We start from the raw sequence: 144,179 nt of genomic DNA on the forward strand, positions 1-144,179 counted from the left end.
TTAACGATTTCTTTTCTTCCCAGTTATGATTTACGTTTTGGTTATAACCATCACGCAAAACACAATGAATATTTTTTTTTCAAGATTCAAAGCTTATAATTTGTTTAACGAACGCAACTTAAATGGAATTAAAAGATAACTTTTCATTGAGTAAGTATCGTCTTCATAACTTTAATCTGCGTGGCGAATATTATTCACATAAAAATTAGCAGCTCCTATGTTCATGTTAAGCCGTATCATATATACTTGTCTGTGTGTTTTACCATGACACACTATACCATCAAGAATATTTTTTAGGGGGTGGGGCGGGGATGGGGTGAGGGGTGCACATTTCCAAATTACCTACAATATAGATTTGCACATTCTTTTAAGAAAAAAGTTTCATATCAATATTTGAAGACCAAAAGTAATGACGCTACAGTTTGTTTGATTACTTTGTGTTAGTTCCAACACATCTTAAATACCAGCCTGCCGCTTTTAGCCATTCAATTCAATTCAGGACTCTTTATAGATGTCGATTTAACACCCAAGTGCTTAAATTGAATATGTATTGAATTATGACGTCATTAAAATTGTGTTACGTCAAACGTTGCATGTTTATGGGTTTTGCTTTTAAATCATCCATTGTATGTCTCATGCCCTGATAGCAATACTTGAACATAAATTCACAGACCCCATTGTTCAGAAAGCATTTCGCGATTTAATCGCAAACACGATTTGTTATTCATACTTACTGTTGAGTAAACATGAGTAAAACATATGAGAGTAAACAATATTTTGCCGTTACAGCACGGATTCCCGTTGCAGAAATCATGCCATTGCACAAGCTAATTGCTGGTTTTCTATGACATCGTAGCTTTTAGCCTAAAAGATGTTTCAAGTATCAGAGAGCTTATTAAGTAACATGTTCAAGCTTTCATCGTGAATATGGCCCTGAAACATAAATGATAACATTTGCACAGCAAAAACTGTGGTGTTAACCGGTGTACATAGAGGACCACACCAGTTATTTTACACCGGTGTTAAATTGGTGGTGTTAGTTTTACACCTATAGGTGTTATTACAACACCTATGGTTGTTACATTTACACTCTTTGGTGTTATGTTCAATCTCTAGGGTGTTATTTTAACACCTCGGGGTGTGGTCCTCTATTAACACCGATTGGTGTCAGTTTTAACACCACAGTTTTTACAGTGTGCTTTTGCAAAATTGGGTCAGTTAAAGCAAGTCGGAGCATATATGTTTTGGTATTAATGTGTAGTACAGATTGTAAGGACACGATATTATAAACTCTTCGACATTATATTATACAAATTATTTTATTGATATGACTTTTATCTGTGACAACACTATTAATCAAAGTTGATGAACTTGTAGTAATTGTACGGTCAGGGTCTTTTTCTATAGATCAAATATATTTTTTTTATTACAGTTCAATGGGAAATAAATTGTGCTTTTTATAGGAGAACCCCATGAACAATTATATTCAAGTACATGATTTATAGAAAAGGAAAAAGAAGGGTTGCTCCATCTATATATTTTCAGAACAGACCTACTAAATTGTAAATTTGAAACTTGCACAGATTTAGTGATCACATTTGTTTGTCAGTCATTTATCCATGGCACTTTATTTATTTGTCTGATTTCTTTCGAACGTTCACCTTTCCCTTTTCTTACTCTTCTGTTTGACAAAAATTGCTTCTTCTTTATTTTTATTATGCCCTATAAACAACAATATTGTTTGGTTTGTTCTTGGAGATTTCAAACGGGATGGCAAAGATTTTGTTCATCCGGCTGCTGAGAATGCATGAATGCTCGTAAAAAATGAAACCACAGAGATGATGATCTTAATGTCCTATCCGAAGGACCTGATGCGATCTTATACTTTGTAGGAAAGGTTATATAGCTTAGGAACTTACGGTAATTTTGGAAAAGGGTTTGAAGCATTATGTATATATTCGCAATCCACTTTTTCAGCAACTGAGCCAGTTCCAGTAGGTGACATACATTTTAATAAGTTCACGAGAATGGTTGGTCAAAAGCCCCCAAAATTTACATTGTAAATTCTGGAAATAAGTCTTGCTGAATTATGCAAATACCTTGAAATGACCGGTCCTTACACTTCCGCTGCTGCCACCGTGTCTATTAGTGAATGAATGAAAATATGCAGAGTTGATAATCGTCTAGGGGGTTGATTTCACAGGGGGAATTTCAGGACGATTCATCAATCTTAGGGTGAGGCGGTTTCACAAGGGACCCCATATAGGACAGCATGATAGATGGATCCCCGTTAGAATTGCTAACTATAGGATACGATGTAAAGGTTCACATGGTAATAACACCCCTATAAAAGGTCTATATCCGTATAATTCATTGCCCAATTTAAGGCTATAAAATACAATCAATAATTGTCATTCCAAAATGGCGTCTAGGCATGACCTTTTCGAATGTGATAAACGACATTTAGCTTTAATCTATTACCTACAAATTACCATGAAGCCTGCTTATAATTCAGTATAATATGCCTACCATTATGAATTATTGCGCATTTATTAATTCACACCCCTCTCTTATCTGTCGCCGTCCCTCCTTTTTCTATAATTATGTTTTATTTCTAGGCCTACATTGCATCCGAGATGCAGTTAGTTTAAACACGGATAAAAAACTTGTTAACACTTATAAATGTATAATGTCACTTTAGATACATGTATGACCTTACTCAATTTGAATTAAAAAATGAAATTGTTTCCGAAAGCCTTATTGTTTTTCTTTTTAGTATAAAACCATTTATAACTTTGATGACGGAGCTTACGTGCTGATACTCTCTTGAAATGATACTTGTTTTTAATTCATAAGAATAGAATTGATGGTACAAGTGATTCTGAATGTCGTTTGAAAACAATTAAGTATTTTTTTTATAGAATGGTTGGGTATTCCCAATTTCAGATAAATGTTTGCCTACATTGGATCTTAAATTCATGAACCAATGATACCCCAAAAGAGATCAGTTGGAAGATATCTCTGCACATGTACCGCACTTTCTTCTTATAATGGCAAAAGCGGAAAGACATCTCGGCATGTGTTTCAGCAATAGCTTGGTATGATAGACTTTGCAGTGCACTTTTAATTATAGCATTGTCAACGTAATGAGCTGAAGTAAAGTTGAAGTTTGACTCGTCTGGTCTGTTCATTAAAGCTTTTGTCTTTCTACCCCATGTCATTTTCCTGCGTGGCCTTTTCTTGGTCTAAGATATGTGTATAGCTTAATAGCTATGGTGAAACATGTAACATTTTGATTATCGTTATACATTCTGTTACATCATTATTTTGAAATCTTTACCTTAAACCCTTGTACTTCATTTGTCATAGTTCTATGCAAATGTTTTCTCTCTCCTACGCTGCAAAAACTCAACAATATTGCAACATTGCAGATAAGATAAGGTAAGACTGTTTTAAATCATAAACAACTCTTTCTGTGGCAAAAACTTACTTAGTTTAAAAAGAATACCAGCATCTTTTGTTTGCAATTTCATTAGCTATAATAGAGCGATGGTTGTCACAGGATGAATCATCTAAAGTAAAACTTAAAGCAAATCCAAGAAATTTTGTGGTTTCCGAAGTACTCAAAGGTACTCCATTCATGAATATATTAACATCAGAAAAACAATGCTTTATAAAATCTTTACTGAAGTACATAAACGTTGTCTTATCATGGTTTATTACTTATTCTTATTCATTGGCTTGGAACCAAGTCGGAATCTAACTAAATTCTTTATTTGTATTTTTCACAAGAGTATAACAACTTTAAGTAATTAAGTTTGTGTCATCTGCAAAGAGGACAAAATGAAATAATAGTAACATTGCATAAATCATTAATCTACATATTCACAATCCACACCAGAGAAGTGTTAAACAACACCAGTTTGGTATCAACCCGATGCTGTTTTAATACTATTTGGTGTTGTATAAACACCTTTCTGGTGTTAGACCAAACCAAACTGATCTTGTATTACACTTCTCTTTTAAATCAACACAGGAGATTTTGCAGTGTACATGTCTTAATCACTTCGAAATGACTTTCTACCATTTCATTAATTTCCTTATTTTTAAGCATTATGATATTACTAAAACTACCTTAATAAATCGAACAGATCAGTTAAGGTATTTGAATGCAGCCGCAAACAGACATTCAAGCAAACAACATTACTAAAACAAAGATGCGTTCTTGTTCTCGATACAATAACATTTGCGACCTGGGCCCGTAAAGTGGCCCATTTATCTTTTTTAAAAATCTAAAAGACATTAGTAAGAAGTAATTATACACCAAAGCCATTTTTTGAAAAGTGACATTACCATTTGGCATTTAGTACGTTTGCTGCTAAATTTGCTTCCATCAAACAATATAATGGGAATGATAATTTAATACAGGCAGTTAAAATCGGTTTTCCTCTTTTGGCGGGAAAATGACGTCATAGTGGTGAGTTGTCTGGCAACTGTGCACCCAGCCGAGGATTGAAAAGTAAATGATTGTTCACTGCATGCTAAATATAAATTTACTTGTCCTTACTCCTTTTTAGTTTCATGTCATACATTGATCTTACAAAAACCATGCAATCTTTATATGGATGCAGATCAGTGATCCATTTACTGTGATCTTTACAACATATATTTTTGTAGTCGTGTTTTTTTTTCAAAGATAGCCAACTGCCCACCTATGCCATGGGTTTCTTTCTCCTGCTTAAACCCCTCCTCCTACTACTAGTGCTATTACTAATACTACTACTACTTCTACTACTACTACTACTACTACTACTACTACTACTACTACTACTACTACTACTACTACTACTACTACTACTACTACTTCTACTACTAATACTACTACTACTTCTACTACTACTACTACTACTACTACAACTACTACTACTACTACTATTACTACTAATACTACTACTAAGTTCTAATATTCTTCTGCTGCCACTTGGCCTCCTCCTCCTCCTTCTACTTTTACTACTACTACTACCACCATACTACTACTACTACTACTACTACCACCATACTACTACTACAACTACTACTACTACTATTACTACTACTCTTCTGCTGCCACTTGGCCTCCTCCTCCTCCTACTACTACTACCACCATACTACTACTACTACTACTACTACTACTACTACTACTACTACTACTACTACTACTACTACTACTACTACTACTACCATACTACTACTACAACTACTACTACTACTATTAGTTCTAATACACTTCTTCTGCTGCCACTCGGCCTTCTCCTCCTCCTCCTACTACTACTACCACCATACTACTACTACTACTACTACTACTGCTACTACTACTGCTACTACTACTACTATACTACTACTACTACTACTACTACTACTACTACTACTACTACTACTACTACTACTACTACTACTACTACTACTACTACCACCATACTACTACTACTACTATAGATGGAATGGAACCGGCCTTTAAACAAACACAATGACGTTTAATTACTCGAAACAAAGTGAAAATCTCTCCAGTCTGTTCTGAATAACAGTAATCACATCGTCAAATACAGCAGCTCTCTGATTATGTAAACGGAGGTGGGGAAAATCCCGTCAGCTTCAACGGTCGTAGCTTTTGTAAAGATAACTTTTAACTTCGGATAACTTTTTGGATATCTTTTTTAAAGTCCGCTGCGGGCATTTTGAAGCAATTTTTAACACGGAGATATTTTTCGAAAGCGTATAATATCAAACTTCAAACAGGAAATAAAAACGGATAACTGGATAGCACCTTCCCAGAAGGTCCAATCAGCGAGGAAGGAAATCGAAACAAAAGTGGGTGAGAATCTTCACATTCAAAGAAAATCAAGAATCAACGCTGAGGGGGATAATGAAATTGATGGACTCACATTGCGATTGAATATTTCATATGGCTATATTCATCAAGGGATAGTCCCTTTTTGTTAGGTCATGCCATGGAGCGCTGACGGCGACCTTGACGAATCCACCACGTAACTTCAGTTATTGATTATCAAGAAATAAAAGACAATTAAGAAATCAGCAGAGATGGAAAGGAAGTAGAGTGTTTAGTAATTTCATTTCTTATTTTAGATTATATTTTCGTTGTGAAACCATGATGCGTACATAACGGGGTTTTCAGACAGGCTAATATTTCTTTTGCGTGTATACGGTATAATATTGATTTTTTGGTTGAATCCGTGTAATCCTATGACATAAAAAACTTGCTAGTTCTACAATATATTCTTTCCCATCGGTGTTACAGGACTACTCTACCTCACAACCACACCTAAAATAAAACAATAACAGGACAAATCGAATTAAGATTTCAAATATTTCAAATATGAATAACTAAAAAGCGCTAATTACTAATGAAATTGAACACTAAAAAAAAGAAATCTTAAAATCAAGAATTAAAAGGTTGGAGGAGTGACAGCCGTTTCTTAATGTTATATCCAACCTTGTATAAAGCTGAATCAACCATTCTAATGGGGTGTTGCAAGAAACAATTGCAAGTCAATTTTGGTCCCTAAATCAATCATATGTCTTGCAGTTAATTGCAAATTAGTGATTGATTGCTAATTTGCCCCTTGAAACAAAAAGTTACCACTAATGTTGATCTATCAGTTGTAAAATTGCAAGAGAATATTTGCAATATTTGATCGCAAATTTCTCCAACTTTTCAAGATGTTGATTTGAAATTTCATTTTTGTCTCACCTGCGAAGCAAAGTGAGACTATAGGCGCCGCTTTTCCGACGGCGGCGGCGACGGCGACGGCGGCGGCGGCGTCAACATCAAATCTTAACCTGAGGTTAAGTTTTTGAAATGACGTCATAACTTAGAAAGTATATGGACCTAGTTAATAAAACTTGGCCATAAGGTTAATCAAGTATTACTGAACATCCTATTAGAGTTTCATGTCACATGACCATGGTCAAAGGTCATTTAGGGTCAATGAACTTAGACCATGTTGGAGGAATCAACATCGAAATCTTAACCTGAGGTTAAGTTTTTGAAATGTCATCATAACTTAGAAAATATATGGACCTAGACTGAACATCCTGCATGAGTTTCACGTAACATGACCAAGGTCAAAGGTCATTTAGGGTCAATGAACTTTGGCCGAATTGGGGATATCTGTTGAATTCCCATCATAACTTTGAAAGTTTATGGATCTGATTCATGAAACTTGGACATAATAGTAATCAAGCATCACTGAACATTTTGTGCAAGTTTCAGGTCTCATGATTAAGGTCAAAGGTCATTTAGGGTCAATGAACTTTGGCCGAATCGGGGGTATCTGTTGAATTACCATCATAACTTTGAAAGTTTATTGGTCTAGTTCATTAAACTTGGACATTAGAGTAATCAAGTATCACTGAACATCCTGTGCGCGTTTCAGGTCACATACCAAGGTCAAAGGTCAATGAACTGTGGCCGAATTGGGTGTATCTGTTGAATTACCATCCTAACTTTGAAAGTTTATGGATCTGATTCATGAAACTTGTACATAAGAGTAATCAAGTATCACTGAACATCCTGTTCGATTTTCAGGTCACATGATCAAGGTCAAAGGTCATGTAAGGTCAATGAACTTTGGCCATGTTGGGGTTTTTTGTTGAATAACCATCATATCTCTGTAAGTTTATTGGTCTAGTTCATAAAAAGTGGACATAAGAGTAACCATGTATCACTGAACATCTTGTGCGAGTTAGAGTAGTATTCAAAGTCAGCACTGCTGCTATATTGAACCGCGTGATGCAGGTGAGACGGCCAGAGGCATTCCACTTTTTAGAGTGAATGAAACATAATTATAATCAGGCCCTATAAAGCTTTGATATGTTTTGGGGCCAAACCCCTTTTCTGCATAGGACACATTTCTATTCAACAGCAAAATATGTGAAAAATGAAAAACAACACAGAAATATCCAAAGGTAATGAGAGGGGTACTGATGCGAATTAATATGACATCCAATGCCGTGGATTGCTTTTGGCGCTTTGAGAGTTTGAATTATCGTTTTATCAACTATAAAATGAAAAAACGCCGGTGTTAATTTAATACCAGCCTGGTATTTATGTCGGTCCACACTAGAGGTGTTGAAAAAAAACAGGTTTGGCGTTAGGCTAACACCAATTTGACAGCAACACCAATTAGTGTTAAACCAATATCTGTCTGATTCTTAACTGGTGTTGTTTCAACACCTTTCTGGTGTGTACCGATCTAGATACCGGGCTGGTGTTAAATCAACACCGGTGTTTTTGCAGTGAATATATCAAGCTGTCGCCAATGTTGCCCGACGTTACAACATGTTAACATTAATTGTAAACGCAACTTAGCATGCCAATGACAATGATGGACAGTCCCCCTCTGTTATTGTAATGCACAACATGACATCGAGGGTACCATTGAAACAAAGGAGGATATTTTAATTGATTGGTCGTCTGTTTAAACGCTACAGTCACACCAAAAGAAACCGTCTCCAAACGGACCGAATGATGGTCTTATTTGATAGGCCTGGGTTCCGTTGCATAAAACTTTTTACCTGAGAAAACTCAGGTTGTTTTTACCGGAGTTTTTTCCCTGTGTTAAAGTCAATGCCAGAAATTAGACTAACCTTAGTTTTCAGTTTTTACCAGAGTTTTCTCAGGTAAAAAGTTTTATGCAACAGACCCCTGGAGTCTGTTTTCATCGGTGTAACCGTCGCATTAGGGTAGACTAAAAATGAAGGTCAGATTCCATCGGGGTTCATGGATGGTCAAACCATGGTCATACACGGTCTAATGTGAGAATCACATCAACGAAAACGAAGCCTCCAAACCGACCGATGTATACCATTGGCTTGGGTCGATATGGAGTCGACCTTGTCGGTGGGACTGTGTTGTTACAGTGTGCCATGACGCCAAGTACGTTTAGATGTTTTCCCCTTTCATTAAATCAACGTGCAAGAAACAAACTTGATGCATACAATAGGCCTATACAAATACGTTAAAATGTATTGTTACGACATATGGTGGATGCTTCATGTGGTATATTGGAAGGAGGAAATAAATCCACAAAAATGAATTTCTTATTGAATGAATGAATATAGATGAATATACCACTATAAACCGATAAATAATGTAAGAAAGGCGGTTGAGAAACAGTACACATACGAATGACTTGATTTTTCATACAATTATAAAAAATATATGAAGATTTCCATTGTGGAAATATCATTTCATCGCTAAAATCCTTCTGAATTTGAATTGTCAGCCGGAGACACGTCAACAAGGTGAAATGAATCATATTGAATTATGATTACAAGATTTTAATAATTCAAATTAAGCAAATACATAAAAAATACCTAGGTGTAAAAGTTTACAAACAATTAAAAAATACTTTTCAGATAATATTGTTTGAAAAACGGAGTTTGAATTTTTAATCAATTTTTGACGAGAGGCATGGAGACATGGCTCAATATCAATCCTATAACAATCTATTCCTTCCTAAGGTGAGGCATTCAGGATTTAAAAATAACAGTTTAAATCAACTTTTGTATGGGCCTCTATATAGCCTTTTGGAAAATGGTAGACAGCATTACAGTAGGATACACGTGGGCATGTTTTGTTTATGAAAAAAATATTTCATCACATGAAAGATCAAAACAAAGCGGAAATTAACAATTACCTATTTGCAAAGACCTCTCTCGTGCGCTGATGGACATAACCTAGTGTTATAAACAATCCGTTTACCGCTCTTAATTTATAGTACGCCTACATTGATTTGGTTTATTGATTATTTGGGCAGGCTTTCGAATACAGTAGATGTTTTTGAACAAACATGAATTGCATTGTGAATACAGATTTGAATGTTCCTATGCGAAATGTACTACTTTTGTTATTCCCCAGTCGATATGGATTCTGATAGATTACCATGAAGAAACGAGTCAACTTACTTTAAATTAAGATGTCATTTTGGGTGATTTTTGGATACTTTTATTATTTTTTTTTCTTTTTCAAAATCATCGCAGTAAAACAATGGTTGATTCGTAACATGAAAAAATGAATTATCACTGAAACAGGCAAATAATGTAATTTTTTTAAATTCAAAGGTATGTAAGGGGGTTAAACTGTTGCAAAGTCACATTTGGAGCGACGTGCCATTCGTCGTCGAAAGGGTTAGTATCACGTGATTTATGCATCTCCTACTCTATTCTCATTGGGTATAATATTCTATCATTTTCTTCATTACGACAGGAATGGAAGTTTAAACGGGGGAGGGGGGATTTACCATGAGGGAAAGTTTGCTGTAAAATACTATGAAATATTTTTCAATGTTTGAAAATGATTATAAAGTTATTAGAAATTATTTTTTTTTATTTGTGATGTCATACACAAGCACTTGTTCCATTTTGTTATGTAATATAAAGTGTATACATTTCAACATTTGATAGTTCACGAAAAAAATCTTTCAGGAGTGGGTGTGAAAAAAATTGTTTGCTGATATAGTGAAAATACAATTCAAATATTTTTTTTAGAAAATTACATTTAATTGATTTATTTTTCAGTACATGATATATGGGGAAGATGCTGGCATCACAAATTAAAAAACGAATAACTTTTGTAATCTTTGATGGATTTTCCTCAAACCTTCACCAATACTTACAGTTTTTTAAATACTATTTTCTGCTATTTTTATTATAGACATTTTGTCATACCTTTTTCCAAACAGGGGAGCGTTTAATCAATATTTTCATCCGACAAGTTGTCAGATCTGACATCTTTCCATGATTTTGATTGGCTGAGAGGCACTGTTCCTATGGTAACTGTCGGATAAAATGGGACTTGTCGGATAAGTCCTTTCATGAAACACCCCCAGGTGTATAAGTTATTTATTGAAACACCCACACCCGTAAACACCCATTGCTAAGGAAATCTAAACTGTTTGAGAAATCAACTATAAAACTGAATGTTTCCATATTAACTACACAGATAGAAATCTCTACAAATTCTAAAGAAGAAGTAGATTCATGGTAATCCAATCGAAAATTCCCAGATCTATACCGCGTTTTAAAGACGTTTGATTTGATGGCAGATTTCGAAGGATAAGGATTTCTTAACCATGGTTACGGAGAGCCTTATTTCAGATTTCTCATTAACGAGCGTCGTTTAGAAGCAGACCCCGTCTCGAAGGGTTTAGTGAACCTTTCAAAAAGCAATCTAGACATTGGGAAGCAATCTCGCCTTGTAAAGTGGTTAGTACGTACACACGGTTAGTGATATGGCAAGGGATTTTATTAGAGGGGTTTGGATGGGGTGACGTTTTGTGAACTGATGGGGGCATTTACGAAAAGGAGAGAATTAGGAAATCGGGAATTCACCTCTACGGTTATCCATCTCATTTTCCTTCATCAACGCATCTTTTAAATTTTATATGATGAGGGGATCGTAAGAATGGAGGGGATGGGGGCTGCCCCTGAGAGGGCTCCTGACTGTGAAATTATCTCCTAGTAATGGAGCTCGTGGGGTAATCATTTCACCCAGAGTCCTTCAGGCTAGCTGATATCCTCAACGCCCATTTGGTCCCAGATGTGAAAATCAACACCAGTGGCAAAAGAAACTCCTTGATGTTTCGCACAAATTGAAGGATCTAAATTTGTAGGTGATAAATACACCGAAACAAGATAACAACAACAACAACAACAACAACAAAAACAACAACAATATTGATGATATTAATAATAAGAATGATAATAGTGATAATGAAAATAATAATAAAAAATTACTATGATAAAGTTTTTATATAGCCCATAACTCATAAATGATTGCACTTCAGATAAGATATAATTTAAAAGAGGGGGGGGGGGGCAATTTTGACATGTATTCTTATGAATTACTGTAGACTGAAACAATATTCAAGTAAATCTATATTGATTCTAGGCCCCAAAAACTAGAATAATTGATCATGATGATGATGTTGATTTCCAATACCTATATATCATTTTTAGATAATTAAGATAGAAAAGAATATAACTTTCATTCCTATCAGCATTAGATATGAACATATTGACAAGGTGAATATACTTAACATAAATAAAAATGGGAAATGTTTACCAAATAATACGCAATAAATAGTTCAGTTTGTTTTGTATGATGTAATTATAACTGATTATTATCCTCGGCCCCCATTGAAAATATTGTAATTTTGATAAAATCATTGCATTGTAGTATAAAATGTGATTGTTATCATGAAAAATACTTGAGTATTGGACTTATTAGATACTTGGTACAGGGCAAAAGAATTACTGAAATTGAACATGTTTATATATCATGTATATAGTCATTTTATGTACTCGCTCGCTTCGCTCGCTCTTATTTCTTTTTTTCCTTACAGTGAACTGTATCGGACACTGTACGTCATTATCTACTTTTCATGACGGACCAAGTTAACAGACTTCATAAGAATACCTTGAAATAATCCTTGTTTTGGTTGAACAAACCAATCTCTTTTTGTTCTCTGTATCGCTCACGTGACGTGTATGAACTGTGTTTTCGCACCTCGGTCTCTCAGTGTCTTCCCAGTATCCTTTCGGTTAACACACAAAAAACGACCTGAGAGTCGCTTGGTATTAACCAGTCGATTCGCGCTCTATCACCTACGGTTCGTTATTACCGACTTTACAATTCTCAGATGGACTTCTTATGTACGTCACACTTTAGTGGGAATGGTATAATTACAAGCCGATTTCGAGAAAGGTGTTGTAATTTCAAGCCGGCTCATCTTGCAGGTAAACAAAGGTATCGGGTTGGTTTGTATCGTTTGTGGTGTGAACGCAGGACGCCAATTCTATGTCGGTTAAAAAAGACCTAGATACATATTTAATGTAATTGTCCTTTTCTTGTTTGGTGTTTGTTAAAGATTTTGAATTTGAACTATACGCGTTTCGTTAGAAATATAAATTAACGATCAACTTATGGAGATAGTTAACAAAGAAAATAGAGAGCTTGCTTCTGTGTATATTGGGTATATAACTACCGGGGAAAAGGGGAAAGAGAGAGAGAGAGAGAAAGGAAGAGAAACGAAGTGGGAAATAAGAAATCATTATACATTATATGTTATATTGTAATTCATTATTATACATCTATATGTATTATGTTACATCTAATAAATAACTTGTTTCATAACTTCATGAAACATAATTTGCTCAGGGTCTATGTGTTCATCGTTCCTGGCGCTCGCATTGTCTGTTTAAAGAAATATATAATCCTTGTTTACGAAAACATCCCGTTTTCAAGTCAATATACACCAATTATATGTCCTCGCACTTCGAGTTGTTATTGTTTTATGTAGTGACATATGCTTCTTTTTCATGACTACTTTTATGGTCTGAATCTGAATTTTGAATATAAAACATTTCCATTCCGTGCTTAAGTTCGCATTAGTGGATTAATGAGATATGTCTGCTCTTCATGAATTCTTAAAATCAGTCCTTAAAATGTCCCCTTTTCTAATCTGAATATCACAATTTTTTAGATCGCACTCGCATCATTTGATTAGTGAAACCCTGATGTGCAGTTCATATGTATTACATTACCTTACAGTTTCAAATGTTAAAGAAAGATTTTATATCCCAAACCCCGATATGCAGTCTCATGTACATTTTATATACCATTTTCCTCAAGTACACTTACATCCTAACATTGTTTTTACAATACCCATATCTTTGTCGTAATTCGTTAATATTCATTACATATCCTGTTTTATATTACATTTACTTTATTTCTTTGTATAACATATTGTTAATTTTCTTGTATTGCATTGTATCACTTTAAGCACAAATTTTCAGATATCACTTTGATTTTAATCTTATTTTAAATAGATTATTATTTACATGTATTTTTGTTTTCAATGTCAGGACCATGATGTAAAACAGTTTTTTTAACTAATCTTGTCATCCTGATTAAATATATTTGAAAAAAAATACGTATGGTCTTATAGAGAATTCCTTCAAACAAGCATCTCCGGGTCTGAATTCCCTACATTTTCAGCTCACAATCGCAATATTTGATGTGTGAGATGCGTATATAATAATCATAATTACAATGACTACAGAAAGTGCTTAGATGCAATTCTAACAAAATCAGCAAGCGCTTGACACTCACATTAGATGACTATGGTGAGATATGTATACTCTTAATGGATTCCTAAAAAGTAGTCCTTAAAATGTCCCTGTTTGGGGTCAATATATACAAAATTTCAGCTAGCGCTCCGCGCTTGCATTACTTATTTAGCGAGAGAAGTACATATCATTATGTAAAAAAAATGCTTTTAATGTCCATTTTTAGGTCTGAATATCAAAGGTTTATAGCTCGCGCTTCGCGCTCGCATTTTTTGATCAGTGAGATACATTACGGTTTAATGGCACAGTCCGAAAAATGTCTCTATTAGGTCAGTATACCTGGCAATTGAGCGCACTTCGCGCGCCCACTTAGTGACTCAATTTTTTTAGCTGGAGCCTCCCACTGCACGCTACTAGTCATTTGAACATTGTTTCAGTTGTATTATTATACCATATACACCATGTACTTGTTAATGATTTAAGTATAAGTATTAGTAGTACTAGTAGCAGTATCATTAGTAGAAGTAGTAGCAACAGTAGTAGTAGTAGTCGTAGTATAAGTAGTAGTAGTATTCGTAGTAGTAGTAGTATATAGTAGTAGAAGAAGAAGAAGAAGTAGTAGCAGCAGTGACAGTAGTAGTAATATAAGTAGTAGAATATTTGCAGAACTAAGAGTAGTTGTCGCTGCGTAGCAGATGTACCGGTTTGCACTCTTTGTGGTGGAATATTCCGACCAAATTCGTCTTTTGTCATTTTTCGAATATTTCAAGATATACTTGTACACCAAGAGTCAATAATAATTATTTGTTGGCCAATTTTCATTGTAAAAATATACATATTCTGTCGTTGGTGTGGCAATACGGGATTTCACTAGGATTTTTGTTGTTATTCCACCAATACACCCGGCAAGGAGTGAGTGAAAGGCGATTAATGATTCCAAATCATAAAACACATGGCCATTATTGACTGTTTTTCTAATATAAGCGGGTAAGATGACGTCCAAAATAAGGTACTGTATAAAGTACATAATCATAACCCCCTTTTCGCTCTCATGGCTATATAGTATAGTGTATATTATTATCCGAGATATAAAAATTATCTTAATAATTTAGCCAAATAATATCTATTCCTACCTGCTTCAAAAATCAATATCGCTAATTGCACCTATATATACGATTCGAACATTGCACGGTTCTCGCATTGATTGTATTGCTTATGCTAATTATGTCGTATCTTACAAGGAGGCAGAATTTTGTTGGAGTGCCTGACGTTGTTCTTTCAGATTGAAACAGAATAGCTTGGCGGGATTGTCCCATGGCGTTGCTATCCAATACCACTAATTGAGCCCCAGAAATGTGACATTGTATTTTCCTTACCGATAATCTGAAAATTGGGGGCAGGCTCGCATCGTGGTTTCAAGGCATTTCTTTCCGATTTTTTTTGTTCTCTTGCAGTTCGGCACAGGGTAGGATTGTTCCACTGGCATGGTCTAATTTTAGCAAAGGTGTTATCATAATTTTCTTCTTGGGGAACCGCTGGTGGATTTTCAACTGTGTCACACTCATATTGCACGTTAATAATAGCTGTTGCGGAACTTAGTTAAGAAAATACGTATCGGGTACATATCAATTTTGCCTTGAGGGATTTAGCGTTGTAAGTCTGAAGTTTCCAGTGTAGTATAATTGTAAGGAAGCATTAAGTCTTTAATCAGGTAACATTGTTCTATATAAAAGCGGTAAGTGCTGCTTTATCAATATTGTAAAGTATGCTTAAAATTTCGCACTTGTTTCAGTGAGCCATTTCCGTACGGAATATATTGATATCTTATGTACAATATATGAAATGTCAACACGTTTTTTCCCACTTTAATGCTAGGCTTTCAAAACGCAACACGATAGAAAGAAAACAGGCATGGCAAACAGTCATATCTGCACCTCTCGAAACCCCATACTCCACAAAAAATATGCAGATATGTCAAGTTAATTTGTAAGAACAGACCCCACACAGATAATTAATTCATATTCCTAAACAATTCGTTGTCATGTTTTTTACCTTGCTGTTAAAAAGCAAAATTTACGTTAAGAAAATGAATACTTTGAGACGTTTCACTCCCGGCGAAAGACACGAATCAAGTCACACTGGTGTGACAGCATAGGTGGCTGAAGCAGGGGGGGGGGGACGTCCCCCCTTAATTTTAGGTGTTGGGCGATCCTCCCTAAAATTTTAGTTGATAACGTTTTTTTATATTGCTTGACAATCGTTTTTTCCTGCGTCCCCCCTAAAATTTTTGGTTAATAATCTTTTTATTTTGCTTGCTTGTCAAAAAATGTTGGTGGTCACCCCTAAAATTGGTGGCTTCCGCCGCCAATGTTTGACAGCATGGTTTAAATAGTGAAACAAAAAGGGTCTGATTATCAGTGGCGTATATTGGGTCCGAACAGTCCGAAAAATATCAATATATTGACCTTTTTTTTGGGGGGGGCATCAAAACACTTATAGGCCTATTACGACTTTATTTCGATGAATATATTGTAATCGTTTTGTTGTATAAATTACTGAATTGCAGTTAATATCACTATGCAAGCGATTAAATTTTCAGAAGCTGGAAGACAGAATGGTGTTTAAAATCATCCTTCGAGTAGTGTGAAATAATCACATCAACGGCGATGTACATGTATACGGGAGTATATAGCTGTGTAAATGAGACATTAAAGGGCTATTACACTTTTTTTCGATGTCTATTTCATTGTTTTGTAATGATATAAGCTGCTGAATTTCGGTTAATATCCTAATGCGAGCGAGCGAGTGTATTTTCAGTAGTTAGAAGACAGAATGTCTAAAGCTGTCTTTCAAGGGATGTGTAATTATGGGCGAAATGCGGCGAGCGAGCTTTGAAAAAGTTGCTTCAGTCGTTTAAAATATACATGGTATTATACATACCATGCATACGGGAGCATGAACAGGTTAACATATCAAAAATGAAAGCTCTAGAAGAAAAGGGAAAAAAAGAAATATAAAGTTGATAAACCAAAAATCGCAAAATAAGGATTAAGTCTAGATTTGGTCAATGAAAAAAACATTTGCTTCGTGCTTAGAGTTGAGATGATAATGGAAAAAAGAAAACCCGAAATGATTATCGGAACAAGGGAGCCGAAAGTGGGTGGATATATCCCCCATACCCGGGATTAACGCCCGTCCTGTTGATTCACAAATATTGTCGTCGCAGTCAAAATGGTATTGTAGATTTTTAAAAATTTTATTATGCACATTTTAAATTCCTTGCACGTCAAGAGTACTTCACTTCCTTTTGGCGGTTTGTCGATAACTTTAATCTTTTGCAAGATTCGTGTGCTCAAATGTAAGAAAACGAACGCCTGCACTAAAAACGGTATGCCGATCACGCACATGTTAATACTTGCACGTAGAAACTATCTATTATGTAGAGGCCTGATCTTGTATTTTGTCTGAATGCAGTTTGTACTTTTCCGTGGAACGAAAAGAACCGTGCTATTTAAACAGAGTTGCCAACGAAACATCCATTTTCTCTACTTTCTGCTATTAATAAATCAGGAATGAATGTTGGCCGGCTAGGGCAGAGAACAAATATAGGGCGTCTACGTTGTTGAGAAAAAAAAACCCTTTTAAATATCATAGTTTTATTGGATCCCCTGTCCTCCCCCTCCTTTTCCCACTTTTTTTTCACCACCACCTTTTCTTTTTTTTCCTTCTTCTTCGGTCTTTCCTTTTTCTCGTTCTTCCAATCCTTCGTGTTCTTGCCCTTCTTCATGTTCTTACTGCTTTTTCTCTCTTCTGTTTGATTATGCAGAACGGATGTAAAGTTTCAGGAATAACTCAACTCCAGTCCTATCTTTTCCCAAATATCTAGTATACTGTATTCATTTATATATTATTCGATAATTTTTGCTATCACTGTTTGGTTTGACTGGCTAACCCATCTGGGGCCTGGTGGCCTCAAGTACTGTACTAGGGCATCTGTGAATGATGTGCTGACCGGGCTTGTCCCTTAAATTGTTGGTGAACGGAGCAGCAAGCAAGAGGTCACTAGGCCTCACCTGGCGCAACTGAAAATACTTATAGAGGATTCAGTTTAATGTACACAATTTAATTTACTTCAAATTGATATTTATATTCTGTCTGAAAATAATTTTAAGCGTTGTGATACTTTTGTGTATACGCATATGTAAATATCCATTATTATTATCATCATAATAAAAATCGGAAGATTTCTCATATACATTGCTCTTCTGCTATACTTTCAGAAGTACAAATGATTATTACCTCTCGGAGGGCGGATTAGGTCCTATCACGGTTGTCAGTCCTGCCTGTCCGCAATTGTCAAAGGCTAAATGCGGTTAAATATAATCGGCTTAGCAATAAAGTGATATAACGGAGACCGAGTTTGATCTTGCGATAAACGGGAATGGTGTAAAGACTAAAAAGAATGGGCCCTACAACGGACTCTTGGAGTACACCATATTTGGTAACCCACGCGGGTTTAGATAGATCCAGAGCAAGGCCTTCCCTTGACGACCAAACAGTTCGGGAGGACTTTAAGTTGAGTTAAACGTAATATAATGAAATCCAGTGATAAGACATGGTCACTTATTTAAAGCTGCACTGAGGTCTAACGAGACTAAGAAAGCAAACATAATTATGTTGATTAAAAATGGGAGAATGCCATTCTGCAATTTCAAAAGGGCAAACTAAAAATACGACATTTTTTATGCATGTGATATCAACAACGATTAATAATGACGATATTCTAACGATGGTGATGTAGTGTCAGTTATCACTTAACATCATACTTACTGGCCGTTATGCCATTTAATATCATAATTCCTTCATTAATAACCTAATAATAATTATTTACAGTTGATTAGAAATGTTGGAATATACATGGTTTTTCATTGTCTCTCATTTAAGTGTCATACGATGAGTTGTATCTTCTATGCGATATACTAATTTTGATGTTCATGACTTGTATAGGTTCGTTATGATCTACCGTATTAATTGAATGGATAACATTGCACACGCGTCTAATAAAAAAAACCAAACGGATGTAACGAGATTGTGAAAAGTGAATATCCATTAAGGCTGCATTCTATGGGATTAAGTTTCAGGGAGTTTCATTAACATACAAGTTTTGAGCAAAGCGTCCTTTCTCACTGGACGGCCAAGTAGTGCGAAATGGTATCGAATGACGAAGGAGATTGACTAGAAGAGAGAATTCTTGGAAGCGCCAACTAATCTTCTGACATTGTCAAATGGGTGCGACGTCTGACGAGGAAGGGGCGGGTACCGGATATCCATTAACTCCCGTATGTATTTCAATACAAATGACATTTGATGGTCATTGGCTTTTCTATCTTCTTGACATGATATAATGAATTACTCGTCACAGTTTAGGGAAGGAAAGCTGTAGAAAGAATGATTTAAGTCTTAATAGATGACTCATTTTAGTGCAATTGACTTGGTGACCATGTTGATGCCTACCGTCGGCCCGGTAATGGCAGATTATGCTGTGAAATCGAAAACAATTTTCTTTCTCTTTTGCGCCATTTGTATCCTACATCCTCGTTTGCAGCCCTCACATCTATGCATATTTTGTTGAACATTGAATTTCATGTAGCTATGGTTGACGATCCATTTAGAATTTCTGGTTTTGATCACATCTACACCTAAATTACCCATTAGTCGAAAAGGCTTTTGAGATGTATTTCAAGTTTGTGATTCATGTTGGTTGATCGATGGCATTCATGGGAATTGGAAAATCAGTGGGAAAAAGTAGTGGATTTCTTAAAAAAGTAGGCTATCCAAACACCTCGTGAAATGTTCGTATGACACTTCTTAGATTTCTTAGATAGTGATAAAAAGGATGGTAAACGTCGAAATGCATTTAGAGGCAGGTTCTACATGTGTGTGTTGTGCAAGAACGAGCGTGTGCATTATTTTAAATTGCAACATTTTGGCAAACCAAGTTATAACAGAACCCCCAATCGTCCAAAGATTGTCATTAATCTTTTATGTACATGTATACTGATACTTTTACTACATATTAATCTAAAATACTTGATATTTGTTCAGACAACTAAGTTCTTACAACTTAAAACCCATGCAATATGTAGGACAGTGCCAAATTTCCGGTTCGAAGAGTATCAGAGTTTAAGTTGTACCAGCGTTTAGTATTTATGGATACCTTGATAGCAACGAAACATTGTCAAACTCCACCAAAATGTCGATTTAATATAATGAAGTTGTGAATCGCTGAAACAAAAAAAAATCACAAATCTTTGTTAAGCCTTGTAAAGTTTTACCAAATGAAAAGCGATAAGAGTCTATCTCTCAGACCGATACCTATCGATGTTGCTCCACATCAGTGAACCCGACTCCAGACCGACAAAGTTCGGACTTATTTCCAATGGAATCATCTGTCGGTTTGGAATCGGTTTCATTGGTATATAGGAAGGGACCTGTTGAAGAGATGTGTTTAAACGGAACTTAAAGATAACATGTGGATAGTCGATTCTGATTTGTATTGAATTGAAATTCGGTGTTCATTTTGTTTGGTAGTATATAGCTTGAACTCGTATGTAACGGACACTGATGAACAAATACATTATTTTGCTCGGACTGAGTGGCGGGAGCCCATAAAAAGCCCAGGTATTGTTGGTTTCGTACTTCAGCGTGACGGGGCATCGATGATCGGTGTGAAGACAATTGGCCAAGGTGGCGAAGCGAATGAGACGTCCTAGACATTATGAAATCAGGCGTGTAATAGATGACCACGCAGGATCCTTGAAATTTCTAATGAGCCTTAAAAAGCATCACCGATGATTTTTTTAGGGTATTGCAATGGGAAATAATGAATATTGACGCTCGGGATCAAGAGGAGTGTGAAACTGGTGGAGTGAAGTTGCAGATGTAAACGAAATGCTAACGGAAATCCGAAATGTAAATGAGTTTTGCCAAGCAAGCGGTGAACATAATTTTGTTCTTTGTCATTGATGTTTGACTCTCTGGAAGATAAAGATGCAGCTCCTCTGAAATTGGAAATACTTATCCGCATTTGTTTGGATGCGTAAAGGTTCGATCTTTAATGTGGTTTGATTACATATATTTTTTTCTAATGAAAATAAATTTTAGAATGATTGCGATTTGCGAATAATGTCATAGGTCCAATCAACTTTTCAAACTTCAATATAACGCAACGATTTGCAAATACTAAAAACGTGCACGATTTTACCACATGATTGTTTTCTCAGAGAAATAGGACAGATATTTATGGAAGCATATACTCATGGTATATTCCTACTAGCCATATTTGAGGGTTCAGTGAATATATGGGAATATCACATTTGTATGCTTACACATGTCAACCAAAATGAAAATATCGGAAAGGAAGTTTGCATTCAATGTGATAATGATCAGATGACTTAATACACATTCTGATCTGCTACCAGTTTCGTTCCGGAAAGAGAGATAATTATTTTCCATCCATGGGCGCCAATCGCTTTCATAGAAATAAACCTGATCTTGTCTTTTCCACGGCTATATGGCACTTCAAATGTTGATTCCTAGAGTATTATCCTAATATTTAGAAGTATTATTGCCTGGTACACTTTACCCACAAGATTCGGAGATGCTGTCATTTTGCAGGGAGAGAAGAAACGCAGAAACATATTCTCGTAAGTGAAACGATTTCGACTGACGCCACTTTGTGATATCTTCATTTAAAAATGTTCAATGCAATTTGTTTTTACACTACGAGGGATGACGCATTCTGTCAGTGCAAGATGATTTTCCCCGATAAGCTATATTATTTCCTTTATACCAATTGACATCACCAAGTCAAATATCGCTATTGGGTGTATTCATTTTGGTATTGGACTTTCTTTTCTGGTATTTTCATGACTGGCCTATCGTTCCTAATGCCGGGGTGAAGTTTGTCTTTTTGTGGTCTTGGATTAGTATGTATCGTCTATGGTTCATATAACCCGTTATATATAAATACAAATTCCTGTGCGATAATCGTACCAACATTGATTTTTTAAAGGACCAGTCCATCCAACAAAATGTTGATTCGAATAAAAAGAGAAAAATCCAACAAGCATAACACTGAAAATTTCATCGAAATCGGATGTAAGTTTCGCTTGCTTTCACAAAGCAGTTATATTCGAATCCTTGTCGGTATGCAAATTAGGAGACAAATGACATCACTCACTGTTTCTTTTGTATTTTATTATATGAAACATGAAATATTTTAATTTTCTCTCTGTTGTCCTGTGGAACAATGATTAATTCCTCCCCTGAACGTAAGGAATTGATATGTTTAATGCTATATGGTTCAATCAAGTTGGTAGTTATTTTCAAATCTGTACAAAATGAAATATTGTATAATTGAAACCCCAAAAAAAAGAAATATTGAGTGAGGCACATCATGGACCGTCTCATTTGCATGTCACTGAGTTGTGCATATCACTGTTTTGTGCATATGACTATTTTGTGAAAAAATAAGCGAAACCTTAACATGTCATAACTTTCTTATTGTACATCCGATTTTGATGAAGCATAATGCTTGTTTGATTTTTCTCTATTTATTCAAATCAACATTTTCCTGGGATAAACTTGACCTTTAAAAGCTACCTTTGTCTATTCAGGGGTATTCACCCTTACCCCCAAAAAGAAGCATTTCAAATGAGTTTCAAATTTTAAGAAAACAGCCAATGAAAATGATTTTCCATCGTGGCCATTTTTACAAAGCTTAAAACGTGAGATGTGGCATATTGGTAGAAACTTAACAACTTTTGACGGCCATTTTGAAATTCAAAATGGAGGATGAATACATGGTCGGAAAACATCAAACCGTTTTTTAAATTTAATCATCACTCCCAAATGAACAAGTTGGCTAAAAAAATGATTTGGCACGCCTATCTTCTCAAGAGAATTCACAATAAAATGCTTCGAATCGTATAAATATTGCTAATGCCATCAAATTTGCCATTGTCACCAAAATGATCTTATCGTTATCGAATCTATAAAAATCACCCCCATTTACAAATTTACCTTACACAAAACACATACGGCCAACACTGCTGTTCCCAATACCAATCAACTTATGTCCCTTGTTCATTGAAGATCGATCTGAAATTATGAAATTATAACAAAAAGCCGTCCTTAAGGAGTGTTATGAATTTGGCTGCAATCATTTCCTGTGAAAACTGTTAAATTGGAAGAAACAAATGGGCTGTTGTTTGAGTAGTAGGTGTATGATAGTTCGTAATATTACGAATTGACAGTTTCCTAAATCATCAGGTTGACAGATGAATTCCTCGATTTCTTTAGAGAGAAACAACTGATGAAATAACGGATGCTAGAGTCTCATTGCTTTAAATCTTTCCTATCACTGTACTTTAAATCAATTTATAAACCTTATGTATATAGAATGCTTCTGATTTCCCCTCGGTAGACATTCAATTACATATTCTAATCACCATATATAATTTTATTTTACAGTTCTGATGGAAAATACACGTACACCATTTCCTTTTAGCATATATACAGCAGTAATCTGTTGACACCCACATTTCTTCTCATGCTTCACCCAACATTGTGATGCAGCGTCAGATCGGTGTATAGAAACAGGCTCCCAGAGAACGAAAATAGAAAGCCAAGTTTCGAGGTGTTGGGATTGGCACTTGCATTGAATAATAAGACGCTATTAGAGCCCAGTTGGGAACGCAATGCCACTGGGAACGAGTCTGTATTCTATTTGATCCACCGTGACGTGTAGGATTTAAAGGTAACTTCTTCAGCAGTACATCGGAAACAAGAATGATTTTATAGTTACTTAGGTAAAAGAAAGAAAGAGGAAGAGGAAGTGAGGGAGGGAGAGGGAGAGGCTATTTCGATGTTTCAAAGTTATGTTACGAAATACCTGCCGTAAGTTTATCCAAGTTTTGAATCTATAATGTTTGATTATTCTTTTTTCCAATGATATGATCAGTGTATCTTGAGAGCTATCAAATCAGCGAAGGAGTTTGTTTCCGCCTTTCGCTTTCTTTACGCGTGAAAGTAGGTCGCCTCTTTAGCTTACATTGTAACTTGAAATCTGTGCCATTCTGCCGATATCAAGATATCGATTTTGAGACTGATCCTCTCCCGGTTCATCTGCTGATGCTAAGTCACACTGAATGAACGAACTCCAAACTGACCAATGATATGTCAGTCGAGATAACATGATAGCTTTGATCGGTCTGGAGTCGGTTTCGTTGGTGTGACAGTAGCAGTAAGCTTAGGACTTTGAATTACAACTCATAGGAAATTGTGTACGAATATAACATATAGTTTCCAGAAAGGCGTTCTTAGTCTAGCAACACAACTCATTGCTCTTGATATATGGGCTGATTGTATCCATTGGTTGGATAAATACTTGGATCGATTTTTATGCACAATCAAAACCTCTTTTATAGTTTGAATTTCACCCCAAAATATCGATAGAACATTCACCTCGGTATACACTGTACCATGTTTTCTTTAATGATTTAATTTTCATATTGTATATTAGAATTTGAATTGGTCCTTCTCACTTTTATTTTTCATTTTTCTGTCAATAAAATATGTAAAATTTGTGATTTTATTCGATTTGAAACAATAAATCACATAATTAAGAAATAAAACACCTCTGTTATATAAGCACACCCACCCTCACACACATCCGCGTGCGCGCACACACAAAAACACCCTCACACATACCCACACGCATATACAATTTTTCATTCATGGATCTTCCCCTCAAGGTCATCCTGCAGATATTTCATTCAAGTGTATTGTAAAATCTGTTCGTACGACGTGTTCATCCCCTGTAAAAGTTTCACATCAAATCAGAGCTAATCGTCCTTCGTTATGCAAAAAGGAGTAACTCTATTTTTAGCTCAATTCCCGTGTTAAGTTAACACTTCAGAACAGCGGAACTCAACAAGAACGATGTCAATAATCATTACGTGATTATAAATATAGTTCATGAAGGATTTTGTCACAAAATGTGTCGAGTCGATATTCCAAAACGAAAAATTGTTTTGACAAGACAACAAAGTACTGACGTAAATGCAATCTCAGTTGATTAAACGAAGAATACTAACAATGTTTTATAAATTGTTTTCTTCTCATACCTAATAATTGCAAATTGAAAACAAGTAGGGCATATACGTATAAATCACCATCCATCATTTTGTATAAATGCTAGTTCTATCCAATGCTTCCATGAATACATGAAATAATGAAGGCACTTTGGAGCGAAAAACATTTTCAGAACCCTGATAATAAGACGAATGCTCTTTTAAACTTGCTGCAGTTGTGAGTCAGATCTCTTCTGCAATTATATTTTCCTATTAAGAATAGAAATCGCGAATTTAAAACGTCAAAACTGACTTGTGGATATTGAAATCAATAGATAATTATCTCCTGGGCCACTTCTTCACAGCTTTCACATGACCTCAAAATATTTTCCTAGAAGACATTTCTATTATTTAGAATATGATTTTATAATTCCTCGTAGGGATGAGCTGGAAATCCGCAGGGGACCAAGAGACCTCTATAATATTTGCATTGACTCAGTTGGATGCCTACGCTAATGAGTGATCGAACTGCATCAGTGCTGGGCATATCTCGAGCCGTATCATTCAGAAACAAATCTACACTAAGATTAGTGCCTGCATTTTTACACCATGGAGAATAAAGAAACTTCTTTCTCAATCCCATCATGCAACATTGTAAACAGTAAAAAATAATTCTTGAGATCAAATTTTATTTCTTAAAAATAACACTAATGGATCTTGACATGTGATTAGCTACCAAAGATTTCTACGTTCTTGCAATATTAAATTCCCTATTTAAGGATTGTCATAATGATGATAATGTGTTAAGATGCCCTAAGACAATATTGTGTTAAGAAGGAGTTTTAATGGATTATGTCATTTATGTGTCATCGAAAAGAGTGAAACCCATATAGACGGTCAGGCAATTTTCAAGTATAGTATCGAAGTTTCAGTTGACAAGATACTATCGAAGTCCAGATTTATGATATCAAAAATAAGAGCCCCCTTTAGAGTAATGTTTAAAGAAAAATGCCGGCTATTCTTTGTTTTGGTGGATGATAATCAGTATTCAGTGTAAATAAACCTTCTGACCATTATTTCAGAGAAATATAAAACTCTTCAAAAGCACCCGATTCTTCTCTATTCTATAGAGGCGTAAATCCGAGGGTACAGGGGACTCACGCACCCTTTTGTTAGTCTGCAGGTTCAGACCCTGATTGAAACTTTGATCAACAAGAGAGTCTCCACGTAAAGACTAGCACATAGCCTTCAGCACACAAGGCATGAGTAGGCTGCAATTCAGACCCTTTACTCGAGTGAAGGGTTTGCACAGCAGACTCCCCTTTGTCCCCAAATGTATTTTTTTCCTTTCCTTTTATGAGAAGCGGTGCCTCCATTTTTAAATTGATGACTTCGTACCCCCTCATTTGCAAACTTCTGGAATCGCCCCTAATTCTTAGTGATGCAACGTTCTTAGCCTACTCTTGGTTTTAGGATGTCTACTATCCTGGTGCTGTTCAAAGCCGATATTGGTCAGTGACGTCATTCATAAGAACCCGCACAGTGTCAGATATACAAGGAACGCTCATAAGCTGCAGCCCTGTACATCTAAAGGTTAACTCTCTAAGTGAAAATAAAGGTGCTTTAGTTGAAATGTTTCAGAAAATACAATGTGGAGACAACTATAGAGATCGTCAGAATCACATCATGAATGAATGATTAGAGCTTACACAAGATTTTATTTTGGTCAATCTTAATTTTTTTTTTTGCAACAGACACTTTTTTTTCTTTTAATCTTAAGTAAAATAAACAGAGGATAAGGAACATACAATAAAGTTTACTTTGGCATAATCGAATTTAATGGACTTTTATTTTTCTGCAGGAAAGCCGGGCTATCTTCGAGGTTTTTTTGAAGCCTAATATTACTACTTATTCTATCTTTGTTTTACTCATGTTTTGTTTATTTACAGGTAGGCAGAAGAAGAGAGAAGCCCTGTGAATGGTGAATATTGAACGAGATTCTGTTTATCTGAAGTGACGTGATACCCGCTGTCTCTACCCGCGCCAAACGTGAGGGATTGAACAGACTTGAACCATCCATCCATCCATACAGGTGTGCGACCAGTTGAACCCACGCAGCAGCTGTGGAAGTAACTCTCCAACTCACAAAATAGCTTCGCCATGTGGCGGGTTCGAAAAGGATGACATTGCTGTTTCGGTGCTTTAATCTGCATAACCATCTACTATAGCTTCGCGAGCCACCGGCGGCATTGGAGCATGCGAGAGAGGAGCCCAGTGGCGCTGGATAATGATGTCCCATACGAGTCGCCTATCCCAAACAACGACTTGTCCACGTGACAGACGTATTAACCACTTTTGAAAGGTGATGACGAAGACAGGAGCATTCTATGGGGGTCATTGAAGGTCAAATTGACAACTTCGGTCTTATTCATTTCTGGATATTGATATAATGGGATGAATACAAGCGATGAGTTGATCACTTTGCTTGCTGGCTCCTCCAAAGAATGTCGCCAATAGCACATCGTCATCATGTTGTGGTTCAATTGAACTCTATTCTTTGGATCTGTTTTTAACCTTGTCATACAGCTATGTATAACCTAAATGCGCATATCACATGTAATATTAATGATAGGTCCATTAGAAAAGGAAAACATGGGATGATTATGCATATTACTTTGTGCAGCGGCATTTGTCTTGAAACCATGCCATGAGGAAGCAGCGAAAAAGCATGTTAAGGCTCACGAGGATGCCATGGCTTATTCCTTACTCCTAATCAATTTGCGTCAAAAGAGTTTCATCAATGGCTCACTCAACAATACCTTCTACACAGCATTCATCTCATTTCTAGCAATTCTGTTATTTTTCTCCCGTACTGTTCCGGGAATAACCGCCCCATTTCGCTGTCCTGACGGATGTGACTGTGATCACATAAACGACAAAGTAGATTGCACCGGAAGGGGAATTGCTTATTTAAATCAAAATCTATCCGTTTCTACTCGTGTGCTGTTGTGTGGCGACAATGCATTTAAAGCGATATCAAAAGAAAATATAAATCTCACCCACTTGCGGAAACTTCGAAAACTATCTTTCGCAAATAATGAGATAACTATTGTGCGGACTGGAGCTTTTCGAGGTTTGGAGAAGATATCATTTCTTGACCTTAGCAGAAACAACCTACGAAGTATTCCTAGTGATATACGACTTTTAAGATCACTGAATACCCTTAAACTAGATGAGAATGCTATACAAAGGATTTACAGAGATGAATTCCATCCTGAATCTAAACTGGAAGCTCTCTCCATGGCACACAACAACCTAGAAATCCTTGAATCTGACACCTTTACGAATCTTCAATCTTTACTCTACATAAACCTACAAAACAACTCGATCAGCAATGTCAGTAGAAGTGTGTTCACTGTTAATGAGTTTCTTATAGAGATGGACATGTCTTGGAATCAATTGGGTTTCTATGATCCTGAACTGCACATCAGTGATTGGTTTCAGCTACCCGCACTGAACTTGAACAGATTAAGCATCAGTCACAACATGATACAGGGATTCAATAAGGGTGCCTTTGATTTGCTTACCGAGTTGAAGAAGCTCGAGATCCAATCCAACGAGATCTCGCAACTAAATCACGATGTCTTTCAAAACCTACATTCTCTCGAGATCTTACTCTCTAGTGACAATCAAATCAGCAGTCTACCAGTGCAGCTCCTAAAGGGATCACTTGATGTACACACCGTAGACTTTAGCAACAACTTTATATCCGACGTCCCAGCAGGAATATTCTCGACAAACGAAGCTCTGGAGACCATCAACTTTTCAGGTAATGACCTAAGTGATATTGATTGGGTTGTGCATACTTCCAGTACTTTACGCGAGTTGTACCTTTCCGACAATGTAATCAGCTCACTTCCAGACATAACATTCAAATTTTGTGTTAATATGGAGATCCTTGAAATGCAAAACAACGCTCTGACAGAATTTCCTAAGTTAATGAATATGACGAATCTAGAAACTCTAGATTTGACCAACAACCAGATATCAGTCGTGCCAAGAGACACGCGATTTGTGCAATATCAACATCTTACTTTTATTTCGCTCGCATGGAATCGACTAGTAACGTTGGAAGAAGATATCTTTAATTCCCTACCGCCTGTGGAGACTTTCGATGTAGCTGAAAACCCCTTCAAATGTGATTGCCATTTGCTTTGGATGGATGATATATACGCTGCATTATGGAACGGAGAAGAGGTCCCTCCAAACTTGGAAACCTGGCTTCCGACCACGTTTGAAAGCATGGTGTGCGATCAACCTAAAGGTTTCCGAGGCGAGTCAGTTGCCAGGTTGGCGGAAAACAGGAACAACTTCATGTGCTCTTCGTTTGCCAGCCGTCGAGGAGTGATCGGCCTGATCCTCGGGTGGCTGATTCTCCTATTAACTATTGTTGGTGTGTACTGGAGATGGAAAATTAAGAAAGCAAGGAGGCACATGCGAGCTTGGAAGACGAAACGGAGGAAGAAAAGATTCAAAGACAGACTGACAAAGAGGGTCCAATCGGATGAGGATCGTGTGGACAGCAATAGATCAAATGGAAGAGTCAAGATGTATTCTCCTAGTCAGCACGAATACATTAGTCAGTTTGATCGTGACTCGTATCATTCTGTGGCAAATCCTGGGGAAAAGACTTTCAGTCCAGCGTGTGTTTGTTTGTTACAACATGATGACTCCATGCAGAGCTGTGATCTCCTATCCGAGACCACGGTGTGACATTGTTCTCGGGAAAAGTGCAGCCTATATAGCGGAAGTGACAAAATATATTTTGATGAAATTCAAGTGCAATTATATAAATCAGTATATCATTGTGAAAACATTATGCACATTTTATACAGCTTGCATTTACAGGGTTTCGTTGTATGTTACTTGTTTCTTATATCAACAACAGTAAGGTATCTTTGAATTTATACAAAGTGATGTGTACAAAAAATTGCCGTTTCACCATATACTCTATATAAAAAAATATTCCCCTCTTTAACAGACACCATTAGTTGTCAATGAAACATGTTTTATGGTACTAAGATTGATAGGAATGGTCAAATTCACATTACCTTTATTAGCCAATCTTGCATGGGTGAACATACATAGCGGGAGACATGGCCCTTTTCAAAAGGCACAGGAGTCAACATGGCCATTTATAATGCTAAATTAGCAGAAATTTATTGTAGCATTTTTGCACTTATTGTGAAATGTGCGAATGTAACCATGACATATTTTGACCTCATATTTTGTACAACACGTGAAGAAACATTTTGCTTTAAAAATATTCAATTTCATTAAAAATGAATTCAATTCATGCCAGGTTTTGATCGGAGCTCACTAGACCATAAATATGTGAAAAGTATCAGGAGACGAATACAGAAAATAAACATACAGTGCGTCCCACAAAAAAACGAAACCGAGATTTATCGTTGATTTATTATAACTTAATCACAAAAACAATAGACAAATGACCAACCATTTTAAAGCTTAGAAACCCCTCTTTCATCTGAAATTACTTAGATTATTTCTCATTCACGCATGAGTGAGCAATTTGAACAGGGGATACCAACAAGTTACTTGGCGGGCCGTATCTGGGTTTTAAAAATAAAACCCAATTTTTAAACAGTTCAATATCTGCTCTTTAATTTGATGCCTCAATTACAGAAAATGGTCAAGAAATAACAAAGTTATGGTTATTTGAAATAAGGCTTGAAATTAAATAATTTCATAAAATGAAGAGGTTTTACAGGCTAGCGTCCAAACTCACTCGACACTCCGTTTTGTTGACGATCAGCCATGCATTAAGTCTTTTGTTACCGTGCGATAGCTTTTGTGGGAAACCGATGAAAGCACGTTTATTTGATGAAATTATGGAAATACAAGCATTGTTTCGAGGGATCATAACTTCTTTCCTTCTTGACTATTTCTGTGATTAAGGTATCTTTTTGAAATTTAGATACCCCCCCCAAATGAGTTTTTGGCATCGTTTATTCGAATTGTTTTTGCTCACTCATGCGTGAATGAGAAATAATCTAAGTAATATCAGATGAAAGAAGAGATTCTCAGCTTTACAATGGTATGTCATTTGTCTATTGTATTTATGATTAAGTTATGATAAATCATCGCTGAATCTCGGTTTCGTTTTTTTCTGGGACGCACTGTATGATTTACATTAACAGTGCTTATTTATTTACCACAGTCGGAATCCAAATGTATACGAATCTCCTGGTAACCTATTGGCTTTTGAAAAGTGGGCGGCATTTTTACCCTTGATACTGTGCTCATCATGCATTCTGCAAAGTTTATGTGGTTAAACATATATTTCTATTATGTTTTGAATGGGATTTTTTTTAATTTTAAGATATATGCAACATCATTTAGTATATAGGCTGTGACGGCTCGCTCATCACTTGCATAAGCTATCCCTTCTATAACCAGATTAACGATATTACGTAAATTTGTAAAAAGTATATGGCCTATTTTATGTAAGGTGATAAACATGAAGTTTATCATTTTCGAATAGTCGACTTCGTTTTTTTAATGAACTTTTTATCATTATATCCAGTTTATCACCACTGCACGAATCTTTGGTTTTTCAATGATTTTTAGATCCTTCAGAAGATTTTACACGGATCCAAATTGATTCCAACTAGCCATTTGTTTGTTTCAACTGGGTATAAAATTTGAGATTTAATGTCAAAATTCAAATTATTTCATTTCATTCGGAATTCTAAATAGCACGCAAAGATGGGTGCAAGTTCAAATGAAATCAAATATAAACGTTGCACTATGATGTTGAACATTTACCATGGTTTTACCTTCTTAGAGTTCTAAACAGAATTATGGTCAATTTTACTTTGATTAGTTTTGTGTATTTCATTACGAGAATGTAAAGAATTCTTCATCGAATGAAAGATAATTACATATTGAACCATCACTAAATAAAAATAATATTTGTTATTTTGTTGTTATATTTTGTATTAAAGCGTATACCTACGGTAAATGAGATAAAACGACTTGATCATCAGTGTATAGCTCAATTTTGTACACAGAGTCGTAGAATGTTACAAAGATTCAAAATGGACTCGTACTATGTCGATGACATCAGTATCTTTGATTTCAATAAAAAAAAATAGTTGAAGTCCCCTGGTGATTTTGTAAAATATGAGCAACACGACCCTGTATGAATAATAGCCTATATAATATAAAGATAAAATCATGAAAAATTCATGTCGAATGAATCACCATGTCCATTTCATATTCAGTAATATATATCCCGATAATAACAGCATTAATTTCAAAATCTTCATATTCTTGCATGTGTGAATTACAAGCCAAAACATTAAAAACACTATTCTAAGCTTCCATACTTGGCCGTTAAAAGAAAAATCAAATGCTTACTAAAATTCTCAAATAACCGTTTTCTTCAAAAAAAAAGAAAGAAAGAAAGTCATTTTAGCAATCTCCATTTAAGCCATGCAGATTCATTATCTATTTTGAAAAAAATCAACAGTGAGGGAAAATACCCTATTGCGAATTGAAAGAATAAATACTATTCACATTAGAGCTCAAAAAGTTTATAGTCATGAAATGAAAATACAAGTGCTTTTCTCAATGTATACATGTATTAATAAACAAGAAAGTAATCTAATGCTAAAGGGGAACTGTCGCCTTCTGTTATTGAATGGAAAATTGGGAATCCATTCTTCATGATTATCCTATACATTCTACATGTTGCATAAAAGATGCATCATGGAATCGCTTCTTTCTATGTCCTCAAGCGTAGAAGATACGTCAATTTGAATTTTGATGTAATATATGGGCCTTGGGAGACTGGTGAGAATACCTAATCGTTCCCTGTCGAAGTCTTTCCAATTCCGATGGTTTTAATCCGAAGTTTGACAGGATGAATGTAAATCGATCACCGGCACACATGGGAGAGGTTTTGATAACATTTGTTGGTTTTGTTTATCGATAATATTTGTATTACCGCGCTGTTATAGAATTTTTCGCCATCCCTCCTTCGCTATATCCTTCAAAGAAGCGAGCGCATTGATCATAGTAAGATGTATAGAAAAAGAGTTGTTTTTAAAGGACCACTTCAAACAAGTTTAGTTTCATGGACGGAGTAACAACAAAAACTTTTCTTGGAAATGGGATAAAAATAACAGCATTGCCATCTTCGTTTTATCAAACAAAAGCAAAACTTATGAAGTAACGACCTTATAACATGGCTCATTTCAATGAATTTCGCGTTACTGTTTTTTTCTTGTTGAACGCTAACCCTGTCAAACCAAATAAATTTGATGCTAGAGGTGACGTGGCCTTTAAGAACTATTTGACCACTTTAATCATCTTTTCATTCGCTCATCGAAGCACAAAGCAAAATGTAACATTCTTTAAATTTTGAATGACACCTGGGTAAGAGACTCGAATGAGCATTCAAGTATATTCTTAAAAATAGGCAAAAAATTCCCAACTTTTAACCAACCCTGGGCAACATACTTTCCACACTACTATTGGTTAAAATATGCATAATTGGGTTATAAATACTAATAATTGGGTAATAGATTTGCTTAATTTGATAACTGTCAAGAATATATATATATATATATATATATATATACCAATAAACATTACCCAATACAGTGGGCAGTATGTTTTCCAACATTTTAAGTGTGTATATTGGAATCCAAGGGGCAAACCACTAAAACTTTCACTGAATGACTGAAATCAGATTTAAGGGTATAAAACAAGGCTACCCCTCATAATGTATAAATCAACACTGATGTAACTCAATTTGTTGTCAAAGAAGATATTTCACACTCCAAATAAAACCACTCTTCAGCATTTTTCAAAAGAGCATAATTCAGAACTTGCTATTGCAAATTATCGCCATGTTTGTACTAAAATTGATCTTATGCTTGCAAATATTGATCAAGTCTCTGGACTTAAAACATTCCGCACTTCTTTAAAAGAGTACTTCGTATACAAAATCAAATAGTAGTTTAATTGTCTATCTAGCATTGGCAATTTCCTACTGATTCCTGAAACAAATTTATATATTGAAAATTATGTATGAGACGTAATGTGAGCACCCTTAGAATAAGTAAACATTGCACGAGCGTATCACAACATTATATCATTACGCTCTTACTGTTAAGAAAAATAACCACTATGTTGATTGATGTGTGGCTGATTGAAAATTACATGATTTATAAAAATAAACTAAAATTCTACTAGAACCTAACCAATTTGATGATTTTGACACTTTATTTCTCGGTCGGATACATATTCACCAACACATTGGGCTTTTCCATTAGTATTCTTTAAGAGTGTTATCTTGTGTTATTATTTGCAAAACTGTATAACCAATTTATCCTCTTGTGTTGATCATATAACTTTTGGTTTGTTTTTCATTTGCATAACTTGTACAAACACTGAAATCGTAATAAAGTGAAATTATCATGTTTATTTCTACAACAAACTTAGATTCGTGAGATGTTTCAGTCATTACTGTGTTCATACGAAAACCCATATTAAAGGATGATATGGTGATATGCACTTGATCTATTTCTTCCAAACGGGCATGAGAAGGGCGGCGAAAGTGTATTTTGGTACACATAGGGAGGACAGGAAGATCAGGTGGGTGTTTCATAAAGCTGTTCGTAAAGTTACGAACGACTTTACGCACGACTGGAACATGTTCTTAGGTCATAACTCAATTACATAGGGATATCACATAGCACAAGAAAGGATCACCAGTCGTTCGTAAAGTCATTCGTATCTTACGAACAACTTTATGAAACACCCACCTGTACGAGGGTGGTGTAATCGTTATCAAGTAAATGATTGAATAATGGCGCCGTCCCTGACTCCACATGAAGTAAACTGGTCAGTTATCTGCTCAGTTAAATGTTGGAAATTCAATGATTGATAACAAGATTGATATTTCACAATATTATTACCACGAACAAAAATGTTATGCACTGCAAAAAGAAATGAAGGGCTAATTTAGAACTTGTAGGGAGCTTGTATAGTGCCTGCACGTCAGAGTGCTGATTTATTAGTTCAATTTTGAACTAGAAAACTAGCACTCTGAAGGGCAGTCAGTATACAAGCTACTTTTAATTAGCTTAAAAATGTTAAATTAGCACGTCATTTTGTAGAGTGTGTATTAATTTTGAAAGACAACTCTGTGAATTGAAAAACTACTCTGAAATAATCGTAGATATTGTTTACTTTAAAAAAGCATATTCTTCTGAACTTTGAAAGGAAAAAAAATAGAAATTCAAATATTCTTTTGATCACGTTCGGATTTTTTCGACACAATTTTATATATGACTTTTAAAAAAATTCCTGGGAAATTCATGCTAAAATCGATGGCTAAGCTGAGAAGGTAAGAGAATGATCATAATCATCGTATAAAAGATTTGGTAAATGGATTGACGGGGTCTGCACGTTCGTGTGCAAATGTGGGTTTGTAAGTGTGAGTGTGCGTGTCTAGGTGAGGGTGGATATGTCTGTGCGTGTGTTTCAAAGGATGCTTAAGGATGTTGAAATAGATGAGTGAAAAGATCAGGTACGTATTGGTAAATGGATTTACGGGGTTTTCATGTTCGTGTGCAAATGTGGGTTCGTAAGTGTGTGTTCGTATCTAGGTGAGGGGTGTCTGTGCGTGTGTGTGAAAGGATGCATCACTATGCACCCCTCTCTAATATTCGTGGATGAGCGAAAAGGGCAGGTAAGTATTATCCACAATTACAGTTAAAGTTATTTTAAATCTCTACAGAAAGTCTTAAGTTCTCAATAGAAAAAATATAAGGAGGACAGATTGAGCGGTAGAGAGAGAGAGAGAGAGTTAGAGAGAAAGAAAGATAACATAAAGGAAAGCGAGAAAGGAGAGAGGGGGTAGTTATAGGTCGTGAGGGGGATCGATAGAAGAAGATCGAGAAAAAGAGAAGGAAAATATTCACGTAGAGAGGAATGGGGGAGGGGTGGGGGAGAGGCTCGCATACGACTATTGATACAATTACCTAAGAAACAAAAACGCTTTCAGATTTCACTCTAAAAAATGAAGTGCTAATTTAGCACTTCATGTGGTTGTATAGTGACTGCACTTTGAATGCTGATTCTCTAGTTCAAATTTGAATGACTAAATTAGCACTCAAAGTGCAGTCACTATACAAGCCCATTAAATGCTGAATTAGCACTTTATTTTTTAGAGTGTTCACGTCATAAAGCTGCTTTACAAATAAACCCCAATATGAAAACATCCTGCAGACTCCCTTGATCATTCAGAATACATTGCTATGTTGCACTTGGTTATTACATCTAAAACCATTACCATATATCCTTAAACAGGACCATAATGCCAAACTGATCTTGTAATCCTGAATAGAATCTTTGACTAATATAAAATAAAAATTAAAAATAAATTAAGTATTAATCTAACATTCAACAATGTTTAAAAAATTCAATTATAGATTAAAGTTCGTTAGGTTACCGCCTATTTTGGTGCAAATTAATCGGCTTATTGTTTGGCTTACCGGGAAAATGATTGTAATTGTATAGCCAATTGTCGTTGACCGTATCGTGAGTGTTTTGCGAAGACAGACACCTGTTTTGATATTCTTATCTTTACCTCATATTTATTTTTCAAGGCATGGAGAAAAGCTAGGCTTGTTTATGTATAACTTCACATTTTCATTTGAAATACATCAACCATTAAGAAAATGAACGAGTGAAATACAATCACATATATTTCTGCTTCTTATCTGTGCATATCACGGTTTGCTAATCAAGTAAATGAGAAAACGCAGTTTTGCAAATATTATGTTGGATCCTCTAACGCAATAAAACAGTTACAGTCGAATGGAATAGCGTCACATTTTTACTTTCTTAAAAATGACAGGAGTGAAATACAGGAATTATACCTACTTTATATCACATGATTCACGGATGGCAACAGTACGTTGTAAAAATTGAAAAAATACTACAGGAAAGTTAGCTTTCCATCTATTAATTCATTTATCAAAAAAAGTGAGCATCCGGTTATGTAGCAAAATCATATTTGTCAATGACCCTTTGGAGACTTTTTCAATCAAGCTTATCTTTATTATCTAAAAAAATGCTTCGATAGCAATTCACTTGAATACAATGCAGGCATGGAATATCGTCCTTCGATTTTGCTTATTTTTAGGTATCCTTTAATCATTTCAAGCGTTCGACAATTCTCTCCAAGAACGACTCTATCGATGTTGCATGCATGATAAAACTGTTAATGATTACACTTCTTTAGAATCATATCATACGGCTGTTTCATTATTTTAATCTGCTCACGAACAAACCCCATTGCATGATTTAAGAGCGTCTTAGAAGAGCGGAGTTATAGGGCCGTCTGTATACCATTTCTAATTGCATCACTTGCCTTGCTCTAATTAACCCCCATTGCTAATTTTTCAAACGATCGACCCCCATTGCAATGTTCCTCAGTGTATTGTAGGAGAATATTCGATTTGGAAGTAGAGGAAGGTTTATTCCGGGATGGATTTCATCTTCTTGCATTTGTTGTTCGTCCTTGCTGGGATTGTCAGCGGTACAGGTTGGTAATAGAACAGTTATTATCCTGTTAATTAGCATCTTTTACTTCTATAAATCACATATTTAGATGACTACATCTACGATGGGTAATAATTCTGTTGTGGAAAAGTCTGACTTTACATTGCTACTGAAAAGAAAATTGATAGAAAAACAAAAGGCATTGACCAATAAGGCAAAAAAGGGGGCATGTAATTTATTGAAAAATAGATCACACTTACATAGTTATCGTAAATCAATTAAGTGTATAATTGATAATTAAGTGTACAATTTGTTCTCACTTCCGGTTAAGTGCTTCTAAACTCTCAACTGAATTTTTCCACTCAACCTCGAAAATATATCCAGGTTTTTAATTTTCGTTATTCTCTATTCATTCGTTTATCAATCAACCCGTCAATAGATTAATGTGTTCTACATTTTTTTACTGTTTTATTGAATTATTTTGGTTTTAATATTAAGTATTTGTAGATCTTCACCCAAGGGGGGGGGGGGGAGAAAAATGAAGACTCCTTTATTCAAGAATTTATAAGAGATATATAGTACGCTGTGTAATTCCGCTGAACGTTTAGAATGGCGCACACTCAAGCCATCAAGTACTTGTATTACCAACACTTACACAAGAATGTCTTATCTTACATGTTCCCTCCAAAGTGTCGCCCATACACTCCCTCGGTTTTGCTTTCAGACACACACGCACACACACCAACCTACGCATACGAATCCTCACACACATCCAAATACGCTCACCTAAAAGAAATACACAACCCACACACCCATCCACACACACACCCATAAACGCACATTCATCAAGCAATAAAAATATCTCCATTCGCAAATAACACCAAAATAAGTGTAGCCTATGCCGCTTCATAACTGTTACTTTTTCTTTCGTCAACATGTATGAAAAACATATATTATTTTTGAAAAAAAGCATCATGTCATTTATCATAATCATTTTAAGGAAGCTTCTTAAAGGGATGCTCCAGGTTGAAGGTATTTATATCCAAATAAATTAAAAAGTTATAATAAAGTAAAATTCACAGAGCAAAATGCTGAAAATTTCATCAAAATCGGATAACAAATAACAAAGTTTTGCAATTTTTTGTGAAAACATATATATGCACGTCGTCATGAATATTCATCAGGTTGGCTGATGATGTCACATCCCCACGTTCCTTTTTGTTATGCTATTACATGAAATAATGATTGTTTCATTTTTTCATACATGTATAAATGTTGTGTCTCCATTAATGATGAAACAAGTTTCAGCAATAAATAACTAATGCACTTAATCAGTTGTCAATCCAAATGTTTTAATTCTTGGCATTTTTTAAGGAACCTCATTTCATGTAATAAAATACAAAAGAACAAGTGGGGACATGACATCATCAGCCCACCTAATGAATATTCATGAATACATCCTATACCTATTTCACCGAAATAATGCAAATTTTTGAAATTCAATAACTTCGTTATTTTTTATCCGAATTTGATAAAATCTTAAGCATTTTGCATTGTGAATTTCACTCTATTTTTCAAAATATAAATATCATACAGCCTAGAACATCTCTTTAATTATCTTCCACTATTAGACCTATTATGATAATTATATTTTAAAAGCATGTTTTTCAACTATTGGTGTTGGTATTTGTAATGTAAATTATCATGATGATTATTAGCATTATGAATACTAATTATTATCGTTCTCATTGCTGTTAGTTGTAGAAGTAGCTGTAGTAGTAAAAGTTATAGTAGTAGTAGTAGTAGTGTTGAATTAGTAAAAGTACGAGGACTCCGACTTCTATACAACTGCTCTCACCACTATTACTACTACTACTACTATACAACTACTACTACTACTACTACTACTACTACTTCTACCACCACCACCACCACAACCACCACTCCCAACACTACTACTATCATTATCACTTTATTTCAACAATATCATTGAAAATATATTTGGGTCCAATTTCACTCATCATAATAATTTTTGTTTTCAGTAGGTGCAGAATAAAATGAAGAATATTCAAATAGTTCTTTCAATTTTAAAGTTTTGATCGATGCAAAAACAAAATGTGTCATTCGACACCGCCAATGCCAATATGAAATATTATTTATTACATTTTCTTTCAGTAACATTCTACTGTATCTGCGATACAATGCTGCAATGTTTAGAGGCCAGTACATGTCTCTCACATGTATGTATAGATGTGACGTTCTGACATAACTTATTAATCAACGACACTTCATTTAAAAGGCCGCCTATTATATGTATAATACAGCTTTGTGTTATGAGAAGTGCAAACAGCAATGATAACAACATGTTGTACTGTATACCCACGGCCAAACAAACAACCCGATACACATTTTATGTAATGCAAATAATGGCACTGTTTTAATAAGGCATGAAAAAACCCATATGCTAAGCGTGCCTGTAAAGAATACCGATACATTTTCCCGTTCTGTCTGTTTTTCTCAGCTATCATCTGTCAATTATAGCACTTTCCAAGGTTCAACTTGTACCAATGTGACGTCATTTTAACGCTTTGGTGATTACGTATAGTTGAAACGAGACGTGACGAAACCAATCTATATTCGTCATTATGGTTATTTTAATGGCACGATCTCCAAAAATTCAGATATCATATTGCATGAAATTTGTTCATATAAATGACCCGAAATAATGGCAGTTGGTATCTAAAATCGTAGTCTCGTTTTGTACTTTCAGTGGTAGGTCTAAACTCGAAATGTAATTAGACATGAAAAACGGAGATATAACTATGATGTAATTTTTTTAACCCGCTGTTAAAATTACCTTATAGGATTAGATGGTACAAAAGATGTAGTTCGGCGCTGCTGAATATACTGATCCCCAAGTAAAACAATAACAACATCAACAACAACAAACACAAAACAAAACTAAAAAAAAAGAAAAAAGAAAAAGAAAAAAAAAACAAAAACAACTATACCAGCCTTTTCATAAACGAATGATTAAAACTCTCATAATATACAAACATTTCTTCTTGGAGCTTACTAAGGATCATGGAATTTGGGAAATTATGATGTCCAAAGTTTATTGATTAGGGGTTTAATTCATGTTTTTCAAGATTATGAACTTTCGATCCACGATTACCAAATCAATATTTTTGGAAAATAACATTTACTTGTTACGGACATGATTATACAGATAAATTATAAAATATTTTTGAATAAGTCGACTTATTTTGTAAATCTAGAAGAGAAAAGACTTGGATATTAAATTGGTAATTACCTTAAATAAATGTCAAAATAAAACTTAGGCATTCATTCAATTTTTATGTTCATTCTTTATATTTATCTTCATGTACCGGCCATATGTTTTTTATATTCTCACCTAAATCTATATCTTTGAGACACTATTATGTGGGTGATATGCGCTAGAAAAGTTCATTTGGCCATATTAAAACCCCACATGATCGTACAGGTCAACATACATAGTACAAATCAACACGCAAATTGAACATATTGTTTGTGTTTGTTAATTTATCGAAAGAAACATGCCAAATGGAGGAGATTCTAGGGTCAAATTCAATAGTAGTTCACTGTTGATTACACTTTGATCAAATAATGAGAATTGAGACTGCAAACCAGATTACGAAATGTGTCATTTCATATATAGATAAAAAGGTATATTTCCTCGGAGCGTGTATTCTGGTTCAGGAAGCTAAACTTTCTCAAATCTAGCGCTTCAATTTTGTTGATAACTTGGGTAACTATTTGGTTGGAAGAAAGAGGGGGGGGGGGGGGGTGGATCGTAGTGCAAGATAATGAAGGGCACCAATAGATGTATCTATACTGTTACCAGCAACGACGGAAAAGTGATTTTTTATGAGTAATAATCAGAAAGATATCACCATTGTCTTTACATTGTAGGTCTAGTTTAAGCTATGGCATTATCTCCAGATTAATCCATAAATTATTTGTTGAAACTTGACCCAGGAGAATTCCTCGAATAAGAATTGTAGTTTAACATAATTGCCTGTGAGTCAGCATTATATTGATCTCCCATGATACAGATAATGATTGCAAATTTCGTCAGTTTTCCGACACAAGCTCTTACGTCTGTGAGTGCTCCGCCTCTCATTGTGACGTCATCGAAGAATACACCATCGACGATGAAAACTTTGTAGTGTATACTTCTGGAAAGCGAGGCTTTAGGTTGGATAAAGAAGAGATGCCAATCAGAAATCGACCAACCCCTAATAGTAAGTGAGCTCATAAGACTATACTCTGGTATTGAATCTTTCTAGACACCACCATCAGACCATATACCATGTATACCACATGTTCGTATTCGTAATTTGATCAAAACGGATATTTTGTATATTTTTTTATAATAATTGTGAATTTCTATTCCATTTAACGATGAATGCATAACTACCAGCTAAAATATTGCTACCACAATAATTTCCATAAATTTGTATATACAAGGTCCCTTATCTGAGATATACCCACTCTTTTATGATCATCCGATTTTCTTTGCTCGAATTACAAGCAATTTGTGTCCTCTTTGGGATCAATTACCCCTTTTTTTTGCTTGTCAGAAAATCTTTTCTGTTCCTCACAAATATAGCTCCCACTGGCTCAGAATGGTCATTTCCATTTTTGGCAAGTTTTTGGAAGTAAGTTTAAATTGTTCTAATTGAAGGTATCCCCAATTGTTGAGTGAAAGAAAGAGAATGATAACTGAAAAGAAGCTACTTTCGGTCTTTGGTGTCCTTTTATTACTTAGTCTCCCTTTTTTCATTTATTTTATTTCAAGTACCAGATACGAGCATTACGATCACAATTGACAGATCGGACAGGTACCAAACCATCCTTGGTTTTGGCGGTTCTTTCACCGATGCAGCAGCGCTAAATCTCTACAACTTATCGTCTGCCATGCAAGATACCCTGCTGAGGGCGTACTTTTCAACTGATGGTAATACAAAGTTAAGTCTATCCTTGAGGAAGGAAAGTGGGAGGTGGAGTGAGATAGATATACATATATATACATAAGGGGGAGAGTAAATTTTAATGATCTATTTATATTATCTATTTATCCCTTTTTTTTGGGGGGGAGGGGACAGAGTCTAGATCACTTGTTTTGACGTGAATATTTATCAATTTTTTCACATGTAACGATTAAAAAACTCACTTTGTACGTATGATGTCAGGATCACTCGATTTGTATATATCCAATGAGCTGATCTTAAAACCTTGTAATAGCCAACCTGGTGTACATTTTGATTTTCATAGAATGACATGTTTCAAATTTCATGGTAGAAGATTTGATATTAGAAGAACTTGGAATTTCGACATGCTTTTGTCACACATAAATCACTCGAGTCAATCAAGATACATTTAAATGTGTATAGGCCCTGTTTGGAACAAATAATGAGTATCAGTGTCTTTGCTTTGACCTATGTCAGGAATTGAATATTCATTTGGCCGTGTACCTATTGCAAGCTGTGATTTTTCGACCAGAGAATATTCGTACGCCGAAATACCGGAAGATTTCAATCTCGAATATTTCCAACTTGCCCCAGAGGACACCGATTTTAAGGTTAATTGAGCTTTATTTTTCTGATATAATTGATTATTAATAATATTAATTTTTTTAGGTTCTAAACATCGTGCGAAAGTGTACTGTCGTAGAAATTACAAGGAGTAATTATTAATTTGAAAGAATACTCATAAGTCAAATCTATATGACAATTTCGCAGTGATGTTGAACACCACACTCATTGTCATTTCTTTTTAAAGAATTCCTAGCTTTTCTATCCTCTCAAGAAATAAGATTGATTTTCTTGTGGGCAGTTCCAAGCAAAAGTGCATTTTCCAAAAATTTGTATTGGCTCTATTTCAAATCTGGATCAAATTTTTCTGTCAAAACTCATATTGAATTTCCTAAATACAAAAGGGGAGCATAATTAGCCACAAATTTTTTTCTTACGCATCTCCTTATAGGAGAATCAGAACCATACAATAAATTCTATACATGGGACTACATATATATATATATTTTTTTTACTTAATTTCAATTTAACAGAAAACTATCGCTTGTTTTGTGAAACTTTCTGTTTGATAATTTGAAGGTCATCATTTTACATCAGATCAAACAATTTTTTTTAAATATAAGTTCATTTTATGTTGTTTTATGAGTGGATATTTCTCAAGTTACTCCGTAACCGTCACTCCGTAACCGGGAATGGGTTTACGTTTTAAATCGCAATTAATGAAATAATTCACCAATCTTTTAATGTAATGCAGCATATTAAAGCCAGAACAACATAGAATCCAATCAATAAATCAAAATTATGATAGCAATTCAAAATTCACAGAGTTTGAGTAATATGTTTTCTCCTCAAATATGCATGTCCATTTTGCGTCACTCCGTAACCATGATTATGAATATTCATATCTCATTAATTCAGTGGATCAAAATAATGAATTTTATTATTTTGAAAAGTGTGTTTCACCAACTACTGTCAGGTACCATTTCTTTGCAAATGACTATTCAAATATGAGTGACATCTTTGTTTGAATGCAAAAAAATGTTGCTTCTGAATGTCACTCCGTAACCATGGAACTGCCCTTGTCACTAGAATTAGAGGATTACAAAAATAAACATATTCATGAAATGTATCAATGTTATTTAAATCATTGATGATTTATATTTCACATCTTACCCGTTAATTTTGTTTGTAGTATGAAGATCAACTACGTGTACATCGTACTAAGATCCCTTTACAATAAGTATATACAAAGAAGAGGATGTTTAGGTGTCGAGGTGGACCATTTTCACAAAGTGCATTTTCAGTGACTTTCAGCATTTACAGCCAATCAGATGCGAGTATTTTATAATCCTATACTAGTTGCTAAGAAAGAAAATAACTGATAAACCATATCGAGGAATGATTTCACGATAAATATCAAACTCCACAAGATAGTAATTTCACTTGTATAAATATTGTATCACAATGAAAAACTCTCACCTCGCCTTTCTTGTCCTTTTTCAGATCCCGATGATCAAGCGAGCGTCAGCCATGAGTTATAGACCCATCAAGTTGATAGGTAGTGCCTGGTCAGCTCCAGGATGGATGAAAACAAATGGTGCAATGAAAGGAGGTGGACGACTCAAAGGATTGCCTGGCGGAGAATACTACAAATCATGGGCACTCTATCTTGCCAAGTGAGTTTTACAATTCGTGTCATAGAGACGTTTATATTTGGAGATCTCGAAAGTGGATTTATGGTTCACGTCGCAGTCAATTCTGGTCGAAAGTCATAATAAAGTGCCAATAAGCATGATAATCACACTATTTGTTGTCCGGTAGAGCGTGTCCCATGAGCCCAATCTGAACAATGTGTTCACTGACTTTCATTCAGAAGCAGATTAGATCCAGGGGTATTGGAAGGAAAGGTTCATTAAAAAGAAACAAAGACCACTGTTGCATCGGATTTCCCAAGTAGACTCGGGACGCCCCGAGACCAGACTCGGGCTGGTTTCTAATCCGGTGTAAACGCACAAACCTACCTGAGACCCCTTCTGAGCAAACCTATTTCGGATCACCTCGTGATTTGTTCCGAGACCGGTCTCGGGGCGCCTGGGACTGCTTTTGATTCGGTGTAAAGGCCGGTGTAAACGCAAACCTGCCCGAGACTGGTCCGAGACCGGTTCGCTTGATGCATACGCTGCACGTGGAACGATTATCCAAACAGCAAACACAGCGTGCGCTCGGACAGCTGTAATACGTCGGTACGTGTAAACGCACAGAAAGCTGTCTCGGGCCGCGCCGAGATTCCGGTGTAATGGGGGGGGGGGGGGGGGTCAAAAATTTAGGTCAACTTTTTGGAAATCAGTCTCGGGACACCCCGAGACTGGCGATTCACACCACTTTGTGGAATAAATATGTATTAAGTCCAATGTCATGTTTTTCAAATGTAGCACGCAATGAAACTACCAAAATTGCACTTGCGTCCTTAAAACTAGTAGCCTATGTCATACTGTATTCACGAGGGGCCATGAGCACGGTCGTTGCCCGAGGTTAAAATCATAATACGATACCTTATGAGACATCATCTTCCAGATCCACTGAGATCCATTCGAAATCCATTATATACTTTATATTAGCACGTTTTTTTCTCTACCCTTTCAATTTTCTATGTTCCAGATTTTTAGAAGCTTACAGCAATTACGGCATTCCCTTCTGGGGTCTGACCGGAGGCAACGAACCTACTGCGGGTCTGTTTCCAAACTGGGGCTGGCAAGCCATGTTCTTTAGTCCTAGCCTGCAAAGGGACTTCATCAAATTTGACCTTGGTCCAACCTTACGTGAACGAGGTCATATTGAGATTCAGCTCACTATCCTGGATGATCAGAGGTTTCTCCTTCCCCGCTGGGCAGAAGTGGTAACTATACTTAACATCTTTACCCCTAAGCACAATCTGACCAATATTAGCGCGGAATGTATGTAACAAATGCCATTCTCTGAAAGAAGACGTTCTCTGTTCAAGCAGTGAATATTGATAATGAAGTTAAGGTGAGGTTTCCACAAGCGCGGTTTGAGATCAATAATACGTGTTACTTCATTGGACTAAGTTCAAAAGTTGAACTGAATCTCAAGATGGCACTTGAAAAGTTGATTAGACCGGAGGAGACATTTTTCTTTAACTCCTAGTCATAAGAAAGTGAGATAACAATTCATAAGAAACAACAAGCAAAGCAAACAAAGAATCATCAACAGATAGAATGAAATTTTCTTCACAAACTCGATGGTTTCATTCATCATTCTCCACTTTTTCTTCTGCCATCAACTGAATATTCTAACCTCATAACGTCTCCTGCAGGTGTTGGAAGACCCCCTCGCCTCGGAGTACGTATCCGGTATTGGAATCCATTGGTATTGGGATGACTGGGTAGATCCTAGTCGTCTTAACGCTACACATCATGCCTATCCAGACTACTTCATGATAGGAACAGAGGCTTGCGAGGGCCACTTGGACAGGGAGAAGGAAGTTATTCTTGGAAGCTGGGAGAGAGGGGAAGCGTATAGCTTTAACATCATCGAGGTACTTGTCGTTTCATTCAATGGTTTCCTATGATTTTTTACATACACCCCCGAAAGTACATCTTCTTGCTTCGACATTATACCTTAACCCTATTCTATTTCATAATCAAGGAAATCCGATTCATCGACAACTTCATTACCAGCCAGCTTCATACATATACTCTTTCCAAGATCAGATGAACTACAAAGAACTGCAATATATTAAAATCAATCTCCACTGAGATTTATGTTAAATTTCGCAGTGCGTGGGTGGGAATTAATATAATCTCAATATGACTCCGGTTTATATTTTTTCGGGACGCAGTAAGATCGACCCCAGGTTTGTATTCAATTATTTAATTAATTCAATTACTCTTTTTTATCATCTTCTTCGTGTAGACAATCTACTAAATTTTTGTTCCAGGGGGGGGGGGACATTTAACCCACAAGCTTTGCTTTTTAGTTCCCCCTTTTTCCTCATCTACTATATTATTGTACATGAATTATGAAATGCATTTTTGTCTGCTCTCTTTATGTATGTAAATATTTAATGACTAGAAATGCATTTATAATGTTATGTGTTGTAAATATGAATTTGATTTTTACTGATATGGAAATAAAAGACATTGAACTTGAACTTGAAAATCATTATTAAAAAAAATAATAACTATGTCGAACTTCAGATCGATTGTATGAGATTCTTGTATATTTGTCATCAAAATACTTTGGACTCACTCAGCAGAACAGGTCTAAAAATACTAAGTGCATTGTACAATAATATTTCATGAGTTTTTCCCTGTAGCATTTGTGACATTATTCACTTATTCAGCCGGTTATTAGTCTCACTCAATTGATACTTGTTTTTGACTTAATTAATAGCCCTCTTTATCCATGAAGATGACCCCTGTGGTTTAAGGGGATGTCCCCCAATAACATTACACAGCGAAACAGCAAGTCCTTTTACATTCTATGGGCAGAATATATAAATTTGCTGTCCCCAGACGTGCGCATTGTCATCTTCGGCCATGATGTATAAGGGTTGAGAACTGGCTAATACTGATTACAAAGTTTCGATGATTTTTCTTTGGACAACTTGCTTATGAATAAATAAAAATGGACCTCTGTGAGCCGTGTCAGATACAGTATAGTAAGAAGCAAGGCCAACCATCGTCCGATCAACGTACACGTATTAGACGCGCGGAAGCGGGCATACGGAAAAGAATTTCCCAAGGGCGAAAACCAGTTGTGACAGTTCAACCATGGACCAATAAAAAAATAACTTCAGTACATTTAGGTCGAATCGTTACCTGTCCTTACTGTCAATACCTTAGGATTTGGGCAACTGGGTGGCTGGTTGGATCGACTGGAATCTGGCTCTAGACATGATTGGAGGACCAAACTGGGTGGGTAACTTTGTCGATAGTCCTATCATCGTCAACGCCGAAGAAGATGTGTTCTACAAGCAACCAATGTACTATCATCTTGGTCACTTCAGGTAGGTGATAGGTGGCCGAATAAGTTCCTGGTGGGTGTTTCATAAAGCTGTTCGTAAGTTAAAAGCGACTTTAAGACGGACTGATGATCCTTTCCTGTGGTAAACGGTATATTAAATTAGCCATGGTTTAGCGCGTGAGGGTTCATCAGTCGCTCTTAACTTACGAACAGCTTTATGAAACTGACCCCTGGTATCTTGTGTTATTGAAATAACGGTTTAATAAACCAATGTAGTAAAGGAATGTCAATATGTTAACTTCTGTAGATTTTCATGGTTTTAATGAAAATAGAAAAGATCATGCCCACCAATCTATAGAACATGATCCCACGTTCACTTTCTAAATTTGGTTTCAAAATATACATGTATAAGTTTTATCAAATTCAATGACATAAACATGATAAAACAGAAGATATATTTTAAGTATAGTTTGATATTTCTTTCTTTCCTGGATGAAAAATAACAAAACTGTGCTATACAGACACACATACATGCACACACACACACACACACACACACACACACCCACACACACACACACACACACACACAAATATATATATATATATATATATATATATATATATATATATATATATATATATGTGTGTGTGGGGGGGTGGGTAGGTGGATGGGTATGAGGGTGTGCACGGTTTACCACATTATTTTTACTTTCTTACACGATGGTTCTACAACAATAATAATAATTATTATAATAATAACTATATTTACCCAGGGTATAGCCACTTCAGTTCCGAAAACTGTTCTCCCGGCGGGATCTGCTATAAGTATTACCCCGGCTGAGCTAGGCTCCCGATTCAGGTGCACACAGCCTTTTGAGAAATTAATTCTTGCCGGTACCCATTTACCTAACCTGGGTAGAGTGCAGGACACTGTAGATGAATTCTTGCTGAAGGAAACTACGCCATGGCTGGGATTTGAATACTTTTTTCTTTATGCATGTTTTTTTCCTTTTATTTTTGTGTATTTAACTTCTACTTTTATATAATAGTAAGTTCATCACCCCTGGATCGGTGAGGGTGGGGTCATCGGCTGATCGCGATAGGTTGGTTGAACACCTAGCATTTAAGCTCCCGGATGGAAACATGGCACTTGTCGTCTTGAACAGGTAACCAAAAAAACTGTTTTCTTTTCTTAATCCTTTAAAATTTTAATTCATATTTGCATTGGTGTCTGTTTTCTCCCGTATATTCATATTATTTTCTCTTTTTTTGCAGTACTTACTTTTTGATAATCATATTTTTGTTTCTTATTGCAGGAAGGAGTTCACATTTCCTCTTCATATCTATGATCCGGAAGTGGGCTATCTCAACGCTGAGATTCCATCTCGTTCAATTCAAACGTATATATGGAAATAATAATCTAATCATTGAAGAAGACCCAAAAAAAAATGTGTCGTTAATATTTACCATCTTGGATATAAATACTTTACTTTACATCCATTTCAAGAATTTAATTCATTAATAAAAATTATTTAGGTCTACTAAAGGTTTACAATTGAGAATAACTAGGACTAATCGCTTCATTATATTGAATCTGGGCCTTTTTATGCATTTAATGATTTCGTTTTCAGCCATACCCTGAATCACTATACGTTGATATGTTCTGAGATATTATAACCAATTTTCATTTTGTGAAATTAAATGATCTAAAATCTGATTTATTCTCCGCAAAGAAATCATGATGTGCTTTAGAACTGTGAATTTAAGTATACATTACTGTCAACATCCTGCATTATCAAATATCGTCATTATTTTTCTTTAAAATCATTATTCACATACAGTAACTGTCTCTTTTTTAAAGAACACAAATTTCTAACCAGAAATAGGAGCGGGTTGATTTTAATCTATGAAAACTAGTGACAGACTCAGCAGAATCTTTTTTTTCCCTTTTTTTTTTAAAAAGGAGCCGTTTTGCAATAGACAAAAAATATACACTTATTTCCAAAAAGTCCTTCACTTATAATATTTCAGATTATTTTTCAGTATTTTTTCCAATAAAAACTTCAATATATAGAAACGTGTCAGTGAAATTAAAGATTATAGCTTAGATTATTTCAAATAAAATTGTAACAAATTTGCTCATGAGACTAGCTATTCTACAGTCTAGTAATATTAAACTCGATTATTCTGTGGTTGTCAAACAGGAAAATGAATCTTTGAAAGATAAACTTTGATTTTTACATTGATGAAATGAAAATGAAAAGATGATGAAAATCTACATTTTATTATTCGAAATAGACCCGAAATGAAATATTTCAAAAAATTGCTTTCCCCAAATGGGTCCGGCAGCCGCTGTGCAGCGCCAAATCGACGAGGCTCTATCCCCTATTTCCCTTTAATCGTTGAACGCCAAACAGGGTAGCAGCAACTCCCATCTTTTAACGTCTTTTGGTTTGTTGCGGACGGGATTTGAACTCCCGACCTACCGGTTGTGAGAGCGACGCTCTACCAACTGAGCCAAAACATCGGTGCACATTCAGCAAAATAAAGAGAGAGTGTGATAACACCAATTCTCAGAAATCAAAGTGTAATGTTTTAATTCCTTCTGAAGATACACACATCAAACTTTTCAGAGATTCAGAAATATTACTAAAATACTGGATTAAATAAGCAGGAAACTGCTTCTTTGCTTATACATTATCAAAGAGGGCTTACACAAGCATCTGTACTATTTTTAAGCCCCCGATGGGATCATAGCACGACAAAACGTATGAAGGCTTGGATGAGAAACGAACCACCTGCTAGTTGTTATCTCCTATTTAAAATAGAAGGACACACCATCTTAAAAAGATGTTGATTTAAGGTCTTAAAATGTCTACATATAATGCGAAATCCAAAGTAAAACCTTTTAATGTAAATACAGTCTATATTAATCCTTTGCATTGGACTACAACGGATAGGTGTACATGTCATGTATACATATTTCATTTAACATATGCATTAAATACAAATGCTATAATGCTGTGACGAAGTTGCCTTCTACCAATCAAATTGCACCATCTTGGTAACCCATAACAGTGGCACGTAACTTACTTGATTCAGTAATTAATGAAACGTGACCCAGGCAGTGATTACGAAAAGAGGAGACCGGGAAAAGGTTGGCGCCATTTGACCTACACCCAAATTTCAGAGCCGACTTTTGGAAGTGTGTAGCAGCATCGCCACAAGGAGCTAGCTATATGTTTGTCGCGTAAGTGGGAGAAATCTGTCACGAAATGACTTTGGGAGAAGTTTTAACGATTCTCGCCCTGGTGGCCGTGGTTGCTGCAAGAGGTCAGTATAATTATTGTTACAGAATGTTAGACCTATTGGTGTCTTCGGACCAGTGGCTAAGGGTACAGATCTATAAATTATTGGGGTGTCATGTCGAAAGACGGGGGGTTTCAAAATTGTTTTATTTAATATTGAAAATATCAATTCGTTTTTGGTGTGGCAATATTTAAAATTAATTGTCAAGTGTATAAATATATCCTTTTCAACGGACGAACAAAACAGATAAATGCAATGACATGAAAATAGTTGAATTAAATGGAACTGAAATGAAACAGATGATGAACCTAAGATTGAACTGAAGTGACGTGAATGGAGTGATTTAAATTCGTATGAATCTGATTGAAAATTGAATGGAATTGACGTGATATTGAATTGTATGATGGCATTGAATCGTTTTCAACCGAAGTAAATTGGATTAAAGATTGAATGGATCTGAATTAAGTTTGATGAAATATGAAACACATTCAATTTTATTTCTTTTCAACTGAATTCATTGCACTTGTTATTGAATAGAAGTAAATTGTATAGATTGGGTGGGATATTATCTTTGAAAATAGATTGTGAGTTCAGGAAAATGGAAAGGCCTAACTCGATATCAAAAGACTTGTCATATCATCGGCATGATCGGGCTGAGACGGTTTTGCATTTCACGTTGACAATTGTAGTCGTTTACCTATTTAAAAACGGTACACTTGGTCAGATAAAAGAAATTGTCGACTTTGTGTGGTATAGTATTGGGAAAGTAGCGGTTTTTATATAAAATAATCAATGTTTTTGTTGTGATCCAGCCATCTTTTGGCAGTGTATAAGTTGGAGAATGGTGGCAGATTACAGTATGGATTAGTGGTGTTTTGGTTGTAGTTGGGTGACTACAATAGTCACATATATCCTTACATAAGATCCACCAGGATCTCACCCAGAAGAAGTTTTATTGTTACGCAGTTCATGCCATTAATCTGTATATTGTTCCGACTGCTGCCCTTCGTCTCCTTCTTCAAACCCTATCCAAAATAAAACAATTCATTCCCTTACTATCCACGCAAAGACGACTTTGCCTTTATCAAACAAATTGAATTAAACCTCTTCGTTGGTAGTATATCTTTAACAGAACCTATATGTAAAATGGAAATTGAAGAAAAACTGAATTAGATAAAACGAGATGTCTGGTTGTTGCGCATACATTTAAAAAAAATTATTATCAAAGCAGATAATGACTGCAAGTTCCGTCAGTTCTCCGACACAAGCTCCTTTGTCTGTGAGTGTTCCGCTTCTCATTGTGACGTCATCGAAGAATACACCCTCGACGAGGAAAACTTTGTAGTGTATACTTCTGGAAAGAGAGGCTTCAGGCTGGATAAAGACGAGATGCCAATCAGAAATCGACCAACCCCTAATAGTAAGTTGCATTCACGTTGATTTAATTGATTATTTATTCATGGTGGGAATTGTGTTAGATCTTAAACTGTCTTAGAGTTCACCGTTTATAGTACTTTCATCGCCTAGTAACCTCCTCCTCCCCTCCTATTGTTACCACGGCTGCTACCACATCTACTTTTGAGCCTGATAAGTTAATTTGTCTGTGCTTGACACTCATGGTATCTTTTACAGTAATTGATCAATTCATTCAGATATCAACTGGAAACCCAACATCATGATTTTTCCTGCTCCAGTCGAAGTTGATATCGAAGTGTCAAATGCGTAAATTTAATGCAGTGAAACAGGGTTTACTTCCCTAACCAGGGGTACGCAAATATGTATTGCTTTCTTAAAGGTCAAGTCCACCCCAGAAAAAGGTTGATTTGAATCAATGGAGAAAAAAACAAGCATAATGCTGAAAATTTCATTGAAATCGGTTGAACAATAAGAAAGTTATGACATTTTAAAGTTTCGTACATTTTTAACAAAACAGTTATTATGCACAACTCAGTGACATGCAAATGAGAGAGTCGATGATTTCCACCACTCACTATTTCTTTTGTTTTTTATTGTTTGTATTATACATTACTTAATTTTTACCAATTTCACATTAAGGACCAACTTAACAGAACCATAAGATGTTGTAACAATGGTAATACCACATGTTCAGGGAGGAATAAAACTTCATTTCGCAGGACAATGCGAAGAAATTAAGAATAATTCATATTTCATATTTAAAATAAAAAAGAAATAGTGAGTGAGTGATGTCATCAGTCCCCTCATTTGCATACCGACCAATATGTGCATTATAACTGTTTTGTTAAATTAAGCGAAATTTAAAAATGTCATAACTTTCTTATTTTACATCTGATTTTAATGAATTTTTCGGTGTTATGTTTGTTGGATTTTCTCTTATTATTCAAATCAACTTTTTGTCCTTGTCCTTTAAAACCGTAAAGATGAGTCGAATAAAGTCATTTGCCATTTAACTCTACATCATGCATTATATACTTTAAAGCTTCTTCTAAAGTTATACTCTTTAATGAGTTCCTATTCATCGTTTACTCTTCTAACAAGTTCCAGATACAAGTATCACAATTGCAGTGGACCGATCGGACGAGTATCAAACCATCCTTGGTTTTGGCGGTTCTTTCTCCGACGCAGCAGCGCTAAATCTCTACAACCTATCTTCTGACGTTCAGGAAAACCTTCTGAGGGCGTACTTCTCATCTGATGGTATGATAACATGAAGTTCACCATGTTCACAGACAGGTTTCTTGGTTTACAAACGAGGCAATGTATTAGTCATTGTTTTGTTCAAGCAACCCCCCTAATAAAATTATGATGAAGCATCTTATTGTAATTTTTCGTATTGTACATTCGTTTATCAATTACTCTGAACTCAGAAGACGAGCCCATTTCAGGCTTAAAAGACAACTCATCCACGTATACATTACGCCTATTCCCCAACCAAACAATGGCATTTACCATTTTCCCTTTTCCAAAGTCAGGAAATAAAAAGATTGATAAATAAATACAATCATTTTAAATACTTCTAGTGTTTCTCCCCACGTATGCACGGTCTTAATTTCCAAATAAAAAAAAATTGAAGGTTAAACAATGCAAATACAAGTAAATTATATTCAAATCCATTGTTCAGAAGACGTTATAATTCATTATCTATCACCAAACAGGAATCGAATATTCATTTGGTCGTGTACCAATCGCTAGCTGTGATTTTTCAACCAGGGAATATTCGTACGCCGAAACACCAAATGACTTCGATCTTGAAGATTTCCAACTGGCCTTCGAAGACATCAATTATAAGGTACATTAAGCTTCACAAAAAATAATTCAGTACGACAACTTCCATTATTGAATAAAATCTTATCTGTATTAGACATGCATTATTTATTTGTTTTTCGATCTATTTAATAAACGACATTCGCACCGGTCACGTAATAATAACTCGTGTTAAAAAAACGAGATTACTATGATAAGCCAATTATTTTATATTCCATTGATTTCAATAAATGTCAATTTTGATTTACAAGAATCTCACATAGTATTCAGGAATAAAACGGGAAATATAGATTAATGTTATAGGAGACTTAAATGCACTCAGCAGGCCTATCTTAACAAGTCACTGTTTCCTCAGATCCCGATGATCAAGCGAGCCTCGGCCATGAGTTCTAGACCAATCAAGTTATTAGGTAGCGCCTGGTCAGCTCCAGGATGGATGAAAACAAATGGTGCAATGAAAGGAGGTGGTCGACTCAAAGGATTGCCTGGCGGGGAATACTACAAAACATGGGCACTCTATCTTGCCAAGTGAGTTCTAATGCTCGTTGTTCTTCATTTCTATAATGTTAAGTTTTCCTTATCGACGCAGCAAGGAGATCAGCGATATCTGTCATGCCATTAGAGTTACGTAATAAAAAAATGTACTTCATTAACCTACCTCAAGCAACCAAATTTGCACACTATACACAACAAAATAAAGATAATAAACAAATTTGTATAGCGCAGCTTTTGTATAAATGTATTCAGCTGCGCTTATTCATAGATGTGTACACAGCCAAATTCTTAATTAAAGAGATATGTTTTCAATTTCGATTTGAAGACCGCAAGTAAAGGAGAGCTCCTTGTGTCAATTAACAGGCTTTCTGTAGTTTGGGGCGGCATGTGCTACATATATTATACCAATATCAACCAATTCTTGTCAAACTTTTAATGATTCTTATTAATGCAATTAAGAAATCAATGGTTAAGTCACCAGAGTCACCACAATGATGTGTGGATATTTGATTCGCTTCCAGATTTATTGAGGCTTATACCGACTTTGATGTGCACATCTGGGGCCTAACAACAGGTAACGAACCCACCGCAGGCCTCTTTCCGGATTGGGATTGGCAATGCATGTACTTCAACCCTGAACTCCAGAGAGACTTCATCAAGCTGGACATGGGTCCCACGTTACACAGCAGGGGACACCAAGATGTAAATATCGTCATCATGGACGATCAACGGATACATCTTCCTGAATGGGCTGATGTGGTAGGTGAACTGATAAAGGTGTAATCAATTCAAAATTTCAAGGTATCATCATTACTTTGGTTTGAGAACAATGACCAGTGGATTGTCGAAATCCAGGACATTAACCAATATGAACTCTGACGGGTTGTCTTAGAAGAAGAAGAAAAGGAGACACGATTGATTAATGTATTATGTTTGTCCATGTTCTTCTGATCAGGAGCAGATGTAAACATGATTCCTCGTTTGGAACTTCCCTGGGTACTAGGAAATGTGTAAGCAGTCTGTTAATTAACAAGGTTAAATCAGGTTAGAATCCAATGATTGCAATAATAACTTTGTATTTCTAAGACAGTTAAGGAAAGACATTTGTTTACAGGCATGACAGGTAGGCCTTTTTATCACACAATTTGTGATGGCGTAATCAACTGATATTCCTGCCTCAGACGGTGATGATCTATACGACCCCTTTACTTTTGTCTAGGTCATCGAAGACCCCTTGGCATCTCAATTCGTCTCTGGTATAGGTCTCCACTGGTACATGGACTTCCTCGTGGATGGAAGCCGTCTTAACGATACCCACCACGCTCATCCAGAATATTTCATGATTAACACGGAAGCGTGCCAAGGGTACCTGCCGTGGCAAGAGAAGGTGGTTCTTGGTAGTTGGGAGAGAGGTGAATCCTATAGCCACAATATCATTGAGGTTTGTCTGATAATAAATTGGTAAATTCTAAGAAACAAATGCCAAATTCTTGACCCAATTTTATCATAACAACGCCTACTGAACCCTACCTTGTAAGATTGCAAATTTTATTAAACTTTTTTATTCGTCTTTTGAATTGTACACGCTGAACGCAGAAAATCGTGGTAACCAATATCTCATACAAATGGTTAATTCATACTAGTTCCATTTAATGGCCTTTAACACATTCCTCAATCCTTTTCCTATGCGCCGTTGCATAAAAGTTACTACTATAGTAACTTTATCATCCAATGGTAACTTTTATGGAGTCTTTGATTTGCATTAGCTGATGAGCATTGCTACCATGGCAGTTACCAGAGTTACCTAATTAGTAACCTTATGCAACGAGGCCCTGAATTATTTTACCACATGCATACGTAATTCTTGAAAGTACCGTAGCAGGTCTGCAGGCACGGTCAGTCCAGTCTAAAACGAAAGTTGGCAACGTTGTCTTCCAACAAATTATCATAGAAAATGCAACACAAATCAGAGAGGTATTACAATGGTTGAAGAATACCTAGTTACACATGTTGAATGGTTTTGGAAGTGGATACTTTTCAGGAAATTCTTGAAGAGTTCATTTCTATTCATATCTTGACAGGACTTGAGTAACTGGGTTAGTGGATGGATTGATTGGAACATGGCCCTTGACACGATCGGAGGACCTAACTGGGTAGGGAACTTTGTGGATAGTCCTATCATTGTCAACCCTGATCAAGACGTGTTCTACAAACAACCAATGTACTATCATCTTGGTCACTTCAGGTAAACCAGCACGTTGGTGAGGGGAGTCAGAGTTGTAAAATCAGGATTAGGCTTTTTCTAAATCTCTTTTTTTTCTTTCGATCTTTGATGCTCGTTTAGATCCAGTTTTTGTTTTATTTACAATTAATGAATGTTCTCAAATCATTTGAATAAATCTTTATTTTTCCCCTTCATTTCTAGTTCATCCACTTGTTTTATGGCACAAAGCATTTTGCCTGGACGATTCATTCATAATTTAAAATGTTATAGTATGAACTGTCTGGTGTAACCAACATTAATATGAATGAATGATATCGATGGTATAATTCAAGGAAAAAGTTGGGATTGATCTATGTATCATGAATGCATTTTATACTTCTTAAACCAGTAAGTTCATCTCCCCTGGATCAGTGAGGGTGGGGTCATCGGTTGATCGCGATAGGCTGGTTGAACATCTAGCATTCAAGCTCCCGGATGGAAACATGGCACTTGTTGTTTTAAACAGGTAAGCATTATGCATTTTTGTTCTAATTATTTTACTTTTATCCGAAAGCATGAACCAACTCAAAATCTTCCGAAATTCTATTTTATTCAACTCGAGCAAATTCTAAAGGGAATTTATAAAGAGTTTTCCAGAAAGAGGTTCTCGTCTTCACTAGTGGCTTACAAAAAATATACATACCATCATAATAAGAATACTTTGCTTTCTTATTTCGAAATGCAGGAAGGAATTCTCCTTTCCTCTTCACATCTACGACTCTGATGTTGGTTATCTTAACGCTGAGATTCCATCGCGATCTATTCAAACTTATCTATGGAAATCACCATGATCAACATCTCGGAAGTAATTGACTCTCCTGTCCCACAATTAATCAGATCAAATTGAATAATCGTTTGGCTCTAGACCCGAATACCAATTGCAATTGGGGTATAAATATTACACGAATAATGACTTTGAACAGGGCCCCGGGAACGCTTTTTTGTCTGGGGGTGCCTATGTCAACTTGACAAGCAAATAAGAATAAAAATGGCAATTTTCGTTCCGATTTATTTGTCAATTACAAAAAAAGTTTTCTGTAAACAATAAAGGTAATTTGGGTTACATTTCTCCAACTTGTCACACCGCACAGAATTCCTGGGGGTGCTGCCTAATGAAAATAATACATTCAGCACCCCCGCCTCCCATGACGCTGACTTTGAAGAAATACCTTGGAGGTGTGCAAATGTCATCCATAAAAGTACGAAAGAGGAGGGTCTTATATGATTTACTGCTAAAAGGAAAATGTAATAAATTGGCGGACAAATGCTGCAGCATCGGTTATCAAATCATTAATGTATTACAGGTTTGTGAATACAGGTCTTAGTCTTTGCAGTCAAGGTTGTGATGAATCAGCAAAAATAAAGCAAATTAGTAAAGGTTGTATTTGTAATTTCAAAGCAACCGGAGAAAATCATATGAAGGAAAATTGACCTTGGCTACCGATAAACAATTCAAGAAATAGATACACCGTGATATTTTGTGACATTTCTAAGACGTCAGTATAGTGACTATGTTTAGATCATTTTGAAAGCATGTGGGTGAGGGGTCGTAAATTGCGACAGATGTTTAAGAGGATTGGACTAAAACAAACGTAACATTATTATCATCGATTGAATTTTGAACATACACCGAGCCTTCAATTTCAGAATTGATTTCACCGTGACCTTGATGTGGATGGACCAATGACAAGTTAAATGAGAAGACCTCACCTAATAGATTCTTCTTTCATGAAGAGTTCATTACAATTTCTTTGATTCTAAGGATGCACCTTTTTTAAAAAACCATTTCTGCGTATTTCCCTCCATTTTATAGAGTATCAAGATAATAGACGCTATGACGGCGGTCTGCGTTTTTTTTAATATCATTTTTGGACATTCAAATCACTCAACCTACTTACTATTCACAAGCTCCAGTTTTGAAATACGCAAATCTAAAAATGAATAAAAATGAGAAATTAAGTTAAAAGATGGATAAGTATGATTATCTAATTATGGAGTCATCCTCGAAAAGGAAGGTATTGATGGGGGAGGGTAATATAATGTATATGGTTGAGAAAAAAGGAGAAATATATCGGCAGACGGTATTGATTTTTGTATTTAGAAACGACGATGGTGTTATTCCCAGTCACAAAGTTCATTGTCAAGGGTATTTCTTAGAATATGTAGTACACTTATATTGATCCAGAACATGAGACAGTGACTCTTGTCCGTGAACAAATAATTTTTTTTATTACAAATTTTCTTTTTATTCTTTGTAGACTAGGTATTTCATTTTTTACACTTGAATCATTGTGGGAAGCCAGATGTGACGCAAACTATGAAACTATATATATATATATTTGGAAAAAAACATATCCAGAGTCCCTTAGTCTTTATGGATTTGGATAGACTGTCTTACTTGTATACAAATTAAAATTTAGGTAAATCTACCCTCTACTGCTGTGATTTCCATAGAATATTCGGTATTAATTTAATAAAATGTCTGCTGTTACTATTCTTTACGACGTCAAAGATGACATTATAGTCAATATTAATGCATTTAAACCATATAAACTGCTACATCTGGCCACATTTTGCCAGGTCTATGTTGGACAACAGGTATACGTGAATATCAGTGAATTTGTAAACCTTAGAGATAAAAAGGCCATGCTTATGAAATCGCGGGTTTACAGCAAATTGTAATTTTATCATCTTCCTCATGATAATAAACTTATTTGTATTCTCAAAAGTTCAATGCAAAAGTCTGCCACCCGAAAGAAATGCATTTGCCTGCTGCATCACCCCGAAATCCCCGTACACTCACAGACAGCACACAAACGCACCCACCTCCTAAACCATTCACCACACACCCTCACATAAACGACACACACACTCATACAAACGCACATCATGCACTCTCACGCTCGTGACCAGCAATATGTACAACACATGACACACACAGACGCCGGCCATAGTCTCTATGACGCCGGCCCACACACACCTTTCGCACATACATAATTCGCACATACATAATTATTTACACACACACTCATACAAACGCACATATGCACTCTCACGCTCGTGACCAGCCATATGTACAACACATGACACACACAGACGCCGGCCATAGTCTCTATGACGCCGGCCCACACACACCTTTCGCACATACGCGCACCCTCACCCATACACACTGGGGAGTAGAGTTACACACCTTTACCAAACCTTGAACGTATCATGGAAATTCATCCCTCGTACACACACACACAATCCTACGCAAGTTTAATCTAAAAACGACGACACAATATTTGATTAAAATAATTTTAATGCAATTAGTATATAACAAGCATCGATTAGGTGCTGGTATATAACACATGTCTACTAAATAAAATAGGACGTTTTTCAACAGTGCCTAATACATAATTATTTACAATTACATTTGAGTTGTTATGTTTTGCCAACAGCTTGAAAAATCATGCTAAAACAGACATGTCCATTTCCAAACTACATGTATATGATTATAAAGTATACATTTCCTCGTTTTTTTCAGTTATGTGTGTGTGTGTGTGGGGGGGGGGGCTGGTTGCAGAAATTATAAGTTCATAATACTCAGCATAATTTCTTACCGGGTAGGAATTTACATAACCTACTCCAAATTATTTATAGTTTAAATCAAATTTAGAAGTATTTTGGATTGATTTATGAAAATGTACCATGAATATCAGGAAAATTGTACAATGTAACATTTTTGCATTAGTTGTATTTTCTGTGATTAATTGTAATTGATGTCGTGCAATTACTGTCGCACTGCATAGGCGCTTCTTGTGAAGCAATGACACAAAATGTCTTTAAATACATATTGTAAAACAAGACTCTTTTCATATTGACAAAACTCACTTCACTATCAAATCATTTGGGGAATTCAATACACAAAAATATGAAAACAATGTTTTGACAAATAAAGTCGTAAAGAGCGAATGCCCTCTCTTCCATCTCACAATTTGAAATGTTGCTACACACTGACTTTATATTGAACACAAAGCATACATTCTTCTTTCCTGAAGATATAAACACATAATTCAGATATTTTTCGCATATATTAAAGACAAGCACAACAATACCATGATTTTGCCAGTCACAGAATCGAATCATGATTATATACAACTCATTAACATGCTAATATAATGAAGACAAAATACATGTAGTTAAACACATTCATTATAATTATCTTATACATAATAGAATACTGCCAAATGAATTACAACTTAATCATTTTACAAAAAACCCTACAAAATCGCAAAAGATGCAGCTGAAATTGATATCGTGGTGGTAAGAGCTAAAGAGAAAAAATACTAATTTGATCCTTATATCGATAACTAAAACAAAACTTACGACTAAATAGACAGTTGGTTAGATATTGATTTGATATTGTTAGCACGATTGATATAGACTATATTCTTTGATAAACAGTGAAGAAATCCCCAATTAAAAATTTATCAAGTGGAACTCGAAGAAAGGAAGCTGGATTTAATTGTCGAGTTGTACTGAGAAATCAAAAGCAAAAAATATGATTTGTAAAATGTAATCCTATAGTAATGTAAAAGTTCAGAGGTACTTCATCAAAAAGCAAAAGATTGAATATGTGTATATATATATATATATATATATATATATATATATAAAATATATATATAAACTATTGGCTTGGTCGAAAAGAAAATATTGAGACAACTTTTAAATTCAGAAGGTATTTCAGATGCCAATATCATCGATGTCACCTGTCGTCTTCCAATTAAGTACTAGAATAATGACCTCTAACATGGGATTAATGATTTTTTACCGATCAACAAAATAAAAAAAAAATTACAAATTTAAATATTCACAGTTGTTTAGATCAAACATAGAAGAACAAGAATAAACCTAGATATCATTGATTAATTATATCAGGGACTGAATTTAAAACATATCAATTTAAATAGGGCCAGACAAACTAAACTAAAGCAAAAAAGTAACAAAACGGAGGAAGCTTGTCTAAAAAGCAAGGTTTGTAAACGACACATGGTAAAGAATCTTGTGTACAATCATTAGCGGGGAGGGGGCGGGGAGTGACAAAATTGTAAAGAAAAATATTGATTAATTGATGTGATGCAAAGAGAAAGTAGGAATAACTCACATGATGTACGTCTGTTGTAGTTATTCCAGAATTCATTTTTAGCGTTCTTAACATGATGGAGCCAAAGTCTAAGTAAACGAATCAGAATTATTGTAAATTCTTCATTAGTATATTGGCAAACATTACATAAATCAGACAATAATCAACGACGTCCTCCCCCTTCTAAAAAAAAAATCCACATTGAAAAAAATTAACAGACAATAAGTAGGAAAACCATGATACAAAAAAGCAAGTCAGAATGTGTTAATTTCAGCCATCAAAACCGTCCATTCAGTTTTTGTTTTAAAGTTCAAGTTAAGAACTTCAAGTCTGAATCCAACACCAGACTTCTGTTTAAGTTTCCATTTCTTAATTGTAGGAAAGTTGTCACAATCTCCACAAATTGACCAGTTAACACTACTGCATAAAAACATCACGATACACAGACTTTCACTGTCAATTAATTGTCGCCTCTAATGGCAGTTATTATAATTATATGTAAAATGTATTTAATTATTGGGGTTATTGGTAAGAATATATAAAAGGAAACATTCATGTTTCTATGTATCTTTTTCGATTCTTGTATATATATTTAATCAATCTCTAAAACAATTGACGATGGTGAATTTCTATTCATATATTTACATATCATACTATGTACAATTAATAAGAAACATTCATTTTGTGTCGTTGTATATATAAGAAATATATTATGAATACCAGGGTAAAACGGTCTTTATTTTGATAAGATACATAGAGAATCACGTGAAATGTTTGAATATAATGTACGATATTCGCGATGAAGTTACATACAATGAATACATGAGCTGGAGTATGTCAAACATCAGAGTTGTGTTCTTTTTAAAACAGAAATATAAGGTCCGAAAATAAATCAAAATCAGTTAACCACTAAACAAATGATACATAAATTACATTCCAGCTTTCAACTAAATAAAGAATGAAAACAACAATTCATAGCTACCGGCATATATCAGCGGCCATCAAAATCTTTTAAGCACATTTTTAAATACAAATTTGAAACTGTAAATAGTCTTACAATTAAGAGGTTAAATAAAACAGAAATACAAATCGATACATAAATCAAAGTGGCAAAATGGCATGTCTATTTCAAAAACATATGTACATTTTTTAATATAAAAAATATGATCTATCATTTTTACCATTAAATAAATTATTTTTACTGTATATCTATCTACTACGTAAATTTCAGCTTTCATTTTGGCTTCGATACATATTTTATAGCTCTCATTGTGGCACCAGATAAGTTACACGTTAAATGTTGTTCTATTCAGCGAATATTCTGTCAAATCCACAACAGTATTTTAAGTATCACATTCATTATTGAAAAGAAAATACTAAGTAGTTATACGTCTTGATCACAAATACAGGGAATCTGAATACCTCAGTTCTAAAAATTCCCTCCTAGAAGTCAAAATTACTGTAAGAATTTAGGGTATTTTTTATCATCCTGTTGTACCGATATATGGAAATTCTTTACACATTCATATTCTTTCAGAGTATTGAAATAAAACAATGATATGCTGACCAAAGTAAAAACAGTCTCAATAGGTTTTCTAGCTCTATGACACCTAATCATAGAATCGATGTTCTAAATGAACACCATTTCTTTACTTGGAGAAATAACTTCATAAAAAGTTTTCGAAGATGGTCAGCCATTCCAGTGATACAGACGTGATTATGGAAGTATTTTCATGATTCAGTTGATATTAGCCAGTGCTTCCTCATTAGTCTGTGACTCACTATGACAAATTAACACAAAGAGCGCTTGATCTATGAAATTCATGAAGCTTATCGGTTTGACATCCCTAACGGTATAATGACGTTGAATGCTCAGCTGTGGACCTAGTCTGTTTTCTTTTTCCCCGTGATAAGGACGTTGAACCTGTCCTTCGATGGCTTCATGGTTATGTCTCCGAATCCATGTTTCTTGAGCATCTCCGAAGCGTTCTCCTTACCCCACATCGTGCCCAGTCCTGGGCCTCCAAAGTACATGGACACCGGTGTGCAGTGGAGCATACTGATGACGTAACCATCAATGGCTCGGGGATTCCCCACGTTTTTGTGCGGCGAGCTGTGCACGTTGACTTCCATCATGAGTAACAGACCGCCATCGACCATCACCCGCCTCGTCTCGCGGAGAACACCCTCAGGGTCGGCCATGTCATGGAAAGCATCGAAGAAGGTGACCAGGTGCACTGTGTTTCTCCATGTGTCTGGGAGTGTGGCAACGTCTTGCACGAGGAACTTGCAGTTGGTTAGGCTGAGTCGAGCGGCTTCTGCGCGTGCCTCGGCGATGGCCTTCTGGGAGATGTCAAGCCCATAGAAAGTGCATCCGGGGAAGCGCTGGGCCATCAGCATTGTTGCATGACCCTGGCCACATCCAAGATCTAACACAGATACGTTAGTTTCTGGAGAAGGAGAAAGAACGCAAATTCAATGATGTTAAAACAATGATTTATGAAAAATGTCTCCATAACTGGATTTGGAAAAAGCGTGAACTTTCGTCCCAAAGGATATATTCCTGATCGTGTTAATTAAATACAGTTAGAACAAAATTGACATCCAGATGTCAAATAAAACTGGTGTTGAACATCTGAAGGGTAACATTTTCATCATGGCCACCAATTCAGTAACTCGCATTGGCTTTCTACAGGGGCCACCTCGTTCCGGGTTGCAAAGACGGCCAGGAAGTTCAGTATCTTCAGTCAACCAATTATCTTCCGGTGCTCAGCATGCTCATCGTTCTGGCCTTGCGGTCACACACACACACACACACATCACTGACCAGGACTCCATGAGTGTTTGTGCTAACACTGCAACGACTAATTAATTTCTCATGGTAATATCCGGAGTCTCAACAGGATCGGTTATCAGTAAAGCCAATGTACGCTTGGTAAATATCTGCAATCGTCTTGTCTGCATCTAACTTTGAATTAATAAAATGGATGAGGTAATAATTTCTTTCAGTGATTAATTCCCTAGTAAATGGTTAAGCTAATGGTTGAATAGGTGAATAATTTTTTTTTAAAAAAGGTTGTCCACAATAATATTGACAAAAACTTAAAATGTCATTCCACCTCCGTTCACCAAAAACGCTCCCCGTTACCACCGACCCACCAATTACATGTATGTCAGGTACCCCCCATTGCCATCTTCACCATTCCTTTTGTCACTCATATCATCATTGTTATTCCTGTCAGTAATGAATAACATTGACACTTGTTAGTGATGTCTGCAACCTAGCGTGCATACCGAGGGGCCGGAAAAGACACGACTACCACCAGCGGACCATCTACATCATCATCACCATCACACGGACAGTGACTGAAGCTGCGGGAGCAGATGCCAATGAAATACGATGGTGGTATCATCTTTCAGACGTATTCGTAAAGACAAGATATTATTAGAGGACGGCATCGCCGTTCACATGGCGCCAACTGCTTTTGGTGTAAACCATCAATACTTTTTCCGCTATGTCCTTGAATGCGAACTCATTGAGAGTAACATGAACGTGTCTCTGATAGGAACCCGGCAATGTTAATTAATTTGTTGTTCCTTCGTCGTATGTTGATTATATCGGTCTCTTTATGTTGTAATGTGATATTGATGATGGATATGGGTGAAGGTTAACGGAGGCACGTCGAATGACACGATAGCTGAGAAATACAGACATCATAACTTTACCATGTTCTACAAAATCATACATCAGTTGTAAAAAATACCATAAAGATGAACAAACAATGTAGGAAGACGGATCTATATATAATCTGATCAAAAAATATCATGATCATTCGACCTTTTTTAAGGTAACGGTGTCTTTGCAACACAATCCTCAAGAGGGAACGTCTTACTCTCGAAATAAATTTAATTGTTTTGGCAATGCAAACGTTCTTTCTTGATATGGTAGAGGAGGCGTTTAAGTTGGAGGGCATTCATCCCATATCCCCACTTTGACATTGAAACCTGCTGAGCTAACTACAGACGCAACATGCCATTCATTTACTATCCTTCTGTTCGTAGTTCTTGCCCTTAACACAACACCTACGCAAAATCTTTCATAGCAGACTACATTATTCTAGATCATTTTTTCCTGTCGGTTGCCATGATAGTAAAAGAATATTGTCTATTTTTGGTTGCTTACGATGTCAATTTATTCCTTAAAGAATAGCGCTAGAAACCTTTGCAAATGTCCTCGCCTTCCTCGAGTTATATTAATGATTGGGGATGATAAACCGAAACAATAATTGCAAAAGACACAAAATCGTTCAAAGTATATAAAGGGAGAATGTCCTTCAAAGATGGTAAGATTATTGAGAAGAGAACAAGAGAAAGGGAAAGAGAATGTGAGAGAGAAATCAAGAAAGAGCGAGGAGGGGGATGGATGGGAAGGTAAAAAGAAACCCAAGAGCATGATAATAAAGCTAATAGTCAAAGTTAGCTGAACATGCAAAGAAGAAAGCTCTCAGCACCGCATAAATAGAATTGAGCCAAGAAATACGTCATTTGATTCACCTAACATCTCATGGATTGATATTTTTTATCAATAATTTGTGACGGACGCCAATAACATTATTAAATAAGTATTTAGCCTTGTAGGTGCCAATAAATGGTTATCAAACTCCGATGTTCATATTGAGTATGTATGAAAGCGGGTAGGGAGTTCAAACTTTGTAGGCAATCGGTTTGGAATATTCTGAGTCTGTTTCTGCGTCAGTAACGTTTTACAATGTCTATCCAGGTACTAGACCGGATACACATGAGCCCTTCCCCATTTGCAATCAACATAAAACTATGGTACACCCCAAAATCTCAATTTATCTGGAAATTTCAAGGAAGTTTCAATATTTTTTTACAGAAAGTGAGAAAGGATTTGTAGATGAATTATTTTTCTAAGCTAAATAGAACACGATTCCTCCCAGAAATGCATCCACTGCATTGATAGACGACGGTACGTGACTACACACGAACACTCGACCAGACAGTATGATTTTTTTTATTAATGATCACATAAATTTGAGGTTTTAGAATTCAAAATCACTTGCAGTGAACCATATTTTGTATGATATTTTCCAAAATCATTACGAAGAAGAGGACATGACAAGCTCACCCCGTTTTCATCTTTCCCACAATTATGAATATCACGTTTTCCTTTGAAAAACTGTAGTCATTCAAACTTTTCTGCAGCTTTTTAGAATGTATATCTTTATTTGATACATGGCCTTACCTAACATATCAACAAGTCCTGTTATGGAAGGAATCATGTCCTGGATCAAACAATTATCGTGCATCTTCCGTGACATATGATCCATAAAACGATGAAACCTGGGATACTGAGAATATGGAACACCTGCAGAAGAATGAAAAAAAAAACTAAATCAATATTCTTATGATTATTAATGTCGTTATCATCATCAATAATATTCATTTTATCATCATCTATCTTTATTTCAATATTACAATAATTATTACAATTTCAACGCACCAATCAGAATTTCTTCCTCACACTGATTACAAATATTCTGATCTACCTGTATTTACGGATGAACATTGTATAAATAGCTTTCATGAAGCAATCAAAATATCGTTGTTTTTCCTTCCTCTAAATGAAACATTTCTTCTTTGATTGACATGAATACAGTGAATTAATGATTTAGATAGCTTCTTAAAAAAAATCAACATAAATATATAGCAGATAAAAATCAAACTGTAAATGGCGCAATATTCAACTGAAGTAATCGATAGGCCTACAGGTGTGACGTGGAACAACATGAATAACATTAATGAAGCAACAAAAAGGTTCGATTGTAATAGATTAAATCAAACTCGTATCCCCGTATCCCCATGGTTTATCAACTGTAATGACGTTAAAACCCAATATAATTTATTAATACAATGGCTTGGATTTAGTTCTACTCCAATTTGATATAGGCCACATTATATGCTTTTCTTTGTTTTTTGATGGATTTGTCGGTTGACATTCAGTAATTTTGGAAATTCTACTTTGAATATAAAAAAAGAACACCCACCCCCTCCCCCCCCAAAAAAAAGAAAGGTGAAATATTTACAGCCGACTTCATTTTACATACGCAACGTCGTGGCATGGAGACATTTTGCCTAAAAACACCTAGGTGAAACGACATTTGCTTCTGCGACATTTTGCTCCGGTCTTAATATCTCGGAGGGCATACAGGGTTGGAGCTAATATTATAATAGAGTGTTTGGTTCGGAATAATTTAAAGATTAATATTAGGGTTTATTTAGTTTTGGAGGTTAGGTCTTGTGCCAATAAATGGTTATCAAACTCCGTTCTATGTTCATATTGAGTATGCATGAAAGTGAGTTTGGCTTAACGTGCAGATTTTCCATCGGAGCAATTGTCGCCGGAGCAAATGTCATGGAACCAAAACCTCGTCGATGATTGTCTACTAGCCGTCTTGGTTTATATAATGAAGTCACTGTCGATTTATTTTCTTTGCATGAAACTACACGATTAAAGGTGAAATTACCAGAATTGTTTATTCGCACCCGGTAGCATGTGAAAGATATGTTTGATTTTGCCAGCGTCATCATGAGGCTGCGATGAATGCAAGGAATGCTCCCCAGGGAGTGGAAATTGTGCACTTTCGTGCGGGATTGAAATGAATCCAATGACCGGGGTAATAATATGCTGTAACGCGCTTTGAGCCATTCTGGGAAAAGCGTTTTATAAAAATTGGCTATTATTATTATTATTATTATTATTCATACTCGGATCGAGGAATACCGCAATTTGATAGCTTACAACATGCACCTACACCTTTAGCTTGTGGTTGTGTCAAACTGAAACATTATCAAGCCCAAATTTCCTTGTCGAGCTAGACTGGCTAGGCCGACAATAGGGACTTGGCGCTCCGCGACGCACGAACGATTTAAGAAGACAGTGAATGTATCAAAAGGGCCTATTAAACAATGACAAAGTACAGCTGGAAGGTCTTTGTCGAAATATGGTGAACTGGAAGAGCAGTTTCATCTCAAGTCTTGGAGCTGGCAGAAAATAGTACGTTTGTCCGGGGTCCAGGACGAAACTGCTGCTTTGGTTAACCACTTTTGACAAGGACAGTGTGCATAAGACAATGTATTGTCTATGTTTTTGAATCCGTCGTGCGCCATGAAAACTCTCTAATATCCTGACCGGAACTGATCAAGGGGATATATTTGGTTCTTGGAAGCTAGCATGATATTCATAAGCTAAAAATATTACCTTGTGGCCCGTCTTCTTTGAAGCAACCGAGAACGGAATCGTAGGCATGACATAACATGGGGACCAAACCACTGAATGCGACGATGTTACAGGGGCCGTTGGTGAGGAAAGGTCGCCGAGATTCGGGTACGAAGTATGTCTGGTTGTCAGGGTCCATCTCTACGATTCTCGCTACCACCATCGATCCTAACCACTCTCTGACGTATCTACAAAAGGAATAGAGAATATTCATGGCTTAGTTCGCTGTGATTTATTACTTTCTTTGGATTGAAATCATCAATTGTGATTAAACAATATTCAAAATGGAAACAATTATCTGTATATTGTTATTTATTTATTGTTATATATTATATGTTATATATATATATATTTGTGTGTGTGTGTGTAGGTCCATATTTGTATTTATATATATATATATATACAAGAATAGAATAAAAAAAAAGAAAGAGTGTAATTCAGTTTATTCATGTTTTCAACCCGATTTTTTCAGCAAGCAATTTCAAAATTCAAACATCTAGGTGTTGCAACGAGACAAAAGGGGTGTCAGTTGAAGGACATAAGCATATTAGGCAGTTAATGCATCTTCTGTGATCCAAAGCAAATTCTGGAAATCATTGTTTGGTATAGTAAACATAAAAAAAATATACGTGATGCCCGTGGTTCTTATAAACACGTTAAAATTTCCAAAAATCAAAAGCTGATCGTGGGGCAACTTAACTATAGAGAGAGGGTTTGAAAGGCAAACGAGACAGGAAATTCGTACCAGTAAGACATTTGTTTGCGGAAATGAATTGCTTCATTGAAACCATTTGGATTATCGAAACTATAACGTTTTAAACATGATGACCAAATTAGAAAACACAGAGATATCAATTATTCGATACTTTTTTCCATATTGCGGTTCCGAACATCATATTCAGAATGTCACTGTCCTTTACCGACCCTACTACGCAAGAAAAGGAGAAAGAGACAAATGTCATAACAATCAAAATTGTTGTTGCACCTGTTTGTCTCTCACATGCCTTGTTTTCCATCTCTAAATTCTGTTTATTTCTTTTTCTCCAACCCAAGTCCAATTTTTTGACATGATATTGATACTGTTTTCTTTCTCATGTTATTGCAGGCGACCAACATGGCGCAGGGAGGCTTTGGCGGGCTCAGTATTTCACTCAGCGGCAACTTTCGCGCGATTTAAGTTAGGAATGTTGATCAGGTTCAACGCCCCAGTCGGCCCACCATTTCACTATTGTCCCTCCTTCTTCAACTTTCCCCCCTCCAACTCTCATCTTTACTTCATCTTGAAATGGCTTGGTCTGTTTTCATGAGAGAGTGGTGGGCGTTGCAAAAATAGCGAAATTTGTTGCGATAGTGATGACAGTAGACTGATCTCAAGTTGAGTACTACTCATCGTGTGCGGTATAGTAACTATCTGCTGAAGATAGAAGAAGCTTTATGTAGTTTCGAGCATGCGCACATCAGGCCCGTTTCACCAAAGCGAGCGTTGACTGTTCATTAATTCTAAGTGCGTTGTCTGACACTATCATTGCCAAAAGACTTCGAAAATAGAAACATAAAATCGAAAGTTGTTTAAGTTAAAAAACTGTAATTGATATTGACCTTCGTTATGATATTGATATTTGACCTTGTCCACACTGTTTTTGAGACTAAGGACTGTATATATGTATGTATATATATATATATATATATATATATATATATATATATATATATATATATATATATATATATATATATATGAGGTTGTCACCTTGATTTAAGCTACGCCTACCATTGTTCTCTTCATCCATTTCTTTACAATATTTCAATAAAAGAGTTGCCAAAAGCTCGTGTACATGTATAACTTTACACATTTGTATTTCTTCTCCAATACATGTACTGTATCGAAGCAATAGCTTTGATCCAGCTGAGGCATGGCGGCTTGTCATTGTTCTAAACCCACCTTCACCCGACAAAGGAAATTATAATTGGTATAGTGTCGAAAATCTGTCTATCTGACGGTCAACATGGTCAATCGGATTGGGTTCGCCCTAACCATTAACCCGTCTCTGTGGTCTAGTGGTTAAGGCACCGGCGTTCAAAGCTGGGGGCCCGGGTTCCCGGTGGAGACATTTTTTCGGCATCACCAATTTTTCCAAAGGGTAGATAGCTCTGGGGAACCTTGATTTAAGCTACGCCTACCATTGTTCTCTTCATCCATTTCTTTACTATATATATATATACATATATATATAAATATATATATATATATATATATATATATATATATATATATATATATATACATATATATATTTATGTATTTATGCATATATTGAAACTACAAGAAGAGAAGGATTCAATTATTAGTGGTGTAACCTCAATATCTTTTGTATTGTCATCATTTGAGAATATTGACCCGATGATGATATCGGGGAGGCAAACTTATTTTGCGCCTGGAATAATCTGAAGTTGATATCACAATTATTTTCTTGTAATTTATTTTTGGTTTCCTTTGTTCATTGCATTTATGCGAATGGGACAAGTTACCAAATTACTGATGTGCTCACTTTTGTTTCAGCCGTGTAACTCAGTCGACTCTCTACTTGTCAGGCCTCTCATCTCCTAATAACATGCCCGAATGAAGCATCGGTCGTCAACAGACTAAGGCCCCCTGACTAAGCCTGTTTGGAGAACAAACTCGACCATATCCGATGTTTGTTCGCCAACCAGGTCTCGGGTTGCTCCAGCAATGCGGGAGCGTCCCCCCTTCGAATCACTCCCCCTGCGGTGATCCCGCCGAGACGGTGGTGAGGGTCCACCCCAGTGGGGATGCAACCACGAGGGAAGGATGCCATGAATAAATGTGTACCTCGCTAGTTTCACAAACCTTGGTAGTGAGGTATGCATTAACACGTTTCCTAAAATTTAAAGGATGCCAGTGTCTCATCACCAGCATATATAATAGTGCATCTTGGAGATGTTGGACTCGTATTACAGCTTCAAAGTCAATCTTAAGGGAGAATGGACTATGGAGGTAGTCATGTTCGACAGGAACAAAACAATAAATTGTTGAATTATCCTCCAAAAGGTACAAGCAGGAAGTAAAGAGAAGCACCATGAAACAGAAACAAGATGTATATTCATTTTTTTCACTTGAGATCTCTGTATGGACAGGTTTAAAAATGAGATCCATGATATTCTTTAAAGGTGCGAAAACATGGCAAGTATATCGATAAATTGATGACTGAAGAGACTGAGAGAATGACTGAAATGTGTAATGCCTGAATTTTACGGCGTTCACTTTGTAATATTTTGCTTTCTAAATTATATATCTCCCCGAAAACTATACGTTTTACGTTTTCAGACCGTCTAGATATATGTAACCTGCACTTAATTGATTCGTAAGGTTTACTTGATTTTAAGTTTTCATCATTTGAGCGAAGGGATTGACGTGTTCACAGTCGATAACCTTTAACGTTAACGACAGCTCAGGTAAGAATGAGACGGGATGACATGGTTTAGTCTTGATGCATAGCAGACATACCTCACCGGTCATCACATACCTGTTTCTGACTTTCACGATAGTGCAACTAAAGCAAGAAGGTAATGTATCGAATTATTCACCCTTGATCAATAGTCGAAATTACCTGATGGCGTGTGGAACATTTTTATTCCTGCACCAATTGATGTGGGATATACGATAAACAAAAATATAGTTTCAACTTTACATCTTTAGCAACAACCACACTGGGAAAACTTTGTGAAGGTGCTACTTTGCACTTTTTGATCTGATTGGTTAACATTTATACATGTAAATAATTATGCTCTAAGTCCAGAATGTAAGTAATATTCTGTGTAAATCAGGAATAACAAAAAGGCAGTCCATATATTCACAGTTCTTTCTTTCCTTTACTTGACTTGATTAACCTTAAAAAATATAAAACCCATTGTTTCAGAATACAGGCCTACATTCAGGGGTCACTCATGATGCGTGATAAGTATCATCAAATTGCAGAAACATAAAACACATCAAAAATATTTTTCAATTGCTCTAGGAAATGGTATAAAACCTTCTACAGGAATGAATGCCTGCGGCAGCAGGTATGACGTTCTACCATTTATTTTGGTCTTTTAGTTCCGCTTCCGGGAGTAATTTTTGTCATCTTGGAAAAGGGAAAAGAAGTTTCCTCTTTCATCTTTTCACTTTCATTGAGAAAGAGGTTGTCATTTGACCCCGCATTTGACCAATGATCATACCTCATGTAATTTGACGATTGTTTGTCAGGATAGAATACAATAATAGCAGGATCTACCAAACGCTGTATTTTACGTCATCAGATGTCGTCATCAATTGCCGTATCACGTTTCACCACCGACGCTACATTTTTGGCTTCAGGCCTCCCGGTGACACAACTTGTTGTCCCGGCTTGTTGTCTATGTCGGAAGGTTCCGGGGAGCGTTCCACGATGTCGCCTATCAGTGATGTTCACTGACTACTGTTACTCTTTACTGAAACCCTTGCATTTGATTGGCTGAGAGCAATACTTTCTGAGAGAAACCCTGATAAATCACTTCTTGAAACGCCTCCTTGCCATCTCATCATATCAATGTGATATTCCCTTAGAACACGATCGGCACACCGACATCGTCCTGGTAGCTATTCTTCTGAACGGAAACCAACAATCTTCAGGCTCTTTGAGAGATCACCTCAAGCTCTGAAGTGGCAGAATAAGGGTTACCCGCCATCAATTATTTGTGCGATAGGTTGTAATATTGGTTAAACCCTCGAGATAGCCTTCAACCTCTTGATGATCTCAATACCTAAGAAGGAATCTTCAGGAGATGATAAGAGGGGTGAACGACAGAGGCAGGGACTGTGAAACCGGAAGTCGAAGGTACAGAGGACAATCACCCATATGTTCTTTTTCTTCTGGGAACTTTTTTGGCAGGGGGGGGGGTTCTGAGAATTACAGAAGCAAATTGGCTACCAGCATCATTTCATTGCACGTAGCAACCTATACTACAGGAAACGAGTAAATCACATTATCTTCAAAATTTATCAAAAAATACTTTCTTTCTAGATACTCTTCCAGTGATGATTTGTCACAAGTCTGATATGCACCATCAAAAATGAATCGAAAAAAAGATTCCTTCCGTCCATTCGAGAGTTTATCTTGTGATACTAAGGCCTTATAATACACAAAACCAATCAAATAAATGACTTAGTTCATATAGTAATGTGTATCAGCTGAGTCACATGTCAATATTGTGTATGTGTCTTGACCAAACTCAGTAGTAATATTTTTTTCTAACTTCACATTTAATATCTATTTGAAAAAACAGTTAAAGCATTAAATGCAAATTCCGTCTCCACAAACTTATTTGAAAAGATTTAGAAATATCAGTTTCGTAAAGTGGTGCCTTGTTTGGGTTCACAGATGTAGCGTTTTTACTTCATTAAAGCCAATGAAAAAATAACATACACCCGGTTTCCTTTATTCCTATTTTACCATATATAAATGTAAAATATATAATTTCCTCCATATTGTGTACATAATAGTCTTCTCAAACTTTCCTTTTTTATATACAAATAAGAGACATTTCAACGTTTTGCTTATTAAGAATTTTGTTAATTTGTTCAAATCAAGTTGTTATCCGGTAGCCATGGCCTTTGATTGAAAGTAGGACAATTGAAGAAATTTCTCGTTCAATATTGGGTCATATAATATATCCCGAATGAGATGATCGGATCTTGTAGGTGGCTCCTTATCGCATCTACAGGAAAACTAATTACAGTTCATCTATCATGTCTACAAAAAACGGATACATTTGTAAAAAAAAATTATGATTCAATAAAAAAGATATTCTTGATAATAAGAAGTTAGGAAAAGACGTTCCAAAAGATTCTCGAAGAATAAGTAGACGGTAAAATCAGCATGTCTGAAAACTTCACCCGATGTATGTTGAACTAGGGGAACATGGCCTCTGCAAAGTACGCTTGTCTCCATAAAATAATGTCAGTGTAGCCTTCGGGCACATGGATCAGTAGCAACCCGTTCCGATTATGGTCAAGTGGCCCTTGAACCTTTGGCCTTGCTACCACAAGATCTATCCGCAAGGCTTTGAACATCATCGTGTCAAAAAAAGCGCCACGGTGCCACACACTCATGCGGTCGAATGGAAGTACAATAAGTCAATACTCTTCTGAATTCCATGTATTAAAAGAAGAAACTGCGAATGCTGGAATCGTCTAATTATCTCAGCCCACGCACTGGTAAATGAGATGAGTATAATTAGAAACAGATCAGGGTTATAGGCATGACTGTGCAAAATCTGATTACTGACGTCTCTGAAATGAGAAGGAAACATATAAACTAGAATTGGAAAAATAAATAAACATTTCGAAGCTAGAGAGGTTTGTATGATGGAATTTCAATTGATGGTCAATCGTTAACAGAATAAAGTATTCTTATTTTATTTCAGGAGAAAACAAGAAATTCAAACTACTATGATGCAAAGCAAACAGTCCTGTTAATTCACCAATTCTAATATAAAATTAGGCAAATGATGGAAGCCGTACTATTGATTTGAAGTGTTCTTTTTGAGCCATTATCAGTCGATCTACCTTACACCCCTATCTTCCAGACAAGATTCGCTCGCGGCCAGAGCGATGAACTAGATCTATTTGTGATATACTTGAACCCATTTTTGGCGGGATCTGTACCTTCACGCGATCCCCAATCGTCTGCAGGCTAGCTTCACAAGTACATCCGGCGGGGAAGCGAGAAAGAGACGAGACTTGTTTTTCGGCCGACCGGCATACTAACCCATATTATAATTGTTATTATTCATCTCTCCCTGTCCTACATACAAATTACACAGGAATCGTTGATCAGACGCTCCATATTTCTTTCTGAAATCTTGAAGAGGATTAATGACTTGTCTTCACGTGGAATCTTTTTATAGAAGACTGGAAAAGTAGGGGGTATTTTTCGATTGCTACAAATTAAATAGGTTGCACGAAGAATGAACGAAAAAAAGGGTTTTTCAGATGCAATTTTCCCCTTCACTCTTAAAACAAATCAGTCAAATTGACTAGACCAGTAGTCAGCTGGGAGCAACTGATATGGCAATCACTGATATTCATATTTCTGACATATATGCAAGTCAGAAATAACTCATTTGTAGTAAAATATGACTAGAATAACAGTTGCTCCCAGCTGACCCTATTAACCAGTAATTTTTTGACTGATTTGTTTTTAGAGTGTTCATTCTGTGGTAGTGATCAATATGGAATTCCTCCTCTGTTCGATTCTTTTGTGATGTAGGTTCCGAAAAATTGAAACATATCAAATTCGAAACCTTAAGCAATGACCTCTATGTATGCATTCTTTACCTGTATGTATTCATGAGTTACAGGGTAACTGATTAAGGCAAAGACAAGGGTAGGAATATTGGGAGAAAATTGTATATGAAGAACATAAAAGAAAAGAAAGGAGTTGTCTTTTAAATCCCTGCACAGCATATGACGGTTATTCCTGAAAGTTCAAATTCTTGAAGAGTTCCTTCAAGTTTGTTAGTCAAGGTATCATTACAATGGTCCTCACCGATACCCGAGCTACCAAACATATTACCAAGGGTATTACTTACCAACTTAGGCACCATTTGAGCCCCAAGCGTGGGTGTGGAACCCACCAACTTAGTCCATAGACCAAAGTACAGCTACACAAGGGGTTCCCAACTTAACCTATCACTGATTTCATTCATTTGAATTCATCACGTATGCTCAATCCATTAGCCTTTCATTCTTACATTCGCAGTATGTGTTTGTAATAGTTGGCAGTCGACAGCCAATAGGTTGACCTCACTGTCCTTACAAACAGAAATGTTAGTGAATCGTAATATAAGATATTATATCAAGTCATTTATACAGCAAATGACAATGTTTCCTTTAAATTTCTGCATGATACACTCTTTTGCATACCAGCCTCTATTTGGTCGATGCATTAATTCCATTCTTTCATCATTTAAAACCAGAACAGCCTGTGAAACAATGATACCTTTATATTTGTTATCAGATAATAAAGTCTGAATGTCTTGACGGGTGATTTTGACACACTTAGTTCAAGATTACCTTATAGGTAACTCCACTTCGTAAAAAAAGGTAAACGGATAGCTTTCAGATCAGTTTGGTGGGGTGTGCATTTAAGTTAAACACTATCTTATAATCGACTTTCCAATGTAACGAGGGGACTATTTTTACCAATTAAGACATCGCAGGTGGTACACACGATGTCTTGTATAGACAATAGGGAGTTTTCGCAATTAAAACGAAGACGGATTATGCAACACAGTAAATCTATTGAAAATGCCCGTCAAATCCCAATTGCACACCTGAGAGGTCTTTGTCAAAACTTGGTGAACCGGGACAGCTGGTCGTCCTAGGATTCGGAGCTGACGAAAACTTGCAAATATGTCGTTGTCCAGAGTCACTGACGAAACTGCTGCTTCGATTCACCGATTTTTCGACAAAGACTTCTTTATCATGCAGTCCTTTTGACAATAGATTCTCTACGTGCCAGAAAGCGTCTAAGCAGTGGTTGCGAAACTCCTTGATATCGCGAGCGACTCAACTCTATACAATCCTCGTAAAAGAAATACAATGATTTATACCATTTGGTTGGTGATGAAGAGGATGATGCCAACAATAAAATTTTGAAGTGCCATAAACTTGACATTATATACTGACAAATGGCCCTGGGTCGGTAAAGTACCCCATAAGTCATTGTGAATGTTATCTTATTTATATCATCACAATACACGCTCTTAACATTGCGTGTAATAAGGACGTTTTAAACTACAACCCAGGATAAATCAAGTTTGTTTTCATAGCCTATACGTTTTGTTGCCAATCGGGAGGATTCGTTAAATACTGCCTCCTATTTGAGGGACTCCCTGGCCAACAACTTGTTTTCATCCACTTTTGTCGGACGTCATATAAATATTGACACAATATTTGATCGTAAAAAATATTTTCTCCCTATCTATATATACAGGTATAGAGAAGGAGAGATGTGAAAAGCGGTGTTTACAGTGATTTTATAGCAATTAAAGCTACTCTATGTTGATAAAAGCATCTTAGTCGTACTGATGACGCTATATGAATGATCACCATGATTAACGTAGGTCTACTGTCCGACAGGCCCATAACTCCATAATAAAAGTGCTTTGTTTTTGTCTTTTTAAAATCTAGTGCGTTGGACTGTGTACTAAAAATGATCCGTCGAAGACTTGATGCGCGTAATCATTAGAACAGAGCGATTTTAATACCGTTGGGTTAGGGTGATTTTGTCCCAAATATATTATGAATGAAGCTGACATATGTCTAATGAAATAACAGCCATTGTCATTGTCAAGGCAATGCAGGTACTCTACCGAAGATTGTTCAATTGTTCTTTTAAAGAGTTCCATAGTTGGCCTTTTTCTTACATAAATGTACGTGCTTTTCTTATGTAGTAAAACAGTAAAAATATTTCAAATGCGGCACGACAAAAGGCAAATAATCACCTTTCAGCTTTCCCCAACAAAATAAAATCCAGTGAGAGATTTTCCGAAAAAAATAATATGAATCCTACACAAGCCAGAAATTTGTGACCGCTTTCCCCCTCCGGGTTACTCATTATATCCACATGAAATAAGTGATATTTAATCGTTCAATATTTTCATTTGGAGCAGCGGTTTACCTAAAGTGTGGTCCGCATAACCCAATTCACGACATGGAATCACAGCGTGAGTCTTTCAGGGGAGGGAATAACTAAAATAAGAACACAAAATTGAAATCCTCTTTTCTACGATGAACGTCGAAAACTGTATGAATATGAAGTGCAATATAAAACATTATTTGTTAAAACGAACAATGTATCATCGTGGGATTATGGAGCTAAAATACTCTCCCTGATGAGATTAAGGAATTTAGCTTGATAACTTCAAAAGAATGTTTAATGGTTGCATGTGAGGCGGTGAAAATATGTCTGCGTTCGTGGTTGGGTGTGTGTGGGTTTGTATTTGTTTAAGCAAAATAATGCACAGTTTACAAAAACCAATAATGTATCGGATGCATATCTATATATATCTGAACTAACGTGTTTATTCACGCATTCATTTATTAATCTCTGCATTCACTTATTAATTTATTCCCTAATTAGATTAGTCTACAATATGGCTTTTCTTTTATTAGTTTTTCGAACCGTAAGGCAAGCCCCGATGGTAAAAACTTTCCAAAGTGCTCAAAGGAGGTCTTTGGCATATAGCAAACATCAATATTTACATGAAAATAAAAACACATGAATTAAGGTAACAATGTGATTTACATGTATGAACATGGAGAGGGTATTAAAAGAAATTACAAAAGAACAGCTCAGAGCTTTCCACTATAACCACTATATTATTGGTTTTTGTAGAACGGAGAATGTGAGCAGGCGAAGAAGCCGAGTTAGGTGTCCCCTTTCAACCAGTGATATTACCCAGTTCGTACAATAATGTGATGTATATAGATTAAATAGATGTATATAGATTATGTGATGTATATAGATTAAAATGATAATATTGTCTTTCTCTTTGTTCCTCTTTTTCTCATTTTGGGTTGGGGACATGACCGCTATGCCCCTGGCTGCACAAGTAAAGTTATTTAATATTAGAAGGATTTAATTCACTTATCTTATGAAGATGGAAACAAACTGGTTCGTCACTTGATATCCCAAGATGAGTTGCTCGCTTTCGTTTCATATCTACCGTACAAACTCGATATTCTTGACGATCAAATGTCTTTTGTTGAGGAACAATCTGCATATGCCACTCACATAAGTAAATATATCAATTTATTTATTTACTTATTTATTTATTCATTTATATATGTATTTTTTAGAAGGTTGGCTCTATCAGTAATTGGTATACTGTTGTCCTTGGAGGCCCTACAAGAATACAAACATAACAAACATGGGTATAAAAGGTGTACAATGCAAGTTGAGACAAACAAACTAAACAAAAGAACAATACAAAGGGCCAGTTTATACATTAAGACTATTACAACGCCAAAATAAAAGATTAAATGAGGATTCGGATTGGACATTTCTTAAAAAGTTAGGTAGATTATTCCAAATTAATGCACCAGCAAAAGGAAAACTTTATTTGCCCATTTCCGTTCGAACTCTGGGCAAAATCAAACCTGTGCACTACAAGTACGAATACTATGTACATTTTTATTTTTTTTAGATATGTAACAAATAGGCTGGATATCGATTAAGGAAAACAGAAAATATTTGACATTTAGAATATTTTCATCTATCTTCAAGGGGAACCCATTTCAGTCTGTTTAAATTGATTTGGGTAGGATTTCTTAGATTGGCTCCCAAAATTACATTGGCCATTTGTTGCGTTGTTTAATCATGATATCTTTTGTGTTCTGACCACAACTTGACCAGGCATTACTACAGTATTCAAACAGAGGTAAAATTAATGCATTAGCAAGGAGTTTAATACTTCCAGAGGTTAGTATCTTCTCGAACAACCAAGTAATGCTATTTTCGATCATATTTTTTTCACTTGTTTTTGTCACATGTTCTTACCAATTTAATGTTGGATCTAGCCATACTCCCAAGTATCTGTAAGTGTAGACCTGTACAATTTGCTGTTGGTTAAGTCTAATGCAAATTGATTTCTCAAGTTTGGCCAATTTCATTTGTGAACCAAATAAGATCAATTCAGTTTTCTTTGCATTCAATGTGAGATTCTTCTATTTTACCAATTCGTATACTTGTTTTCAATCAATTGGCAAGTCAGTGGAAAAGGTTGATGTACTATTAATTTCCACTGAGTTGAAATACAAGACAGGTGTGAAGAAAAAAAAGATAAAATATGTCCTTTATCGGGCTTTTTTATTTTTTGTGGTTTCTTGATCTTTGGAAAATACCAATTCTCAAACTCTAACAATGGATGATTCCTACACAAAATAAAAGATATATCGATTTATAATACCACTTGAAATACTTTTTGCCAGGCGTAGGGGGCGAGAGGTCGCCCAAGATTTGAAATGAATGAACGAGGAAACTCCATACCGGTTAAAAGTGATTTTTGTAACGCTTTTGACAGGTCATATTCCTGAAAGATCAATTGAAAAGAACTTCAAGGTCAACGACGAAAATAATGATTTCTTTCACATCCATGCGAAGATGACAAGAGCCTGCTAACCATTATAAAGAAGTTAGTGTTAAACGTTTTTACAAGATTGATCCCTTGTGGTTAAAGAAATCTGTTTTGAAAATGAGTACATGATGTTGACATTGATGTACACCGCGTGTGGAGATAGGTTGAACATAAAATCCCGAAGTTGGGGGAATGATGCAAACTATAAAACCATACCAGCACACAATCAAATAGTGTAAAATTTGAAATTATGTTTTAATATAAAGATTACATTCCCCTGAATATCATACACAAACAAGCACAGAACCGAGATGGAAACAATCTAACCTTGTTTTCATTTTACATTAGTCACAGTCTTCGTTTTTTGTCTTGCTTCCCTGTTCGAATCCCTTTTTGTAATTTAATTTCAAATTTATTAAGGGAAATATAATAAGAACGCCTGTCATTTTTCACGACCGGAGCTACCTGTTAGAAATCATAACATTGCGTGCCTTGTCGTTTAGTACATGTAGGAAAGAGTTAATTCGACAGTTACATGGATGGATGTAGTCAACATGATTGTTGCAATGTGGGATGACTTCCTCAAATTCAATGGCAGTCTTATTAACTATTAAGAAGAAAAAAGAAACCTTCTCAAGAAATCATATTTTCTATTCTTGAAGATGACAAGCATATCATCCAACAAGGAAGTAAATCCAGATCACAACAAGTGGATTTTTATTCTTTTCTCCCTCTGTCGTTGCGAAGAGACTTGATCTAGATACTCCGTATAAGATTATTATGACATGGACCTTTTCAAATTACCTGAGGAAATTGTCAACCGCATTTCGTGGGATGTTACTCAAGTTTTGTCTTAATTCGGTGCCTTGGTTTGTTGCTTTGTATTCAAACCCTCATATTCCAATTTTTCCGCCGGAGCCCCATTTCTATCCTTTTGTGAATGAGGAAGTAAAATGGAGAGCAAGGGAGATAGGGGTTGTCAGGTTATGCACCTGAAATCAATTAGTGTCGTTGGTTACATCATGACGTCATTTAGGTGATTATGATTGGGTTTGACCTCTACTGAGACCCTTTTCGAGCAATGTCCAGTCACTAAGTAAAGTAAATGCCAAATCCCATCCTCTGCAAAACTTGTTTAAGTGAAGAATTCACTTGAATAATTGACAGTAATTCATCCAATATGTAGTTTTTCCGCGTAAAATTACACTACGAAACCTTTGACATGTTTAAGTATTCATGTACATGAATGGTAAAACATCACGGGGCTGAGTTCTATTTCCGATCTTCCTGCTGCTTCTATTTCGCCACCAACATTAATCAGTTATTTTGTTTAATTATTTTATATTTAGTTTGTTCATTTTGAATTTTTCTAACTTTCATTCATGCATTTATTCTTATTTGTTTTCCTTGTTTTCTTATTTTATAAATCATTATTATTATCTTATTTTTCTTATTTTTTTGGTGGGAGGGGGTCTGCTGTATATTACTACTGCTTCTACTTCTACTACTACTACTACTACTCCTACTTATGATAATAATAATAATAATAAAATTTATGATGATTGTGATGATACTACTACTACTACTAACAATAATGATAATAACAATTATCATAATAATAATAACAATAATACTGAACCAGTATTTATATACCTTTCTAAAGTTCTAGGATCATATTCGATAATTCACAACATGTTACATATAAAGGTCGTCTGAAATGTTACATTTGGCATTGAACTTGAGCGATATCACTTACTTTCTATTGCCATCTGTACACTAATGACATTTTCTTTTCTCATTACTTCAATTCAGCTAGTCCTCAATTTCGTAATCTCAAAACCAACGAACGTTAAAATCCTCAATATTTCTATGGAGCAAAAGATGTTTTAGGTTAGAATAAACATACGTTTAATCTATTCAATTGCTATTATCCATATATCCACAGCCGAGAAAGTCATAAAATATATGTTTGATGTGGCCGCATGCAGATATAAACCCTTGACCTTTCACTTATTTTGTTATGTTATATGTCAAGTTTTGACGCTGTCAATAAAACAGGTTGTTCAGATCGTTTGATAACGAGAAATTAAGTGCACTATCAAACAAACGTCAATCTCCAATAGAATTACAATTCACTCATTGCAAATTATTTCAAATACCTCAAAAATACCTGTTTTGCCATTGACATGTCTTTGTTAAATAATTACAAATGATAATGCAATGGAATAATGATTGACAGATTCATTAATCTAATATCATATTTGCTAGTAACTTTTGTTAAGACACTGACTTCTCATAAAAAAGATATGAAGGTTTTTCATGTTTGCAGAATGTGAACTCACGGAATACCGACAAAGAAGAAATATGATACTTCCAGAATAACTAAATTACAGGCATTTCAGCAATCACGAAGTAGTTAAGGTGTTGTTGTAGTCGTACTGAAGTCACAATTATCGTAACGACGGTAATGATGATATAATCGATAATGATAATCACTATCATTATCATAATAGTAGCAGCAGCAGCAGTAGTAGTAGTAGTAGTAGTATTGGAAACTATAATAGTAAAATTAGCATAATTAATCTTACTCTGGTCATTATCATCATTAGAGGTAGGCCTAGTGGTGGTAGTCATGATAATAACATCAGTAATGATGATAGTCATTTAAACTCTGCAGAATGTCGTTACAAAGCGTTGACAACGATTTCAGAATTTATCAGACTATCATCTTAAAAAGTTGAATGTAAGTTCGAGCCGAGATCCTTGGTAACCTTATTGTAATGATTATTCGCATCAAATGATCACCCGAAGTACTTGAAATTCCAGGAATGGAATAGTCAGAACACAGACATACATATAGATAAGATTCAGGAACCTGCCTATTAAAGCCAAGAAATGAAGAAATGATGATGAAACCCAGTCAACCACTATTTTTAATTTGTACCCCAGCGATGTATCTAAATGGGAAATCGTTATTTTTCTCCCTTTCTGTCAGAATACATATCAACATGATGCTGGTGAATTCCCTAAATGACGCCACGGCCTGGTTGTCTGGTTGGCTTGTCTTTGAATCAAGGGCAATTTCGTGTAACCTCGATACTACGCGGTATAACGGCGGAAATTAAGGGAAATACCTTAAAATGGAGACTTCATGCTCGCGCTAATATGTTGTGAAGTATGACGAGATTAGGAACATGGAATAATCCTCGGCATCAGAGGCACAGAACATCCTGATCAGAACATGATCGTGTATTTGAGAAAGATTTCGACGGACGACAAAAGAAGAGGGGCACAGCTTTGGATGAGTCTCACAGACATGCCCACGGGAAATACAAAGTGAAATAAGCATTCCTTTTCAGCGGATCTCGCCATGATAGCACATTAGCGGGCACATGGTTTAATGGTTTAGAGTCGAACATTACTTTCTTATCTTCTTGGTGATTCAGGTTTAGTTTCATAGATATTCTGAAGAAATCCAAGGAGCACATTTATTCAGAAGTACGGATAAGTGGGCGGTTATGTGGAAACAAGGGTTGGCGAAATAATTCTGTTTGGAATGAAAAATGGAAATTACACTTTTCATTCACTACACTTTGAATAAAAAAGAAGTCGCAAATCTGCGTGAAGGACAAGAAACAAAAGAAAGGTAGGAGCTTGAAATGTCGAGATATGAACGAATGAAAATTTGGGAAAGAGACCGAGTGGCATGTAACTCTATCTTTCTATAACATCGGGGGGGGGGGGGGGGAATAACAGAGGATACTTAAAAGACATATGAAATTCGAATTTGCAATGCAATAAAATATAACCTCATTTTGGGGGGTCCGGAAAGGTGGACAAGAAAAACCCTCTCCCATAGGCTGCTGTACGAAATTTGAGAAGGACACGGCGACACGCCTATCTCCCCCTCCCCAATGATGTTACAGATCCATGCCCCAACTGGCTCGCCGCCTATGACACTGAGTCTGCAAAAGAGCTACTCTGTAACCCGGATGCTGAACCTACCGGAAGAGAATCCCTCATTTAAGGTCATATCTAAATTAGATAAATCCGCTCGAGAACTTCGCAACGTAAAACTCTTCTGGACGACCATCCCATTCTTATTGTATCCATTATCCATCCACATTCTGGGATGAAAGAAGGTAGTCTATGTCTACAAATGTTTCACAAAATACCAGCATGTATGAAATAATGTTTTATCATGGAGCTCCGTTAAAAGGTATGTATGTAAATGATAAAAAAAAATACGAACTGGGATTAGTTTATTTCCAATAATATGTAATTACTATCTGCCTGAATTCGTATTGTGACATGCATTTAATTCTTTCCAAATAAACAATACTATATACTGTAATATATATACCAACAGAAAGGATGAAACATATACAGACACATATATACTTGTTTTAACTCGTGCTTTATTTGCAGAGGTACTACGGGAAGTGTATTGAAGTCTTTGGATGTACCCTTCTACCTTCATCTGATTCAAATTCTTTGTATACTGACAACTCAACGAAGGATCAACCATTTTAATTATTGTCTTGTGGATAATCATTTTATTCTGCGGTGTCCTTGATGTTTATAAATAGAGCGAGAGGCTGACGCCAATATTTACGTGTACTATTGTACATATGGATATGGTATCGGATAAATAAAGAGTTATAAGAGGTGGCACAAACTCACCTAGGTAATTCTGCGCCATTGAAGCTCAAATAAAATTTGACGTCACAGATTAAGGGCTAATCAAAATCACCTTACAGTAATACATCCTATATGGATCCGTTAAATTTGCATTCAATGCCAAGTACATCGGTGCGTTTTTCATTTCATCAATATTTAGCATATTTTCATCAACTCAGATTTGATGTTTTATTTTTAACTTATAGCATTTCATTAGTGTTAATGTTTATACTATATTTAGCGTAGCTCTATTATATTAAAGATCAATGTCGACTTTTAGTCATGACGTGCAACCGTAAGGTTCAGTGACCATTTTTCACTGACATGACTGATGCAAGTCTTATCTCATTTTCATCCTATTTTTGAAAACAATAAACATTCACTAGTTCACGGTATTTGACAATAATCCCTGAATAAAATCCATAGTTGACTATAAAGACAATTCTCTCCTGCTCCTTGACTTTTAAATGCATTCAGATATATGTGGATGGATTTAAAAATCAAGGTTGAATTAAACTTTTGTTTTTGCTATTTGAATGATAATTCATAAATATGTACCTACCACATTTACAAGTTAAAGACAAAACTAGACTCAACTGTATAACGATCTTGTTTTACTATTTATGATTTCCCCCGCCTTCTTTCTCGTAAAGCTTTTGTTTCATCAACGAGAGATCACATTCTTAAACAGGTCAAAATCTGTTGATTTTCTCCGATCCAGAGCAGAGCTCATTTTGTCTGTAATATGGTTATAAACGTTTCTTTCAAAAGACCGAACCACCCAATGCGCCATTGCGCTTATTGTCATCACTCGACCGGCTACAGGAGCACCAAGATACGTTTGGTCTAAGAGAGGGGAGCAGGCTAGGTTATCTCCTGGAGGACCATTGGTCATCTGATCGCTTTCAACAATATGATTCCCCCAGCATCTTTTGGTGCGTAGATCGTCTTCCATTTTGTCAACGAGGCGGCTATGGCAACCTTACTTGATTGTAGAAGATACAGTTATGATAGGTACGAATGTTGAATGATTGGTGAGATCACGTTTGAAGTTTTAAAGAAACTGTATCCATGGCATTCAAAACTGAAATATGACGATTATACAGTAGGCTATGGATTTGCAAACGAAAGTCTTTATTTCGTAGTTTGTATTTTCTCCCTTCAGGTGGTTTGAAACGATCAAACGGGTGATTTACTTTGACGATCATACTGTCTGCTTTTCAAAAAAAACGAACAACTTCACTCTGTACTTCATAATAATTTTTAGACGTAAATTTGCTGAGTACCGGGTAATATATCCCTGAAATATGTTACAGCATTCAGGTTTCCCAGTGGATTTTAGTATATAAACAAAATGAAAATTGATATGAACTTAAACAAAAAAAAAAATATGGCGTCGTACACGTCATGATTTTAGCATGATAATTATCTGAGAATTAAACGTAGTAAATAAACAAAGAAAGCAAAGTTTAGGTGGCGGACAACGTTTGCATTATGAAAAAAAAGCAGACGGCGATAATTTCATTGGCACCATTTCCTCATGCATATTTTCGTATTATATTCTATTCAATCTCAGAAGGGGCAATAAGGGGTTCAGTGTCAATGTTGATATACATATAACTCATGTATAAAACTATACTGTTAGACATCAAGTTTTCGTTATTTTGTGGCATTACGTAGGTATACATAAATTCTTTATATCTTACTTTCATATATGCCCAAAGTCTAGAAACTGCTTACATATCTAAATGCCCCCCTCCCATAAAAAAATCATAAATCCATGGCTCATGTATGAATCCTTGTTGCAAGCAATTATCAAAGAGCATTTTTTTAGGTAAAAAAACAGGGTTACAGGAGCAAAAATACGATAAATCAGAAAAAATCGTGATTAAAGTAGAATTAAATGACCAATATTAGAGGTCGTTATGGCCCTTATTTTGCACATTGTGCTCCAACATGTCCAAAAAGACAATGAATCTTAACGACCGCCGTAACGGCAAGAAATATCATATATCTTTGTCAATTAAGGTTGCGAAGAAAGGAAATATGATAGTTATATGAGGCATCATAATTATGTAAAGAATATATTTATTTATATTACCATGTTTGTAATAGCAACGGAAAGATCGAGTTTCTTACATGGATCAGAAACTATACAAGTTATACAACACATATATCATAATCAAAATGGACAAAAAGGTATTTGAAATGCTGAATAGGTTGATATATCTTTTTTTTAAATGCAGCGTAACAAATTATAGGCCTTTATACTTGGAAACTGAATATTCAATTGAATGGCAACAATACATTAATAGCCTTTCCCACAAAGCGCATGTAAATAAGTAACACTATAGGAGTTGTATACTTAAGTTTAAGAAATATAGATTTTGCACAATTATACACTCAAAATGAATTTATTCAAGAACCCACTGTTCTATGGCTTCGATGTAATAAAAGTAATATATATATATATAGAGAGAGAGAGAAAGGGGAAAATCAAACAACCACCTATGAAGGGGAACCAACATAGCATGAAAACAATCAATTAAACAATCAGTAGGGTCCTAAAGATTACAACCTCTTTTAGATTGTTGGGTCTTTAAAAGATTTATTTTTCAGTGTCCACGAAGCCTTAAATGTTGATTAGGTAATGATAGCTTGAAAAGTGCTCAATCACAACTTGGGTTAAATGGAAATACTTCATCGAACATACCCTAAACGTCTTTTCATTTCTCTCTTTAGAAATATTAAACAAAATCATTTTCTCTCCAAGGGTCAAGGTCTTTACGTTTCCCGTGATGGATTAGCAGACGACTTAACATTTGTGGAGAGAATAATTGAATATTGTACAGTGCTATATTCATTCCAGTTTAGGTTCCATTTCTGAATTTTCAAAAGGTAGGATTTATCATTCGCCTAAATATTCAATACACAATAAGCATCTATCACGTAAAATGGAAAACTAAATGGTGCATATTAGCTTTCGACATTTTTACATCGTTCAGTACACAATTAGAACACAATTGTTACACAAAATGACAGAAGACCATATAAAGGAAAGAAAATGTTTGAATTTGTTATGTCTCTGACACGTGTTCAGCACAAGGGTGGGCGACTGGCAGACCAGTTTCGAAATCTGGCCCGCTTCGAATTCCATACATACGATGAATTTCATATACGCTTTCAACTTGTTTATCTCCGAAGTTTCTGACCCGTTTTCACTTTGAAACATAAATGAATCGACATGTTCTTCTCTCGAAATATGAGTGGTACAAATCGCAAACAATTCCTGGTCTGCCTTTTTGATTTCTCCGCTCAACCTTCGAGTCCAATCCGTTGGTATTTTCCATGTAGCAAGCTTTCGATCCAAAACCCCTTCTATATTTTCGCTTAAATCTTCTACATATGTTTTGAGTCAAGATGAGTAAATGGAGAGGTGTTTACCGATGTAAACAAGCCCGAGACTTCCGAAGGTAATGGCTGAGCGACATACAAAGACAGGGTAGTCAAAGTAAAAACAACAAGAATAAAGGAAATACACATTTCTTCACTAAAACAAGATTGGTCGCACGCCATCCAGGAATGACGAAATCAATCAGAAATTGGCTTTGCATAAGAAAACTAGATGTAATATATGTGAGTGAGATTATTGCATATATTTGTGTTGGTTGTTTCACAATTCTTCATTTTCTTCCCCGACAAGTGTCAGTCATTTATGTTCCATTATAAAAAATAATCATTATTTAATTAACTTATTGCTTTAATCATGGATCTTAAACTCACTTACGAAGCGACTAAGTACCTGTTGAATCCCGTGTTGAATGTACGATGACGCGAAGATGAAATACTTATACCATTGAAGTTAAAGGGGGTATTCTAGGCTGAAAATAATGTGATTTCATCAAATAAAGTAAAATCAGAAATACAAACACTGGAAATCCCATAAAAATAAGACGAGGTACAATATAGTCATAAAAGTTTAAATTAATCTTAAAGATTAATTTTGGGGGGACTGATACGATAATTATTTTACTTGTTATACACATTATCAGTTGAAGTCAGAAATTGAATGAATAATGAAATACGTCTAAGGGTTCTGTCTTATAAAGTTAACGGTTTCTCTGCATGCCTTTTACGTATAATCATAAACGTCATAAATCATTACTATTATCATTTTAAATACCTTCATCGTTATCATCATCGTAATTGTTATCATTACAAATATTATTATTATCATTATCAATATTATTTACGATTATAACCATTATAATTATCATTATTGTTGTTATTACGATTATGATTACTGTGATTATTATCATTATTAATTATTATTATTATTAATTATGATTAGTAATAATATCATCATCATTATTTAAATGATTTCTACTTCAATAATTATTAGTATCACAGCTCTGACTATCTTTATTATAATTATTATAATGAGGTGGAATATTACCATGTAATATTACTGCACCATCCTCCTCATTTAATATCATATTAGACAGCTTTAAAGACTGTAAATTACAAACATAAATCATTAAGCTAATATGTCAGGAAAAAAATTACCCCAGCGCGAGAAAAGAAAGAAAATATTCATTTTGTCATTTAATATATGTAGCTGTGATACCACGCGCACAGTCTGACTGGAAAATAAAAATAGGCTGATCTTATAAATAGTTAAAAAAAAAATCGATATAGACATATCGCACAATTAGATTCGAAATAAAGGTATTGATTGGTGCAACAATTGGTTGATTATTCATGGGAATGCATTGGAAACATCGAGTCCAAGGGTAACTTTGATTTTGATCTTCTTTTCATCCAAGCGAGATACTAAACCTAATATTACGACATGAAGACCCATGCAGAGTTTCCGTTTAGAAAAGGGAAAACCTGGGCTTCAATACAAAAGAGTTAAGCTCGCACAGCCTTGTGAATTAATAGTTAATCTATATCAGGAACAACCAGCAGATGCGAGGCCTGTTACTTTAAGTGTTATTATTTATTTTACACTCCTCATACAATTTAATTCGAATAATAAATCAATAAGATTTAGGGTTCATTTAGACGACCTCAAGATCAGCTTGAAGGCTTTCTTCCCACATTTTATGATTTTTCTTTAACATTACTATCCATTCTATTCCAGAAAATAATTTCCGTAAACGAAGATGTTTATTCATAAATGTATATAACCATTTTAATCTTTTATAGATAGGTAAATGATATGTGATCGATAGGATATTATAAAATGATTACCAACATCTATTTTATATCTGTACAATTATCATGATACAGAACATGTCTGATTATTCAAATCTAAATTATTTTCCCGTTATTGCTTATGGTAATCGAGCTTCATGTCGTATAATCAAGGTTTATTATTACATCTTTTAAATATTTACATGTAATCAATATGAGTGAAATACATTCAAAACAAACAAAAGAAATTAAGGAAAAAATCCCGATAATTAACATGATTAAAATTTTTCTTTAATAAAATCGATTGTTTTTCCAGTAAATAATAATTGAGCAAGACCAACGCAAATGTTATGTTGCTTGCCTTCGTCACGCGGTGGCTACACACAGAAAACGAGCCAAAAAGAAAACTGCACAGCTTAGCCACAATAAGGAAATATTTGTATACACCAATCGTTTTGATGCTATCTCCTCTTTTTTGTCGACATAGTTTTTTTCTATTATTTAGTGGGCGTTATAGTATTATTAGCAAGCGCAACGGGCATTAATACAGTACAATCCTCACAAACCATGTAAATCTAGCCCCCGATCCATTGTGCTATTAGAGAGTTCAACTCTCCTTATGAGATTGGGCAACTGTTTGGGGGTATGCAGGTGAAATATATTTATGCACGACCATACAAAGCATTGTTGTTTCCAGTTGACTGTGACAAATTAAATCGAGAGTTAGATTTCAGACGTTATTGGTGATATTGCGTTGAGCTGAATACTCGATTTTAACGGAGAACATATTATTCGGATAACTATATCCACTGAGTCAAGATGGTCACAATCCATATTATACTTGAGAGTATACCTTAGGTCAAAGAACATATTTTATGAAATTCACACAAAAATAGAGGCATTCCCGTTTGTAATGGCTCATATCATATGGAAGCAAAACCAGTCTTAATGTTTGAAGGAAATACCTTTGAATAAATATAAATAAACACCCAAAATCCAAATCAAAGTATTGATATATGTGCACTGTAAAAAATGATGTGCTAATTTAGCATTTAAAGTGAATGTAGAGTGACTGCACTACGAGTGCTGATATTTTAGTTCAAATTTAAACTAGAAAATCAGCACTCGTATTGCAGTCACTATACAAGCACTTTAAGTGCTAAATCGGCACATCATTTTTTACAGTGTGCATGTATAATAACAAGAAATCGAGGCATGGTCATAATGTTCAAACGGCAAAGTTCTAATTATTCTATCTTCCTTATGTAATTTTTACTCCTACAACTTCTTCCTGTCTTCTTCTTTTACTACTACTACTACTACACAGTAAAAATCACGGTCCATTTTTTTTGTACAGCTAAGCTGTACTATATGAACTTACCAGTAGTCGTTTAACAGTCTATTTATTGAAGATTTAATTTAAAAAAAATCAAACTTTCTTGTTTAAGATTTTAATATATACTGTAAAGCTCACATAGTAAACAGCATTGTTCACATTCTGAACAGAGTTTGTACTATACATGTATAATACTAGTTAGGAAGATGTTAACGTTAATGACAATTTTTTTTAAAGACGAACGTAATGATTATAGCTATCAAAATACAAATCATGATGAATATGATGTCAATGAGAGAAAAAAACTCTAAATTATTTTATTGTTATTTTACTTATATATTATTGTTTTTCTTTACCAAGACAGCAAAAATATCAGTAATAACAACTCAAAGTTAGGATTAATAAAACCATGGTTGACATTCGTGACAATTATGAGGTCAAGTATTTTAATGGAATGATATTTAAGCTAAACAACATGATTCATCATTATTCCATATTCGATGCTAATAAAAGCCAAATGAATAAATATAGATGTTCAAATTATTTTGGATTTCTGAAAAGAAATTAAGCTGTATGAAAAACAAATGGACAATACTTTCATTTTTAAAATTTACTACCATACATGTTTACCTAATAATGTACACTGCAAAAAAAAATGAAGTGCTAATTTAGCACTTACAGTGCTTGTATAGTGACTGCACTACGAGTGCTGACTTTCCAGTTTAACTTTTAACTAGAAACTCAGCACTCGTAGTGCAGTCACTATACAAGCACTGTAAGTGATAAATCAGCACTTCATTTTTTACAGTGGATATATACACAGACGCACACACACCCACACACACATACATATATTATGAAAAAATAAAGAATTGTTTATTATTCTATCATTATCATTTTTTTTTATAGTTTATTTGTTTCTTCAATTTATTATCGTTATTGTTCATCGTTATTATAGTGTTTAAGTAGGGGACATTTGGGATATTAGGCAGTTTGTAAATAATGATAATAATGTTTTATTTAGCCAGGGTAGCCACTTCATTTAGGAAACTGCTCTACCACCGGCCCCTGATATGATATGATATTTTTAATCCTTCTCCAATCTAAATGCTGAGCGCCTAGCAAGAAGGCAGAAGGTCCCATTTTAAAAAGACTTAATGTATACTTTGAAATATAATATGTGCAGTGTGCATGCAGTCAATTCGTAGGCAAGTCATCTTTAAGAGATTTAAACAGGGAATAGAATCATAAAAGTTCATCACACCTTTCCCCCCCATAAACCCCCTTCGGACATAAATCATATAGCGAAATGTTGTATGCTCAAAACAATTTAGCGATGATAAAATGGTAAATAATGTTCGACTGCAACACGTCGTACGTGTTAATGATCACGAAATGGTAATTTGGACGCAATGAAACATTTTTCTCATGGTATTTATTGCTCGAAGGAATGTCTTTATTGTCTTCCTGTGAAAGTTTCATCAGAATATAGCCGATTCATTGAACATATTTCCCAAAGTTGAAGAAACCCGAAAGAAAGTATCTTTATTTACAGTATGGGAGTAGAAAGTGAAGTTGCCTTGCTACATTGATTACCGATGAAGTATATAGGCTTATGATCAAATCTAAATAGATGTTAACAATCAATAAACATTACATTAACTACTTGAATAACCCAATTTCGTTTTTATGCTTAACGTTGTAGCATATCATACAAAAATATTCTAATGATTTTTAAAGCATCAGTAAAACATAAATGTTTATTTCTTCAACTTATACAGTTTGCTTGATTTCTTTCATCGCTTTGTCCACTTAAAATCATAATCTATATAACATAGATTTAGTCTCCCTAAACAAATAATAAAAAAAACATAATCAAACAAAACCACAAATATCATTAATTCAAGTATCTTCTAATTATGAACTTAGACTCTAATTACAGATAGGTAAAATTTGTTTTACAGTAAAGTAAGAAATGTGTCTCCTTTCAGACTGTTGCTTGAAAATATTTGGCCCTAGCATCACACCTACACTCTAAATTACAGGGATTTAAAATCAGCTCACATGGACTGTAGTTAGGGACCAATCGAATTCCGGATTTAGTTTGAATCCTTAAGATTCATTTTTAAATCTCGAAAGATTTAAATTCCAATCATTTGAGATTTAAATTTAAGTCTTTAGGATTAAAACTAAATCCAGAAATCGCTTGGTCCTTAACTACAGTCCATCTGGACTTATTTTAAATCCCTGTAATTTATAGAGTGTATATAAGATTTTCTTCTTTTTTTTCAAATCATTTATGTTTTGCCTTTCAATTTAAAGGGATGCCTTGTTCTTATGCAGCATAAATATCATAAATATGATATTTGAAAAGTAAAAGAACCGTTTCTTGAAAACTAAACAAAATTAATGTCCCCATCGTATACAGGGTTGGGGAAAACTCACCGTTCTTTCATGCCTGCGCATTCGGCGATCTGTTTGCTGGTTTGTGGTTCTTTCTGGGTGGCGATGACGTTAAAGAGACCCGTTTCGCTCCCCAGACTAAGGGCGAGGGTGAGAGTCGCTGCGTTGATTGTCTTCATCATCCGATGGGCGAATTCTGGCGGTGTCTCCTCGCTCCCACCTTCAGCTTTCCGCATTCGAATCTCCGAATCCATGCTTGTTACCCGAGGTACGCGATTGTTATCAGGATTGAAATCGTTTTCTGGAGCTTGAATTCTGGATACGCAAATGTCCCTACAATGTAGAATTACCTTCAGTTGCTTCGAGCCAAAGGAGAAATTACTCTTCTTTCTCTGCTGAACTTAACTTTAAAACAAATCCTGGAGAGACAAAAACCTATAAACCCTAACGAGTCGAGAAAAGAAATCGGGCAAACTGAGAAACAAGCCAAAGTCGCGGCTCATAAAAGTTTTGAAATACAAACACTTTGTATATGAAATGTGGATACCCTCTCTGATACACCGATAAATGCTGTTTCACCTCCAACTCGCTTCACCTGCTCTTACTCGAATGATTGAGCTAGCTGGCAGACAAACTAAAATATATACATCCTACATCTCGGAAGAGATACATACTTTTATCTCGAGATTGTCTCTTCGCTTTCACTGCGCACGCTCAGATTTTCTGCTCCAACCTCTCCTTGTGAAACTGTTCTCTCGTCTGTGCTTCTCTGACGATCGGGCGCTCACGTACGCACAACGCACATCAGCCCAAACTAAATGATACAGCTTCAGCCACTGAAGCGTGGGGCATCATGGGCATCGATGTACACTCAGAAACATTTTACAAAATCTAAAAGTCACTTTCAGAGGGGCGATTTGAGAGAAGATGGAGCAGGGGTGGGGCTGAGGACGGAAGAGAAAAACAGCAAGCATATGATAAAAGACAGAGAATATATAAATATAAATGGATTGGAATAAAGAAACAGAGAATTTGAGGGGCAGGGATGCATACACACTTAAAATGTTGGGCAACACAATGTCAACTGTGTTGGGTAATGTATGTTGGTAAAAAATATATGTGTTCTGGGCAATTATTATCCAATTGAGCAAATTTATTACCCAATTATTAGTTTTCGTTACCCACTTTGGACAGAGTTTAACCAATAGTTGTGTGGACAGTATGTTGCCCAGGTTTGGTTAAAAGTTGGGCATTTTTGCCAAACTATTTTAAGAGTGTAGATCGGGAGAGAAAGGGATAGAGAGATAAACAGAGGAAGAAAGAGAGTGATAGAAAAGGAAGAGACATAGCGCGGTATGAGTGTGCGTGGTTGAGCGTGTGAGTGTGCGTGTGTAAAGGAGGGTGGGGAGAGAAAAAGGCAGAAATATGCAGGGAGAGCGAGATATGGAGAGAGACGGGAAATTGAGGCATAGCTAGACAAAGAGAAATTTGGAGGTAGAAATTTTAAATCATTGTAGGGCCTATGCTCTAGTCTAGAAACCTGCCTTGATCACGGGTCAACCTTCTTTCTTTTTGCCAGAAAATATGATGTTATTGAGTTGGATTACATATATGACATTTTGTCTTATTTCTCCATGCTTCCCGTCTCTTTTCCCCTTTTACATGGGAAAGGTAGAAAAATAAATGAAAAGTGAACTGTTATTATATTCAAAATAGCATTATTCACGCCGTATACTAACATGAATAAGGTGATGATGTTAAGAGTTGAGCTAATTTTATAACCAGGTTCCCATTTATGATACTTATCTGATTCTACAAATAATTTCTACTCAACATATACTTTGCTCTTGATAAAATATGATTTAAGTAAAATTTACATCAAATCAAATACCAAGGACCAGGTATCTGATTTCAGATGAGAAAACAAAACATGATTTGACGAAATGTTCAACTATCACAGGACACCAGACGATACAATAAAAAAAAAACGTGAGGAAATATTGGCAAACCTGCACTCTAAAAATTGTCTAGTTCAAATTTCAACGAGAAAAATCAGCACTCCGAAGTGCAGTCACTATACACGCTCTTTAAGAGCTGAATTAGCACTTCATTTTTTTAGAGTGTGTTAGGTAAGAAGCAGACCTAAAAAAATAATTTGAAGTAAAATTTTACTTTTATATGCATATGGGTGATGCCTCGATCTATCATCTTGACTGAATCTAATGCTTTATCATTACAAATGAAATTACTTCATGATAATACAATGATCAAATTCTTTACTTTCAGACTCCAGACGGTCCCGATGAATGACAGACGGTGCACATAAGCATATGCATACTATATACACACGCCCCTCACATACACACGCACACACACCCACACACACACACACACATATATATATATATATATATATATGTGTATGTGTGTGTGTGTGTATGTCATGGTGTATGTGTGTGAGGATGCGTGCGAGGGTGGGTGTGTGTGTGTGTGCAACAACATGAATAAGTTAACCCCTCCAAAATCACATTTATTTTTAACGAAATATATAACCAACATTGTATATCAGGAGTGTTTCTAAACTATGTGCAAATTTTGTGCAATATTACATTTTCTATGAAAATTAAAATTTAATATAAAATAATATTTAAAAAAGAAAAAGAAACAATGCATGAACTTGTAGTGGAAGATCAGATGCCCCACCCATCTAGACAATCCTAAACGCGAAATCGTCATTACATAGTACCATTCATTCCCCCTTTATTAATTAGATGTTCTCATTCAAACATGTAGTAGTTAGAAATATTTATACATTCTGCAGAGAAATGTATAATATTATGTTCTTCCATGAACTTAGATTTTACAATGTCAAACTTGAAGAAGAGGATATCTGACCTGAAATGAAAATGAAATTTTTGATTGGAACTTGAATTTTCAAAGATTAAGTCCATTCCATCAGATTTGAATGAATTAAATCTATGAGTGAAGTGGGGTAGTTCAGTATGTGGGTGTAAAGTCGCCGAGAATTATGGGAGAACTAATTTTCGTCCTGACCGTGTCTATAATGTTTAAATACGTGAAATCTTATATTTCTGTGTACTGTGATTGTTGTATATGGACTCATTGATAATTGCTTTAAAAAAAGCGAAAGATAGAAGCGAGCAAGCAAAATCTTTGACCTATCTAAAATGAAAGTCAAATTCGTGACAGACTTTTACATAATATGCAATAATTAGTATTACATTTCAAATCTTCATTTTTTTCATTTTCTCCTATTTTTTGTGTGTTTCGTCGTGGAGCTATTTAGGAAGCTATTTCTCTCCATGTGTGTGTATATCCATGAATATATAGTATGAATAGATATATTTTTTTGCAGGAGTTTCTGCATTTATTGTAAATTCAAAATAAATCTACAATACAAAAACATAATCGCAGTATGACATTAAAGTACATTGCAATGTGACAAATTCATAACAGTGTCATAACAAAACTTAGACATGAAAACAATTTAAGGATAAGACAAAGTAATGAAAAACAAATACAGTGGCAAACTATATAAGCAAAATGAATACTTGAGTAATAGCAGCCAATCTTCATAATGTGAAATCTTCATATGTGACTGTATACATACATCAGAGTTCTGTGAGCGAGCCAAGCGAGTATGTAAGACCCCCTTTTCAAAATGAATTAAACTTATGGGTTAATGTATTAATAAAGTGATAATGATGACGATAACAGTACTGATAATTTTAACTTATATGCAGTAAATAATATCTTTTGTGTTTTCTACCTTGGGACTTGTACTGTGCATCCCATGGAAATACGTGATAATTACACTTTCCATTTTCATATATGTTATAGTTACTTTTTGCATTAAAGCCAAACTGGAAATGATGTTTTAAAAATTTTCTTTCACGATACAGTAATGCCCACTGATGAAATATATTATCATTATTGGTCGAGAAAGAAAGTGCAGTTTATCTCTGATCATAATTTTGTTAGATAGTTTTGTCGTAGCAACCAAAGAAAGAGAATAGATTAATGGAAGGTAATTCTATCTAAAGGAACCCACGACTTTAATGTTTCTCTCTTCAGTTTTCTTTTTTTATGGAAGATAGGGAATACATCTGACATGTCACGAATTCAAGCCATCATTCATGAGCTCCCACAAGGGAATTAAACTGAATACTCTTTCCTATCCCCCGTTGTCCTGCGCAGGTCGTTTCCCTTTCACTATGATGGAAAATCAAACTCTTTCCCTCCCCCACCTTCCCCGTCACCGAGCAGCCAACTCCTGATGAGCTTACTTGCAATGTACTTTTCAGCTGTACTTTTTGATCATGCTATACACCCATATCACATGCAAGTCTAGGCCGATGGAGTTACAATTTCTGCTCAGCCGATGCGTGAGCACAGAGGTAAGGTGACGGACTGTCTACCCCGGCAGTATCCCATTACGCCACTTCTTATTCTTGCTGTTGGGGAAAAAAAACTTTTAAGTAAAAAAAAATCTTCGATTTTAGACAAGAATTTATTAATATGATTACTCATCATTGAACCGTTTAGATTCTTGGAATTGTCACGTTCGTATTAAATTTCTAGTTTAAATTGTTATCAAAGTAAAGTAAAGTGTTCAATGAAATGATTATATGAACTTTAAATTGCAGTAATGGGAATAGTCAAATAATGAATCCAAAGAAATTACGACCAATGTTTCAATTGAAGGAAAATAAACACAACATAAAGCACTAAGGAATGAATAAACTAAATTATTAATAAAAAGCAAGCCAGACAGACCTTTCCAGTGACACTATGAGCAGAAAATTTTAAGGAGGATTAAAATGGTGTATTCTTTTTCGAAAAGAAAAAAATGGGGTACTTTGACTTTTTGTGTTACTGCCTACGTATGACAATACACTCTCAGATTTTTTTTCTTACAAACATAAAAGATTGTTAAGCCTATGGAAAAAAATCACTTTGCATGCAGCTCTATTATAAACAACAGTTGGTTGATATTTAAACAACATTTTAGGTTGGTTGATAACTTTTTGAGGGTGTTTGATTATTGATACATGGCTAGAAGGTGTAGGTGTATTTTTTCAATTCATCTTTCTTTTGGATCCTCTACAAAAGCTAAACTTAAGTTTCTTGTACTTAGGTTTAGCAGTACTAATCATGACTTTGCTTTCTAGCGAAATGAACTCATCAGTATTCAGGGTATTGGGATATTCGTTTTGGCTCTTCCTCGTAAAGTCAATAATATTTGAGACTAGATGACCAATATATGTGGTATTACTTGATGCTATACCCATGACAGGTCATTCCTAAATATTGGCCCCCTATATCCTTAGTCTCCATACGCCTATTAACCCAAGTGTCCCTCGGGGCATATCAACGTAAATCCGAACTTTCTGACCTACTTAACTTTTCCATTTTATGCAGAAAAGAAAAAAAGAGAAGGGGGAAAGAGGGAAAATCATCTTGGAATATTTTCTTATTCTCTGCGGCTGGTCCGAATTCTGATCACTTCATTACTGTCTAATTTCAATCGGTGTATTAATTGGGGAAAATATCGATGACCCTGAAAATAACTTTGGCGGAAGTTTTGATTTACTTCCGTGGCGCGACTGGTGTAAGCCTGCAATGAGTGATCTAGGGCAATGACTTTGACCGTTAATAACCTCCAGAAAAAAAAGAAGGAAACCTATATGAATTAGATTGCATGAAATTAAAAATATGCTTTTACAAAATATATTTTCGACTATCCTACAGAACAAGTTCATGTTTAGCTAGCGTTGTACCTACATGTATTTGCAAATTGTTTGAATCGCTTCTATCATATATTTCCACATCATCGTGATACATTAATCTGTCCCTTTTCTAGCTCCCACATGCCAATCAAATCTTTATTTTCAAATTATGCATCCTCTCTTTCCCTTTGTCTCCCTTCTCTTTGTCCCAATCTCTGCAAATTTCTTGCTCTCCCTTTTCCACTTTCTCTTCAGTCATACACACCCCACAGACACCCTTAAAGAAAGAAAAGTTAAATATTGTTGGTGTGTGTGTGTGTGTGGGGGGGGGGGTACAATCTTGCAAACTATACAGCTTTTTGCACTTTCAAGGGTGCAGTTAGCTACAGTTTGCATACTTTTGTGTTTCAAATTTGCACTTTATCAACTCCTAAGAATCCATCGACCCTAAAAGGTGCAACAATTTACCGTTTAGGTCATAAACGGGTACACAAACCTGTATTATCGCACTTGTTTTAACTTGAACCTCTTTTCTTAGTTTGTAACTTCCCTCTCTCCAGCTTTAAGTCTTTGATAGTTTTTTTGTTTTCTTTTATATGTGTATATAAATAAACAAAATATTATATTTATAAAGATATCATGATAGACCCCATTAAAGATATGTTTACAATAATTCATTCCAAGGATCCATATACAGGCATTTCTTTTAACGAAATAAACTTTAAATTGTTGATTGTATTTGCCCTAGGATTTTTATTCTAATTATGCAAACTTAATACATGTAAAATGCAAAGGAACTCTAATGGGATGATACTTTAATATCGTTATCCTCAACATTTGTTATTATTTTTGGTCCGTCGGAAGTGAAATCATATTTTGATTCTTAAAGCAAAAACCTTTCTTAAAAAAGGATACTATTTGAATTACCTTCGATTAAAAAAAATCAACCTCATTGGACAAGCATTTGGATTTAAAGTTTCGCGGAGCAAATACAGTATATTTATGAAAACGGATGCTTTCAAACATGTTTTGAAACTGGGAATAACAGGGCTTGACACTGCTAGATAAATAACTTCAGTGTAATGATGCTAGTATTTGATATACCTAATTAGAAAACATAAACCGAAATCGACAAATACAAGGGAACTTTGATGAATGATACGGCAAAGTTTCGGTTGCTGAAGCAAATGGAGCTCACTAGATTGTTTGGACAGACATGAAAAAACAAACACCTAAAAGTTTTAATTTCATTACAAAGATTGATCCACTGGTCATTTATAAGCGTCTAACTATGGATATCAAACCAAGTGCTCATACGAACGACAATATTTAGTTCATCATTATCTTTAACTTCATTTGTATTTATTTTAGGAAATGATGAAATCCATTGCCAGGTTTAAAATTATGTGGAATCCCATCTGCACGACTCTTGAATTATATACATCATGTCACATGCTTGATTAGTATAGTTGATATATTTCCTGTCTGGGTTGGTTTCGACATACCTAAGATTTTCCCCTTAACAACTCCTTAATCTATAGACTGATTCTAACCATTACAAAAAAAAAGAGACGAGCACACCTATATTCTGCCATTATCCCGAGAAAAGATGTATATTGTATAGTGATCATAAAGACATCGAAATGCATCGTAAATAGAAACCAAACCTATTTAGTTTTCATGGAGGGTAGATAACATTTTAATTGGAAGCGTTACACAAGAAGATAGTGAAAAAGTTACCAAAATATGAAGGAAACCGAAAAAATACTAATGATTTAACTGTAGTAATGCGCTGTTGGGAGAATTCAACATGGAGGAGTGGGGAGGGGGGTTAAATAATAATAAAAAACAGTTTATAATACCTAAACAGGAAAATAAAAAGGTGACGACACGTTTGCTTTAAACCACCCTTTCTGCATGTGTATTATGATATTGCCGACCATTGACTTTGGCGCATGCACAGAGTTAGATAAAAAGAGGGGGGGGGGGTTAAAACAAAGAAGGATAAACTAAATAGTGAGTGAGGTGAAACAGATAAATAAGTAGTACATATATTACTGAGAGGTCTCTAAACTCATTTACTACATACTGAATTAAGTTTACTTTTCAAAATATACTTTAAAAAGGCAACATTTCAAGTAAGCTGAGTTATAATTTGAGAGCGATGGTATGGACTTACACATTCGTTTCGATCGAAATCATCGCACTTAGCATTCCTTATTTATTTTAATTTGGGACCGTTGTCCAGGGTATCCAAAAGAGGCACATTAACAAACAGTTATGTTCTGCCTCTAATTAAAGACATCGTCAAACAAAATAAATGCAATTAGCTTACTATACTTTGGTAAATTATATAATTACGGAATACGTGGAGTTGCCTGGTTATGGAATAAAAGTTATCTTTCAAATCGACAACAATTCGTCTCTATTAATGATATTAGATCTCCGTTGTCCTTTCTTGATTGTGGAGTGCCACAAGGTTCGATTTTGGGACCACTTCTGTTTTTAATATATATCAACGATATAGTAAATTCTTCCCAAATTCTTTCGTTTATTTTATATGCTGGCGACACCAACATCTTATTATCTCACAAAAATTTAGATGAATTGATTAATATAATGAACTTAGAATTAAAAAAGTGTTTCTGCCTGGTTTAAATGTAACAAGTTATCGGTAAACATAAGTAAAACTCATTTTGTTCATTTTCAAACTACTCATACGAATTCCCCCAAGACATTATAATTGATAATGAGCCCATAGATAAAAAAAGATTATGTTAGATTTCTTGGTATTACAATAGACAAACATTTATCATGGAACCAACACGTAAGCAATATATCATCATCAATTGCTAAAGGAATTGGAATATTATACAAATTAAAGTATTTTTTGCCAGAGCACTCTCTTTTAATGATATACAATGCATTGGTACTACAATATATTAATCATTGTAACATTATCTGGGGAAACTGTAGTAAAACTAACCTTGAACATTTACTTTTATTACAAAAGAAAAGTGTTAGGATCTGCACAAAATCAACATATCTTTCACACACTGATCCACTTTTTTATCGTCTAAAAACGTATAAGATATATGATATAAATACTATACAAATAGCTATTTTTATGTATAGATATCATTACAAACTGCTTCCTCCTGTGTTTACCGATTTCTTTTCATATAATAGCAACTTACATTCATACCCAACACGGACATGTCAGAATATTCACTTAGACAATCCTAGAACACTATTAGCACATAAAACACTTAGACATCATGGGCCTGACATATGGAATACATTGCCAGATTCACTCAAACAGTTAAGATTCATTTCTCCCTTTAAAAAAGGTATTAAAACATTATTATTGAATAAATATTCAGAGAGTTAATTTCAAAATTGCTCTTTCTCTTTATCTAATGAAACACATAATTTCCAAAACAAGAAAAAACAACCAAGAATCAAAATAAAAAATACATTGTGAGGACCAAGCGCCCCCCCCCCCCCGTCATTTTGCACCCGCACCCTTACGTTAAGATATGTTGGATGAATAATAATTATTGTTTTCTGGGGCTGCCACGCAGTCAAGCTTAGCTTATAATGGTAACCCTGCAACCTTCTAACAATCGATATATATTAATAGAAAATGCAATTATGTTCAATGTTTTGCTTGTCAGTTATACGTATATTATTATTGTATTTTCATTGCTCATGTGTTTATGAAAAAGTGTTGCAGAACCCAATTAATGAAAAAAAAAATTAATGAAATGGTAATGTGGTCTTAACCCATGCCTGATATGTCTAAAACTACCCCCCATAATAAAAGGAACTTAATTTAAGCAACGCCTTTATTTTCATATGTCGGCGTCCCTTCGCCCTGAAGGCATCGACACCTCTGCTCCAATCGCCTGAACTAAAACAATGCGGTGCAACGTGAGCCGGAAAACTACAATATCGGATGACTAACAAGCAGGGTTGGTTTACAGGATCAAATCCAAGGAACATGTGAAGATTTCTGTCGGGTTCCTGACGTTTTCCCCGTCTAAAATGATTAAAGAGGTAAGGATGAGAGGAGCAAAGGAGCTAAAAACAGAAATTTAAACGCCTTGATACGACTGCTACCCTGCGACTGGGTCGAGGGTGGTGCTAGGGCGCCGTAGGTGGTAGGTAAAGAACTCTTCACAGAGCAGCAGCTGTGTAAGACATCACAATTCACGGCGAGTCTCTTAAAAGACCGGCAAACTGCAATGGTTTTCAAATGATTTTTCCGCCTGAGAAATGTACGTGGGCCCTCCTGTTACTTGCAAGGAACGGAGCCCGTTTCTTTCACCAAATTTCCCCCCGATCTCTCCTGAGGTGTAAGCTAACTTCTAATCTCGATATGATAACTGATGTAAACAAATTATGGTCAAGTAGTCTACAAGGTACGGCAGGGACCTCTCGTGCACTGAGATCATAATGTTAGCATCTGCTAAGAGTTTTGCTAAGAGGTACAACGACCTTGGAAGTGTTGACCTAACACATTCAAAGCACGATATTCACTTGGAGAAAGGGAACGTTATGAAGTGCCAGACGATGGAATTAGTTTTTCAAAGTCAAATTCTCGACATGTCTTCTAAAACGCGTTATATTCAAAGGTAAATTCTACATTTTGGAAAACTGTATTATTGGAGGCAAAATACCGAAAAGCCGTCTACAGATTAATTTGGTAAATGCCAAATATGGATGGGAGATATCAATGCAAGGAAATTTATAAATGGTAATGATACTCATTAAGAAAATTTACTATGCAAATCTACTCATACATGTACATAAAGGGAATAGATATTACAATCAAGGTATATGAATACAACTTGGGCCCTATTCGTAATATCCATTTTTGTTTTCCATGTTTACACTATAACACATAATGATCCAGAGTGGAACCCATTATTTGAATTAGGATAAAGATGAAAATGACAAGGTGAACATATATTTCATCTTTCTGAGTACATAAAATAAATGAAATATATCTTCATCTTCATATGTTCATACATATAAATATATATATATTAGACATTCCGGAGGGGAAGAAAGAATGTAAAAGAAAACATTGAAAAGGAGAGTGAATGAGAGGGGGGGGGGGTGGCTATTTTACATCAAACTAATTTGATTGAAAGTCAAAAAAGAGGGAGAGAAAAATAGGGCGACGGGGAAGTATCGGTCTGTATCGGCTAATCAGTCATTCCCAAACGTGATGCCTGAGCCAAGCTAGTAAACGGAAGGTTGACCCTATTTACATTGTCACTCTTTTTACAAACCCTGATTGGCGGGGAGGAGTCAAACGTTACCATGGTTACCTAGAATTAATGGCAATAAGGGGGTATTGCTGATCACAGACACACGAAATGGTGCAATTTAGCGCAAACAGATGTACCTGCTGGTTTGTTATATGTATACCCTTACAAGAGAAAGTTACAAAGATGCATTCCTTGTAATTGTCTTATCATTATTATTATTAAGAGAGCGTTGTTGGCTGAGTCGGTAACGCGTCTGCCCGTCGAATCAAAATCGTGGGTTCGAGTCCACCTCGGGTGGATGACTGAAGCCAGTGCGTTGTGTGTAAATGTCTCTCCTACGTTTCATAGATGCAGGCTATGTTACAATGGAAAACACTCCGTCCCTCAGATAGGACGTTAAATGGAGGCCCCGTGTAGAGGAGAGTCACCACACTTGCACGTTAAGAACTCACTGCACTATTCGTATAAGAGACCTGCGGGTCACAGTGATTCAGTTCGCTTTTCCCCTCCCAGGCACAGGTGACGCCAAACATTTGATAATAATAATAATAATAAATGATAATTTATTTAGAATAGCAAATCTGCTACTCATAATCATGAACCTGAAGCGGTTTTTAAATTTCTACAAAAAATGTCTCATTTCATGAAAGGAATCAATGAAGGTGCTTTGTGGTGTGTTCAATGCGTGTAGATTTGAACAGTGTTCCAAATAATTTGTGGAAAAAATAATTGCATGGCTTTTTGAATTAATATGATAAATCATTTCATTATCATGATTAAATAGACAGAGATCTTAAGTGATATAAAAACAGCTTTGACATAGTATTGATTGTATCAGAGGAGCCTATGTCTTCAAATCCAATGCCCAGACGTGAATTTCCTTCAACAAGAAGCTAAGCATATTGCTTTGTTCCCAACCCAGGTGAGGTAAGTGTAGATCTGGCATAAATTTAATCCCTGGAATGCTACAGTACTGCCTAGCATTCAGAGACTTCCGATAAAGCAAGTGTTATAAGCGCTTTGAAAGCATGTATAATTTTGTAAAGTAATAATTAAATTGCCAGATGAAATCATAACAGTTTTGATAGTTTCAATCATAATTTACCTAGCATTTCTGACAGGAGGGAATATTTACATGTTTATATGAGATATCATACCTTAAATCTTTCTGTTGTCTTTCAAACAACTTCTACATCGTCTCACAATTGATTATCATTCCTTATCAGTCCATAAACATGTCGGCAGGAGAGGGCATCGTCTCTCCGCCGGACCGCTCGCTTAGACGCGCACACGTAAGGACATTCACAGCTGCGAGTGGAAATTAGGTGATTAAACCCTTACCCTGGCAAGCAGTCGTTCACTGGCTCACCAACGATCCCAAATTATCTGAGCAGAGGGTTCCTTAAAAGATCACCAAAATGACAACGGTTCGTATTGTGCCCTCTCTCTTGAAGACCAAGTAGTCGACTTTGGTGGTGGTTATTTTATATGACTATTAAGTATTTGCATAAACCTATGAGAACGGACGATATGCCCAAGAACCGATGGGGCTCTGACACCCTAAGATATTATAGCGCATCTCTCTGATCTAGTAGTACTTGGTATACTACGAGACAGTGTTGCTCTTCCAAATGCGCCGTCGCGCCTTTTTTAAAACATTATCGCAAAGATGTTGCAGATGCTAATATTTCTCAACAGATAGACACTAATGGTACTGAGAAAATAGTGGGATAGAGTTTAAGTTCTACCTGAATATACATGATATAGATATGACAGTTTTCAGATTTTCATCTCTTAGTCCAAGGGAATTTATATATAGGGATTCCCTTCTTTATAGGTTCTTTTACATGAGGAGCTACATATTATTTCCGAGACAAACTCTCTGAAGGAACCCTTGGATTCGTCGTGATTTCTGTATGTTATAATTCTATTTGCGTGGTGAAAAAAAGGTTTTGAACGATGGGGCAAAACTATTACCCGATTTGGGCAGATTTTAAGCAATAGCTGTTTTGACAGTATGTTTCCCAGGGTTGGTTACAAGTTGGGGATTGTCCCCGACTATTCTAAGAGTGTGTGATTTTTTTTTCAAAGAATCTTCTTTTGGATTTTTGCCAGTTTGAACGCTCCGACATTTGGACAAAACTTTGATTAACTAAGACAAAATAAGAAAATCTGCTCTTCATCGGCGCTCATATTATATTAAGTAATTGTTACGTTCAACTCATAAATGGAACCCCTTCAATAGTAGCATTTTAAAAATAATTTATGCACATCGCTGAATGATATTTTTATCGAAATATTGCATAAGATATTAGGTAAACATCGTAAAGAAATTTACTCTGTAAGAGCACGTGTCTGAAATCTACGTTCTGATCGGGTGCCTATGCACTATGATCTATGTAATGTGCAGAGTATGCTGTGTTCTTCATTAAATATGTATGGCATATTTTATCTGACTTTGAGAAATGACATATCCTAATTGAATTCATATTGTGTTGTTTCTGAATCTTTTTGGCTGGTACCATTATACGTCATGAAACATAAGAAGATGCACTGTTAGAAAAAAAAACCCAGGAGATTTTACAGAAGAAAAATTAAAACACAGATTTTACTTAATGAAATAACGAAATCATTCTGTAAATTGATATAAGAGAAAGATTTTTAACAAATTTTCAACAATTTTACAGAACAGGTCTGTGCTAAAAAGGGGAAAGCAGTTTTATTACGATAAAATTGCAAGGTTACATACACCAAATACCAGTTTTATGTAAGTTTACACAAATGCATGTCAGATTACACAGAGCAGTAAGATTACACGTGTTCACGAAACTCTGCTGCAGGATTGTTTTTTTTATCAAGTAGAAATTTTCTAGCAGTGTGGGCTATTTTATTTGATATTTTCACCCTTTTCAAGGATTCAACAGCCTATCAGTGCCGATGAACCTACTAAGGTTGTGAAACACTTAACATGACCTTCCTGCATGTCCTGAAAGACGACACGTATCTCTCACTCGACGTTTGATAAATCTAATCAAGCACATTTTGTCACTCCGTGATAAGATTACAAAAAGACGTAGAATCCCGAAATATTTCCACTCAAGTCTCCGATATTATTATATGGTGAATTCGATTTATTGACGTCCGTATATAGTAAACCTCTAATAGTTTTGTGTGTTTTTCAATAATTCTATCAACCTGAAGTTAAGGAGCGATTTTTGAATTATTTATACCTATGTCCTGATTATACGCTTTTACAAAGCGGTTAACAATGTTGGGCATTTATTCTCTAAGTTAAAACGGTATTAAGCGCCATTTGGCAGCTGTAAGGGAAAAAAATACTTTTTACCTTATGCATTTTATTGAGAACAATAACTGGAGACAGGTATGCATAATTCGTTCATAGGCGGTGACGGGAAGGGCTCTAATCATTCCGAGAAAATATGTGCTCCACTTTAAGGCCATTGCTTCAACATATAGAAAAAATAGTGTGCCTGCCACCTCCTTCATTCATTACCCTTTTAAAAAAAATAGCCTTTTGGGAGGGGGGGGGGGGATCTGGGGGTTCAACAAAGCGTGTATAGTTGGTCATTTGAAATCAAGCAAGATAGCCTATCTTATGAAGAATGGGAATGGTGACTACGTATTAAAAAGCTGGGATTTAGTGAGCACGATATCAACTGTGTCCCAATCCCGGCCCTGTGTGGTTTCAGCGCTTGTCTTCGAAAGAATCTTCTAAAACATTTTTTTTTATTAACTCTTAGGTCTTTATGCGCCTTGAGCAATCTACAGAGTGGATTTGGCGCTTTATAAGTCACGTTATTATTATTTATTACATTAATATTATTATGCAAGGGCGTGTAGTAAGCTAACTGAGCAAAGATAATCATATAAACTGTCTAAGAGTGTATTACAGAACCATTCCATCTATAACATATCCCCGGAAGGTGTGTCACGATAGGAGGGACTAACTGGCAATCAATAGTTTCTGTGTTGTTACTTCTCCGTGTGTATAATTTACAAAAAACGAGAGGGAGCGTAGCTAACGAGCGAGAAAATAGCAATTTTAAAGAACGAAACTTCTTTTTCAAATAGACTTTTGAACGTGTAACTTATTATAAGGTATAACGTGGCATTACAATGACTTTAACACTAATTCCATCCTCCCATAAAGCACAATGATTTGGAAATTATTTTGAGAATCATTATCTCGATATTCAGCATTTTCGTGAAAGGTGACAGAAAGGTTGAAGTGTTGAATATTGCTTTCTTTTTTTTTAACAATCACTGAAAAATATTCATCCGGTAATATAATTATGCATGACAAAGCGTTTGATTTAACAATATTTTTCTGATCTTCATGTGTGGCACCTGAATATCAAATGTCGAATGTTTACGATAAAGCTGTTTAAGTCCATGTCGTAAAATGCATAACAACATTTCGTTCGACTCTCCCTGACCCCCTCCTATTGAGAAAGTCAATTCTTAATTCGCTCCCTTACTAGGAGATGAACTACGCTTAAGGGTCCAAGAACCCCAGGTCATTGACCCCGAACATTCAAGTTCAAGTTGGGATCTTGATCCATTCTCTCCCCCTCAATAATTTTCTCTTCCCCTTTCTCTCTGACTTTGTCTCACGCACACCTATCATTATCACCTCATATCCACTCTTTCACATACAATATGACGTCCTTACGTTCAATAATACATTTCATGCCCTTGCTTTGTTTACAATTTCACTTCATGATTCTGTTTGTATTCAGGTTGATGACACAAAATGAAAGGATAGACCTCGAATACCAAATCCCGGTGAAGTCTGTGTTTCAGACAATCTACACGTAGCCTCCGCACATCTCCCAATCCGTAACAATTTATTTCACGCAATGCACACAAATACATCCCACACGCACACCCTCATACGCACACCCACACACCTAATGAGACGATACACATCATTTCTCCTTACTCACGAATTTGTCACATCTACGCAAATACATGTTACACATCCATAATCAATTCACGCACACACCTCACACATTCTGCGCACACACACTTCCTGCACACACAAATGCACGCATGGAGCTCACGATAACGTGCATGGGTGTCCTAACGCAAGCGGGAAATTCTACTGATTAACCTCGAAGTAAAATCTTTCCTAGGTAATTGGTTATATACCAGCTTGGCGTTTACCAACGAAGGCGCTGTCTTGCCGAGTTCCTATGGGAGTTACCATAAACAGAAACAGAAACAAATCGAAAGAAACCACTTTGGATGAAATATGTTTGGCCTATTATTGTTTTCCAAAATAAAATTAGTATTTAGGTTTCATCTTTCATATCAAGCTCATATACACTATATAAAGTTGTTAGAGTACGAAGTCATACATTTCTACAGAAACAAAATTGAAAGTAACCTATGAGTATAAAAGAACTCTCTTAAATTTGAAAAAGGCTTGTACAAATTCGCATATAGGATGAAAATAAATTCTAATTACAATATAAAAATACTTACCCAATTATTTGTTAAAGAGGGAACATGCATTTTTGTTGGGTAAAATATTTCAAAATATCGTGCAAAGCTTACACAATGTTACACTTGTACCCATAAAGCATGTTTACAAGATATTTTCCCTAACACAGATGCATGTTCTCTTTTTACCCAATATTGGGTAATGGTTTACCCAAGTCTTTTTACAGGGTATCGGGACGTATACGATCTACATGATCAAGTCGACTCGCTGGCCAACCTACAAACTTGCTTACTCTACCGTCCACCAGTGCCTTATCATTTTCATCCTCATTTCCAACCTCAAATCTAAAAATATCATTTCAACGGGATAATCATAAAGTAAACATTCCAATTTATTTCATAGATCTGTTTATACAGTGCGTCCCAGAAAATAATGAAATTATTGAAATTCAAGCCTTATTTCAAATAACCAGAACTTTGTTATTTCTTGACCATTTTCTGTAATTGAGGTATGAAATTAAAGAGCAGATAATGGACTTTTTAAAAATGAGGTTTTCTTTTTAAAACCCAGATACGGCCCGCCAAGTGACTTTTTGGAATCCCCTTTTCAAATTGTTTTTGCTCACTAATGCGTGAATGAGAAATAATGAGAAGTAAGTAAGAATGAGAAGTTATTTCATGTGAAAGGAGATTCTAAGCTTTAAAATGGTAGGTCATCAGTCCATTGTTTTTGTGATTAAGTTATGATAAATCATCGATAAATCTCGGTTTCGTTTTTTGTGGGACGCTCTGTAGTCGGTTACTACTGTATGTACGTTGTGACAATTCCACTGACAAATTAGATATAGTACTTTAATTATTAATTAGTTTAGGAACATTTCTGTCAAATTAACCTAATGTGTCAATGTTGCCTCAATGGACAATGATTCTATTTGCATTTGTTTCATTTCAATATCTTATAGAAATAAATTATTATTACGTATCCTAGTAATTTACGTAATTGTGGTTACTTTTCATACTTCGTTATTCAAGCTTTCTCCGTGCGAGATAAGTTTTGTAACAATAGGCAAAGTGTCTATAATTGAATAACAGTGGCATTTAAGGGTTGTTTTATTGAACTTGAAATAAAGTGCAAGGTCTGCTGTGTATTAGTAGGCTAAACCTCGAGGGCGTAAACCGTAACAGACTTGGCTAGAAAGTAGTTCACCCGATCTCTGTGCAGCATATTGACTGTTAACTAATTCATTCATCGGGTTGTCCCACCGTCATCCCACGGACGCCAGAAAGCATGGGAGAGATCGGGCCACGGGTGCCGTTAACATGCAAGCTCACGCCGCTCATTTGCGACGAATTCAAGCCCAGCAGATGGGGTAATCATAGAAAATAACACAAATAATGCATTTTGGGCTCTTATGTGAAAACAAAATCCTCACCAAGGGGGCAAGGCAGGATTAAAAATACCAACAATCGGCACGAAGGAACTATGTCGGCTGCCATTTAAATTAATGCCAGTGTATTCTACCTCTTGCCAAGTTCGCCCAAAGTACATAGAAAGTTTCAAATGAACGATGACAAATCGTAAAAGGTCAAGAGCAGATCAGCTTTCTGTTCAACAATCCAAGCTATTGAAAATCTCGAGTACAATGTTGGGACGGCAACTGGTAAAAACCAACACGCAATTCAGCAAGAAAAGCGATTTGGGTAGGAACCGCCACCTCTGTAATGGGAGTAAAGCTTGCCAAGGGGCATTCTCAGAGATTAGCACTTGCGCAAATGACGATCTCTTCGATTTCTAAAGACGAAATAAAAACATTCGTGCGATACGAAAGAAAGATTTTGAATTTCTGGGAAAGTTGATTAACCCTCAAATTACTGCTTTACGCTTGAAGAACAAGAAACAAAAATAAGTAGTTAAGGGATATTTTTTAATAAGAATTTAAAGACTGATATTGCACAAAGTCACTTTATGTGTGTGATGATTGTAAAAAAAAATGTCAACTATTGAGGTTCAGTGACCGAATAAAGTATTATATTAATGACTGTCCATCTACATTATCTTGTAATAAATGGGAATTTCCCGTATTGATCACGCATATACAACTGCATCTGGGAGTTGAAGTATGGTAAGGGTTAACCAGTTAACGAGGCGTGACAAACCGGAGTGTTTCTTGAGACAAGTTTTCCACAGAGTACATTATTCTGTTTAAGAAAATAAGGTGTAAAATATATTCATTTGAAGTAGAATTGCAGTGGCATGCGAAAGAGAAATATTTTTCTTAGGGGTTGGTTTACAGAGGGCTATAAATCAATCTGGGGGTGGATATGGGAGGTTGATTGGTTCCTTTGCTATGGTGTGTTTTCTTCTGAGTTTTCCATTGGGAGATTATCCGTTGTGAGGAGAGCGTGGCACGAACCAATGGGAGTCATCAAACCAATCCAACCAGAAATGTTTTATTGTCTTCACCCAAGCAAGACTCGGCCAACAAGGACGAACTTTACGGGACGAACTTTAAGGTGACGAAAATCGACAATGACCACCGATGATTTTATTTCAAAATGTTGTTACATCTTGGTCAGAAGTACAAACCGAAAACGAAATCAATACAAATGCAATCTATCTAACCTTGAATAAGAATGAGATCACAGTCATAATCATTCTCTTAAACTCTCACGTGAATATGTGACATTAATATTAGAGATTTTTTTTTTCAAAATCACTAGAAATTTAGATCTATAGAAGACTTAATATACTGTACATAATTATGTTGCCGTCTTCATATTTTTCTTTGATAGTAATGAAACTATAAAGTGAGGACCAAAGGCATTTGATTACCACATATTTGATTTTAAACACAACCTTTCTACTAATATTCACTTCTCTCTTTCTAAGTTAAATACCACACGATACAATAATAATATTGCATTATACGTAACAATTATTTCATTTTTTTTTGTTACTAAACCTATCAAGCATACTTTGCAAGCGAAAGTTCAAAGGTTTTTTTTTGTTTACACACCTAATGAAAAGTCATATTTAGAGAATGAAAATCGTAAGAAAGCACAAAACACAAAATTTATTAGCATTACTGTTTTTTCGGAACGTTTTATCGCCGTTTACTTGCCTCAATGCAACAAATATATACGCCACTATCGATTGTCCCAAAATTAGGGAAATAAGTATTTTTGCTAAGAATTTGTCATTCTGCCTATATGAAAGGAAAGTTTAGTCGACAATGAAGAGTTGAAGTATGCGATTGTGGCTTTCCAATCCATCTATTAATAACACCCAATATTTATAACAATATTTATATTGGCCCAAAAGCGCTCACAACTTCAATTTACACAATTATACACAAACAAAAAGAACACAATGACACACACACACACACACATTTATAAATATATATATATATGAAGGTAGTTACCTAAATAAAAAAAGGTTTTATTGACTTCTTGAATGATTCAATTGTTCGGGATTGTCTCAATGTGAAAGGGAGTTTGTTCCATTCCATTACGGATGCGACAGTGAATGTTCTATTTCCGGTAGGTCTGTTTTCGTTTAGTTAGACATGTCAACTTAAGTGGGTCCTCAGACGATCTAGTTCTTCTACCTTGGACATACATTTCTAAACAATCAAGACAAACAGGTTATTTTAGGTTATTTTAAAGTGAATTGTATACCAAAAGACGTAGGGCCTACCTTACAAATGATTTGTTGTCTAATAGGGAGCAAGTGCAAATTATGTAACAGGGGTCCATTGCAGACAATGTTTTACTAAGCTATACATCTTGATGGAAATCAGTGAAAATATGTGAACGAAGTATATCTCTTTTGATCATAATATTCACATTTCTATTACTGGTGAACCTCCTGTGTCGAACGCGACTCATTAGTCTCCGTGTTCGTGTAAGGCAGATTATACGGTAAAAATTGTATTAATTATAAAAATAGTTCATATCGGTAATATTAAGTAGACTATGTGGTCAACAGTAAAAAGGGTGTCAAGTTGTCTGTTGGTATGTCAACAAATTCAAATCCCGTTCCCACTGATTAACACACCTGTTCAGATTTTACAGAACTCTAGTCTACACGCAGAACATCACTTCGTGAGAATAGCCCTTTCGTTTGGTTCTAGTCCTCCCTGGACATACCTTACAGCAGTCTACCACAATACGTTAAAACATCAGGGTCAACGGCTCCACTTTCGATCTAAAGTTCTGGTTCTGGTAAAAGGAGATTAAAAGTGCAAATTTGAAGTTCAAGGTGTGAGATGTGTTGTCTGGTTCACCCACCCTTTTTCAGGACTCGCCTTTCACGGGCAAATAGATGAATAGTGTAATCAGATCCTCGCCTTCAAAGAGGGGTGACCGAGAAAAAAAATCTGAATACTTTTCATTGTGATTTCATGTAGAGAGTTCCCGTAGATGCAGTAGTTAAGATTGCCTTGAAAAAAAATGGGTCGAGATAACCAGAAACACTCGACTCATCATGTAGCAAAAAGCAACTTTCATTTTCATAATTGACTAACCATTTTCAGACATAATATAGACTGAGGTGCTAGATGGACTTTGTTCTTCATCACTATGATAGGTGTATTGTATTTCTTTTTTTAATCATCTATAGATTTTGATTGACTAAAATTACCATTAATTGGACCTTGTCAAATCTAGTATGCCCTACATGAATCTTTATGTTTGCCATGTGTGTGTGATCCCGTGAGCATGGTGGGTAATTAAAAAATCAAGGAAGTTCATCAAAACCTTCGTCCTCCTCGCAGGAGGAGATGATTTTTTTTAGACTTACCAATCGTCTAAATCGCATTTTTATCATTTCTTTGATGTCTACCTCTGAAGTGATTTATATCTCATTCATCTGCCCAGAAATCAATCATTTCTTTCCATATCTTTGTCATGTAACATTTTCATTGATCAATCATCCTATCTCCTCGTCTACCATGGTTCTGGTCAAACTATCTCTGTCTGTAGATCAAGTTTCCCACCAGATGTGTCTCCTACCCACCCCTTCAATTTAACCCACCGGTTGTTCCCATGTGAAAAGTACCATCATGCAAAAAGCTCTTTAGGCAACTGAAATTCGCGCGTCCTTATCATTTAACACACCGCGCATACCTTGATAAGAATTGCAGTGTCGGACATCACGCACTCCTCGAAGTTCCAGAGGTTAAATGTGAGCGCGCCAGTGATGATGGTGATGAGTTTTCCGTGTCGCCATATTGCGTGAGGATACTTACCCGAACGAAAGATAGCTTGCCATCAAGCTGAAGATACTTAGGGAGTGACTCAACAGGTTCTTTTTTATTCCTTGAGGTCTAAAATTATGATGATATCGTGTCAGTATTTGCAGTTATGATATCATGGTATTCGGGACATCGGGTTTAAAGCCGGTTGAAGAAACCGAATACATTGTATGAGGGTTTGAGGGACCTTGGGGATGTTTCTGAGTATAACGAACCATGAACATTACCAAGGTTACATTACGATGGAGCAATTGACGAAATTTGCAGCTTTTTGGACAGATTCATTCTTATTAATAAACATCAAATCAAACTGGTATGATAAAATGAATAATTGTTGGAGAACTTGTGCAAAGTGACAGGGTGAGAAGTTTTATGCATGTCTTTTCAAAGACTCGCCTGAGTTAACATTGATATTTCGATAAAGATATACCGATTAGAATTATAAATGGCGAACGGCTTTGAGTGTTATTTGATGTGTACCAGAAACAATGCAGTAGGCATAGGGTGGAGGGCAAAACATTGTAATATATATAATGACTGATGTGTACTATGACAGGCAATCGGTAACTTCGTAATGTTGAAAGTTAACAAAGTAAAGTGGGTCCATAGAATCCGTGATATAAACCATGCGCCAATTTTTTTTTATGGAAACGTACAGTTACCAACAAAGAATAGTTCGTTCGACATTCCCTGTACCCTAAACTCTTATTGATGAAAAGTGTGGAAGGGAGCTGGTAAGCTCGTTGTCACCTCCCCGCTCGTTTCTCTGCAAGAAAAGCAATTAAGTTATTGGCATAGGTGCTAAATGCAGGGGCGTATCAGGAATAATGGCACACGGCCACGTTAATCAAAGATGATAAATTACAAGGGGTGAAATAAGAGGAAAAACCTTTTATTTTTTTGTCATTATATCCCTACATTTTCCACATGATGAGCTAACATATTTTATTTTGGATGTGTTTTTCTAAACTTCCTATCTCAAATTCCTGTTTCAAGTCCACACTCTAAAAAATGGGTCAAGATAAATCCAACCATCGTTGGATAAAATTGAAACATCCGCAAATGTGAAAAAATAAATAAAAGGACACTAACATGGTAAATTTTCACAAACAATAGCATATTACACACAATTTGATATCGTTTGTATAGGCCCTACCTTACTTTTGTACACATTATGAGGCAAACATGGCAAACCCTTCATAGGGTGCACTGAGATTGGAAGACTTCGGATGCGTGAGGGGGGACTCTTTCCCCTATAAGCAATCCTCCATCTACACCCAAGCTAAATATCTAGTAGGTCACCGTCACCTTTCAATGTCAAGGGCCACTGTTCTTTGAATTTCACACGACCTCAAAATGGCTACCCTGTTACACTTTCACACAAAAGAAAAATGATCATTTTATCACGTGAGATGGATAAAAACCAAAGTTTTCTCGCTTCTCGCACGTTTAAAAATCATAAAAATGTTTGTCAATTTTACCAGTCAAAACTTTGTAATATCTTGTATTACTAAAAGAAACGTGAGGTGCTTGAAGAACAGTATAGTCTGTGAGGTCATGAAGTTCAAGAAATGAATAAAGTATCAAACAGGCCTTCCATTCTTTCATACAAATCTAAGACACATACGAATATCTTTTTATCAGTCCCTGATCTATATATGATCTATTGAAAAATCGTCCTTACAAAAGTGTGAAAGTGACGTCTGATGCAATAAAATGCAATAAAAGTTTTGATCCATGAGCCTAAAAAATATTGTATCATCCAGTCCTCAATATCAATATAATATTCATACCGATACAGTGATATTTATACAGTGAAAGCTATTGATAAGGTTTCGGTAGCTACAAGCAAACTGGCGAATTTAATCTGATGAATGCAGCACGTCAAAATAATTCAGAATGTCCGTGTTTCGTGTTATTTTGAGACATTTACGGTCATTATTGAGTACAGAACGAACAAGATCATCGTTTGGAAAATAAGGAAATGTTGGAATGTTTTAAAAAGACGGAATTGTCAGGTGAATGATCACGTTAGAAATCGACATGCAAGACCATGAGATCCGTGAATATACTCTTAAAAATAAGTTTTACCAAAAAAAAAGAAAACAGAACCAATCAGTAAATTGTTTTTCCAGAAATTTTTATGCAATATAACAGGACATGCCTTTTTTTCAAAGCAAGGTTACATCATACCCTATACACCAAGTGACTGTAGTTTTACTCAATGTAAGATGAAAGGTGCTCTTGAAAAAGGCTGCAGGAACTTTTCTGTTTTAGGAGCAATTTTCTTACTGTGTAGGCATATACTCGTACATATTCGGCAAGATTTTTTTTTAAATTTACCCTAATAAAAAAATATCAAGAAATGGGTGAAAGGATATACTCCGAAGTTTGCATAAACTTTTGAGAAGTGCCCAGCTACCATAGAATATATTGCTTGCATATTACATACACTGTGTTAAAAAACCCTGATTTTACAGAGAAAAAAAAGATTTTGCATAAAGCAATAACAGAATCATTCTGTAAATTCATAAAATAGGAATTTTCTGCAATTTAACAGAACAGGTCTGTTATAAAGGGGGAAAAGGTTTTTTATTTAAGGAAATTGGTAAGGTTCCATACACCAAATACCAATTTCCTGTAATTTTACATGATATAATGTAAGATTACGCAATCTGGTAAGATTACAGGTGTTCTCGAGACTCTGCTGCAGGAACTTCTTTTATTTTAAGGATAAATTTTCTAATAGTGTAACCGAGTCACATTGTCGACTGATGACATCAGGCGAACAGACCGCCGCAGATATGGAAACTGACGCACATGTATGAAATAAGAATAATAATGATAATATTGATAATAATAATAATAATGATAATACTAATAACAATTATATTAATAAAAATAAAAATTTAGGTTTAAAAATAAGTAAGCAGACGTTTCGTTAGAAATTGAGGATTTTCATCTTGCTTGATTTCTCAAGGAGATAGATGCACTCACTCCTTTATAGAGCTGACACACCTTGAAACACACACGCAAATGTATGAAATAATAATAATAATGATAATATTGATAATAATAATAACAATAATGATAATACTAATAACAATTATATTAATAAATATAAATTTAGGTTTAAGTAAGCAGACGTTTCGTTAGAAATTGAGGATTTTCATCTTGCTTGATTTCTGAAAAGAGATAGAAGCACTTGCTCCTTCAGATAGAGCTGACACACCTTGAAACACACTGAGCAGGGGAAAATAGTACATTACAGATAATGCAGCAGATAGAACGTCAAATCTGGTGATTGGAAATTGTGGCAGACACATGCATCAGGCATCACTTCATTCGTCATGGCCGATTTTCACTTCGATGAGGTTGATGTTTTGATTCGCAATCTGGGACTGCGGTTTTTTTAAATGTTGAAGGGCCCAAGTAAACCCACAGTTTGTGTTTATTAACTCCATTCACCGATGGATGCGGTTAACCATAATATCGGTCATTCATTACCGATACATCCGCGTATCGCCGATAGAACATGCCGTAATAATTGTTCTTTTAACACTTTCGCCTAAAAGTACAGATTGTCTGGTGGTTTAAAATAAATCAATTTATATATCTATAACGCGACATAATTGTCCTTATAACAGGTTCATCTAGCAACACAGAATCTCAAGTGGGCTAAAGTAATTTAATTTACCCAATAAAACAGAATGACTTATTTTCAATAATGAGACTCAAAGGTACAGATTCGAAAGTGACCTAAAAACAGACTAATATTATCGATGATCAAAATGGGAAACGGAAGCATTAATTTCTACATCTTTATTTTTTCTCCATACTTTGGTTGGGTTAGTCAACTACAAAGCTATATTTCTGACACATCAACAACTGCTGCTGCTGCAACTACTATGAGTACTACTTCTTCTTTTTCTACTACTACTACTACTATTACTACTACTACTACTACTACTACTACTACTACTACTACTACTACTACTACTACTACTACTACTACTACTAAATAAACAATAACAACAACAACAGCAACAACAACTACTACTACTACTACTGCTGCTGCTGCTGCTACTGCTGCCCCTCCTACAACAACAACAACTACTACTACTACTACTGCTGCTGCTCCTCCTCCTACAACAACAACAACAACTACTACTACTACTCCTCCTCCTACTACTACTACTACTATACTACTACTACTACCACTACTACTGCTGCTGCTCCTCCTCCTCCTCCTCCTACACAAACAACAACAACTACTACTACTCTTACTACTACTACTACTACTACTACTACTACTACTACTACTACTACTACTACTACTGCTGCTGCTGCTGCTACTGCTACTACTACTACTACTACTTCTACTACTACTACTACTACTAGTGCTTCTCCTCCTCCTCCTACAACAACAACAACAACAACAACTACTAATTCTACTACTACTACTACTACTACTACTACTACTACTACTCATACAACCAGTCTATTACTAACTATTGCAATTCAACTACTACAGTCTACTCCTACTATTCTTCCTCCTGCTCCTAGGACTACTACCATTATCTATTTCTACTATGACTAATACTACTACTATTACAAACTCCTCCCCACCACCGCCAAGATAAATAATGATCAGAACATTGTTTCCATTATTTTGTGCTATTCTGATGAGAGGGATGGGTATATTGTTGCAAATGTCCTGTAAAAAAGTACCCTGGAAGAATGGAAGTATGAATGAATTATGCATATCAAATTGGTTCTTAGCATGGTTATTGTCCACTGCATTACATTAATATAGTGCTTTGCGGTTGAAGAAAACAAGTAAACGAACAGTTGAATAAATCTGTATGATTGAATTATTCTTTCCGATATACCTACTACTTTTTTCCAACAGTAAAATATTTTCAACTAAATTTACCCAAAACCCGCGATTGGCTTACCATACATCCTTTGTCGTGGGGTTGTGCGTAATTTTACGGACAGCTCTTTATAAAACCCCGCCTTCTGGTCTGCTAAATCGGAGTGTCTAATTAGCCCTCCATCCTTGTGGTTTAATCGAAATTGTGACGCTCACTTATCACATTCATCATGACTTGATCGTGGCCTGTAATTCATCATACTGTTGACAGATATCATTTATGAATTCACACTATAATTTTGTAACCACACTATTTCCTTTTATACACCTTTTATCCTTAAAGTCTGGTCTTTCCTTACAACGCCCCCTTCCCCTTTTCTTTTACTGTTATTGGATCAACTTTTATTATTTAATACAAAACCCCATTGGCGGCGGAAGCCAAAAAATTTAGGGGGTGTCCACCTGAATTTTTGGGATGGACACAGGTAAAAAATTTGACAAGCGCCCCCAAAAAGTAAATTTTAGGAGTTGCTAACCCAAAATTTTTGGCAAGCAAAAAAAAAAAAAAAAAGGTCATCAACCTAAATTTTAGGGGGGGGGGACAACACACGTTTCAGGGGGGTCCACGTGAATTTAGGGGGGACGCAGGAAAAAAAATTGACAAGCAAAAAACAAAAAAACAAAAAAAAGGTTATCAAAATAAAATTTAGGGGGGGGGACCGTCCCCCCACCTAAAATTTAGGGGGGGGGGACACGTCCCCCCCCCATCCCCCGCTTCCGCCGCCTATAAAACCCCACTTTTAATGTAACGGTACATGAACGTAACCACATACAGATATGACGTAAAAGAAGAAGATGCAGAAAAATCTGAAGGTTGTAACAAATTGATACACTTATCATGCTTATCAATCCCCAATGTCTTTCTAAACTAAACTCATCCTAAATTAGTAAATATTTCAGAGGGAAATTTAATCCAAATGTAGAATTGTCTGAAAAGAAAACAGAAATTCAAAAATCAAATTGGTGAATGTTTGATTGAAATCACACAAGCACTAAAAAGGTAATGTATCAATAATTCAAATTTACATGAATTTTTAAATAAAAGATTGTAATCGTAATAATTCCTTGGAATTGGTAATTTCTCATAGTGGCAAAATAGGTGATGTCATTGTGATGTATATAGGTCAGGACAAGCCCTCCATAATTGCGCTTCATTAAACAAAATGACTATAACACCGTTTTAAAAGTTCTACCCAGAATTACACTTTTCTTTAAAAGGGGACATATCAATATTTTTAGTAATCTAATGCTAAAATTTTGAATAAATGAAAACAGAGAATTTACCATGAGCATGGCCAAAAACCAACCCTACTATCCTCAAAACCGTAGGCTTAGGGACGATGAATTCATGCGGAGCCACCCCAACATTAGCCTAAAAGCTTATAAAAAACAACACTTCCCACTAGATTTTTTCAATATTTTTATCAACCCATACTACTTAACGAATATAACTGCTCTCAATGTTTTGCATTACCTACCTTAATTGTGCAGTCTGGAAGGATTTTTAAAAACTAATAATACTTATAGATATTAGATCCCACTTTTCAACTTGGTGTTTATACGATGAAACATTCTTTTATTCTATCTATGGACAAATTCAAAACTTGAAATATCAGATTTACAAAAGCTATACTAAATTGTAGGTCTAGTAACTTCATATCTTATTACGATAAGAAACACGTGTTTGTCGCTGTTCAGGGCGTCAAATTATTTTTTCTTCCTCAGGAGCAAGTTTTGAAGCTCAAAGTTTCCTCAATCAGCTGGTAAAAAACAACCACTTGTGGTCGATTTTTCATAATCAACATTATTCTGAAATGTCTACATTTTTGCGCATTGTGAAGAAAGATACAACATGAGTTACATATTCACATGGTTGTACTGTTACAAAGTCACCCCAATAATACTTGATAACTTATGTATAGACTTTCAGTACTCACTTTGGCTTTGTACTGTTACAGGTAGTGCATGAGCATCTAAATGGATGAAAGATCCATTCCCAATCAGAAACTATTGGTTTAATGATGGAGTTGGGTCGTTTAGACCTAGAGGTACAATACACCTTTCCAGCCTGGACGTTAGGACTTCTTACTGATACAAACTTACAGTATTTATTCAAACACAAATTACCTTACATGATACATTTGTACATGTCATATAAACTAGCTTATGCTTATTATTACATGATACATAATATCGGATATATATATCAGAATCTCAAGTATCAATTAATAGATAAATAACATTGTTTTGCGCCTATACTCAATTTCCTCACTCAGACCTGTCCTCACCTCACTGGCACTGTGCAAGTGCAAGGTAAAATATGTATAAAAAAATCCAGAATAAGTGTGCTCAGTATTACTGAATTACTCTGCTACGTTTTGCAAGCTAGTCTAGACGTAACTAAATGAATGAAAATATGGCACTTTTTTCTAAGTTTTCTCTTTTCTTCTTTTTTCCTCCTCCTCCTCTTCCCCTTTCTTGCCTTCCTCTTTTCTTTCTTTTCCTCTTCCTCTCCTTCTTTTTCCTCTTCTTTTTTTCTTCTCCTTTTTCCCATTTTTATTTTTTCTCATAATTATGACGGCACAATTTCCTCAATTTCTTCTGTTGCTTCCTGGGAGCGGTGCTCCCCGCTCCCGCACAATTTGACATCCTGGTCGCTGATACACACAGCAACCCCTTACCTCCTCCTAAGAACTAAACATTTACAAAACAAACACAAAATGCACATTTGGACCAGTCCTGTGTAAAGTGAGGTAATTGAGTCTGTCAATGTCCTAGTCCTATCCCAGTACAGTTACACCACCGAAACAGACTCCAATCCGACCGATGGTATGCTTTGGTGATAACGCAATAGAGTTTGTCGGTCTGAAGCTATTTATGCCGGTGTGACTTTATTTTCAGCTTTTGCGCTTGAGAATGGTGCATTGTGGGTTCATTTTGACATCCTTTCCAAATATTTCTAAGAATGAAATAGTATACACGATTTCATTTCATTCATTTATTCAATTTTTCCAACAAAATGTATAAGAAATAATTACAATAAATAAAATATAACATCAGAATATACAAATGACATAAATATTTAAATAAACCAAATATAAAGAATAGACACCTGATACAGAAGATAATATATCAAAAATGTTGGAAAAATGGAGTGGCCCACTGAAAAGCAAAGCTTGTAAAGTGTGGACCACTCAAGAAGAAAAAAAAGTATAACACTTAAATCTTTACGGGGCAAAACGAGCGGCTATGCAAAAATAATTGATAATTGACTGATCGTATCAGTCCATTTAAGCAAGTGGTCTTTAGAAGTTCTCATGAAAGAGGGACAGCCTGTTTTAACATTTTTAAAGAATCAATCATAAAAGACAACAACGTAAGCATGTTAAGGTACAAAATCACGCACATGCCGATAGATTTCGGCCAGGAGGAAACGATAATATCTTATCCATCTTCAATTCAAATCCTTCCACCTGCTAATAATTGTTGCAAGAAATCCGACCAAACTTATGATGGATAGTTAACCACGCAGAAAGTGTTGTTCCATCATACCAAGTTCACATTCCCCAAGTGGTTTGTAGAAAGTCACCCCTACCCTCTGTTAACCTTCAAAGATATCAATGGGAATCGCCCACGAAACTCAATTTAGTTGTGATCAATCTTGCTAATGGTATGTGCTTTGGGATTAAATCGTTTAAGGCACGTGATAAAGAAGGTCCAAAGAACATGATGAAATAAAACATGGCGTCTGATTAAAATAGTCGAATAAACAACTATCTCTGTCTTTCTTCCGTTTTTAAAAATAAAATATTAAGATTAATTACGCAGTTTGTTCCAAGTACTTCTGTTGCCTTCAATTTACGTTCCCATTGAACCTAAGAACAATTTACTGGGCTTTTTTCCCAAGCTGTCAATGTATACATTTTAGGGATAAATTGAACTTAATATTTGTGCATTTTCCCTGGTTTAGTACGCTATTAAGCAAATTCATTTTCTCAAGTTGTAATGATCAAGAATAATTAGGTGCCTATTCTTATAGATTACCTAAATTTGTAATTTAAAGCAATGTCTACTTTCCTATCAGGAGGGGAATGAAATCCTAAAATCAATGCTCTCTCGGTTTACAGATATATTATCTTCTTAGTATATTCCAAAGGGAAAAAAAATCACAAAATGGGAAACTAAATATAGAAGAAACACTTATTTCAGCAACAAAATATACAACCTTGCTTATCTATATCGCTAAGCAAATGATTAGATTGAACTTTTATGTAAAAGTGGGCTCTCTTGTTAGGTTACACCCGTAGAGAAACACAATAAGATAGATAAAAATCAACATTAGGGTGATACTTGAACTAATCATCATCATTGATCTGGTCAAATGGCGGCTACCTTTTAACACCCGCTAATATGCAGAGCTAATTGTATCCTTTAAAACCTTTCAAAAGAAAAATATGATCGTTATGGATGAGGTATGAAGTGATGAAAAGGGGGATTAAATTATTAACAGCTATTGTTTGTTTTGCCTGGACACGGTGAAGTAAGCGGGTCATCAAGATAACCTTGGAGAAAAGAAAATAGTTTGTTTGGTGATTTTGATAATAATTTTGATAATAATGGAACTCACGATTACTCTTTTGCAGGCTATTATTCAAGGCGAAACCCCTTACGACATGGCCGAACCCTTGCTTTTCGATTTGGTTCAATTTTTTGCTTGCCAAGACCGACAAGTGTGTACGTTGCAAACGCATGGGTTTTTTTTTAGAGAGATCTTGACCAATGATAAGTGACAGGTCCAACATTGTGTATACAAGTAACATGCATGTTTGTTGAGTAAAATGAAACCAAATATTGTTGGCCAATGTTTTGGTGAAATTTACTCATAACTCAGGCATTTTTGCATAGTATGGGACAAAATCTTACGTTTCATCCAGAGTGTCCTATACACCCGGTCACTTTAATGGTGGATTGTTTTCTTTTGCACTTTGAATGAACTCTATGTTATACTCAATTAGCTCAAGTAATGACCAATTTTACACAAGCTGACAAGAAATAAACAATATTGTCAATAAATGCTATCTAAAAACCTTAAAAATCACCACAAATTTTCACATTCAGATTTTGTCTGACATTATTTGTAGGGCAAGACCCTAACCGTATGTTCTGCTAACTACAGGCCGAAAACCCCTTTCCACAAAAATGATCAGAAGACTAGTCAGCTGAGAGCTACTGACATACCTAGTCATTCATATACGACTTGAATCTAGTAACAATTTATTGGAGAGCACTCACTCTAAACCGACACTTTAACCTAGCCACTTCATCCAATGAATTTTCTTGAGTGTACTGTATAAGTAAAGAATTTTTGTCAAATCCTGACATGGTAATCCTGACATGGTAAGACCGCTGTAATGTTTATGGTAATTCTTTTCAATGTGGATATTTGCAGGTAAATAGCTAGCTTAGAGCAGATTTGGTGATTTTAGACCATCATAAGTTCTGTGGATTTAGTGGTAGAGGAGGTATGCCCAGAGTGGTCAAGCGGAACCACTTGGTATCGAATCCTGATTATCCTAAATGGTCACCGGACCAAGGAACCACTGCAATAAATTATTGCCTTCCATTGCTTTTCCGGGATGGTGGATATTAGGTTGATGATCATGTAGGTGGGAAATCTATGGACCCGTTACGACAAAATGACATAGAATGATACATGTATGATGACCTAAAAACTCATCTACTTCATCCTTCTGAACCCTGTTGGCAACGATCTCGAGAGGGCGGGTCAACATAACCCATCAGGCTCTGGTCTGCCCCGGTTTTTACCCTCCAGCTCATTTGGAAGTTTCTTCCCACTCAATGCCCGGAGGCGATTGCTTGATAGACCCCCTATTACAAGCAGATGGCAGGGGAAGGGCGGAAGAAACCCCCAAAGCCTCATCAGTCCCCGCTTCATGGTCTACGCTTGATGGAGAACTTGAACCTTGGAATTGCAGATTATTTGAACAAAGTAAACTTTTCCCAAGACTTCGCCTACTTCATGAAATAGTTGATTTGATATTCTAAAATTCTTAAAGTGTAACAACTTCGACTGAGTCAGAGTGATTTTTACCTTTTAACTACACTTAAAAACCCGGCTACCATAGAATATATTGCATTGCATATTACATACACTGTGTTAAAAAAAACCTGATTTTACAGAAAAAAGAAAACTTTGCAAAAAGCAATAACAGAATCATTCTTTAAATTCATAAAACACGAGTTTTTCTGCAATTTAACAGAACAGATCTGTTTAAAAGGGGAAAAAGGCTATTTTATTAAAGGAAATTTGTAAGGTTCCATACACCACATACAAATTTCCTGTAATTTTACATGATATAAAGTACGATTACGCAATCTGGTAAGATTACAGGTGTTCTCGAGACTCTGCTGCAGGAACTTCTTTTATTTAAAGATAACATTTTTTAACAATTTTTTTAAAGATAATTTTTCTAACAGTGTATCATCCATAGCGTTGTGATAGACGGGAACATGTTCCGATTTCCTGGCTGCTATCAGAAGCTAAAAATCATGAATTCTCTCCCCGACAATTAATTCCAAATGGCGTTTGCTTTTGTTGCGTGTTTGTAAACGCTGCTAAAGCCAATGTATCGATATATAACATCCAGATGGAAAGGCAAGTTTGCTAAATAGAACCTTATTTGGCTACGTTATTATTTATTATCTAATCTTGTGATCACTTTCTGGATCGTTAACTTGCTTTGGCCGGGTTACTCGATTTTGCCGATTACTAAATCAACTTTTAAATATACAAGGAACTGATTATGGCATTTTGAGTTTTTGAGTTTTACATAAGTTGGCAAATGATGCTAGGATTTGAAAAAAAAAGGTTGAGAGTGTGGGTTATTCTACTTTGGATATGGGCCATTTTTGTATCCAATCTTGTTTTGGCATGTATATCAACACCTTACCGCCTTGTTCGCCCGTGTCTGTCATGAAAAGTCATCGATCATGTTGTAAATACGTTGGACTCTATCAAATCCCGTAAGTTGGATACGCATAACACATTAATCAAGTTCAACTACCAGGCGAAACTCGGAGGAGATGATGATCGAAATGATATCCCCCAGTAAAAAGAGGATCAGTAAAAAAGAGGTAGCCGCTGTGACAAGTCACAACTGGCCACATGTTACGCATTCATCATATTCCATTTATCCTTTTGATTTAAAAATTTGCTTATGGTATCGAAAAAACAAGTCTACGTCTAAACGGGGATTTAGGAAAGACGCTAAAAAGTATCCATTTTGTAAATATTTTTGGGTGTTTCTCGCCTTTGAAGTTCTGTTTAAGAACTTTTCGTGACAAGAGATTATAACTTCAACTGATTCAAAGCTCTCACAATCCCCTATTTTATTAATATGGTAGTTACATTTCATTCCTGATCCTTAAAGTTTCTTGACAAAATGTTAATGAATGCATTCTTGTTTAAAAATAAAATTGCATTTGATAAACAGGCTGGTTTAAATATTATTGTTATTATACAGTGTACCAGAGGTGTGCCGATTTTAATTCCTGATAAACTCTTAAGTGTCATTCAATATTCACTGACTGAAAGGTAAAATTTAGCCTTTAAACACCCCAAACAAACATGCCCATCACGCTAAGTAACAGCGATACATTTGGTCCAACTGTTGCGCCCTCAACTTCCACAGGAGGAGCATTACCATGAGGGTCCTGGGGAGCGTTTCATCAACATTTATGTCCGACAAGTTTTCAGATTTGGCAACTTTCCCCGATGCTGATTGGCTGAGATGTGCGGTTGCTGTGGTAATTGTCGGATAAAACAGGACTTGTTGGATAAAATCCTTTCATGAAACGCTCCCCAGGGTGACTTTTTCAGGTAGCGAATAAAAAGGGAAAAAGTTGAAATAAGCTAAAGACAGCAGGGGAGGGGAGGGGTGAATAGATGCGAGTGTATAACAAATAGAGGTATGGGTCGTGTATAAGTCAAGAATGCTCGAAACAATCTTCGTCACATTTTGGTTGTCTTGGCCTCTTCCTACATACTCTGGAATTTGGAATTAACTAAGAAATTAAATAACTATTAAGGTTCAAGTCGAAAAAATTTTTTGCATTGGTATACTCTCGAACTGCCTACCATCGCGTGAACTCTAAGATGGATTCATCACGTGGGACAAAAGGAAAACGATTGGAGTCAATTATGTGACGACGACATGCGACTGATCCAACGTCAAAACAAGGGATAATTTCCATTTCACCCAAATCCACAAAATACAAGATACAAAATACTAGTCTGAAAAAAATCCTTTGACATTGTCAGATCGTTGATACACAGCTTTGAAACTTCTTTGAACTTGATCAGTATTGAAGGCGGGTGGTGGTCAAATGCGATCGTCGGATCCATAAGCGTCATAGCGTTTTATGTTAATACTTGTAATGCGTTTGCCTCGGGGAAACAATTTAGAAAGGATTAGGAACGATTTCCTCCCCAGGTGCTTTCCTTGCATTTACTGAATAATTTTGAAAGTCAAAATTGAAAAGAAAGAAGGGGGAGGAGATTCGTTGAGGAAGGACAACAGCTGAGAATTCTAACGTGTTTTCCTATCAAAGAACAAACAACTTCTCAACTATAATGACCTTACGATTCGTTTCCTATAATCCAAGCATATATTTCATCATATAACATAACGTCAGACTTCTTTCATTTGATCATTATCATTATTTTTTTTTACATTTGTCCTACAGAGGAAAATACCGCGTGCTCCAAATAAAAAAGGTCTGAAAAGGAATATTATTAGAATGATATTAATATTCATTTAATTTTTTGTTAGTTTTATAGTTTGTATATTAGTTAATAAAAAAACTTATTACAAGAACAAGAATCACTTTTAATATTTTTTTTTAGCTTGAGACATATGTCTCTAAAGATTAAGCTTAAGAGTGTCCCGATAAGCCGACATGATTGTGTAACCCGCAAAGGCCATAAAAGCGAGAAGGCGACTTGTAAGAATCCGCCAAGGCGCCTTGAGTAAGACGAGAGAGTGACTTGTAAAAATCCGCCAAAGCGCCTTGCATATGACGAGAAGGCGAAGGCGACTTGTACAAACTCTCCAAATCGCCATAGACGAGAAGGCGATTTGTACAAACTCGCCAAGCCACCTTGTCTATGACGAGAAGGCGATTTGTACAAACTCATCAAGGCGCCCTGTCTAAGACGAGAAGGTGACTTGTACACACTCCCTAAGTCGCATTGTCTAAGACGAGAATGCGAGAAGGCGACTTGTACAAATACGCCAAGTCGTCTTGTCTGCGATGGGATGGCGAGAAGGCGACACGTGCAAACTCACATAGGCGCCTTGTCTAAGACAAGAAGGCGACTGGTACGAACATATCAAGTCGCCTTGTCTAAGACGAAAAAACGATTTGTACAAACTCATCAAGGCGCCCTGTCTAAGACGAGAAGGTAACTTGTATACACTCCCTAAGTCGCCTTGTCTAAGACGAGAATGCGAGAAGGCGACTTTTACAAATACGCCAAGTCGTCTTGTCTGCGATGGGATGGCGAGAAGGCGACACGTGCAAACTCACATAGGCGCCTTGTCTAAGACAAGAAGGCGACTGGTACGAACACATCAAGTCGCCTTGTCTAAGACGAAAAGGCGATTTGGACAAACTCCCCAGGTCGCTTTGTCTAAGACGAGAAGGCGACTTGTAAAAACTCGCCTTGTCTAAACCAGGATGGTTAGTAGGCAACTTGTACAAACTCACCGAGGCGCCTTGCCTAAGACGAAAAGACGACTTGTTCCAATTTACCAAGGTGCTTTGTCTTAGACGAGAAGGCGACTTGTAAAAACTCGCCAAAGTGCCTTGGCAAGTTAAACAAGTCACCCCTGGACAGCTTTATGCTTCCGTATGTTTCACATCATTAATAAGAAAGGAAATAGAGCGACATTTTATTAAGGTTTATATTACATCATATTATGTATATTCTAATTTCTGTAACCATATTCATTAAATTATATCGACTTTCAATTACCCCAATTTCCTACTAGCAAAGTAGCGTAAAGAAATCCCTTCTTAGAGGCATTATTTGTCATGTTTGTGTTCTTGTTGCAAATATTCGTTATTTGTTCATTGCAAAAGAATTACTCATCTCGTTTGAGCTGATGTTGCCATGGTCGTGGTGGGGCTCGAACCCACAACCTTCCAATGTTGGAACCACTCGCACATGACCACCAGAGGCCTTTATAACTAGCTATCAATCATGCCTACAGTGAAATTAAGGGAAAACCCCAACTTAATACAATAAATGAAACAAAAATTACAATCAAACAGCTAAACATTCCCAAGTTGGGATCGCATCAGTGAATATAAGGGGAACACCAAGACCATGTTATTTGTGAGTATCCTGACAATTCTCCCCTCTCCTCAAGAGTCCCTTTGTTCTTGTGAATGTTCCCTGATGGACTCACATTTATACGGATAACCTTTTTCACTAACCTCAAGATGTGGTAATTACACCCATAATCATGCGATCATATCGTACGAGAGGTCATTTAACTATAAAATCTATTAAACCACCACCAAAGTTTTTGCATGATTATATTAAAATGCAATCTTTAATCTTCTCTTATGATGGTAGCAGCTGAAATAAACGAAGTAACGAATGAGTAAACAAAGAAACAAAGTAGAAGAATTAGTAATTAATTAGCAAGTAAGTAATAAGTAATTAGTAAATAATTAGAAAGTAAACAAACGAAAGCGGAATAAAGAAAAGAATCGCATAAATTTATTACTACATAAAGTGATTTGTCACTTTAATGAAAGTAATTGTTTAATTAAGAAACATATGACGAGTAACATGCTAGTATGGGATTCAAGAAACTATAACATCGAATGGATACCACTCTTGGTGAAAGCATGGACCTAGTAATAGGTCCATGGTGAAAGCACGTGCCCAAGAGGTTGATGCATCTTGCTTATTGCACTGCTTTATTGCCTTAAAAACGATATTGTGGAATGATTTACAATCCCCCTGCTCTGAGTATTACAGGACAAGCGAGACTCCATTATATGCCATGTTATTGTTTGATTTATGATGCACAATAATGGTCCCACTGCAGTAACCCGGACCTGGGAAGAAGTTTAGTCCCTGGAATTTATTGTTGGAAAATGAAATGTTGATAAATGTTTTAAAACCTTATATGTCAACAATTTTGAAAATTCCACGACCTTGACCAAAAAAAAAGAGAAAAAGAAAACAGGAAGGTAAAGGACGTGGAACGAAAATGGGTAAAATATGAAAACTGTTTTCTAGACCTGTTACAAGATTAAATATTTATTTTCAAGTAGGTTTTGTAATATCGCCCGCTTTGCTCACTCGCGACTATTTTGAAACTTCCTGTCTACTTGTGTTCTGCCTTCCATCATGTCAAAAGTGGGCTGCTCACTCAGAGTGTAAGCATGGGGCAAGTGGTGGTGAGGAGGGAGGGGGGGGGTATGTGGAGTGCAAATCTAGAATTCCAACTATGAATTAAAGTAGGGCCATCTTGGTAGAAAAATGTTGATTCCGAATTTCTAATGGACGGAAAATATGAAAGCTACCAACAGTGTCGTTTTTATTCGTTGTGAAGATTTCTTAATTTTGTCCTATTTAAACAAATGGTTGATGGATATTGCATTACAGATTAAATTTGGAGTAGCTGGCTTTCAATAACTTTTATCTGTTTATACTACCTTTCAGCATATATCATGTATATAGGCCTTCTCCATATGTATCTGAATAACACATCTTAATATGCTGTTGTAGACATTTTTCTCTTGTTCAATGTTCAGATAGATGAAGGAGGCCTTTGCATAAAACGTACGTAATTGACAAGGTTCCTGTGCAATGGATTTTAGAACAAATCCCGAGAAAAGAGTTGCAGGATGCTGGAAACGCAGGCAAGAAAGTTTATTGTTTAAAATCAAATTTTCAGGGAAGTTTATATGACACAGGCGAGCGATTGACGAATCTCCCGAACCTTTGCACCCGTTTCAAGAACATTTAGAAACATCTTGACAATTTTCTGCTATTTTGACTGCGATTATGACAAGCAGACTTCGGAAATTTGTCCTTAATAAAGAAAACATTTAAAAATTTAAAATTTGTAGCATTTTTTTTCAGTGTTAATTTTTTTTCAAAAACTGTCTCAGCAAACTTAAACGAAAATTGAATCAATCTTGCAGCATTCCATACCCATTGAGATAAATCTATTGTAGATTTCGAGAAAATGAGCCAAACTGGAAAGCTGGTATAGACTACAAAAATATCAGGCTTAGAGACAGTACGTACAGTGGGAATTATTCATCCGAGGTTGGTCTGAACGATCCCAACGTTAGATCGACCTTGCTAAAAATGCTAGACGGTTAGACCTAGCGCCTGAGATGATGCTACCCAATTCCTGATGAGGCAGCGCGCACCTTCTACCCCACTCAAGTTCCGAAGCAGTCAGAGGCGCGTAGTCGGTCATCCGTAACTAGATAAAGAGAGGTTGTAGTCGAATGTTTTTTTCCGAAAGCATACTGTTCAATTGAGAGTATATTATTAGTTCTCTGTTCTCAGAAACTTGGTTAAATGCTTTTAAACTACTTTCTCCATACTTTTGGAAACGGGAGAGAGTATAGCGATTGGACGATAATTTGAAGGGGATGATTTGTCGCCCGATTTATGTAAGGGAATTAATTTAGCCTTTTTCCATCTTGATGGTACGAAACCACTTGACATTGATTTGTTTATATGGTAAGTAAAAGAATGGACAATGATGGGGGGGGGGGTGGGGGATGTTGGGTGTGGATGTACGTGTAGCGGCCTGTGGATGGGCGTGTGTGTGGATGTGGGTGAATGAGTGAGTGGGTATGGGATAAGTATAAGATTGTTGTATGCTTAGTATGTGGTAAATTTAGCCCTTCAAGAGAGTAGCTATCAATTATCTCAATATTACTTATTCAACCTCGATATAAAGATGATGCTGTATTTTGCACGATAAGTTATGACTGATAATGGCTGAGTTAATTAATTGAAGTTATTTCAGGAAATAATGTACTTGAATTCCATTTCATTTTAACAAAATCGAATAAAGAAAAAAAATGTGTGAGTGGTGCGTGAATGTTCGTACCAGCATGGGCGGAAATCTGTCCCCAAAGGTAGGGGGGCAGGGCCTGGCAAATTTTACAAGCAAAGAAAAAAAAAGAAAAAAAAAGATTATCACCAACATTGTAAGGTAATTTTAACCCCCCCCCCAAAAAAAAAATTGACAAGGAAAAAAAAGTTTTCACCCAAAATGTAAGGTTATTTATACCTCAGTCACATTTGCTCTACGGCGGCCGTACGGCGAGTCGAAAATAACCGTTCTAGTTTTATTTGTACCAGCTAAATATAGGTGGTTTGAATGAAAATGAATAAAACGGCTGTTTTCGACTCGCCGTACGGCCGCCGTATGTAGAGCAAATGTGACAGAGGTATAAGTCCAAAACACATCTATTATTTCGATTGTGAAGTGATGTATTTTTCTCCATCATAAAAGACTGAAAATAGGAGGGGGACATTGATATTGTGTCCCCTACTATTTTTGGTAGCCATGCGTACCAGGATGTATATTATGAGTGTTCATGTGTGTGTGTTAGGGAGGGTGTGTGTGTGAGTGGGGTGTGTGTGACTATACGCGTGAAATTGAGGCTGAGCGGCAATTTGAAAGATTCAAAGGTAGACGATATATATCGTTTGTGAATCATCTCCATTACACATCGCCTTCATCTTTATTTTCTTCAAAATAATTCTTCACATTTTCTTTCGCCAGTAGGAATTGAACAAAAGTGTGACTTTGTGAGTACAGTTAATGGAAGGTATGGCTGGTGAGAGAGTGTATACATGGTAAGGTGGTACTATATATGTCCTACAAAACCCTGAGAACCTTAAACTGGACTGAAAATCAATACAACACTGAACGCCGAATTTTGACAGACCACCAACTCTATCCTGACTTTGACGATCACTTAAAAGACAAGGCCACCCCAACAAAAGTTGATTTGAATAAAAAGAGAAAAATCCAACAAGCATAACACTGAAAATTTCATTAAAATCGGATGTAAGATAAGAAAGTTAAGACATTTTAGAGTTTCGCTTAATTTCACAAATCAGTTATGCACATCCTGACTGGTATGCAAATCAGGAGATTATGATGTCATCCACTCACTATTTCTTTTGTATTTTATTAAATGAAATATGAAACATTCTACCTTTCTCCTCATTGTCAAGTGAGACAACGACTAATTCCTCCCTGAGCACGTGGAATAAGCATTGTTTAATACTATATGGTTCAGTCAAGATGGTCCTTATCGTCAAATAGATAGAAAATGAAATATTGTATAATTCAAACAATAAATAACAAAAGAAATAGTGAGTGATGGACATCATCGACTGACTCACCTAGTTGTACATATCACTGCTTCGTGAAAAATAAGCGAAACTTTAAAATGTCATAACTTTCTTATTTTACATCCGATTTTGATGAAATTTTCAGCACTATATTAATTTGATTTTTCTCTATTTATTAAAATCAGCATTTTCCTGGGATGGACTTGGCCTTTAACAATCATCACAATGCTTTGTCCCAGATGTGGTGGAACGATTTTGACCCTCACGGACACACACACCCATTGGGAGACTATCAGGGGTGTGTGTGGGAGGGTTAAATACACACCGTCTGGTCTCTGGGACCCGATTTATTTTTGCTACCTTAGAGACGCATTAATGACATCACGCTAATCATGGGCCCACGGAGGTATACCGCCCACGAACTTTGACTCTTGCAATTTGAAAAATAAGTTTATGTTAATTCGTTATATTCTTTAATAAAAAAAAAGTTTTTAACCTAATTTTCTGGAATGTACTTTGTGTAAGTTGATACTGCCGAAAACCACTCTTTTATAACACTTTGTGCCAGGACGAAATTATTAATGATTTATTATTATCATCCCACAAGTGTCTTTATCTGTTATCAATATTCCGATCGACAGACACAGCAAGTTTCTATTTCCGATCTAATTTTCAATAGATACCTGTATGCTGAGTTTTTCGACCGGAATGATTACAATGGATCAAGATATGAGGGCCATAAATGAAAGTTAACTTGGTAAATCTAGACATGAATAATGACGTGAACCAGTTTATACATAATGTAATAGGGTCATGAATGTGGCGATTGAAATGAGACAAATGAACGCATGTACATAGAGAGAGAGCTGGGGGGGGTGTAGGGGAGGTAATCCAATACCATGAATACGGGCAATGCCAGGCGATTCTGATAGGGGTCAAGACGAAACATCAATATTTCGCTTTCATTTTGTGCTTATCCTACCGGAATGACGATGTCGTCTCAAAGCGCTTTACATACATATTAATTACTATCATGATTACGCCAGTCAGTGAACTCTGGCGGGATTCTTTTTTCTCATTAGAACTTACCAAGTACAAGCGATTTTTAATGTTAGACGTTCTTTTTTGTCTCACCTGCGAAGCAGAGTGAGTCTACAGGCGCCGTTTTTCCGATGGCGGCGGCGGAGTTAACACCAATAAGTTTTTGAAATGACAGCATAACTTAGAAAGTGTATACACCTAGTTCATGAAACTTGGCCATAAGATTAATCAAGTATTATTGAACACCCTGCCTGAGTTTCAGGTCACGTGAACAAGGTCAAAGGTCACTTAGGGTCAATGAACTTAGACCTTGTTGGGGGAATCAACATCAAAATCTTAACCTAAGGTTAAGTTTTTGAAATGTCATCATAACTTAAAAAACATATATGGACCTATACTAGTTCATGGACTTGAACATAATGTTAATCGAGTATTACTGAACATTAATTACTGAACATTTACTCATTCAGTTCAATTGCGTCGCTATAAATTCTTATGTTATAACTATTTTGTTCTTGATGACTCGCATGTTATATTCTGTATTTTTTTTGTGTGTACAATTCTTTTTTGTATTATGAATAATTATTTATTCGACTTTGTGAACAATGTTTTGTTAAAATACTATTGTATGTATGATTTTGAACTGAATGTTTTAATAAATACTACTTCAAAAAAAAAAATCCTGCTTGAGTTTCAAGTCACATGACCAAGTTCAAAGGTCATTAAGGGTCAATGAACTTTGGCCAAATTGGGAGTATTTGTTGAATTACCATCATAACTTTGAAAGTTTATTGGTCTAGTTCATAAAACTTGGACATAAGAGTAATCAAGTATCACTTGACAACCTGTGCGAATTTCAGGTCACATAACCAAGATCAAAGGTCAATCAACTTTGGCCATGTGTTTTTTTTGTTTTTCTGTTTTTCTTTTTGGGGGGTATCTCTTAAATTACCATCATAACTTTGAAAGTTTACGAATCTGATTCATGAAACTTGGACATAATAAGAGTAAGTAATCAAGTATCTTTGAACATCCCGTCCGAGTTTCAGGTCACATGTCCAAGGTCAAAGGTCATGTAAGGTCAATAAACTATGGCCATGTTGGGGGTATTTGTTGAATTTCCAACATATCTCTGTAAGTGTATTGGTCTAGTTCATAAAACGTGGACATAAGAGTAACCGAGTAAGTATCACTGAACATCGTGTGCGAGTTTCAGGTCACATGACAAAGGTCAATGGTCAATGGAATTTGGCCATGTTGGGATATTTGTTGAATTACCATCATATAAGTATATTGGTCTAGTTCATAAATCTTGGACATAAGAGTCATCAAGTATCACTGAACATCTCATGCGAGTTTCAGGTCACATGACCAATGTCAAAGGTCATTTAAGGTAATTGCACTTTGACCATTAGATTGCTGCCGTAACTTTAAAAGTTCATAGATATAATATAAAATGTGGATATAGGGGTAATCAAGTATCACTGACAAGTTTTAGATCACATGATCAAGGTCAAATGTCAATTAAGGTAGTATTGTATCATTATAATATAGTGTTTTTTGTGAATAATTATTTTATAGTAGTTTTCAAAGTCAGCACTGCTGCTTTATTGAATTGCGTGATGCAGGTGAGACTGCCAGAGGCGTTCCACTTGTTTCTCTCCCTCATTTCTTCTGTCGTTATTGTTTTTTTCTTTTTCTACCCTTACCTTCACTAGACTTTGTAGATAATCCCTTACATCGAAGGGCAGCTCTACATATCGTATTGTACTTATTTAGGGATTCAGTTCAGGGAATTATAACTGCCAATAGTATCGTACTGTTTTCAATACTTGTTAATGTATAGGGTTTCACACGCCATACTTGAAATTGAAATTGAACTTGAAGGGGTGCAGTTTCAGAATATGGAAAATACGTGTTTAGGGTGCTTTTTGAGACCCCATGGTCGCGCATGGTATCCACTCGTCAATGGAAGTGCCCCCCCCCCGGAGCCACGCCCTTTGATGTAAGTGATAATTTATTGTGTAATAATGTAGCAATTGTATAAGTGCATCATCTATGGGTTTATTTACACGGCTTACATTCATGTCTCGTGTACTTTACCAAAGACAGCTGAACCTGATAACTCGCTCGGCAAACGGGGGAGCGCACTGTAATATCCCAAAGCTAAAGAGTTCACCTAAACTAGCTGCTGAAGAGAACCGGCAGTGATGACGTCTGGTGTAATCGCCTTCGAAAAAAACTGGAACACTGAAATGGACTCCTGAACTCTGTAGACTCTTTAATGCATGTAGCAAATTAGCCCCGACGTCGGTGGTCAGTCAAAGAAGAAGAAAAGAGTAGATGAAATATCAGAGACATCTTTTTCCGATATCAAGGCATTCTCTCGTTCTCTCCCCTCTTCTCTCTCACTATCCCTTTCTAGTGTTCGCCATTCGTTCTATATTCTTAGACATGAGGCAACACCATTTTCTTCCAGTTTCAATAGTCTATTTACCATAACTTCTATTCTACACTGTTAAAAAAAACCTGATTTTACAGAAAAATAAAAGAAGATTTTGCAGAAAGCAATACCAGAATCATTCTTTAAATTCATGAAACAGGAATTTTTCTGCAATTTAACAGAACAGGTCAGTTAGAAAAAGGGGAAAAGAGTGTTTTATTTAAGGAAATTTGTAAGATTACACACACCGAATACCAATTTCCTGTAAGATTACGCAATCTGGTAAGATTACAGGTGTTCTCGAGACTCTGCTGCAGGAACTTCTTTTAGTTTAAGGATACATTTTCTAACAGTGTAGTTTCCTTACTTATCGTGTAATTTGTCAGTTGTTATATCTGACTGCTATCTGTCTAAAACACAATAGTAATAACCTCACTGATTTTCAGGTAACTATACGGCCTAATGACTAGAGGTGTTTATTATTGCATTGGCGTTGCTACTTTAGTTCGAATCTAATTTGGATGTTGAGTTGGGGTTAACCAGACTGCAGTCTTTTCTTACCTTTATCTGGTTTCATATGTAGATTAAATTGTTGTACAAAAAAAATCTTATTTGTTTTCATCTTTTAAAATGTTCTTGTAGAAATTTATCGATTTGATAAATGGTATATTTACATTATCTGACAGTGTCTGTCTTATTTAATTCATCCAGCGGGGAAAGAATATACTTGGAAATAAGGCCTACGTGAAAGTACAGTTTTTATTCGTAATATCATTGATTTTATATACTATGCCTATTTAAAAATCTTTCTTGAATAGTAATTTTTTGTTATACGTAAACCTGATAATATTATGTGAGTAGATGACAATACGGTTATGAGTTTCGATATGTAAGACAAAAAGCCTTGTAATAAGACTACTATCCATTTCGCATCCCGTTAGCGAGGTACTGATCAAAGACTTAGAATCAGAGAACAAGAAATTAGGTCACCCGATTACTGACCATGAGCTTAAATATCTGCTAATATTGGCGGGAAGGACTTCCGGAATAAACAAGTTCAAACACATATCTTTTCCTCAGACCCGTTCAATCATATTTTCATCCAGATGCATGGCAGAACAGAACAAATAAGTCAGGTAGGTGACAAAAAATATATGAGGACGCTACGAACCAAGTCTACAATAATTTATTCATGATGACAGTGACGTAGTTACAAACAGAAGGTTTTCCAGACATTTCGAAATTGTTTATAGCAAAGGGTGATACGTGCAAAAAAGACGAGATAAAGTGCGACGGTAATGATCTAAGCTGGTTGTAATTTTGCATCTTGTTGACTGATCTAAAAAAAAAAAATAGATGTTAATCTCATAATTCAAATATTTTCTCCGACCGGGCGCTGCATCTGCAAACGTATTCCAGCAACATTGCCAACACACCAACCATATTTACAATTATTATCAAAGATAAAAATGGACATGGATGGCCAAAGCACTTTCAAATAGGTCAAAGTTAAGAAACACAGAAAATCTCACAAAACTTACAAAAAAGAGAGTTATACAAAGTAGTGGCATATGTGGTAAAAAGATAACAGTGCTTCGGGCAAGCACTGAGGCTTCGTCTCTCTTACCCGCTAATAACTTAAAATCTTTCTTCTTTTTTTTTAACTTTTTCGCGCGGGCTTTTTTTTCTTGCACATTTTAAAAGGCACCAGTCACAATTTCGCAGGAGTGAAGAATAATTTTTCTAACTTTTGCGGAGCAACTAGTTCATCTTGGACTTTTTAGGGGGTTGGTGGGGAAGGGAGATGTTGAAAGTCCTATGCTACCGGTTAGACGGGCGTATTTGATTTTCAGTTTCATAATTCTTCATGCACAGCAAAAATTGTGGTGTTAACCAGTGTACATAGAGGACCACATCAGTTATTTTACACCGGTGTTATATTGGTGGTGTTAGTTTTGCACCTATAGGTGTTATTACAACACCGTTTGTTTTTAATTTACACTCTTCGGTGTTATGTTTAATCTCTAGGGTGTAATTTTAACACCTCAGGGTGTGGTCCTCTACTATCACCAATTGGTGTCAGTTTTAACACCGCAGTTTTACAGTGTGGTTATGAAAAATTCTGACAGAGAGATGGGAAGGAAAGATGAAAGGAGGGGAATGTAGTTCAAAGGAGGAATGAGTACAAGATGATTAAGAATGAGGTAGGAATGGAGAGGGGTGCCTTTATCCAGGACAACTTTTTTATTGATAGATTTGGACAGATTCGTATTGCAAGCAATTGCTTTCCGTTTTAAATTCATCTCTACGCCGGATAGATAATCCTCCACAGATAGAAATGGATGCATTGGGGTAGAACAAGTATCTATTTTGTTCACAATAAACTTTCAAAATTATACTGGTATAAGCTGTATAGGCCTACAGAAAGCCGACAGACCTATAGCGAAGATTCGCAAAATAAACTCATTGATCGATAGCGCTGGTGTCACCGTAAATCCACAGCTAACCATTTACCTGACAATGTCATGACGTAAATAATAAAGGTAGTTTCCTCTGACTTCGAAAATAGTACAATGCTCGCCGAAATCGCTTACCAATATTCTGCAACCTGGAAACATATATATCGCTAAATCCCGAAAAGAATGACACACTTATCAAGGTGTTTTAGACAAAGATCTTGTTGTCCAACAATTTGGTCAATTTTAATGACCGTCTAGACTGAGACGTCAGAGCACGATAAAACAGATAAATTAAGATGCATGAAACTTGGTATAAAGATGTTATAATCGTTAATGGATCGAAAAGAAAAATGTAAAAACATGAAGAAGAAGAAGTCATTTCTCAATCTATCCATCAGGAAGTGTCGGCCTCTTTGTTCTCTATATAAAGAACACGGTAATCAAGGGGCATTGATACAAGTTACGTTTGATTTCAACGCTATAATGTTTAATGGGGCGACCTGCACGAACTGCTCCGTATCGGAGGCAAACCAATATACCTTTAATAAACGTATAGCACAGCGATATTGAATCATTTGTAGTGAAAACAACACTTAAATTGATACTAGATATATCAACGCCGGGCTGATATCCATCATGCACGTTGAACATCCTTGAGCACCTACGCCTGGTGGATATTAAACTGATGGCATTGGTGAAAACTATTCACATTCCGAGAAGTCAGACCAAAGGCATTATAGCTGAGGGACGTGGACAATTTCGAAGGTGTGGGTGATTAAACTATTGACAGAACAAAATGTTTTAAACTTATGTCAATTATATAAAGTGATTACATTGATGCTTGTAATTTATTAAATAACCCTCATGTAAAAAACAAATATCACACACTATAAGATAAGATCTACATGTATCCGTAGACATTAAGATACCTATACTTACCCCGTACCAAAGGAAAAATAGACTTTCTATTTGTATTGAATAGATTAAAGAAATATTCTTTACGCACTCTTAGTATTAAGATACCAGGGAAAAAAGCATGTAAACTGGATATAGAGCTTGAAAGATTTATGTCGAGGATATTCCTTTACCCTACTATGAAGTCTCAAAAAGTCACGAGAAAATTAGTCAATTAAGC

General features: G+C 35.7%; 4 protein-coding genes across 5 annotated transcripts; 3 read left to right on the forward strand and 1 right to left on the reverse strand.

Annotated features, from left to right (window-relative positions):
- Positions 1-27,926: 27,926 nt before the first annotated feature.
- LOC121415671 (leucine-rich repeat-containing G-protein coupled receptor 5-like) lies at positions 27,927-30,704 on the forward strand (the record flags this gene model as incomplete). The annotated part of the gene is made up of 1 exon (XM_041608973.1): positions 27,927-30,704. A coding segment is annotated over one exon (2,112 nt), but the record flags the coding sequence as incomplete, so codon positions are not given.
- Positions 30,705-37,446: 6,742 nt separating this feature from the next.
- LOC121415673 (lysosomal acid glucosylceramidase-like) lies at positions 37,447-50,153 on the forward strand. The gene is made up of 10 exons (XM_041608976.1): positions 37,447-37,911; positions 41,966-42,154; positions 42,712-42,870; positions 43,361-43,494; positions 44,951-45,123; positions 46,106-46,343; positions 46,782-47,003; positions 48,313-48,476; positions 49,486-49,602; positions 49,753-50,153. The coding sequence occupies exons 1-10, from the start codon at positions 37,854-37,856 to the stop codon at positions 49,850-49,852; spliced, it is 1,554 nt and encodes a 517-aa protein (XP_041464910.1). The 5' UTR covers positions 37,447-37,853; the 3' UTR covers positions 49,853-50,153.
- Positions 50,154-51,036: 883 nt separating this feature from the next.
- Positions 51,037-59,373, forward strand: LOC121415672 (lysosomal acid glucosylceramidase-like). 2 transcript variants are annotated; one of them, XM_041608974.1, is made up of 10 exons: positions 51,037-51,769; positions 52,974-53,165; positions 54,263-54,421; positions 54,880-55,013; positions 55,344-55,516; positions 56,005-56,242; positions 56,703-56,924; positions 57,565-57,728; positions 58,096-58,212; positions 58,432-59,373. In XM_041608974.1, the coding sequence occupies exons 1-10, from the start codon at positions 51,712-51,714 to the stop codon at positions 58,535-58,537; spliced, it is 1,563 nt and encodes a 520-aa protein (XP_041464908.1). In that variant the 5' UTR covers positions 51,037-51,711; the 3' UTR covers positions 58,538-59,373. The 2 variants fall into 2 exon arrangements, with proteins under 2 accessions (XP_041464908.1, XP_041464909.1); XM_041608975.1 differs by having other exon boundaries at positions 52,977-53,165.
- A 3,019-nt stretch (positions 59,374-62,392) lies between these two features.
- Positions 62,393-96,530, reverse strand: LOC121415674 (uncharacterized S-adenosylmethionine-dependent methyltransferase Rv2258c-like). The gene is made up of 4 exons (XM_041608977.1): positions 96,018-96,530; positions 70,157-70,362; positions 68,141-68,263; positions 62,393-65,324 (listed from the first exon to the last, which is right to left on the reverse strand). The coding sequence occupies exons 1-4, from the start codon at positions 96,227-96,229 to the stop codon at positions 64,759-64,761; spliced, it is 1,107 nt and encodes a 368-aa protein (XP_041464911.1). The 5' UTR covers positions 96,230-96,530; the 3' UTR covers positions 62,393-64,758.
- Positions 96,531-144,179: the final 47,649 nt, after the last annotated feature.

Source organism: Lytechinus variegatus, chromosome 5, assembly GCF_018143015.1.
Source record: "Lytechinus variegatus isolate NC3 chromosome 5, Lvar_3.0, whole genome shotgun sequence".
In the NCBI taxonomy this organism is placed as follows: Eukaryota; Metazoa; Echinodermata; class Echinoidea; order Temnopleuroida; family Toxopneustidae; genus Lytechinus; species Lytechinus variegatus.

Excerpts from the sequence above, each read along its gene's own strand:
- LOC121415673 (XM_041608976.1), top strand. The coding sequence starts at position 37,854 with ATGGATTTCATCTTCTTGCATTTGTTGTTCGTCCTTGCTGGGATTGTC. Across the intron at positions 42,155-42,711 it reads AAATCGACCAACCCCTAATA|TACCAGATACGAGCATTACG; the intron begins GTAAGTGAGCTC and ends TTTTATTTCAAG. Across the intron at positions 48,477-49,485 it reads TATCATCTTGGTCACTTCAG|TAAGTTCATCACCCCTGGAT; the intron begins GTAGGTGATAGG and ends TTTATATAATAG.
- LOC121415672 (XM_041608974.1), top strand. The coding sequence starts at position 51,712 with ATGACTTTGGGAGAAGTTTTAACGATTCTCGCCCTGGTGGCCGTGGTT. Across the intron at positions 53,166-54,262 it reads AAATCGACCAACCCCTAATA|TTCCAGATACAAGTATCACA; the intron begins GTAAGTTGCATT and ends TCTTCTAACAAG. Across the intron at positions 56,243-56,702 it reads TTCCTGAATGGGCTGATGTG|GTCATCGAAGACCCCTTGGC; the intron begins GTAGGTGAACTG and ends ACTTTTGTCTAG.
- LOC121415674 (XM_041608977.1), bottom strand. The coding sequence starts at position 96,229 with ATGGATTCGGAGATTCGAATGCGGAAAGCTGAAGGTGGGAGCGAGGAG. Across the intron at positions 70,363-96,017 it reads TGCGCAGGCATGAAAGAACG|ATACGTCAGAGAGTGGTTAG; the intron begins GTGAGTTTTCCC and ends TTCCTTTTGTAG. Across the intron at positions 65,325-68,140 it reads AGGACTTGTTGATATGTTAG|AAACTAACGTATCTGTGTTA; the intron begins GTAAGGCCATGT and ends CTCCTTCTCCAG.